General features: G+C 41.3%; 1 protein-coding gene across 1 annotated transcript; it reads left to right on the forward strand.

Moving 5' to 3' along the window:
* Positions 1–40,448: 40,448 nt before the first annotated feature.
* LOC138752968 (mucin-3B-like) lies at positions 40,449–104,578 on the forward strand. The gene is made up of 4 exons (XM_069915568.1): positions 40,449–40,518; positions 61,113–83,425; positions 83,726–103,955; positions 104,403–104,578. The coding sequence occupies exons 1-4, from the start codon at positions 40,449–40,451 to the stop codon at positions 104,576–104,578; spliced, it is 42,789 nt and encodes a 14,262-aa protein (XP_069771669.1).
* The last annotated feature ends 1,383 nt before the right edge of the window (positions 104,579–105,961 follow it).

Here is a 105,961-nt window from a genome sequence, read left to right on the forward strand (position 1 = left end):
TAAAATCAGTTTATTTGCAGATGTTGTTATAGTATTCTTAACAGAACCAGAATTATCAATAAAAGAATTACATAAGAAATTGAAGGAATATGGAGAAGTGTCGGGTTACAAGATTAACGCAAATAAAAGTGAAGCAATGGCAATAAATAATGTGGATTTCTCAAAATTTAAGAAGGAATCACCATTCAGATGGCAAATGCAAGCAATAAGATACCTAGGTGTACAAATAAATAAAAACCTCGGCCATCTATATAAACTCAATTATTATCCACTAATGAAAAAAATTACAGGACGATTTAGAGCACTGGAAAGATTTACCACTAAAACTAATAGGAAGGATAAACTGTATTAAAATGAACATTTTCCCAAGATACCTATTTCAGGCATTGCCAATACACTTGACAGAGAAATTCTTCAAGGAGTTAAAGAAAATAATAAGGAAATTTTTATGGAAAGGGGGGAAACCGAGGATAGCACTAGATAAATTAACAGAATGGTATAAACAAGGAGGCTTACAACTGCCAAACTTTAAAAATTATTATAGAGCCGCACAATTAAGATACCTATCAGATTTTTATCAAACAAGGGAAAAGCCAGATTGGACTAGATTAGAACTAGATAAAATAGGGGAGAAGATACCTGAACATATATTATATAAATGGGATGAAAAATTGGTACAACGTAGGAGTTCTCCAGTATTACATCATCTGCTCAATATTTGGAAGAAGATTCATGTAGAAAGGAATAAAACAAATTACCAATTACCAAAACTAATACTGATGCAAAATCAGTTAATCCCTTTTACAATAGATAACCTTTCCTTTACAGAATGGGAGAAAAAAGGGATCAAAAGAATAGAAAATTGTTTTTCAGGTAATAAATTACTATCCTTTGAACAAATGAAGGATATATATAATATAACTCAAGATACAGTGTTGGCATACTACCAACTGAGATCCTACTTGAAGGACAAATTGGGAAGCAGTCTGAGGTTACCAGAGGGAAGTAATTTTGAATATGTGATTACAGATACAATGATAATCAAAAAATTTATAACAAATATGTATATTAAACTGCAAGGAAAGGAGAATGAGGAAACAAATGGTAAAACTAAACAAAAATGGGAACAAGATTTAAACATAAAGATAAAGAAGGAAACATGGGAGAAATTATGCTCTGGAACTATGGGAAATACAATAAACACGAGGTTACGTATGATACAATATAACTGGATACACAGGCTATACATTACACCTCAAAAGTTAAATAAATGGGACCCAACAGTATCTGACAGATGTTTTCGTTGTAAAAAAGAAGTGGGAACAACAATTCATGCAATCTGGACATGTGAGAAAGTGGAAAAATTTTGGGAAGATCTAAACCAGATATTAAATAAAATTACAGAAAACAATATACCAAAAAACCCAGAGATCTTCCTCCTAAGTAACATAAAAAACAAAGAATTTGGACTTGATTTGGATGGTACACAAAAAAGATTTGTTATGATAGCTCTAGCCGTAGCAAAAAAATGTATTATGTCAACTTGGAAATTAGAAGATAACTTGAGAATACAACAATGGTATATAGAAATGAATAAATGTATTCCATTAGAAAAAATAACATATAATTTAAGAAATAATATTGAAATATTTGAACAAATATGGGAGCCATACATGAAACACAATAGAGAAAACCCACCGGGGACATCTACCACCTAAAATAACGAAAGGAGAAGGAAATGAAAAGAATTGACTCAGTGGAATTTCTTGTTTATTTTTATTGAATGACAACATTGTTTGACTGGTTTAATGTAGCTTAGATTCTGTACTTTAAATGAATGGGGGGGAGGTAGGGAGGGTGGGATGGGAGGAGGGAGGGGGGGGAGAAAATGACACTGTATATATTTAAAAAGGAAAATGTATGTATCTTGGTCAATGTGGTTTATGGTGTGAAAAATAAAAAATTTAAAAAAAAAGATAGATGAATACGAAGTCCAAGTCTCTGCCCACTGCCGCTGGAAGATTTGGGCTGCGTTCTTCAGGCCAAAAGGTATCCGAAGGAATTCGAAAAGGCCGACCGGGATGACAATGGCGGTCTTGCCAATGTCATCAGTGTGTACGGGGATCTGGTGGTAGCCCCTGAGTAAGTCGACATTGGAGAAATCCTTGGCGCCGTGCAAGTTGGCTGTGAAGTCCTGGATGTGGGGGTGGGGTATCGATCAGGCATAGTTGTGTCATTGAGCCAGCAGTAGTCCCCACATGGGCACCAACCCCCGGAGGCCTTGGGGACCACGTGCAGGGGAGATGCCCAGGGGCTGTCCGACCTGTGGACTATGCTGAGCTCCTGGAGGTGGGAGAACTCCTTTTTCGCTAACTGCGGCTTCTCCGACAGCAGTCATCTGGCCTTGGCATGGAGTGGAGGGCCCTGTGTGGCGATGTGGTGGCGGACACCGTGCTGAGGCATGGTGGCGGTGAACTGTGGCCATAAGATGGCGGGGAATTCGTCAAGGACGCGGGAGTATTTGTCCCTGAGCGTGCAGACTGTTGCTATCCCTGGCCTGTGTACGTTGGACAGCTCGAGATGGAGGGTCTGGAAAGTACAGGCATTCACAAGTCTCTTGCCCTTCAAGTCGACCAACAGGCTATGCGCATGAAGGAAGTCGGCTCCTAACAGAGCAGTTTGCACGTTGGCCAGTAGGAATTTCCAATAGTATTTATCCTGCCCGAGGTGTACCTGAACGTCTGTGTGCTGAAGGCCTTTATATTGGTGCCATTCGCTGCCCACAGGGTTGGTCTTCATGCTCTTGTGTGGGTCTCAAGGGTGGTCGGGGGCAGCACACTCAACTTTGCTCTGGTATCTACGCAGTCCATTGGTCTTGTCCACCATATGTAAGAGGCTGTTCATGTGGCCAGACGTCGCAGCTATCAGCAGCGGCTGGCCCAGTCGTTTCCCTGGTACAAGCAGGGTTGGCGGCATTTGTGGGCTTGTGCTCCCCAGCGATCGTGATAGAAGCACCAGGTCAACTAGTGGTCCTCCATCTCCTGTCTGGGGGAGGACTGTGATCGGCTGGGTGCAGGGCAGGCGACCTAGTTCATGGCTGCCTCATTCTCTCGCTTCGTCCGCCACAACATGTCAATGCGGGCTGTGACCTTCCTGGTGTCTGAGAAGTCCTCGTCTTCTGGTAGGAGCTGGATGCCTTCCGGCATTTGTTCGAGGAAGGCTTGCTCAAACATCAGGCAAGGTTTGCGACCTTCTCCCAGTGTGAGCATCTCATCCATAAAGGTGGATGGGTCTCTGTCCCCCAGGCCATCGAGGTGCATCAGCCTGGCCGCACGCTGCTGACAGGAGAGTCTGAAGGTTCTGAGGAGGAGGAGGATTTTGAGGGTAATGTTCTTGCCCTCCTCAGGAGGATCATGGATCAGATTGTCCACTCTGGCTATCGTTTCTTTGTCGAGGACCCTCACCACGTGCTAGAACATGGTGGAATTTGAGGTGATCTGCTGGAGTCGAAAGTTTGCCTCCGCCTGCCCGAACCAAAAGGGGAGCAGTTTCACAGAGACAGCGCTGATCGCCGAAGAATCCACGTTTTGAGACCAGGTATTGTCTGGGCTCTGCAGGGTCACCAAATGTAGCGGCTGCTACACACAGAAAACACCACTGGACTCAGTGGGGTTTCCAGTAAAACTGCTTATTTGAATTTCATGTGCGCCCCTTTAAGGACAACGGGAGTTCTGCCCCGCATAGCGGTGATGTCATCACGTGGCCCAGGACGCGTGCTGTGGCCTAATCCATGAGGCAATGAGCAAGCCCTGACAGCGCCATCTTCTGCAGCTGCCCCGCCAGCACGGTGGTACAAACGGGGCTAGTTCACTCACAGAGATGTGCGCCACCACACCAAGTTATTTTTTGGAACTCTAGGAAATGTCTATACCTTTTTTTCTGGATTTACCTCATTTTTAAGTACTAAAAGAGGAACAATGCAATCATATCAAATCTTTTGCACTGACTCTAAAGAAACTGTGATACTAGACGTGTGTCCAGAAAGTCAGCAGTAGAAGGCAGTCTTGCAGAATTTACCAGTCTTGCAAAAAATTCTGGATGGCAAGTTAAAAAAAAACTGCACTCCTAAACAGCTGGCTGAGGAAAAGGGTATACAGGAAACACTCAGTCCTTATGAATTCTTAGTTGTTCTGGTATTCTGGAGTAAAGTCTGAGAAAAGGCTTTTAATTTATCCATATATTTACAGAAAAGTCATCTAGATCTGGTAATAGCTACTCATTTGTTTCAGCTTTTTGAAAAAGATATGAAAAACATGCAAAATGAGTATGAATCTCAATTCAAACAGATTAACAATGAAGCAAATGAGTTGGCAAGAAAATGTGATATTAATCTGGAATACAAGCAGCACAGAGAACGGAAAAGAAAAAGATTCCATGAAGAAATTGCAGAGGATGAAGGAATATTTGATGCCTGAAAGAAATTTATAGTTGAATCCTACTTAAGTGTTCTTAGATTCTGTTATAAATAGCACAAGTAAAAGATTTGAGCATTTTAAAAATGTGGCTTCCAAATTTAGTGGTTTTGATCCAAAGCATTTGGACAATGCAGATAATATGAACAAATTAGAATTTTTAGCAGACACGTATTTCGACGTCATCAACAGTCAAACTGAAATCATACAGGTTTCTTTCATTCAAAAACATGCAGAGATAATGAGCACTAGCAGTAAGGCAAATTCATGTGTCGACCATCACAATGTACTAAAATTAATGATCGCCAATGACACATGTTCCATTTATCCTAACCTGTCCACGTTGCACCACATTTTTCTGACTTTACCAATAACTAGCACAGTTATAGAACAATCCTTTAGTCGAATCAAATACATAAAGTCCATCTTCGTTCTACATTAGGCGAGGATAGATTACCTGGGTTAGCTTTGGTCTCTATTGAAAGACGGTTGGCTACTGAGGCAGATTATAATAACTTTTCTAGAATGAGGTCGAGATGAAAGAGGTTGTTGTAGTTGCTTCATACTTTTTTCATATTGCTTCATTTTGTTTTGATTTTACTTTTAAAATTTAATATAATTAAATAGCACAAGTGATTTTATTATGTTTTGATTTTAAATACAAATAACAATTATGTTTTTCCTTTAAAACTATCTTCCTTAAGTTCCTTGTGTTTTCATGTTAAAGAGAAAATAAAAATGAATAATAAATTTAAAACTATTTGGCATACATCACGGATGTGGCACCACAGCCTTCCCCTTTTTCACCACCACCTGCCCTCCCACCCTTCTTTGACGCCACCGAAAAGTCAGTGCATCTCGCCATTCAACCACCGACTCACCATCTGGTTATTGTCACGGCAACGTTCCCTCTAAATTTTAGTAGTCAGAGTGCACAAAAATCTTATGGGGTGCAAGTTTATTTCCTGTGTACAAAAGTATGTGCACAGTGAATGCTTGTTAAAATGTCAACTTGAAACTGTTTCAAGATCATTTTGGCACAGCCTAACTCATGGCTAATCAAACTGTATTGGCATGTTTTAATATACAAGTATGATTGCATTCTATGAAGCAACGTCTTTAGTTAAGATTTTATTCTATATTTTGAACTACATTATTTTAGGTAACTAACCTTTCGTGCGCACATTAATTTTCTTTGTGGGCTGGTCGCAAAACCTGTGTGCGTCCACACACCTTTGAGGGAAGAGTGGTTGCGGCGTCTTTTTTATGTGCTCTCTCCTCCTAACATTAGAACCTGCCAGGATGCTCTCAATGGAGCTCTTGTAGAAGATTGATATAACGGTGTTCGATCGCGGTTGGGATGACACCAAGGTCCTCAAGACCAAGCACAGGGGAACACAGAAGTGCAGTTTTAGCAGCAAAAGGCACACGCCACTTTGTAAAAACCAACCTGCCAGTCCTGCTATACATCATCTACTCCCTCTCTAGAAGAGTCCCTGGTTTCCATGTTGGCCTCATCATTCACCTCACCACAGAATCATCCATGATCCCAAAGGGCTGAAGAAGAACTCGATTGGGGAGGAACAGAAACTGGACAAAATAATAACCTCTTCCTCTCAGGCTTCCACTCCTCACTGCACAAGGAACCCTGCTGGTATCTGCACCCCAAGCTGAAGTGAAAATAGAATTGAACAGCTCAATTAGTGTCCAAAGTAAGGCAAGTAGCCCATTCAGCTGCTTAAGCCAGTTCCATCATTCCAGAGATGGTGGCGGATCTGTTTCAAATCAGATTTCCAGTTCAATTCTTTGATTCCTTCAAAAATCTTAATAACAGATGTGGATATGGCTGGGTGTACTGCCAGCTCAGAATGGCCCTCAAGAATAGAAAATTCCCGATTCACAGCCCATTCATCTCAATCAGAACTAGCCAACCCCCTATTCTAATCCAGCAACTGCAGTGTTTGTTAACCCACTGACACAGTGCTGGAAGTGGAAGAAGATAAACATTAGAAATAATTTGCCAGTGGAAAACAATGGCTCACTGCTTCTACAATCTCGAATAAATGTCCAAATTTGTTTGAGTGCAGAAGCCGTAAGTTATTACCTATTGTATTGGTCACTGCATGAGAGAAGAATGGAAGAAAAATTGTTTGTAGAGTGCATTGTGCTGTGGAAACATTTAATCAGTATAGCTTTGAAATGAGAAATGAATCATTCAATTGATTAAAGGAAATCTGATCTTTAAAAAAATTGCTTTGGTGAATGTAACAATTTATGGGGCTGTCACTTCCAGCAAAGTCCAACCAGCCTGTAGAAAGAGCTTTGGCATAGACCTGGATCGAAGTGAACTGCGATATTCCTTTGTTTCACTTGAGCTAGAACTACTGAGACTAATGATTTGTGATTCAACTTAGCTCTTGGATTGGGCAGGTGCATGAGGCCAGCCTCGTCGACATTCCTGGTGTCAGTAGAACTGACAAGTTGATGAGGGAGTTGGCATTACTGAGGAAGTATGCAACACTTAATCTGTCAAGGAGCTAGGAGATGAACTGCAGTAAAAAGAGGACATGGAGGGTATGATTTTTGCTAGAGTCACCTTCCTAATCAACCCTTCCAAGCATTCACGTTAAAAAAAGGGAGCCGGAATAGCCAGAAAATGTTGGAGTTTGGAATCTTCTTTAATTGGCTCGCTTCCATGTGCAAGCCCAAAACCTCTCAGCAAAGGAAAGCAAAGCTGGAAAGGAATAGGTTTGGAAATATGATTAATTAAGAAATTAAAAAGGTAAAGGTTCCATTATTGTCACATTTGGAGTAATAATTATGATCCACTGCTTGGATTTGCAGACTCTTTGGAGGAGAAGGAGAAAGAGGAAGCTGAGTAAAATCTTGAAACAATAACCTTACCATTCATGCCCATGGGTTGTCTCAAACCCATAGATGTAATAATTATACTGATAGAGATGTTCTTGTGATGAAGAGGTACCAGTTTTTGGTGAAGAACGAAACCAAGAGTGAATAACCTTCACAACATAATGAGAAATTGAAGCGGGAACAGATCATTTGCCCCTTATGCCTGCTCTGCTGTTTATTGAGGTCAAGGCTGATCATTTAGCTTCAGTTTCTGAGTTTTAAAAGAATCAATGGATTTAGGATTAATACATGCTAATGGAAGATCCTAAATCCATGGATTCTTTTAATACTCAGAAATTTCTCAATCTTTGTTCTGAATGAGCACAATAGCATATTATGTACACCTCTCATCCTCTTGCATTCCAAGGAATAAAGCCCTAACCTGCTCAACCTCTCTATAGATCAGGCCCCCAGAGCTCTGGCAGCATCCTCAAAAATCATATCTGCACCCTCTCCAGCTTGACAACATCTTTTCTGCAGCATGGTGACCAAAATTGGCAGGATTTCTACTTAACAGATGTGCAAATTGTACTCAAGAAAAAGATACACAATATTTTTAAAAAAAGAAAAGAAATAAAATTACCAGCTTCATAGCAAAAAAAAGACACACACACACACACACACACACACACACACAAAAGAGAGAACTGTAAATAAAGAAAGAAATGTAAACAAAGTGACTATGCAAATACAGAAGAAATAATATCCAGTCATAAATAAAGCAGAAAGTAAGAGTCCTTAAGTGAATTTCTAATTGAGTGCTGTTTTGAAATCATATGGTGGAGGGGTAGCAGCTGTTCCTGAACCTGGTGGTATGAGTCTTGTGGCACCTATACCTCTTTCTTGATGGCAGCAGTGAGAACAGCATGTCCAAGGTAGTGTGGATACTTAACTGCTGCTGCTCTCCGTTGAAAATGTTCCATATAGATTTTCTCGATGGTTGGGAGAATTTTGCCTGTGATGTAGTGGGCTGTGTCCAGTACCTTTTGCCTGGCTTTCCACTGAGAGGTATTGGTACCCCATTTCAGGCCGTGATGCAGCCAGTCAGGACATTTTCCACTACACATTTCTAGAAGTTTGCTGATGCTTCCAATGTCATACCAAACCTCCACAAACTCCTGAAGAAGTAGAGGCACTAATATGCTTTCTTCATGATGAAATGAGTATGTTAGGTAGAAGGAAGGTCCTCTGAGATAGTGTCTACCAGGAACTACAATTTGCTCATCACTAGATTGTACACCTCTGGTTTTCCATTCCTAAAGTCTACAGGATACATTGCTTGACTCATTTTCCAAATGTGGATGTTACTGTCATCTTTCTTTCCTATTGCACTTGTGAGTGCAATTTGAAGGGCTTTCAAGAGTCAATTATGTAGATAAGTCTTATGTTGCATGAGGGCAGATCAAGTAAGATTTCTCTTCCTGAAAGATGTTATCACATAGTTAGGTTTTATAACAATCTCCTTGCTCTAAACCCCTGAATTACATATCCAGTATAGATGATCTTTGGGTTCGTCGCTGAATCAGTAGTCAAGGTCCCTGATACTAGTAACTAAGCATAATGCTGCTGATGCCCTTTAGAAAGAAAAGGGGATGTGAATTGAATTGCTACCTTCCTGTGTGTCAAACTCTGAATTAAATATCTTTGAAAAGCATTGCGTTAGAATAAGTTGTTCATGTAATCGAAAAGAAAGGCATTGCTGTAAGACAAAATATTTGGGAAATTAGTTCTATATCTTTGCTCTATTACAGTACTGTTATTTTTTTTGTGTTCTACTACCACTTCCATAATAATTTATTCTAGTATTTTCACTGCACTGATATTGGACTAATTGGTCCATAGTTTCTATTTTTCTCTCTCAGGGTTGCATTTGACACTGTCCATGATTACACAGGAAAAAAAAAATGTGAGCTATAGGTTACCATTCCTATACAATATGAAAAGGTGTTATCATATCCAAAATAGTATCAAAAAATCAAAGGTCTTTGAGGAGAAATATTAAATCGTATCTCTCTTCAAAGGAGCTCTGTCACCTGATGAATGTTACCGAAACATTTTTTTTAAAAGAAATGAGCAGTTGCATAATTAGGATGAAGTGATAAGGTGAGGAAATGTTTCTTGGCTGTCTCATTTGATGTTCGCTTTTGCTTTGTTGACAGTGTTGCAAGGAGTAAAATAATAGTTCCTTCAACAGCAATAGTTTCTTAACAAATCCAATGCTCATATTAGGTCATCAAAGGGTAATTGTCAGCATATTGCAACAAAAAGTTTAAGAATGAATTTAATTATGGAAATTCCATTTTACCTGTTAAGACAGTTCATGATATTTAAAAAAAATTAGACATGAAGCACAATAACAGGCCCTTCTGGCCCATGAGCCTGTGCCACCCAATTACACCCAATTGTCCGACAACACCCCCCCCCCCACCCAATACATTTTGAAGGGTGGGAGGAAACTGGAGGACATGGAGGAAACCCACATTTTGAACAGGGCTTTCAATAATTAACATTGATTGGTTATCACAAGATGACAAGACATAGGAGCAGTAGACCCATTGGTCCATTGAGTCTGCTCTGCCATTCTAATCTTGAGCAGATCCATCCACCCACTCAGCTGTACACCTCAGCTTTCTCCCCATAACCTTTGATGTCCTGACTAATCAAATATCTGTCAATCTCTGCCTTAAATCTCAGCCACCTGTGGCAACGTTCCATAGATTCACGATCTGTGACTAAAGAAATGTTTCCTCATCTCTGTTTTAAACTGATGCCCTTTTATCCTGAAGTTATGCCCACTTCTCCTAGAATCCATTGAGGCATTGTGGAACCATAGATACAACAACAGAATTGATGCAGTCACTTCACACAGCAAATTCCCACACACCATGTGATTATCTCCAAATACATTGTGTTAGCAATGGTGATTTAAGAATAAAAATTGAGTTGTACGGTGACATTTTCAGGGTTTCAAATAATCATTTGGGTTATAGAATCAGACTGATTTAATGTCCTCATGCAAATCACAATCCCATGGAAGTACATAGGAGCTAACCAATCGTAGGGAAAGCAAAATCAAAAATTTACTCACAGTGGAAGTGAGGTTCATTCAACAGGTAAAAGACAAGTGGTATAAATGAAAGACCTACACATTTCTTCACACAAGTGCAATTATTTGGATTGATATTGGGCAGATACATGAAACAAAATGATGGAATCATCTGGAATATTCATTTCAAAAAGCTGGTTACGATATCAGATCAACTTAGATTTATTAAACACGGCTTTTCTTGCAGAAATTCATTTGACTGCCCAATCCTATTACAGTACTGGTTTTTTTCTGTGTTCTACTACCACTTCCATAATAATTTATTCTAGTGTTTTCACTGCACTGATATTGGACTAATTGGTCCATAGTTTCTATTTTTCTCTCTCAGGGTTGGATTTGACACTGTCCAAACTGTAGAAATGACTACAACAAAGTAAATCTTGCTGGCAGCAGTTCTATTCAGTTGCATTAAACATGCTTCACCTCAGTGATAGTGATGGCCAATTACAAGAAAATGTAGGATTAAAGGGACAAAATGGGGAATGGCGCTCATGTTTTGGATGCATGCACATTCACTCCTGATCATGCAGGAAGCATGTACAGAAGTTAGTAAGTTCCTGTGTGTGTCCCTACCTCCTTCTGAATCTCCATCTCTCTCTCCTCACCATCCTTGGTAATCAATGGATGAACATTCTCCATGACCACTATTGTCAAAAGGAATGATTAATCTGACCAGACATTTATGTTCTAGTATAGAAAAATGAGAAATTATCTTGCTAAGACATACAAAATTCTAACTGGGCTTGTCACAGTATACATGCAGGGATGATGTCCTCAGGTGGAACATTCTCAACCTTTATTTAGCTATGGCCCCCTTAGTATTCTGCTCAAAGTTTATAGGCCTCATTCCTTGTGAAGCTGTCAGGTTTTGTTGGTTTCTTCCGTACTTCCACCAACTACATAAAAAACAGAAAAAATATTTTATGATTTCAGTCTGTGGACCTCTTTAAATATTTTGTGCCCCTATTGTGCATGGCTGCTCAAGTATAAGGGATCATAATCCTGAATCAAGGCCTGAGAGATGAGATGTTTTGCATATTAAGAGAAGCAAAGCATAAGGGTTAGTGCAAGAAAGTGATGCTGAGATACTGGTTCAGGCCTTAATGAATGGCCAAACAGGCACAAGAGGCTTCCATTCCTTAAGCATCCAGGAACACTGAGCTTTCAGAGCCTCTCCAACTGGAACACATGGTTCAGGGGTTCACTCAGCTGCCTACCAAACTCCCCTGCACCAAGAGTGTGGCAATCCATGGTTTCTGCTCAGGACTCATCAGTTACCTCACCAAGAGAAAGTCACTATTGCCCTTAAGTGCCCCCCCCCCCCACCCAAAACCCAAAGATAACCATGCTCACTGTTCCACTGAATACCAAATATTCTGCTAAAACATAAATGCTTTTTAATCAAGCAGCTGAGAAGCTGATCATTAATCTTGTTGCTGTGTGTGGACAGCATTTGGAACAAGATGAATCCTAAACATGCCCATATATCAGTTTTTTGTTTTGTAGACAGGTATCCAGAGAATTTGGAAACTTTACAGATGTGACCTATGAAAAGTAACATTTAACCTAACAAATATGACGTGGTTCCTGAGGAAACTAGTTTCTGACAATTACAGAAATCCTACAAAATATCAACGTTCACAAAAAAAGTGAAACTGTAAGAAATAAAACAAACTCAGCAATTGTATTCTCAGAGAAACAGTTGGTATGACAACTTTCACACTGCTTTATTTGCCCAATGGGGTGTTGACAGGTAAAATCTGTATTGTAAATTTGTCTTCTTAATGCTATTGATTATTTTCTCTGTTCTGATCATGGGTTTTCAACTTAAAATGTTGTTTCTCTTTCCACAGGTGCTGTCTGATGTCCCACATTTTTCCAGTATGTTCTCCTTGTACATAGATTCAATAGAAATAGGTGGCTCTCCTTTATCCTGTCTAAATATTTTGTAGAACCTATCCACATATTTCTCCTACCTTCTCCGCATATTTCCAGTCAATCCTTTCTAAATTTTATCTGGATTTCCTCTTCACTGACCTTCATCCATCAATTCTCTATTTCACATCTGCATACTCCCTATATCAGCCTAATCATACATCTAACAACACAGATCTAATTTGTATCTACTTTAATATATTACATGGCAGGTTGGTTTTGTGGGCAGTAATTCATTCACAGTCATTTATCATTTCAGAATGAAGGCCTGACAGTTTGTGATCCAAGCATCCAACAGAGTGAGGGTCAAATCTGAAAGCGTGAAGACTTGAAGCAGTTTGCTTTAATAATCTAACACTCCTTACAGGAAATGGCTGCTGCCAACAACATGCTGAGCCTGGATCAGAGTGAAAGAGCATGAAACAGATAATGATATAAGGGCTTTCAAATCCCAATGAAATTAATGCTTCAAACTGTGACAACAACTTTATTTTCTGGGCTTCTTGATTGCTGTCCTGTAGTGTTGATTCCCATGAACTCAAGAGTCAGGCATCTGCGCACCTCTTCATTTGTCAGAATCCACAACTTTTTGGAGGTTGCTTGATAGAATGAACATTGCATCTAAACCTGGTCCTCATCTTACTTAATTTTCCACATACATTCTTGCACCAGTCTATGGAAAGCATTGAGGAATATAAATGTCCTTTGTAATCTTAGCACACCAAAGTCAACATCTGTATTTATTCTTGAAATGTAGTCGTCACCGACAAAAAGAGCTTTGATTATTCATCTCCAAAAGGTGGTGTTGAGTATTCTAAAAGCAGTTCCAAAGCAATTGACCGCTTCAGGAGGCCACATACTCATGTGTAGAGTAATCTCTATACCTTGACTGGGTTCCAAGGCAGTTTTCTTTCACTGATGCCCAGTGAACTGGTTGAGGTTTTACAATAATCCAATAGGTCCACAATTACTTTTTTGATACCGTTCTTGCTATTGATTTCTAGATTCTCAAGCAGATGTAGTGAAAGTTAGATATCAGTATTATTTGACAAGGCCCATGGATTATTGATCTGTATCATAAGTAGCATTTCAAATGATAGAGCATCAGATATTATCTCATTGTTCACACAATGGACCAAAGGTAATGAGTCCAAATGTTAACCAACCAAACAGAAAGATTAAGAATAGAGCAGGGGTGGCCAACCTTTTAATTTTTAATTTAGACATACAGCACAATTACAGGCCACCCAATTATCCTACACCCCCAGTATGTACGAAATGGCCTGTTACCGTGCTGTATGTCTAAATTAAAAATTAAAAGGTTGGCCACCTCTGACTTAGAGTCACTAACTACTTCACTTGACTGTACTCACCCACTGTTCTTCTTGACTGAGATTTACAGTTCATGTGTAAAGTTCTCATGGAAATTGGCTAGTCAACACTAATTCACATTAACCATTGGCCCATCCTAGTTTGCATGTTTTTGTTTAACAAGTGATATAGTTGTTCAACAAACAACAGGTTCTTAATCAGATATTTGTATATATTGAGCAGATTAAGAGGTAAAAAGTTTTAATTCACCTAAAATATATGTACAGAAAATGGAAATCTGATTAGATACATTTCATTCTAATCAAAAAATGATTACTTAAAGTGGCATTTGATCTGATCAAAAGTTAAGACTCACAGTCTAGGGCATAAAGTTTGACCTTAAAGCTCTTAGCCAACATTAGTGTTCACTCTGCAGTGTTCCTTCCTGGTTGGCCTGATTGTGCTTCACAGATTATCAAGGCCCATTCTCTGATTCTAAGGCTCCGTGCCAAGTTTCAGAAGTAAAACAAACAGTGAAGAGGACCAGAGTTGATCTGGTCCATGATCCACTGCACATGTGTGTGCATGCAAACATAGCTTTCTGCAGGCTCCCTCAGTGGGGCCCTGCTGTTTCCTCCTTTCCCTGACCATGCCTGTCTCAGCACAAAATGTCACCTCCCATCATAGTATCCATTAAAAGCCTCAGTTTTCCCACTGTGCCCAGCAGCCACCAGAGCATTCAGGGACATTAGGGACCATATCGCTAAAGCTACCATGCAGTCCATAGATGAGTCGATTCCATTTCAAATAGAAACGGATGCATCCGATGTGGCTCTGGCAGCCACCCTAAACCAAGATGGATGACCGGTGGCCTTTTTCTCGCAAACCCTACAGGGATCAGAGGTAAAACACTCAGCAATAGAGAAGGAGACCCTAGCCATTGTGGAAGCAGTAAGGCACTGGCGACATTATCTGGCATGCAAACACTTCACCCTCGTCACGGACCAACGGTCTGTGGCTTTTATGTTCGATAACCAGAACAGGGGGAGAATTAAGAATGACAAAATCCTGCGCTGGTGGATAGAATTGTCTATATTTAACTACAACATTCTATACTGCCCCGGGAGACTCAACGAGCCCCCGGACACGCTGTCCAGAGGCACTTGTACCATCCTTAACCACATGTCCCAGTTTCAGAGCTTGCACATTGAGCTGGGCCATCCAGGGGTCACTAGACTGTTTCACTTCATAAAAACCCAAAACCTCCCATTTTCGGTAGAGGAAGTTAGGTCAGTGAACAAGAGCTGCCCCATCTGTGCAGAATGCAAACCACAATTTTACCAGCCAAAGCCACCCTGATAAAAGCTACCAAACCTTTTGAGCGCCTCAGCCTTGATTTTAAAGGCCCACTCCCATCCAATAATAGAAATGTCTACTTCCTAAACGTAATAGATGAATATTCCCATTTCTCCTTCGCAATCCCGTGTTCTGATGTATCAGCAGCCACTGTTATAAAATGCCTCCAACCATCTTCAGCATATTTGGGTACCCGAACTACATACATACAGACAGGGGAGCTGCATTCATAAGCGCAGAAGTACAGCAGTACCTGCACGAGAGAGGGATTGCTACCAGCCGCACTACAACTTACAATCCCAGGGGGAATGGACAAGTGGAAAGGGAAAATGCCACTATCTGGAAAATGGACCTCTTGATTTTAAAAGCAAAAGACCTGTCTGTAACTAGATGGCAAGGTGTTGCCAGAAGCCCTATACGCTATATGTTCTTTGTTGTGTACTGCCACTAACATGACCCCACATGACCGTATCTTTGTTTTCACAAGGAAAGTTATAATGGGCACAGTGGTGCCTAAATGGATGATGACACTGGGACCTGTTCTCCTCCGGAAGCACTTCAGAGCCCACAAAGCGGACCCGCTGGTGGATCAAGTGGAGTTGAGGCACGCGAACCCTCAATACGCTTTTGTCACATTCCCAGATGGAAGAGGAGACTCAAGCTGGCCGGATGTGTGAACAATGCAGAGGAAAGAGATGTCTACAGATCATCAAGGAGCACAGCAACAGTCACTAGAACAGTTGTCCATTGAATCACCCCAGAAATCCACCCACCCCGGAAATCAGGACCCTGGGTATGCCCACCCCACAAAATATCACCACCCTAGACTTGATGGCAGGACCTAATCCCATACAAGAGGATCCCCAGCCCACACGGCCACATGGCCATCTAGTACTTTCCACTCTTACACCTCCACCAAGAAAGGCCAAAAGGCAGACCGCACTCCCCACCCCTATACCACTACCGAGGGGGTCCAAAAGGCAATGGAAGCCACAAAAAAATTTTGGACTTATGAACACAAACAAGGGAAGGAGGGCGGGGGTGGGGGCGGGGCCAGGGGAATAACAATTTTTTAAAAGGGGGGTGAATGTGGTGGTATGTAATTACACCACTAGGTCACCAAGGTCATCACGGTGACCTTGTATATAAAGCAGTCCAGAGCTACAGCCTTCCAGGTTCATCTTGCAGAGAGACAAGACCTCTTAGTGTACATATTAGTTTTATTAAAGCTGTCTTATACTCGCACTGCTGGTATGGTTATTGTCAGTACAGACAGCACCTGGAACAAACATGCCCATATATCAGTTTTTGTTTTGTAGACAGGTATCCAGAGAGTTTGGAAACTTTACAGATGTGACCTATGAAAAGTAACATTTAATCTAACAAATATGACGTGGTTCCTGAGGAAACTAGTTTCTGACATTTACAGAAATCCTACAAAATATCTACGTTCACAAAAAAGTGAAGCTGTAAGAAATAAAACAAACTCAGCAATTGTATTCTCAGAGAAACAGTTGGTATGACAACTTTCACACTGCTTTATTTGCCCAATGGGGTGTTGACAGGTAAAATCTGTATTGTAAATTTGCCTTCTTAATATTATCAATATTCAATGAGCTATAATAATAGCACTGTTGTTTTAATTGGATGGTGTTACCTTTACAGAAAATAGGAGTATCAGTCATTGAACTTGGTTTGGGTTACCTGTGTAGATGTAATGCATTACATTTTCATAGAACTGAGCAAACATTTCAGCTCACCCATGACTAGGAGAGGAGATGGCAGTAGGGCAGGGGTGGACAATCTTTTTTTCTAAAACTCACATTCCCCCTTAAGTATTCCCTAATGCCATAAGTGCTCTGTGATTGGTAAGGGATTGCTTAAGATAATATGTGTGCAGAAAGAAGGTTTGAAAACCACTGTTTTAATCGAGCCCAATTGACTTGTTATGTGCACGGTTTCATAACGCCAAAGGAAATGGGCCAATAACAATTTTTCTCAAGCAAAATATTTCAGTAACAATTGGGTCTAGAGCAGTGATTCTCAACCTTCCCTTCCCACTCACATACCACCTTAAGCAATCCCTTACCAATCAGGGTGCTTACGGCATAGGGAATACTTAAGGTGGAATGTGAGTTTAAAAAAGATTGCCCACCCTTGGATTAGGGGATAGTCAAGTCAAGTAAAGTTTATTGTCATCTGGTTGTACAAGTACAACCCAACGAAAAGCATTCTCCAGTCCTCGGTTCAAAACACTCAGACACACAACCAAACATAACACACAATCAGATAAAAGATACACATGCAGAACAAGTATTCATATATACAAATGAATATGAGAATCTCATATGGTTAGAGTAAGCAGTTCCTTTGGTCGTTCAGCATTCTCACTATCCATAGGAAGAAGCTGTTCCTCAGCCTGGAGGTGCTGGCTTTGATACTTCTGTATCTTTTTCCCGATGGGAACAGCTGAAAGATGCTGTGTGCAGGGTGGAAGGGGTCCTCAATGACTTTGCGTGCCCTCTTCAGACAATGATCCCAGGAGATCACATCGATGGGGGGAGGGAGACTCCAGTGATCCTCTCTGCCAATCTGTAGATTGACCTCCGATTCATTTTTCTGCAGCAACTGTACCACACTGTGATGCAGCTGGTCAGGATGCTCCTATAGAAGGTTGGCATAATGAGGTTGGTAGCCTTGCCCGCTTCAGTCTTCTTGGGAAGTTCAGTCACTGTTGTGCCTTCCTGACAAGTGAGGAGATGTTGTTTGTCCACAATGGATCAAAAGTTAAATGAACTCCAAGGAACTTTGTGCTCTCCACTACAGAGTTGTGGATGTGAAGTGGAGGCTGGTCTGGGCAATGAATCTGGGGAAGGGTAGATATGCAGGAAGCAGTAAATGGGGTGAGAAGGAGGAAGAAAATATGAGACATGGGTGAAGTATAATTGTGAATAGGTTAACACAAGGAACACTTTCCTCAGGCTTAGTACAGGAGTTCTGTAATTTTGAAACAAACATAAATCAAGGTTGTCTTTAAGCTGAAAGGTCAGCTATTGTTCCTGAGGCTGAGTCATGTTGCTGTTGGGAGTACATGATCACAGGCAATCTGGTCCTGGCCATGTTGGTCACTTCAGAACCTGGACCATGTAAGTTACAGCCCATCTAAGGGGGGGGAGAGTGGAAGGGGATTGTGATCTGATGGCAGTTATCTAGTCATCAATACTCCTGCCAAAATAAGATCCAACATTCAATCCCTGGACCCCAGCTGACAGCAGATCCATCACTGAAAGATGAGGTCTAAAAATGGGTTCTTGTTCCACAAGCCTGGGATTTGTTCCCACAAATCTAGGATGATCCTCCTGTGCAGAAGGGTGGGCTGTATGGTTAAATGAGATGGTAAATCAATCAGGTGTACCACTAGCTTGGAGGGGAATTTCGGAGCCTATCTTCACCATGTTGTGAGGAAATTGGTTCCTCTAACAGTTGTATTCTAATGCAGACTTCAGTTCAAAAGCATTTAATTGCCTGTAAAGTGCCATGTGGGGAATATCCTTTAAGAATTGTGCAACACAAGTACAAGGCATTTTTATTTTAGATATGATTTCAATATTGCCCAAAAGCTTTTACTGAGCAATAGAATGAATTAAATGGACAAGAGGTCTTTGGAGTTCTCAGTTAATCTTAATTGGCAGCCAGTTTGTAGTGAGGGGTGAGAGGGACTTGAACCTATTCCAGAAACATAGCAGCAACTGGGCAGCAATGGATTGGAATCGTTAAAAGTTATTGACTGAGCTAAATGTCTCAAATTAAATTGATGAAACATTTTAATTCTACTCCTCTGCTTTCCACTGTGAAGTTCGTGTCTTCCATTTCAGACCTCCTGCTTCTGAGTAACATGTTTCCAAATTTTGTCTATCATCACCTACTATCGTAGAAATCAGAGGGAACATTCTTGGGCCAATGCCTACATTAGCTTTGGAAGGTACACAGGTGGAAGACGGCAAGTGTTGGAGACCATTGCTGGGTTTGGGAAAAAGAAATCAACCAGAGACCAGCACTTTTCTCAAATGAAAGCCAGGAAAGATTTTTGTGGTCTTGAGGCAAAGTAGTAAAGATGTAGATTGAAAAGTTAGTGGGGGTATTGAACAAACAAGAGTGAATGATCAAAAATATGTCATGTCTTTCAAACAATTAGAATTTCTTATAGCTTTTCACAATCCTTGAATTAGTTTTGTGTTGGTAAACACAGCACCTGAAAAACAACATACTAACAATACTTTTCTTCCTTAGAGTCAGCTATGACCTTCTGATTATAGGTTCAAATACTGAAATTTCCCTCTTGGGTGGAATAAATTATACAGGAAATTAAATGAGGTTCAAAGCAACTTCACTATAATTTTCAGTTACAATTTGTTGTATGTGAGGGTTTTACAAATGATTGATAAGAATGATCATGAGGGGAAGACCATGTTGTGGTGTGGCTGATCAAAGCATCCATTCTTGGTGTGACTGAGCCAAAGTGGGTGTCACTGTTGGAGATTGCGATTCATGGCCAAGTAAACTGTGTATCATGGACAGAAATGTGTCAAAATCTGCTGTCCTTTTCACAAGACATTCATCCCAAGGAGCTTTTGAACTAATCCAAAGCTAAACAAACCAGTCTTTGTTCAAAGGTCAAATTTCCTTGTGAAGATTACTCCAAGAAATTCTGCAATTCATAGAATTCAGTCAAACAGCTTAAAAGACGCCATCATTTATTGAATAACTCCAATTAACATACTACTGTGGCGGCGCACATTTCTGTGAGTGAACTGGCCCTGTTTGTACTGCCACACTGGCAGGGCAGCTGCAGAAGATGGCACCGTCAGGGTTTGCTCACTGCCTCGTGGCTTAGGCCACTGCTTGCACCCCGGGCCATGTGATGACATCACTGCTGCGCAGGGAAAAACTCCCGTTAGTCTTAAAGGGGCATGCGCAAAATTCAAATAAACAGTTCTACTGGAAACCCCACCGAGTCTAATGGTGTTTTCTGTGTGTAACAGCTGCTACACTAGCAAAATAGGTTCCACAGCAGATACCATTATATACTCAGACATCTGGATAAGCATACTTGCATCAGATAATGCTTTATTGACTGCAGCTCTACTTTCAACCTGTTAGTACTAAGAAAACTAATCCCAAAGCTATGAGACATTTGGCTCAACACCTCTCTGCAATTGGATCCATGACATTTTTATTCTGCAGGCTGCAATAAGAGGATTGGTGACAGCACCTCCCCAACCATCATCCTCAACACTAGGGTACCTTAACACTGTGTAGTCATTCCTCTTCTATACTGCAACTACATGCCCAAGCACAGCTCCATCAATAACTTTTCAGACAAGACTGCTATTTTAGGCAGGATTTTTAACAATGAAACGGAGTACAGAAAAGAGATAGAGGGACATACGACTTGGTGTCAGGGTCACAGCCTCTCCTCAATGTTAGCAAGAACAAGGACCTAGTTATAGACTTCTGGAGAAGGAGCAGAGCTCATTTCACATTCTGTATCAATAGTGCCAAGATGAAGATAACTTTAAGTTTCTACAGGAAAAAACATCTCCAGTGACTTGGCTTCAACCACCCATGTCAATGCAATGGTTAAGAAAGTGCACCAGTGCCTCTATTTCTTCATAAGCCTGAGTACATTTGGCATCTCACTAGCATCCTTTCACAGTGCCCCATCACATAGGACAGGAACTGCTTTGCCTAGGGACTTCAAGAAACTGCGGAGGGTTGTGAATATGGCTCAGATCATCATACACATCCCCCTCCCTTCCAGCGACTCCTCTCCCACTGCTTTGGAAAAGTTGATAATGCATTAAAGTCTCATCCCACACTCCACCCCACTTCCCACACAAAGAATATTCACCAGTGTGAGATCATGCACCACTGGGTTCAATGACAGTTTCTTTTCCACCATTATCAGACTCCTGAATGAACCCCAAAATAGTAAAATTATGCTTCCTTTATCCATACCAACTGATCTCTCTCTGTAACTTGACATTTTTGCATTGTGTCTTACTTCAAGATTCATGATCATGTTCACAAAATGCACATTTATTTCCCTTTGCCATGTAAAGGCACCTAACGAGACACCACTAGTCCCATGCCACTATCAAAGTGATAAGAGAAACAAAGGAGAGTTCCTTCAAAGATACTGAGTGTCCGTGGATCCTGCCACCTGCTCTGATGTCACCGCTTCCTGCACTCCTGTAACCTCCAGCAGAGAACCTGAGCTTGAAGTATCCATATCACCCTCTTTGGCAGTGGTTCCAAACTCCTGATGCAATTAGGAAGCTATCAGTGCCCAAGCCCTTTGGGAGCCTATCTCACCATCGGCACCCACCAGTCCTGATACCTTGTTCCCAGAAGCCTAGTGTGTGTGAGCCCCACGCTGGTCCACTGTTGTAATCTTCTATTTGTTGGGACTTCTTCCATGCTTCTTCTTGGCAGGAGGGGAGGGGTTATTGTCTCTCATTCTGCTGCCCTGCATCAGTCCACTGCTCCCCTAGAGTTCACAACCCTTGTGGTCTGAGCTTCTAAGCATGGATGCTGCCTTCTTGGGCACAGTTCTCTGTGGTCTTTGATGCCAAAAAAAAGGCCACTGGTCTCATTCTAAAGGCAGCTTAAACTTGGTCAGATCTGTTGAGCAGGACAACCTGGTAGTAAGACCCTGTGGAGGAGTGGTGGAAGATGCAGCTCTTCTCACTGTTCTTCCAAAGTCCGCACCAGAAGCAACATCACCAGTCCTTAACTATTCCTTACATGTTGTACTAAGCATAAGATGACTACTGGTCTCACAAAACAATGTCCATCACTGCATCTTGGTAAATGTGGCAATAGACTTAAACTTAAACAACTTGATCAAGACTCCCAACCCAAAATGTTAACTGACCATTTCTATCCATGGATGCTGCCTGACCCACTGAGTTTCTGCAGCTTCTCATTGCTCATTCAAAATTCGAACATCTGCACCTTTTTTGTTCCTCTAGTTTTACCCTCAGTTCTGCATTGGAATGTCCACCTGTAGAAGTTAAACCCTTAACCTTCTGATTTAGGCAAGGTGCAAACCCTCTGGGCCCGTGCAAAACTTCTGAAGGATCTTGGCTGTCCCAAAAGGAAAATATATAAAAGTCTGAGAGAACCTAGTGAGAGGAGTAAGGAGTAAATCACAAATATCTGAGGAAGGAGGTTAGTTTCCTGCATTCAACATTATAGAATTATATATATTTTAACATTACAAGTCATTATTGATCTTGTTCAACCTGTTAAAAACTATTTTGAAATCCATTTACTAGTTGTTTGCAGAAATTATTTAAATGGATGTCAGGAAATGATCAAAGCTTCTTTCAGCACATTGAAACATTTTCCAAACTTTGAAGAAAGCTGGGCAGTAAGTGATCATTTGTTATTTTGTGTGCACAAAACTGGTGAGAAGAGGTGAAGAAAGGAAAATCTGGCTAGAATTTCCAAAGAAGCCATTAATTATATTTGATCTATTCCTCAGAAGTAATTTTCTCTTTGTGTGCCCTGTCCTACATGCTTGAGCATGACTCACTACCACCAGCTTTGAGAAGGTGCCTGTGATTTCTCCATTTCCTTTTGACACAAGATGGCCATGAGACACCAGTGACCACATGGTCCTGGTCAGCCAAAATCTTCAACCAATGGCCAGGAAGTTGAAGGTCATTGGAGGGCAGGGTCTAATTCTCGTGGGTGCATGTATGAGCGCGTGCACACACACACACACACACACACACACACACACACACACACACACACACACACACACACACACACACACACACACACACACACAAATACACATACTCACACAAACACACATGTACACACATGCACACACAATCTCATACACATCCATCATTATCATCATGGCCCATCCCTACACAAGTGAAAATGAACATGGTGCCTTGTAGCTCTTCTGTCCTCACAGAACTTTTGTTCTGTTTCCATGAAGCTTTAGGCACCATGTGCCGAGCCAAGGACTTGGAGGTGAGTGCTTGCCCAGGACAAATGCCTCCCTCTGGGTCCCATGCCACTGGCAGAGTGCGAGGCACGACAGCCTGAGTGACACAGGATTGCCACACAGTGGCCTGTTCCAAGACCGTGCTCACTGGCTGTTGTCCTCATGGATCCTTCGCCCACTGAGTTTGCTGCTGCAGACCGCTAGGGAAACTGTTTCCCGTGCTCTGTCACAGCTGCCGGCCCCTGCTGCCAGACTGACATGCACTATTTGCCCATTCATTTGCACAAACAAACACACACCCGCACATACTTGCTAGGAAATATACACAAGCATGCACACAGACCAAAGTTAGCGTCAGAACAATCGGGGGGGGGGGGGGGGCCATGAGGGTAACCGTGGGGGGGGGGCAGGGGGCACAAACTCACATCAAGAAAGAATTACATAACATAAACACACATTTCACCCCCAGCATTTTATGATAGCGTTTCACAACAGGATTGCTGTTAAAATGTTTTCCTCTAATTCCAAAGTTATATTACCTTTAAACTCAAGAAACTAGATTATAACAGTTAGTACACCAATGCAGTAGCCCTTTTTCAAAAGTCACTTACAACACCTTTCTGGGAAGCTTTGCAACATCTAAACCATATGAAGGGGGCTTTTATATCAACTTTATAAAACCTCTCCTCCAGGATCATCATTCTCTTTAACAGTTCACCATTTATTGATCATTCAGAATGCAATGAAATTTCTCCTCACTGCACCCTACCTTCAAACCCTAGATCTCTTCTCATCTACTTCCTTTTTTTAAAATCTTATTTACTTTTCCATGACTCACAAAACTTCCAATATCAATCTTCTTCCCAGCTGTCAACCTTTGGCCACTTCTCCCTCTTTGTGCAGCTCTTTTCAAAAATGTGGCCATGGCCATCTCACTTTCTGCATCCAAACAAATTCTGAACCAATAATGTTGCTGAAACTGGTAGATCATATTCCTAATTTATTAATGGATCTTGCTGTAAAAACACAGGTTAGTTAATAAAGTGCCAATATTAATGTATAAATGCACAAGCAAAAGAAGAGGCAGGGCTTGGTTTCCAGTGCTTTGTTTCTTGATTCACCCAACTATGCTCTTTCCACATTGTATATCAGTTCCCATTATTCAAAAGAAATTGGATATTTTCACATGACTTTCCGACAATGTAATTTCAGAAAGTTATATCCAACAATTAAAAGTTTAATTACCTTTGACCACATAATAAAAATGATCCCTAATACCTGAAGAAGGGCTCAAGCCCAAAACATTAGTTTTGTATCAGATCTTTGCTACATAAAGTTCACTATTTGACCTGCCACATTTCTCCAGAATTGTGTTTTTACTTCAATCACGGTGTTTGCAAATTTTTGTGTTTTACTCCCCAAAATCTCTTTTGGCTGAATAGAGATCAATTTAAACTGGTTAATGTCAATTGTATAGCAGATAGTTGCAGATTCTAAGATGTCAGTTCTTTTGGATTTTTTCTTAATTTTCTTTTCTACATCTTTTGTTCTTTTAATCCAGTCACTCTTTCCCAAATAATTTCTTTTCTTAACTGTTTTAATTTTATTCACCAATTTGCTAGGCCACCTATTTGATTGACAGACTGCTATTCACCATGGCCACAGTTTACTGTATTGGAATCAAATTTAATGTTGCAAGAATCAGATCAGAAACATTTAGCAGTTTTGAACCAAGCCAGCAGTGCATTGTGGGGAGGGAAAACTAAAGCTGGACTAATACTGGGAATACATGAAACTTGCATTTTAACACAGGTGTTTCATTATCAGTGAAAAGGGCCATTCAAAGCAAAAATATTTTATATACATATTAATGAGAGTGAGATGTTTAATTAATATAGTAAGAATATGGTAAATGTAGAGAGGATACAGTAACTGTATAGAGTTGACAAAGCTATTGTTGAGACAGCACAAAGAGAATAAGGTTACTGCACAGAATGATAACTTAGGGTGGTGAAGAATGTACTTGACACATTTGCGGTCATCAATCAATTCACTGAGTAATGGAGCGGAAAGGTCATGTTACAACTGTACAGGATGTTGGTGAGACCACACTCGGAGAATCATTAAACTGCAAAAGATTCATAAAGATGTTACTGTGAATGTTGGGCTTGAACTTAAAGAGAGGTTGGATAGGCTGGGATTTTTCTCCTTTGAGTGTGGCAGCCCAAGGAGGGAACCTATAGAAGTCTATAAAATCACGAGAGGCATAGATGATGTAAATAGTAATAGACCTTTTCACAGGATAGAATTTAAAGCTAGAGGACATAGATTTAAGGAGAAAGGCAAGATTTCAAAAGGACTTGCAGATTGGTAGGCAAAATTGGGGAAAAGAGCCTGTTTCCATACTATCTGAATCTAAATTTCTACATATAGCCCCATATTTCCAGAATTATTCTTGTTTATTTATCATGTGTGCATCCTCTTTGAATTACATCTGGATGATCCTTGTGTACAACACATCTATACCTGGTATAGGCCGATTATAACTTTATTATGTTTAACCAACTTTAACCTCTTTACAGTTACCACATTAGTGTCGTGGACTATTAGAGTTTTATAACATAGATACAGATCCTTCAGCTGGCATGAGCTGCATGGGGCTGATGAAGACTGGGATCCAGGTATTGTTACTGGTATTTAAGAGGGAGCTGAGGGCAAGGAAGGGTTTCGGGTGCTGAAGACTTCCTGATCATATCGAAGGTTTGGATCTGGAGCTCAGGTTGCCGATGGATGAAAAAGGAGTCTGTGTGGCTACAGAGGCTACGGAAGCACTTGAGGTGAATCGATGGACTCTCGATGACTCTGAAGGGATTTACTTTTGCTTCATTTTCTCTCATATTGTAATGGACACTGGGCAACACTAACAGTGACTCTTTGTTTGCCTTAGAGTAGGCAGAAGGCAATTTCGTGAAATATTACGTTCTGTATTATTACATGACAATAAAGGAATCTTGATCTTGATGACTTGATTCATACTTGAAACTGTGCTATCTTTTGATAATGTGCCCTATTCTACTCATTAACAAAACCACCAAATGTGGACAGTATTTTTGTTGGGCTCTTCAAAAAAAAATGGTTCTATGCCACATTTATTTTTGAAATGTTCTTCATAGTGAATGGTTAGCAACCCAGTTACATGGTGACTTGAAAGTGTCACCATGTAAACAACCCCTCCCTGTGTGTGTGAACATGCTCTAATCATACACACATTGCAAATGCAGTAAACATAAAATTTAAAATTAAACACTTTAATAAATATCCAATGTTGACACTGAGTACTTTGGCATGATGTCATTTCAGAGATTTTATTTACTTACCAAAATCTTGCATTTTTTCTTGCACAAGTTGAAGGTGACAGCCCAGTCCACAGTTTAAGGGTCAGGAAGTATTAAGGGAATAGAAATTAACAACATTAGGAAGCACTGTTTTAATGGGTTTTGATAGGAAAGGATAGATGAGGGATGACATGAAGCAATTCTTTGATCAGCTGTGTGTGACCCAAGTGTCAGGGTAGCCTTAAGCCTCACCCATGTTTTCAAGGTCAACTGACTTTTGTCCATCCTCCAGGATTCTTCTGGAGGCTCCACTAATGGCAGATTAATCTGCTTGACACCATTTCAAGTGAAAATCAAGGTATAAAGAAAATAGGTTATTTGGTCATTTCTTCTTCCAATTTTACCTATGAGAGGATAAGGCTGTGTTACTTGGATGGTGAGGGGGCACATGAATACACCTCCAAGATTGAGAATCACCTCTATTATTGGTTCATCCCATGAGACATATCAATTTTGGACATGGTCCAGGTTAGGAACAGTTTGATCAACTTTAAGGTTCAGGGTGAAAGCAATGTGACCACGAGGTGCCATGTCATCAGAAGGTAAGCACAGAGCACAAGGATATGGGAAACAGAAGGAGAATTTGGCCATCTCATTCAAAAAGAATAAGATTCAACTTTTATCTCAGCAATGCTTCCCAATGTTAATACTCTATCCCTGAAGCACCTTAATATCCTAATATTTTCACGCCTCAGTTCTGAGTGCACTTAGCAACTGAATTTCAAAGGTTCACAAGTCTCAGAATAGATTTCTTCTCATGTTAAAACAAATAGCAAATGCCTTATATTAAGACAACATCATCTGTTTCTAGCCACATACACAGCAACTTTGCATATATCTTTACAAGCCCCTTAAGAAATAGATTTTAATAAGATTAAGTCATTCTTTCCACATCATGACATCCATGTCTGTAATATTTCTCCTCCTATGACAACAGAATCAAGCTGTTGAATTTTCCTAAATTCCTGCCTTTGTAAGTACATCCTTCCTTAACCAGGGATATCAGTCTGTACACAAAATTCCATGTAGTCAAAACTACAAAGAGCAAGGAATCTTCACTCTTTAACTTAATTCCTCTCCTAATGAAGGCAAACAACCTGTATGCATTTGTAGCGAGTTGTGCGTGAGGGCAGAAAAAAGAGTGAGACAACAGGCTGAGAGCTCGAGTAACACAACTGTTTTACTTTGAATTTTGCGCTGGAGCCCTGCATTCTGGAACTTGCGTCATGCTGACCTAAGTGTGCATGCGCCCTTCCGGTCTGGACGGCATCTTTGCCACGGCTGCCCCACTGACCGCAAGTGGCAAGCAGGACCGGTCCGCCACTACATCTACAAGCGTCACCACACGTTCCTATTTTTTATGAACATCTGAATGCCGAGTTAAGCTCTCACAACTCTGTTTTTTAATTCTTTTTATTATCTTCCATCTGCTTGTTTGCCATTTCACCTCGACCTTAAACATTCCCTGATGTCCTCTGCACCTATCTCATGCTTGCAAATTGTCACCCAAATGTGAATATTCCATCTGTTTCTTTAATTAGAGGCATTCTGATGGCAGAAGGACATTTAATGATTGTCAAGCCTCTATTTACATATTTGAGTGGCTTATCACCTGTGTTAAGGAACAGCTTGTACCTGTGGTGCTAAGAGCTGCCATTTCAGTAACATTAATAAATTACCAAGCTTTCCACCCATTCAATGTCCAAAAAATTGTCAAATGTAGCTGAATCTGTTACACAAAACTATTGGATTTCAATAATGATTGAGATAAAATGAGAAACTCAGGACTGTGCATTATGCAAGGTTGTTCAGAGGCATGCATACACTCAGCCCTTAGTTTTAAAGATTCAATTGTATTCTCCTCCAAGAGTCAGCACTTATAACTCTACACATACTCTGTTGATACTGGAAAAGAAAAACAGAGGACGTTCAGGAGAGCCCGATGCAATCACAAGACAAGAATGTTTGCTGAAAGTCATTCCCTATCTGGATGTATATTGAAAATGTTTTGGATAAGAACTGTTTACTTGAATGTCTTGCCATGGTTTCAGGGTGTTTTGGCTTTATCCTTTCGCAATGGCTCTTTAGAATTAAGTCCTACCCTCAAATATCTTTGAACACAATCACTAGATTGGGCACCTTGTTTTCATTTGTCTTTGCCCGGACTCACTATTGATTTTTGCCACACCTAAATTTAGATGATAATTTAGATTAGTTTCATCATGACCCAGAAATTGCATTGCAGAATGTCCCAGGCTAAATAAGGAGATGGTGTAGCCGGTGTTATTGCAACCATGTAAACAGGGCAGGTGCTCTCAGGTCAGCTCCTTCCCCTTTGCTACACTGCCAGTTTATGCTTAGGGCACAGACAAAACCAACAAATCAGCTTTCTATCCACTACATGATTACCACAGTCATAGTAATTAATCAATACCAAACTCTACCATGACTGACTTGACCATGGACTCCTGCTCTAGCCATTGAATCTTATATTTATTGAATGAGGCTGCTTTCTTGGGGAGAGAATTCTGTAGTTCCTTCTCATCTCTGCCTTAAATCTATTCCTCTAAATCTTTAGACTATGACCCCATTCTAGTCTCACTTACGTGGGAACAACTTTCCTCCCTCTATTCTATAGGTATATCTATTCCTTTCATAATTTTACTTGAGATCCCCTCTCATTCTTCTAAATTCTAGGTGATGATGTCACCTCACAGGTCCAATATATCTTTCTCAAGTAAGAGACCAGAACTGCACTCAATACTCCAGGTGTAGTCTCAACAGTACCCTGTAAGGTAACAGCAGTATCTTCTTGTTTTTACTTAAATCGCTCTGGCAATGAAGGTCAACATTCAATTTGTCTTCTTGAATACCTGTTGCACTTCCAAACCAACCTTTTGTGATTCATGCATAAGCACTGTCAAGTCTCTGCAAAATTGCATGATGCAATCTTTCACCATTTAAATAATATGATCAGTTATGTTTCTTCCAGGCAGATGACTTCATATTTACCAACATGGTGCTTCATCCGATAGACCCTTGCCCATTCACTTAACCTATCTATAGATATCTGCAGATCCTCCACATTATCTGCTTAATTTGTTTTTCCATTTAATTTATTGTCATCAGTTACCCTTGGTTCTCTCTTCAAGCGTTAATGTACACCGTGAGCTGTTGTGAACCCAACACCAACTCCTGCAGCATACCACTCACCAATGATCGCTAAACAGAAAAACACCCATTTATCCCAACGCTCTGCCTTCTTTCAGTTAACAGTCCTCTATTCATAATAATACATTACTCCCAACTCCATGCATTTATATACTCAAAAAACTCCAGTACTTGTCAGACATGATCTGCTTTTCCTGGGTACATACTGCATCCACTTGTTGGCAAAATTTCAAAGCAGATATATCACTGTTTCTTCCTTAATATAGCTACTGGCATTTTCCCATCTACAGCTGTTAAACAAACTGGTCTATAGTTTCCTGCCTTATCCCTCATCTTTTTTTAAAAATAGTGACATGACATTAACTATCTTCCAACCCAGAGAATTTGGTATAGTAGGCATCGACTATAACATCCACTATTTCTTTCAGTACCCTGGCATGTATTCTATCAGGATCAGGGGAATTACTTGTCCTTAGATTGACTAGTTGCTTAGCAGTACCTCTTTAGTGATAGTGATGGTACTGAGGCTCTCACCTCTTATTGATCCATAACATTTCTCTTTGGCATATTAGATATATCTTCCACTGTGAAGATATCAAGTTTACAGGTAACACGACAATCATTGGCCACAATAGTAACAACAATGAGTTGAACTACAGAGAAGAGGTGAAAAATCCCATGATGTGATGCAAGAATAATAACCAGAGTCTCAACATGGACAAGACAAAGGCGATGAGGACCAGGGACGACCACCTCCAATACACATTAATAGCTTGGTAGTGAAGAGACTAGAGTGCAACCAAGTTCCTCGGAGTCCAAATAATAAGTGACCTATCCTGGTCACACAACATTGCCTCACTTGTCAGTGCAAAAGTGACTGCACTTCCTGAAGACTAAGGTGGCCAAAGCTACCGGCCATCATCCTGTCAACTTTCTACAGGAACTCTCTTGAGTATCCTGGCCTGCTGCATCATAGTGTGGTATGGTTGTTGGAGAACAATTAATTGGTAGTCAATCCACAGGACCACAAGAGTGGCAGAAAGGATCACTGGAGTTTACCCCATCCCCCATCAACACGATCAACAGGCATGTTATTTGAAGAGGGCTCACAAAATTATTGAGGACCCTACCATCCTGCACACAGCATCTTTCAGCTACTCCCATTGGGAAAGAGATACATGAGCATCAGAGACAAAACCACTAGGCAGAGAAACGGCTTCGTCCCATGGGCAGAGAGACTACTGACTGACCGAAATGAACTGTCATACAAACGTTCCGAGACTACTATTTTTAAGCAATATTTCTTTTATTACACTTGTATTGCATATGTACTGTTTGTCTGCATGTGTGTTATGTCTGGATGTGTGTATGCATGCTTTCGCACCAAGACCGGAGAACGCTGTTTTGTCAAATTGTACTTGTAGAATTGAATGATAATAAACTTGAAGTTGAAAATAGTCATTCAAATTCTCATCCATTTAAGCATTACCCAATATTAATTCCCCCTTCTTAACTTCCAAAGAACCTATATTTAACTTAGCCACTTTTTTCTGCACTAGACATATATAAAAAGTTTTACAGTCTGTTTTTATATTTTGTGCTAGTTCACATCCATAATCTATCTTGCCATTCATTGCTTGCTTAGTGGTTCTTTGTTGCCTTTTAGTTTTCCCAGTCTTCCAGTTTGCCACTCTTCTTGGTGACTTTGTATACATGAGGTTTTCATTTGATGCCTTCCTTTGTTTCCTTTGTTGTTTAAGACTGGCTATTGCCATCCTTGCTGTCTTTGCTTTTAACTGGAATATACTTTTGGTGAGCACTGTGAAAAATCTCTCTGAATGTCTTCCACTCATTTAAGGACTCTTACTTTATACATTATTTATTACTGGAATTTTTTTTGTATTGCACAGTCAGTTTGTTCAAATTTCTTTCTTTCTTTACATTTCTTTCTTTTGTATTTGTATCTTTTTTTTCCCAAACCAAGGCTTTTATTAGCAAAAGACAGGAGCTCTTCACAGGTGGCCAACCAGTCCGGAATGATCCGACCTGGCTAGGGACACAACCCTTTAAGGCCCAGACAATAGGTGTAGCTTAGCTCTCAGCCAATCGCTATAAGCACAGTCTAGATACAGTAACTATATACACTATGTACATTGGTGATAGATCTGTACTATCACATTCACCCCTTCTTGGAGAACTGACCCTGGGAAAAAAAACCGATCTTTTTTCTTGAGAAAAGTTTACAGTTACTGATAAGTAGAAATTCTGCCTGGCCCACAGGAAGAAGAATCTCAGGATTGTATGTGATGCCATATATGTACTCAGATGATAAATTTGAACTTTGTTCCTCAACTGTCCCACCATATAGCCTGCAATCCCAGTCTATCTTAGCCAACTCCTCCTTCACCTCTTGTTTGAGCAAAATACACTTGTTTTAGATTGTTCTATTGCACTGTACATATTTATTGGAAATTCAATCATACTGTGATCACTCTTTCTACACAAAATCTTTCTAACAACAAGATCATTCATTTACCTGCACTGGACCAGATCTAAGATAGCATGTTCTCTCAAAGATTTATAACATTCTGTTCAAGAAAGTTATCATGGATGCATTCTGTGAACTCATTCTGAAGTCGACCTTGACTGTCTTGATTTGCTCAATCAAAGCAAGTTAAAGTCCCCTGTGTCATTCCATTCTTATATTCATCAGATTATTTGGTGGCCTACAGATAACCCCACCAATAATATTTTTTTTCCCCTTACTGATCTACCCGGATGAACTCAACTTTCTACTACCACTACAGGTAAGGTAAGGAAATTGTTCATGGTAGGATCTTTGGAAATCATTGGTGCAAATTCACCAGCTTTATCTTCCCATTATCACATCTTGTGTCTTAGATTACTCATCCACCAGATCCCAAGATGTTATTTTCTGAAAGAAAGCTATCTAACCTCTATTTGAATGAATCCATTCAAACTGCTTTCACCATCTCCCTTATCCTGTTATTGACCACTTACTCTTTCACTGAAATATTCCCATCACGAGTTAGCTTGAGGTCTTATCCAACATCTTGAAGGATTGGACAAGATCTTAGGTTCCACTGCTCTGGACAAGTTGAAAATGTTCATGTGTCCTTGGGTAAGTATGGGATAAATCAACCATGGCTCAACTCCCAATCACTCTCCAGTGACTGCAGATGGAAAGCAAATCTTTGGGAGTATTAGGCGAGAACAGGTTTAAAGTTAAGAGTGCAAACCCAGACATTAATAAACATCAATAAAAAATTGACAAAAATCTTTCATTCAGGTTTAAACTGAATGTGACCACGTCAATATCTCAGGCAAGTGAGTGTATCATATGCTCTGCCTAGAAGTTCATAAAAATTCATCAAAACCTCAATAAAAATAACACATCCAAACCATGGGCTATGAAACCAAGTGCAACATATGATTTGATGATTGTGGACATCTGAAAAACAAAATGGTCCTTACAGAGGGGATGAGGAATGCTGTGAGGTAATTCTGTGAGGTAATGTCTTGCTTGAGTTATATAAAATTCTTCTCTAATATTCAAAGTAAACATGCCAGGAGCTATTTAGAGCAATAAACAAATTATTTACTGTTTATCTATGATTGTTAATATGATTAGAAATCAAATCAACATCATCTTACAACTACCAAAGATAAACATACAATTCTAACATGAGATGACAGGCTAGAACATAAAATCAGATTTAATCACATTGATTTTGTCAAAAACAATAAATCACAATCCAGCATCTTCAAAGTTGATAGAATTAAAAGTGTCGCAGAGGATTTAAATCACTTTCTAATTGAAGGTGATTTACCTTTAGTGCCAAAAGAAATTATTAATTCTTGTGGAAAATAGCCATCATTGAAATGGTAATTGCAAAAATATATGCACCCTTTCCATCAAAACAGACCACTCTGAAGAGAAGTTTAACCTCTTCTTTTGTAGCAATTTTGGTGTTAACACCAAAATTTACACTGGGTATTAAAAATCAGTTCAGAACCAGTTTGGATATTTCATTTCTAAAACCAGGTTATTTGCAAATGGTTCATTCTTCAAGAACAGGGATGGCCATCTGATGGAGTTACACTTTTCATTTTGGGCCACACAGGGACAGTAGCCCAGAGAAATACTCCATCCATTCTATCCCAGCCTCAGGGTAGAACCATGTGTTGTTTTCCACATAGCCTTTTTCTCAAAATCACTCAGTGGGATCATTGATTAATTTTAATTTCTCAGTGTTTTGTCTAGAGCCTACAGGGAATAGGATTTAAAAAGCCATACACCTATTTAGCAACAGCAGAGAATTTGATTCCAGTTGGATGTTACACTTCTCTGGATTCAATTCCACTTGCCATTGTTGAACCCAGCTGAGTAAATCACCTTCACATTGTTAATTACATGACTAACTTTTCAGAAATCTGAAAACTTCTTTGTCATGTCCGACACTTGGTCATTGATACATTCTGCAAAAAGGAAGAGACTAGGCACGCAGACCGCAAACTTCTGGTCACAAAACCATTATACTTTGCCTGCTGCCAATGAGCCAGTTTTAGACCCTATATGACATTCTCCAAACGATGTCAAGCTTTATTATTTTTTTGACCAGCTTGCAATTTCGGGATTTGTCAAGAGATTTGTTAAAATCTGCGTGGACATGAATTTACTTCCCTGATGACACCCCTTATTTAAGAATTCAAACATCAACTTCCCTTAACAAACCCAAGTTGACTATTTCTTAACAATATTTAAATAAATTAAGGGTTTTACTGCCCCTGAGGATGGACCGCAATAATATGCCCATCATCAGACTTAAACTAACCCACCTGTAATTGCATGGTTTTCAATATTATCAGCCCTGCAGTCCTCTGGCAGCACTCCAGAATATATTAAAAAATCATAGATCTGCCAAACACTCCCAGGGCAGTAGTGATAGAACTTTATAATGCCTTTACACAAGTCCCTGAAACATATAATATAAATTAAAGCTGACTGTAATCCAATGGTTTCAAAATGGCCTTAGTACAAGAAAGGAAATGAGAGTTGAAGAGGAATTATAGATTTTATGTTAGAATTAAGAAATTGAAAGGGTTTTAAGATTATATTGAGAATTGTGTTTAGACTCTGGTAGTAGCCATGAAGTTGTATAAAGGCAAAAATCCATCAAGCACAGAGTAAAGGCAGGGTAATTTTAACTGTAACTCTCACCATTTTCCTGTCTGGAGCTGTTTTGCTACTTGATTGAGTCCAATGAAAGGATGAAGTGTCAAACAAGTCACTAGATCACATCAACATATTTGTCCCCAATAAAATGACAAGTCTGTTAATTTGTAAAATGACAGAAAATAATCAGGAGATGTTCAAATATGATTTTTTTTTTAAAGTGATTCAGGACCAATTTATGCCAATAAATCTCTTTGCCAAAAAAGAATCAGATAGCCACTGGTGACTAAACCGTAGGTAAAACTAAAATATATTACATATATCCTAGTAGTTGAGGAGCTATAAAGGACAGTGAATGTTGGCTAAGTATATGGTAAAGATGACAATAAAAAGTTTAAAAATTATTACAAGGAATATCAAAATAAAGATTGTATTTTTGTCTATCTTTACAAAACATTATTAGCAAAAACTGTGATCTGCGATCAGGTAAGTCTCTTGAAAAAGTGAAACAGAAAATGAAAACACTTACGAAAACTTTCAGCTGCAGCTCTTTGCCCCTGAATGTGGACACTTAACTGAGTCTATTGCAAATGTGCTGCAGTTAATAATCCTTTTAAATAGCACAGTTGCACAGGGCATAAATCTGCTGTTAATACCTGCTTTCTTTTGCATGGTCCACAGAGTATTAATTACATATTTGTAATCCACTTTCACAGGGAAGCGTTCAAAAAGAGTTGCATATGCATTGACATCACCCAATTGTGCTTTCTACAGAAGCATAGAAATGCCTGATTAAAGCATTCATCATGTGCAGGGGGACTTTTTAATTTGTCCATTGTGTTTCACAAACTATTTTAAGATGGAAATAAATCATGTGGCACTTAAAACACATGGTACAAGATTTAATTTCTTGACTGCCTCATCAACCTCATATTGACATTGTAAATTCACAAAACCTTCATCAGGTACACTTCTCCACACGCCATAAGAATATGAAAGTCCAAGAAAAGGAACAAAGTTTTTGGATGAATGATGTCAGAACCAAGAAGTTTTAAGTGTTGGGAAACTTTCTGCCACAGAAAATATATCCACTTGTTACTAGTGGGTTGGTGAAGTGACTGAAACCATAAAACATAAATGTAAGATGACATTACTGTTTGGATGTAGAATACACTGCCACAACTGTAAATGCTGCAACACAAATAGCTGTACTTACTCAAAATAAAACACTCGAGAAAATAAGTAAACAGAAGGTGAGTGCTCCAGTTGATCAATTTGTCCTTCAGCAAACCTTTCTTTGTCCTTCATTCTCGTATGAATGAATTGACATATAATTGAATGTCCATATGCATTGAAAGTTTTACTTGTTGCAGCTTCCCTGACTCTTCAAGAACAAACTAAATCAGGGACTCATTTTACTGATTACTTTTTCTTTCTGTATTGCAAAGTCAGTTTGTTTATTTGTTTACATGTATGTGCTGAGTATATTGTTTTTGCATGACCATTGTGATTCTTCCTCACCCGCAAGAAAAAATACTTTAGAGTTGTTTGTGATGTCATGTATGTTCTCTGATAATCAATCTGAAATCAGAAAACATAACAAAAATTAAGAAAAGAAAAAAAGGAAGAGGAAAATAAGAATAAATATTCATAGCTGTAAATAAATTGTGGTAGAGAAACATGAGCGAAGTCAGTTGTGCAGGCATATCTTTAGTGACCTTGAAGTAGTGTTAGGGCAAGGAGGTTCAAGAACCAGTTTGAAAAATCTGTTCTTGAACCCAGAGGAGCAAGACTTCTGCCTGAAGATAGCAGCAAGAAGAGGGTATGGACCATAATAGGGGTATTTCATAATATTGTTTAACTTCTTGACGCAGCAAACTCATGTAAGTCTTCAATGGTCAATGATCTTGGTGAACTTGACTAGGCCTGCCTCTTTCTGCAGCCATTTATATTCCTGGGCATTCATGTTTCCAAACCAGTACACCTGCAGAAGTCCAATAGACAACATGCTGAATCTCCTCAAACTCAGAAAGTAGAGGCACTGAAGAATCCGGGAGTTTAAGATGTGTCTCTCAGGCCCGATTGGGATTTGTTCCTACCCTTAGCTAAATCGCTTCTTCATTGTCTTTCTGTCTTGGTTCTTTGCATCTTTTCAAGTATCTTTGCTTATATTTATTTTGGCATTTTTTTCACATCTGTCCAGGATTCCTGCATCTTCCTCTTGCCTCATGAAAAATTGCTATAAATCTCGTCTGGTTTCACTGCTCAAAAATATGCCGTTTTGAGATTCTGCCCGTCCAGCCTCGAAGAGATGCAAAATTAATTTAACCTTCACGCTTGTATCTGCTCTTCCGCACCTGACCACGTTTCTATCTAACCTGCATTTACCAATAGAGTCACCGTCGTTTCTCAAGTCCAAAAAAAAATCATATGAACTGGGGGATGTCCAAAAATGTGTTAACTTGTCTGCGATGCCACGTGTCCTTCAGCGTGTTGGGTGCTTTTCCGAGGCTGCGGGAGTCCATGGAGGAGAGGAAAGTTTGGACATTCTAGATTTACTTCTCTGTGCAACGCATCGTGTAACGGCGTCATTTTGTGATAGGAAAGAAACACAGAGTTGGATTTGGGGGCCACCTTGGTAAAAATCGATGGAATGTGCAAAATATTGGGTTGATGTAAAGCATTCCCACCTCACTCCTCTTTCAGTCGATTTCAGGAATTGAATCATCCATGTGCATAACATAAAAAAAGCATTTGTTGGAAACTATTTTCGATGTAAACTAAATATTCACAACAAAGACTCCGAAACTGCATAAAACGCGGCGAACGGACATAGGTACCTTGAGAATAGCATCGGTCCCTTGGCCTCAAGCCAGTTTCCAAATGAAAGATTGTGTATTCTTCCGTTTGCGTTCACATAACTTCACCTTTTGACTCATTGTTACTGCGATAATAGAGGTGTTTATCCAGAGAATTGGAACGTTTCTTTATCCAGGGTGGGACTAATTAAAACTTTATCATTGAATCAGGTCCATGAACTGTGGCAACTGGTTGCCAGGTCCCAACGCCAGTCTCACGCCCAGACGGTCGAAGCAAGAGCGCAGAACACGCATTGCTCTCGAGAAAACTCGCAGCAATTTTCCGAGGGACTGAGCTCGGGGGCTCGGCTTTGGAAAAAGAGCTCGGAGAACTGAGGGACTGAAAACCTCTTCTCGGAGATCGACCTTCTGTCTTTGGAAGTGGCGGGTGCCCAGGGTCTGTTCAGTAGAAATCGTCACCATGAGGTACAAAATAGATCGAGATCTCCGGGCAGGGGCGGACAGAAGATTTAGAACTTTTATCCCCCTCCTCATGTTGATTGTGCAACCATATCGTTCAGCAGGTAAATCACTGGTCGGTGTTTTTGTTCATTTTTGTGCCTATTCTCGAGCATGTGAACATTCTCTGATTGAGGTGACACTGGACAGCGACTCGTTGGAGATCGCGGGATGTGTATTTATCATAATGTCATTTGATAATGTTACGACAGTGTATTTCTCCATGCGTGGAGAAGGATTTTTATATATTATGCGGTATGGGAAAAGACACAGCCAAGATTTGTAATTTAATCAATAGGGATACATGATCGAACTATTCATGTTCCATTGATGAATCAGAGTTTCTTTGATTATCTACTAAGTAGTTTCAGTTGGGATTTAGACGTTCGAATTGCTCGGCTTGATGCTAATAAACTCGTTGGGACTTGGGGCAGCGATGACCCTGAAGCAGCTACCTCAAGAACCATTGTGAACGCTCGCCAAAGGGGGAGGGGGGGGGGGGGGTGGGAAACTTCCCTCGTCTCCGTCCAATTGAACCCCTCACTCTGCACAATCTCTGTTCACTGGGCGCAATCCAATTCATACTCCTCCTGGTTACTTGGCAACTCAAACACGTGCTGGACTGGATGAGCAGCAGTTGGAGGAGGAGAATGGAGGTGATGAGTCCTTTTTGGCAGAGATGGTGGAGCTGACCTGTTTTGGGATGCCCATTACAAGGTTGGAACGGAGTAAGTCTTGCTATTTTCTAAGGGATGGCATGGGGGAGAAAGATACATTTGGGGTTGGGGATGTAATTGGAAAGAGGATCGGATTAAGAATGGGGATCGGAGTTGAAAATGAACACTGGGGATGAGATGAGCAATAGTGGAGATTGGAATGGGTATAGGTTTGAGTGGAGATAATGGATCGATGTGGATGCGCAGTGTTTGCAGAAACAATCTTGCTCAAAGGCATTGGATGCAGAGTCTCTGAATATTTTCAATAAAGGGGAAAAATATTATCATCACCTTGAGGACACGGTCATCTCAAACATATTATTAAAAGGAGGAACACGCTTGAGGTTTCCAGTGGTCTGCACTCATAGGTCATATGTTAGTGTATATACATGACTGGATATCCACTGTTACTAACTCATTTGGAACAGTTCACCTTCACCCCAAACGTCTGTTTCCTTCTTAAGAGGTGAAGGTTGTAAGGTTTAAATTCCATTCCTCCTATGGTGGGAGTTTAGATGAGGAAGATGATTATCATTCACAGGTAAAGCGTTTTAGTTCTCATTGTTATAAACAGATCCATTCAAAAATGACTAGCAACAATGCTCAAAAGTGCTGGAGGTCATAGCAGCATCCATGGAAAGTAAAGGGTAGTCAATGTTTCAAGCCTCATTGCTTCAAAACTCCTTAGACAAGTTTTTGTTTATAAAGTAGTTCCATCCATCAATATGAAATGCTAACATTCTGAGAAACAGGATCTACATGCATTTGGCAAGGCAAGGGCTGATTAGACTCAGTCAGCATGGTTTCAGGCATGGGAAATCATGAATCACAAATTTCCTTGAGTTTGTAGTGAATACCGAAGTATTAGAGCAAAAAAGGCCCATGCCTGAATCCAATCTGGTGAGTTAGTTGATCTTGGGAGAAATGGATATAAGGTGTCTGCTTAATGATCTGTGTGAGAGTTTGGAAAATTGTTCCTGATTTCCAACTAGCAATATATTACAAATCACGTGTATGGGCTTCAGGATTACTGGTGAAATAGTGGGGATGAAGTCATGTGGAGTTGCTAGTCTATACTTTAGCAACAGTTAAATGGAAGGGTTATACATTAGAAACCTTATGAAAACTTTTAGTGTTATATAGAGGGGAAGTGGTAAAATGGAGATTTTTTTTGTCTGATGACTGAATGTGCTTTTCAAATACTCCATGAAGTTATGGTAAAGGTTTCATTATTGTCACATACTACTACATTTAGAATGTAACATGGATGAAATTCTTTCACTTTCATCTACCATAAAGCAGACAGAAAGTTGCCACTTTGCCCAGCTCACAAAAACTTGCAGCACCTGGTGTTCCTAGGCAGTCTCCCCTCCAAGTACTGACCAGGTCTGAGCCTGCTTAGCTTCCAAGGTCAGACAATTGCAGATGTATTCAGACTATTAGGTTTTAAAGGAAGTATTAAGGGTTGAAGGGTGTGGTGAACACTTCCTTCCACCCAAGAGACTGCAGAGGTTAGAAGGCCTTGTGGGAACCATGGGCAAAACTATTCTGGAACTGGCCATTCTCCTGCTGACTCCAGGCTTGCTTTGTTCAGAGATGGAAGGTTTGAGCAGCAAACTGCAGTCTCTCTCAAATGTAACCCCTTCTCTCCACACCAGTGTACTGCAGCAAGGTGAATAGTCCAAGTAGTAAATAAGTAGCAGGCACCTACAAGCCTTAAAATAAAGTCAATTAAGTCAAGCACTTAAGGTTTTCCACAGCCACACTTTGCCTGTCTTTATTTGTATGAAGCAGAGGACCAGGTGCATAGTGCATCCTGAAATTTCCCTTGGAAATCAGTGCTCTATGGCAGGGCTCAGTATCAATCTCGTGCACTCCACCCGAATTCCAGTAGAAAAATGGAAGTGGGTTCACATCAAGAAGTGATTCAATATGAATCGGGGTGGGATGGGGGCAGAAAAATGAAAGTTGTAGGCTGCTCAGAAAACCTGAGTGTTTGCCAGCAATGAACCTAATGGAGACCGACAGAGTGTAACTCGTGAAGGTTATTATGTTGAAATGTGGTATACTTCAATCCTGGTATGAAATGTATGGTCTGTCAGGTATCTCTGGCTAATGAGATGGTTTGGAAACACGGATTTCCTTAATTAGGCACAAGGTACTGGTGAGGCACTCCACAAAATCCTTCACATGCATCACTGGTATAAATAAATCAGCATCAACATTCTCTTCCAAGCAAATATTTCTAGCACCATGACACTCAGAATTTCAAGGGAGGCCAAATCCAAAACTTTACTCCGAGTTCCATCATAGCAAGAGACAACTCCAAGGATAGAGAAACTGCTTCATGGCTGTTCTCAAAAGAATTAAAGCAGTTCCACTTCATCTCCCTCCCAATTACAGGACAATTCTTATCGACTTAGCTTCCAGTTTCCACTCTTGATTTGCTTTTAGCTGGTCCATCTCTGATCCTTGACTTCCATGCAATCAGTGGTGTATCCTTGCAGTGGAGAGGGAATTGCAGCGAAAATCAACTTCCATCCTCCACCTTCCTTTGCATTGTCCAGGTTCAAATATTCCTTTCAGGAGAAGCTGAGATTGACTTTTGATATTTCCAATTTAGTATATTGTATTTGTTTCTTGTCTTTCAATCTTAATCAAGATTGAATGAGAATTTTTAGTGCCCAGTCTGCCTTTTAAGCTCTGGCCATGTGTCACTTTATTTTTCTGGCCCACCTTTACTGCAGTTCTTATCTCCTGCATTGTTCCAATGAAGATCAAGATAATTGTTCAATTAGACCTTCAGGGTTGAAAATTGAGTTGAGGAATGATTGCCACTCACACCTCCTCCAGATCTGCTCTTTTCCCTTGTTATTGGCCCCATCACCATTCCTTTTGTCTTGTATTATCATCCCTGATGTAATTTATTGCCTTACCTTTCCGAGGCTTTTCATTCAATCCCCCTGAACATCTGAAGTGTTAATTCAGCTTTTCTCTGCACTGCTATTGTCCAACCTGCTGAGTATTTTTCAGAACTCCATGTATTTATATCGACAATAGCTATTGATTTTTGGCAGAGAGTGATTTCTGTTATCTAAAGAAGATTAAGTTTTGAATTTTTCTTTTTTTTGTAGGCTATGTTTGTTTGCAAGCTTCTGAATAATTACTAAATATCCTCAAAAAAGGTACCAAATTCGAACCTGCTGCCTCCTGAATGAATGTAATCTTTTGTTTTTTTTTAAATATTTCCTTTTTCTTTTCATGCAACGTTTTGAAATTTCTTTTTAATGCATTTTCAATACCCTCCTGTGCATTGTGGTGAACAATTTGTGTCTGAGAGTCAGGCAACTGGTTTGAGAGGTTGAATTTGGCATTCATTCAAGACTTTCCTCTAATACTACAACTTGCTGAGTTAATACTGCCTCTTAAACTACAAAGTTGTATCCCTGCTATTTCTTCACAGTACTGCCCTTCTATGAAGTAAAACATGAAAGTTTGCAGACACAGTGGTTGAAGTAAAAACACAATACTGGAGAAACTCAGCTAGTTAAACATTGTACTTTATATAGCAAGGTAAAGATACGTAACCAATGGTTCAGGCTTGAGCTGTACACTGACCAGTTCAATTTCTCCAACATTGTATTTTGCCTTCCTATGAAACTCTGCTCAGTTAGTGACCTGACAGAACTCTTTAAGGTTACAGGAAAGTTTTGTTGTCCATTTGTAGTCCTGTTTCCATTTATGAGGAGTGTCAGGTACATAGCCACTAACAAATCCCTTTGGAGGAGTTGATCCTCCATTTCCACCCAGAATGTGGCAGGAATACAGAACTCATTACAATCACAACCAATCAACAAGCTGCATCCAAAAACCATATTTTGAAAGTAATAAGACTTTAGTAATCTTAGCCTGTCACAGCAGTGTCATCAAATCAGATTTGAAACTGAGTCATATCAACAGAACACCTCACGAACTCTCCTCCTACCCTTCTGCCCCATCTGTGGGAGAGTCAGAGGGCCTCATCACTGCCATCAGAACCCACAAACTAGAAAAGAAGAAAATCATCCTTGATCTCGAGATTATGCCCACAAACGAGATCATCAGAAGATATTAGAGCACGCCTGGCCAGCTGTATCACAGGGTGGTATGGTTGCTGCATAGAAATGGATCGGAGGAGAGTGACAGGAAAGCTCTAAGGAAGTCGGATTCAGAACTTCAGAAAGCTACAAGTAGTTAAGACAGTGTTTATTAAAAATAAGTTGGATAAAATGAAAGTCATTTGATGCTGCTTGACCTACTGAGTTTTTTTTGCTCTGGATTCCATCATCTGCAGACTCGCGTCCTCATGACAGAATTAAGTAAGTGACTTGCTGGAAGTTCAGAGGTTTTAATGTTTTTTAAAATGTTGACTGATGGTATTAGTTTCAGACTTTGTTTGCAAAAAGAGTGGCAGAGAGGATCAATGGAGTCTCCCTTCGCCCCCTCCCCCATCGACGTGATCTACCGGAACCATTGCCTGAAGAGGGCGCACAAAATCAGTGAACCGATGTGGACTCGAAAGGCCAACATGGCCTGTTTCCGCTCCGAATATGGTTGTATGGTTATATGGAGAGTGTCAGTGTCTAGGTTATGTACTCTGATCTCTGGAGGATGGGTCTTAAACCAGTGATCCAGAGGGAATAATGTGGAGGCTAAATCATAGCTGTCACTTAAACACAGACACAAGAAAATAATTTAAACCAGTTGCCTTATTGATTAAATCATCTCCACTGTAAAAATAATAAATAGTGAAACAAAACTGGATGGAATAGTGGATTAGATATTGACTTTGCAGCAATGTTGGCCAGGGTTGGTCAGACAAAGATTGATGCGCTAAAAGCACTGCTGATTCATTCCTGCTTGTGAGATAAAAACTTGTTTCGGCTATCTTATTCCATTTCCTCATGGCTCAGAATCAAGAACACAAAATTAGCCTTGACTTCACTGTTTGGTGGGGCAGTGTGGGCATACTTTGTGTTAACCCATACTACACTGCCAGAAGAAAGATTTACTCCCATAACAAATGTGTGAATGTACTAACACTTCCAGAAAGTACAGTATCCCTTTCATACACATCCAATCATTTGTATTCCATCAATAACAAAACTTTTTGGTTCCATTTCCTGGTAACAATATCCTCCACAATTCTTCAATGAGTACAGAGTACTAAAGGAAAAGGGGTGAAAAATCCAAATGATTTAATATTACTTCTAATCAATGACAATAATGGTGTTGGTGTTAACAGGAATCAGTATGGGAATGTTTTGGAATGGGTAAGTGGGTAGAGGTCAGAAGGAGGGGTAAGGATGAGAGGGGAAATCAAAGTATAAGGGCATTGTGAAGAGGAATGTCATCAGGAGTAAATGGGGATCGAGGGATTCAGAAGGAAGAGATTAGATTGTTGGAGTGAAGATGGGAGGATCATCATAAAGGGAGATTGTGGGAGTAGTGAGGAGCAGGAAGGATGGGGCAGGATGCGAGTGCACAGGTGTTAGTGTGCATGAGTGTGTACAGTAGCCACTGAAGGTCAAGATCAGGGTGAGTTGTCAGAATCAGCAATGGCTCATTAAAAGGGTTAGTGAAAGCAAGGTCAAGGTGAGCGGTGGGGAGGGGGGTCAGTGTGAGCAGGGGTGGTGGGGGTGATGGTCAGTGTGAGCACGAGGGGGGGCGGGCAGCATGAACCGGGGAGGTGGGTCAGTGTGAGCAGGGCATGTCAGTGTGAGTGGGGGCAAAAAATCTGTGTGAATGCTGTTTGAATTCAGAAAATGCTACATCTGTGGAGAGGAAAAAGGTAGTTAATGTTTCAGATCATTGAGAGAGAAGGGAAGGGGGTCAAGAGTGAATGCCTGTGATAAGGAGGCTAAGAAATGCAGTAGTAATAATGCCAGATGAGAGGGGAGAGGCGGACTTGTTCATTTCAGTCAATAGTTCCAGTGGAGGTGTGAATAGAAAGGTGTCTTTGGGGGCAGAGGTCAGGGGGAAGATGGGCCAAGTGGAGGTTGGATCAATATGAACAGGGATAACAGAGAATTCAGGTCAACAGGACAAGTTAGAGAAGCAAGGATCAGTGAGAGCCAGTCAGTGGGAGAGGAGATGCTTGAGACAACTATTTCTTGTAAACTGTGATTGTAGAACAAATGTAAGTACTGTATGTGGTTAAAATAGAATGCTGGAGAAACTCTGCAGGTCACATATAGCAAAGATAAAGATAAATAACCAATGTTCCGTGTTTAAGCCCTTCATCAAGGTAAAAGGAAAATGCAGGCAGGTGCGTGAATAAAATGGTGGTGTGTGGGGGGAGAGGCAGAGGCCCACAAGCAATAGGGATAAAAGAGAGGGAGGGCACAAGAGAAAGCAGGGGTAGAGGGATAACTCTGTGAAGGGAGAGGGAAGGGGGTGGAGAGCTAGAGAAAAGAAGACAGAAGGACGGAATAGAGAGGAGAACCGGGAGTAGTCCTGCAGAAACCGGCGGCCTATGTTAATTCCATCCAGTTGGAGAGCGCCCTGGTGGAATATTAGGTGTTGCTCTTCCAATTTATGGGTTGCCCTGGTTTGACAGTGCACGAGGCCATGGACAGACTTGTTGAAATGGGAGTGGGATGCAGAATTGAAATGGTTGGTCATGGGAGACCTACCATTGGTGCTGACAGAGAGAAGGTGTTCAGTGAATTGATCTCCTATTGTGCGATCAGTCTCTCCAGAGTAGAGAAGGACACAACGGGACACCAGTGAAATGTTGCTTCACTTGGAAGGAGTGTGCATGCAAGTGTGCACTTTCTGCTGTCATAGGGAAAGGTGTCAAGAAAACATAAGGGCTAAGAGATGGGGAAAGATTTTTTTTCACGCACAAGGCAGTTGAAATCTGGAATACACTAACAAAGGGTGGTAGAGACAGGTGCTCTCTCAACATTTAAGAAGTGTTTAGTTGAGCACTTGAAACACCATGGCATGATATGGACAAGGAGCTGGGGAATGGGATTAGTATAGCTAGGTAGGCTTGACTGTCTGAAGGGCATGTTTCCATTCTGTATGTTTCTATTAATGTAAAGGACTTCTGAGGAAGGGGTAGCTTCCAACTGAATTTTTTTTATCAGCATAGAATATTAAAGTGGAACAGACTATCAGGAAAATCTGTAATCAGCAAAGGGATAAACTCCTTCAGGCAGGAGAAGCATGAAATTCTGTCAGTATTTGATGGTGATGTTAAGGGCAGATCATCCTCCACTCTCACCTTTTATATTGCACCTCGGGCATGGTCCCCCAATTTCAATTTTCCTCTGTTTTATAATTCCACTATTATTGTTATTTTTGTACTGAATCATTCTTTTGTTCCTCTTAATCTCCAAAGTTCACTGTAGAATTCACTCATTACTCTCCCTCCTTCTTGTTTTTAAAGTCCTCAGTCAACTCACCTCCTAAAATCTTCCATTCTTCAAGCAATTGGAACTAAAACCAGAAATGCCAATAAGTCAGACAAAATTCCTGGGGGGGGGGGTGAGGTGGCGGGGGGTGGGGGGGAAGAGGATCAGAATCAGATTTCATTTTCATGAACACATCACAAAATTTGTTTTGTGGCAGTATCATGATGCAAATATTTATATACACCACCTTTACAAAATAAATTTTTTAAAATAGTGTCAGAAAAAGTCAAAATAAGACAGTGTCTTTGGTTCATTCAGGAATCTGATGGCGGAGTGCTTGTCTTCAGGCTCCTGTACATTTTTTCCAAAGGTAGCAGAGTGAAGAGGGCAGGGTTTGGATGGTGGAGGTCCTTGAGGATAGAGACTGTTTTCTTAAGAGACTGCCTCTTGTAGATGTCCTTGATGGAGTGGTCTGATGTTGCAGGCTGAGTTAAGAACCTTTTGCAGTTTTTTTTCCTTGTCCTGAGCAATGGCACCTTCATACCAGTCAGTGATGCAACCAGCCAGAATGCTCTCCATGGTATACCTGCAGAAGTTTTCCAGAGTCTTCGGTGACATACTGAATCTCCTAAATTCCTTACAAAGTATAGCCACTGGCGAGCCTTCTTCATGATCGCATTAACATGGAGGCTCCAGGACAGATCCTTGGAGATGCTAACACCCAGGAATATGAAGTTCTTTACCCTCTCCACTACTGAGCCCTCAATAAAGAATGGTTTGTGTTCTCCTGACTTTCTCCTGAAGTTCACAATCATCTCCTTGGTTTTGCTAACATATAAGTAATTGAGATAAGATATTCCAGGGGCAGTGTATTTTAAGAAATCCAAGCTCAATACCACACATCAACCCATGTCCATTGACTTCATATATTTTAGAATATTGTATTCTGCATGGTATTTATGAGTACAGGTCACCTGTTCAATCACTTAATTATATCACAGCTTCAACGTCCTTTTGCCTGTCACTACACTACAATTCTGTCTCTTGTCTCAACCAAAATATTCTGAATTTAGTTTTAAAATCCCTTATTATGTTTTAACATCTTCAGCCTTTTATGGAACTGAGTTCAGAATTGTAATTACACCCTCCCTATGATTATAACCCTTGAATTTCTTGCCTCCTTTTTTGAAGATGATGGGTCATACTCTGGGGAAAATAATATTTCTTCAACTGCCCTTCTGAAACGCCATGATCGAATTACACCTTCATCTTCACAATTCAAAGAAACATCAACCAAGTGTGTGTCGCCGACTTTTATAAGTTTGTGTCTGGGCATACCCAACCCCATTAATTTATTTAATTAATATAGTCGCAAATGACAGTATTGCCCAAGTGAAATTCATAAAACTACAGTTATCAGAAATCTTACAAAGGATCTTCTACTCGAAATGGTATCTGTTTCTCTTTCCACTCATCTTGTCCAATTTGCTGAGTATTTTCTGTTTAGATTTCCCAAGTGGTAATGGTATGTACAGATAGGCTTGGCGTTTACTGGATGAAAACTAGCATTGAATGATCAGGACTTTTCCATTAACTCCCTCCGCTTGTCTTTTGCTTTCCTTCAACCCCTAATTCCCTTTCTCTTGCTCCCCAGTGCCTTCTCATATTTTTCTCAGCCCCCTTTCCCCATCTCCTCACTGCTCCTTTCTCTTCTGCCCCATTTCCACCTGTATCCACCTATCACCTGCCAGCCTATGCTCCTCCCCCTTCACTTTCTTATTTGGGCATCTTCCTGATGGTCAGCATACCTCAAGAAGGACTCAGATCTGAGCCATTGACTGCTTTTTTTCCTTCCTTTGGTTGCTAAGTGACCAGCTGAGTTTCTCCAGCAATTTTGTGTATTGCACGAGACCCTGGCATCTGCAGATTTTTTGTTTACCAGGATTGAATAATGTAGAGTGCAATAAGCGATTGAAACTCTATACATTTGAATTCAGTGTAATTGTATTTGTGGTCAGGGAAAAATATTTCAACTCGTGACTCTATGTGGTCACTCAGCTCTGGATGAGTAAATCCAAACCAATGTGAATTGTATAATAATAAGCTCCATGAAATGGGTGGACTCCATTCCATAGTCACTGAGTCACATTAGTAACATTTTCCTATCAGTATGGGCAGGTCCCTTTATCATGAAAATGTGAACAGATAAAATGAATCCCATTCTCTTATGACAACTTTAATTCTAAAGCAAATATTGTATCAGGTGTTGGACACCAGTACAGTACTGGATGTTCAGATGAATAGCAGGAGGACCAAAACCCATATTTTTCAAAAAATCTTTTCCACAAATTGAATGTCCCTCTCACCTTGGTCAGAAGGTTGACAACTTGTTTTGTGCTTCATGCTGTAGTAAGCTTACAGTTCCATATCATCTCTATACGGCTTCCACCTCAATAATATCACCCACTCACTACCTGTGCCTGAACCTTTGCCTCTTGACATGGCTTGATATGCTCGTCTGGATGACTCTCCATCTACCATAATCTTGAGCTCATCCAGACTTTGCGATCCAGGACTTAATTTGCACCAAGACCTGTAGCTTATTGAGCAACTTCGACTCTGTCTCATTATTAACTCTAATATATAAAAAGAGATCCTTGTTTTTTTTTAAGCTCTCCCCAGCCTTGCCCATCTCTTGCCTTTTTAACCTTTGGAGATCTCTTCATACAATTCTCTCCTCTTACATATCTGTTTTAATCACTCCCTCATAATTGTTTCAGGGGTGAGGTTATACAAATGAAAAGAAGAGAGTCCAGGACAGATAAAATCTGTTGTGAAACTTGCATTGATACAAGTGTAGGTGAAAGACAAAGAAAATACTCCAAAGCATGTACCCAGCACCTCCAGGTCAGTTCCTCACTGGCAGCAACAACAAACATTCTCAGCTGAGAACAGAAATTTGCACTGATGTGAGGCAGCACAGAAATGACATTTACATTTTGTAACATCTCAGCAATGTCATTATATTGCAAGCCAAGCAGCTTTGAAATTTTAGATTTTTAAATCATATTAAATAATAAAGCATGGATGGAATTTAATTGGTGAAAGCAGTTGGAGTTTAAGCTGCAGCAGTTTGGAAATATTCAATTAATTAATGTCCAGCCTGGAGCTCTCTACCTGGCACAGGGTGGCAGCCAGACTTCCATTTGTCGCACCTTTGTCTTTATGTCAGGAAGTACAGATTTAAATTCACAACCACAAAAACATAGCTTTTAATTTCAGCCCAGTGGTCAGAGAATGAGGGAGTTTTCCTGATGAGATGTTAAATCAAGAACCCACTGTTCTCTCTCAATGATGTTCAAGATCCCACAATATTATCGTAAGAAGTGCAAGGTAATTACTAGTACTGGGCAATACTCATCCTTAAACAACAACTTTAAAAACAAATAATCTGGTCATGATCAAGGTTGTGGGCCCTTGATCTGCACAAATTGCCTGGTCTGCTTTGTGCAGTGCAACATTTCCTTTCTTTTTCAATCTTTTTATTATTATTATAATTTATAAACACATACAGTTCAAAGAGATATAAAAAAAATACATAGTAAGTAATGAATTAATACAGAGATATTAAACAATAATATTACAGAATAAAAATATATCATAAAAAAAATTTTTTTTGATCAGTTTAGGGTGTGAACTATCTCTAAAAAAAGATATAATTAATAACAATATATGAAAAAAGAAAAAAAAAACCCCAAAAAAGAAGAAAAAACAAATCTGAATTAAAAAAAACTTTAAAAAAAACTTCAAAAAAAAACCTACAGATATAGCTAAACCACGCCGATCACTCCGATCTCATCTTACAGCCCAATTATCATACATAATCATAGAAAGAAAACAGAGCCAGATCAACTCACCACAAATGAAAATATTGAATAAATGGTCGCCAGGTTAACTCAAACTTAGAAGGGGATTCATAGACAGAGTTTCTAATTTTCTCTAAATTTAAACATAGTATAGTTTGGGTAAACCATTCGAAAACAGTGGGAGGATTAACCTCTTTCCAATTTAATAGTATAGATCTTCTAGCCATTAGTGTAAGAAAAGCAATCATACGATCCGCAGGAAGAGATAAATAAGTCAAATCTATCATAGGTAATCCAAAAATTGCAGTAATGGGATGTGGTTGTAAATCAATATTCAAAACAGTAGATATAATGGAAAAAATTTCCTTCCAATAATTCTGTAAAGAGGGACAGGACCAAAACATATGTGTAAGGGAAGCTATTTCCAATTGACATTTATCACATATAGGATCGATATGAGAATAAAAGCGATGGAGTTTATCTTTAGACATATGAGCTCTATGAACAACTTTAAACTGTATTAGTGAATGTTTTGCACATAGAGTAGAAGAGTTTACCAGTCGCAGAATTTTATTCCAATTTTCATTAGAAATATGAAGGTTGAGTTCTCTTTCCCAATCATTTTTAAACTTTTCAAAAGTCCCAGAATTTATTTTTGTAATTATATTATATAATTTAGATATCACACCTTTTGGAGGGAATTTTGAATATAGTATATCCTCTAAAACAGTCGTAGTCTCCCGATTGGGAAAAGAGGGTAAAGTCGAAACTAAGAAACTCCTAATCTGCAAATATCGAAAGAAATGAGATCGAGGTAAATCATATTTCATGGATAATTGTTCAAATGACATGAAAGAGTTATCCAAGAATAAATCCGAAAAGCATGTTATACCTTTAACTTTCCAGAGTAAATAAGCTTGATCAATTAGAGAGGGATGAAAAAGGAAATTTAGTACAATAGGAGTTTCCAAGATAAAATGACTTAGGCCAAAAAATCTCCGGAATTGAAACCATATACGTAGTGTATGTTTAGCCATTGGATTATCAATTTGTTTATATAATTTAGTAAGAGAGCAGCTCCCAAAATAGAGCTAATTGAACAATTTTGTATCGGTTTAATTTCTAAATTTACCCAATGGGGATTTAGAGATAATTCTGAATAATTCAACCAATACCTTAAGTAACTAATATTAATTGCCCAGTAATAAATTCTAAAGTTGGGTAATGCCAACCCTCCCTCTAGTTTAGATTTCTGTAAATATTTTTTCCCCAATCTAGGATTCTTGTTTTGCCAGATATACGAGGACAATTTAGAATCGACCTTATCAAAAAAAGATTTAGGAACAAAAATAGGTATAGCTTGGAATATATATAAAAATTTAGGTAAGATCATCATCTTAATAGCATTAATTCGGCCTATCATGGATAGGGATAATGGTGACCAATTGGTAAGTAAACTGCCGATCAGGTCCAATAGAGGGAAAAAATTAGTCCTAAACAAATCTTTATGTTTTTTAGTAATCTTAATCCCTAAATATATAAAATGGTCTCTAGCTATTTTAAAACTTTTCATGGTTTTTTTTTACATTCGCCATTTTCTCTTTGTCTTTCTTCATAAACTAATTTTAAAATGATTTAACTCTTTATGACTTTGTTTTATCAGTAGGTACTACACAATTACGATTTTTCTTTTATTTCTTTTTAAATATTTTTCTTTCAATATTTAGTACTTGATTTTAGCTTGAGTTATCCTTTTTATAAGTTTAGGTGGTGGATCTTATCTTAATATTAGGAGTTGCCGTCTGAAGACATGGGGGTAGGTTTAGTATTATCTCTTCTTTTTTCTCTGATCAGTCTCTGGTCAGATGGGGGGCTTTGTGGGTGGAGGGTGGGTTTTGTTTTTCCTTCAGGGGTTTTTATGTTTCATTTTCTTTTGTTTTTTCTTGATTTTTCTTTTAGAACTACAGATATGGCTGACACGTCGTCATTTCCGGTCCTTCCTTATATCTTAATTCTTCTTCCGGGCGCATGGGTCCCTGCTTTGGTTAACCCTTTATATACAGGAGGGTTGACCTAAGTAATGGATCAAAACATTAATTTTGTCTCTTGGAATGCTAATGGTCTAAACAACATGTTTAAAAGGAGGAAGGTCTTTAAAGTATTCCAGAGACTGAAAGCACAGATTATTTTTTTACAGGAGACTCATGTGAGGAAGGAGGATAATCTGCGTTTTTTTAAATCTTGGAAAGGCCCACAATTTCATGCCAACTCATGCTCTAAGACTCGAGGTGTATCTATTTTTATTGATCCCTCTATTACATTTGTTCAACATGACATCACTGTAGACCCTAACGGCAGATTTTTATTGGTTACTGGGTTATTATTCAATATTAAGGTTGTCATGGTTAATGTTTATGCCCCGAATGTAGATCACCCTGAGTTTTTTAGATCTTTGTTTACTATTTTACCCAATCTAAATGAATATCATTTAATAATGGGTGGGGATTCTAACTGTTGTCTGAATCCCCTGCTAGATAGGTCGAAACCTTCACAGCTCCTACCGAATAAATCGGCTACATATATTAACTCTTTCCTTACTAACTCTGGAGCTGTTGATATTTGGAGATTTCTTCACCCAACAGATAAAGAGTTTTCCTTTTTTTCTCATGTATACCATTCATACTCGAGAATTGATCATTTTTTTATTGATTCACGTTTTATTCCACTTGTAACTGCTTGTAAGTATGACATTATAGCCATTTCGGATCACTCTCCATTACAACTCTCTCTTAAATTCAAAGACTCTGTTTCTACTATTAAGCACTGGCGTTTTGATGTTACATTATTGCAAGATTTAGACTTTGTTAAATTTATGAAAGAACAAATTAACTTTTTCTTTTCAACAAATTACACTACGGAAATTTCTTATGGAATATTGTGGGATACATTCAAGGCTTATATTCGTGGTCAAATTATTTCTTACTCAGTAGCTTTGAAGAAATGCATCAAAAACAAGATTCATCTATTGGTTGAGAAGATTAAAGACATTGATAAGAAATATGTGACTGATCCTACTGAAGAACTTTACAAACAAAGAATTGAACTGCAGATGGAATATAATTTGTTACTTACATCTTCGATTGAAAACCAGCTAATTAGATCTAAATCTGATTTTTATGTGCATAGTGAGAAATCGGGTAAACTGTTGGCTAATCATCTGAAGAATATTTCAGCTAGACGCCAAATTGTGGAGATTCGCAAACAGAATGGAGAACTGACTGTTAACCAGGAAGAGATAAATCAATCTTTCAAAAATTTTTATACATCCTTATATAGTACAGAATCCCCTCAAGACCTTAGTAATATGTTTAATTTTTTAGAACATTTGAAATTCCCAAAAGTATTACCTCAAGATAACTTAGAATTAAGTAAATCCATTACAGATTCGGAGATCAATAATACTATTTTCTCACTGAACTCGGGGAAAGCACCAGGTCCCGATGGATATTCTGTGGAATTTTATAAAGCTTTTTCTTCTACTCTCTCTCCCTGGCTGATTAAGATGTTTGATAAATCTATCACTTTGGGTAAACTACCACAATCATTTTACAGAGCTACGATTTCTCTAATCTTGAAATAAAATAAAGACCCGACCGAATGTTCTTCTTATAGACCTATTTCTTTGTTGAATGTTGATTCTAAGATCTTCTCTAAAATTCTAGCGACAAGGCTAGAGAAGATATTACCATATATTATCTCTGAAGACCAGACTGGATTCATTAAAAATCGTTATTCCTCCTTTAATATTAGAAGATTGATGAATATTATTTACACTCCTTCACATAAGTCTTCAGAATGTGTTATTTCACTAGATGCTGAGAAGGCCTTCGATAGAGTAGAATGGCCTTATTTATTTACAGTTCTTGAAAAATTTAATTTTAGTCCGATATTTATATCTTGGATTAAACTTCTTTATAATTCCCCAGTTGCCTCGGTTTTTACTAATACCCAAAGATCGCCATATTTTCGATTATTTCGGGGCACCAGGCAAGGGTGCCCCTTAGCCCTTTATTATTTAACTTAGCTTTAGAACCTTTGGCAATTGCTATCAGAGAAGCACCCAATATTACTGGTATTATTCGTTGCAGGGATATTCATAAAGTATCACTATATGCAGATGATTTATTGTTATATATTTCCAATCCTGAAAATTCTATTCCTGCAGTTTTATCTTTATTAGCCCAATTTAGTAATTTTTCGGGATATAAACTGAATTTAAATAAAAGTGAATCGTTCCCTTTTAATGGATGGGTCCCTATTTATGATAGTGCAACATTTCCTGTAATTCAAGTGGTTGATTGACCATTTTAGGATGCTGTTGTGAAATATATGATAGAAATCCAAGTATTGAAGTTGTATAAATGGCCTTTACGTGCTATTCATTAGATTCTAAACTTTAACTTCACCAAAATAACCTATTATTCTAAATAGAAATTACCTGATCCTTACAAGAGGATTCCAACCTACCCCTCACTCCTTAGTATCCACTACTTCATAAATAAAAGTATTCAATTAGAGTCTAGTCCAGTGGTTCTCAACCTTTTTCTTTCCATTTACATACCACTTTTTAAAATTAAAATTTTTTTTCACACTATGAACCATATTGACCAAAATACACACAAACATTTCCCTCTTGAATATACACAGTATCATTTTCTCCCCTTTTTCCCCCCTCCCTCCTTCCCACCCTCTCCCTACCCACTAAATGTTCAACATATACAATACACTAAACCCATTAAACAATGTCATCACACAATGAAAATAAACAAGAAAATTGTGTCATCTACTTTTACACACTGGATCAGTTCATTTCATCTTCTTCTCATTCCGTCATTTTAGGGGGTGGAGGTCCACGGTAGGCCCTCTCTGTTGAGTTCCATGCACGGTTCCCAAATTTGTTTGAATACTGTGATATTATTTCTTAAATTATGTTTTTTCCAATGGAATACATTTATTCATTTCTATGTACCATTGCTGTATTCTCAGGTTATCTTCTGATTTCCAGGTTGACATTATACATTTTTTTGCTACAGCTAAGGCTATCATAATAAATCTTTTTTGTGCTCCATCCAAATCGAGTCCAAGTTCTTTACTTCTTATATTACTTAGAAGAAAGATCTCTGGATTTTTTGGTATTTTGCTTTTTGTGATTTTATTTAATACCTGATTTAGATCTTCCCAAAACTTTTCCACTTTCTCACATGCCCAAATTGCATGCACTGTTGTTCCTGTTTCCTTCTTACAGCGAAAACATCTATCTGATAATGTTGGATCCCATTCTTTTAACTTTTGGGGCATGGTATATAGCCTGTGTAACCAATTATATTGTATCATGCGTAACCTCGTGTTTATTGTATTTCTCATAGTTCTGGAGCATAGCTTTTCCCATTTTTCATTTTTTATCTTAATGTTTAGATCTTGTTCCCACTTTTGTTTGGGTTTACAGCTTATTTCATTGTTCTCTTCCTCTTGCAGCTTGATGTACATGTTTGTTATAAATCTTTTAATTATCATTGTGTCTGTAATCAAATACTCATAGCTGCTTCCTTCTGGGTACCTCAGCCTGCTTCCTAATTTGTCCTTCAAGTAGATTTTCAGTTGGTGGTATGCAAACATTGTACCATGAGTTATACCATATTTGTACTTCGTTTGTTCAAAAGATAATAAATTATTTCCCAAAAAACAATTTTCCATTCTTTTGATCCCTTTTCTCTCCCATTCTCTAAAGGAAAGGTTATCTATTGTGAAAGGCATTAGTTGATATTGCATCAGTAGTAATTTTGGTAGTTAGTAATTTGTTTTTTTCATTTCTACGTAAATCTTCTTCCAAATATTGAGCAGATGGTGTAGTACTGGTGAACTTCTATGTTGCACCAGCTTTTCATCCCACTTATAAAGTACATGTTCTGGTACCTTCTCCCCTATTTTATCAAGCTCTAACCTGGTCCAATCTGGTTTTTCCCTTGTTTGATAAAAATCTGATAGATATCTTAATTGTGCTGCTCTATAATAATTCTTAAAGTTTGGTAGCTGTCAGCCCCCTTGTTTGTACCATTCTGTTAATTTATCTAGCGCTATCCTCGGTTTCCCCCCTTTCCATAAGAATTTCCTTATTATTTTCTTTAGCTCATTGAAGAATTTCTCTGTTAAGGGAATTGGTAACGATTGAAATAGGTATTGTATCCTTGGGAAGATATTCATTTTAAACCAATTTACCCTTCCTATCAGTGTTAGTGGTAAATCTTTCCAATGTTCTAAGTCATCTTGTAATTTCTCTTTAATGGCTGATAATTTAATTTGTATAGATGCACTTACATACCACTTTAAGTAATCCCTATTCCATCAGTGGTCTATGATTAGTAAGAGATTGATTAAGGTGGAATATGAGTGGGAAGGAAAGGTTGAGAATCATTGCTCTCGGCCCAATTGTTACTGAAATATTTTGCTTGAGAAAAATTGTCATTGGCCCATTTCTTTTGGAGTTATGAAACCATGCACATAATGAGTAAATACCATCTTAAACAATCCCTTACCAATCACAGAGCACCTATGCTACAGGGAATACTTGAAGTGGTATGTGAGTGGAAAGAAAAAGGTTGAGAACCACTGGTCTAGTCTATAACTCAGTCCCAAAGTTCAAAATATGTTTAAGTTCAACTTTGAAGCCACACCTCTGAAAATAGTCTGCAAATACTCAGCAAGGACCAGATGGGCTGATGGATCTGTTTCTGGGCTGTAACATTCTATGATAATGAGTTTGTCATACAAATAAGGACCATGTTCCTACTCTATGACTCATTTATTGTTCTGGACAACGTGAAGTGTGTGCAGATAACTAAGAAGCTGACTTTTCTTGTAGGTCACTATTTCGTGAGGATCAGGCACATCCTTGTGGATGAGGAGGAATGAGGAGGGAAAAACAGCACAAGAGCATAAAAATGATTGGTTTTCAGTGAAGAAAGCTGGAGATCAGTGTCAAGGGCAGGACAGAGGAATTGGTGCCGTTGGTGCCACCCTCTGGTATTCCATAAAAAGTGCAGGATACCGTCTTTCAGCATAAGAAGAGGGAATGATTGGTAAAACAAGGAACATTCAGTGGGTCAAGACTGATGAAGTAACATGGTCAGAATAGGCTACTTCATTTATTATCATCTTGAACTTCCAATATAAATACAACCACCCCCCCACCCTTTCATCATCACCCAAGTGTTTAGATAAAAATATTGCTTCCATTTTCCACTGTGCAGAAGGATGTTGGTGTTCAACTCTTCCACCTGGGGCATCACGTAGGGGGTCAACAAGGGCATACCCACCCATCCCCTCTCGCAACAATATGAGGTTCTGGATGCATGTTGTATAACATTAAGAGCACATGCCTGGGCTTCTCCAACAAGTGGAAAATTTAAATTCATGTTTCTCATTAATTGGGAAAGTCCCTTGGCAATTAATCAATGATTTTCCTAATCTTTGAGTGGTCTCCTGAATTAGGACTACATGCTGATCAGATAAGGCACTATGTGTTCAAACAACTTAGGAAAAGAACTTGATGTAATTTAGACAGAGAGTGCGTTAACAGACCGTTTCAGCCCATGAGCCACTCAATTACACCAAATTGACCTACAATACCCAGTATGTTTTAAAGGGTGGGAGGAAACCAGACCCCCTGGAGAAAACCCATGGGGAGAACGTACAAAGTCATTGAAGACAGTGAAGGGATTTGAACCCCAGCACTGAATCACTAGCATTGTAACACCGTGGTGCTAACTGCTATGCTAACTGTGCTACTCAATTTAGTAAAAATATTAATTATTTGAACAGGTTGTTTACAGACAACACTGAATCAGCTCATGAGGTGGGTAGGGTTAAGTGTGATCAGGGATATGACTGCACAAACAAAAGTCAATTCTACAGTTTGGCAACCAGAACTGAACAACAATCAGGGTCAGTGAGTTAGAGGGAGGCATCAGTGTGCTTGGTGGGGCAGTGGGACACTCATAAACTTGCTCAGTGGGGGGGAGGGGGAAAGGGGGTACTAGCCAGGACCTAACTGTTAACACCATCCATCCCTCCAATGCAGGAGACAAGGGCATTGCTTCTATTGCATCAAGTGTCACTAGCTGGTACACTTGATGCACACTAGTGATGCAGCTGGGGCAGGTACAGAGAGTCAATAGCATGCGTCAAGCTAGTCGTTAGTGATGCGGGAGGGGGGTGGAGGCGGGTCTGACGGCGAGCGATGGCTGCGACCATATGGAATGGTTCAGCACCACCTGGGCGGGGGCAATCCCTTGGCCTGACAACAATATTCCAGGAGCACTTTCACCAGCATCTTGTATAGTTGTAACATGTACAAAATGTTGGTGATGAACCAACTCTTGTACTCACTGCCTTGTCTGATGAAGGAAAGTGTGCCATGCCTTGACTAGCTGTGTCACCACTTTTAGAGAACTATGTACCTGCACCCCAAAGCTCTCTGTTCTGTAGCACAACTTAGTGCTGCCCTGGTTTAACTTCCCAAAATGCATCACTTCACACATGTTTGAATTGTATTGCATCTGCCCCTCCTTTGCTACTTACCCAGTTGATTTAGTTGCTGTTGTAGCCTAAAACAACCTTCTTTTCTGTCCACCACACCACCAATTTTTGTGTCATCTGAAAATTAGTGAACCATGCTATCTTCGTTCATATCCAAATTGTTGATAGAGATGAAAAGAACAGGGACTCATCACCAATCCCTACAGCACACCATTAATTGTGTGCCTCTAATCTGAAACACAGCCCCCCACAACTACCTTCCAGCAAGCCAATTTCGTACCCAATTGTCTATTTCTCATGTGACTTCACTTTCCAAATCAGTCTACCATGCAGGACGTTTACAAAAGCCGAACTAAAATCTATATTGATAATATCTTTCACCATGATGTTGTCAATCCTCTTAATCACCTTTTTAAATAAACTCAAATTCATGTGACATGATTTCCTTGACAGAACACCATGATGATTATCCTTTATTAGTCCTTGCCTTTTGAGAAAAAGAGAGATCCTGTATCTCTGAATCCCCTCCAGTAATTTTCTCACACTGATGTCATCCTTTGTTTCCTGCCTTAATCTTGCTGCCCTTCTTAAATAAAGGCACAACACCAGTCACCCTCCAATTTTCTTGAATCTTACCCATGGTTAAGAAAGATACAAAATAAATCTCGGTGTGTGCTCTGGAAACATCTTCCCTTACTGTCCACAACATGCTGTTCAGCCCTGGAGTGTAATTCAACTTTATGCAGCTCAAGATGACCAACACATCTTCTTTTGTAACATCAATATGTTTCAGGTCATCACTGTTCTCTTCACTGAATGCCCAAGTAAACACAGTTAAGAAGTATTCATTTAAGACCATCCATCTTGTGTAGCTCCACATATAGATGACTATACTGAACCTTGAGGGGAACTATATTACCGTTTTTCTCCAAACAGAAATATTTTTTAAAAAATTCTCCTTTATCTGATCTGCCAAGAATATCTCATGTCTTCTATTTCCACTCCTTATTTCTGCTCTTCAATGTCCCTTGTGTTCTCTAATCAAGCCAGACTTGCCATTGACTCCAACAGGAAGCTGTTGGCCTTAAACCTCCCTCCATCTCTGATGCCCTCCTGGTCTCTTTCACTTTTAATGGCTCCCTCTTGGCACACATCCATTTACCAGCAAACTGCCACTCTCAATCATCTGTTGCAAATTCCTATCTAATACCAAATCTCCAATTTAGAGCTTCAAAGTATGGGCAGCTGCTATATTTTTTCAACAACATCTTGCCTTCAGTGATCCAGAAATCGAACACTTTCTCTCCAACAGCATCCATCATGTGACACATTCATGGAAGATCACAAATCACCTGAACTGAGTTGCAATAACATCCATGGAAAAAGACCCTCAAATGTTTTTCTGCCTCTACCAGATAAATACATGAGACAATAACACAAATATCAACATCAAGAGACAGCAGTTTAATTACTTGCCTCAGAGAATTGAAAGGAATTTGTATTTTCTACTTAATTTATCACATTGAAAATTCACAGATTAAAAATTGGTTTTCTTCCCAAATAACATAACAGACAATCTGCAACCTTTTTCTGAGAGTTGAATATGACTGGCCGTGGCCATTAGTTCTGTTGCGATCAGTGGGATTAAGCCACATGGAGGGAAGTAAATAGAGAACACAAGCTCATCTACAGCCCAGTCCTTAAAAAGTTGAATGGAATTAAAAGTGGAGCCATGATGTGCTACAATTTAAACATGAGCATTCAGAGGCTGCACTGTCAGATATTACAAAAGAATGGAGACTTATGATAAATATGAACATGAAATTTTTAGTACCTTATGTTAGGTCTGCTTTGTTCATGAATGAGTGAGACAAACACCAGACTGAGTCGAAATCAGGGTTCTTTGTTCTTTATTACCGGATTGTAACACTTGCGACTAAACATGTTAGTCGGAGAATGCATTCTGCCGTTATCAGCAAAATGGTGATTTTTTATACCCTTGGATATGTGCTTAGAACATCATCATATCATTACTTGTCCAATGACTAAAACTGTTGCTATCCTTTCCCTGATAGCTTCCTGCCTCTCAATCCATCAATGTCTCTCTTATCTTGTAAGTACAAGGATGCATTCACATCTTGTTACAGCCCTGTACATTCCCATCTCATGATGTTTTACCTAACAGGAGTACAAGGACACTTCCCCTTCTTGTTACTGCCCTGTACAGGGTAACTCCCTACACATTCCCATCTCATGATGTTTTACCTTACACTTATCAAAATTATCAAATTGTGTCAAAATAAAAAGAAATTTAACAACACTATTTTCATTGGTAGCTGAAGAGTTCAAAGAAACGTATTCTCCCTCAACACATACATCATCAACAACTGAACCATCTTCAGAATCCCATGAGACACTGAAAAATAGACAAGCATCAACAACAAACACATCAGGAGAAAAACGTACAACAACAGAGGAATCGACAAGAACCGAACATTCACCACAAACCTCTGCAGGCCTAACAGTGGATACCTCAGAAAGTGTGTCTCCTGCTCACTCCCACATAACCTCAAGACAATTATCATTCATGACACCGACTTCAACACAGTCACTTTCTTCAAAGGAGAAAGAATCTTCAACAGTTGAATACTCGTCCGAAACACGGCTGCCAACTGAAGCATTCACAATCGAAACGACCTCTCACGAAACAAGAGCCAAAACTTCAGAATCGTCACCCACAGTGTATTCAACTCAAATCTATCCAAAAACATCAGATGTTTCATCAGAATCTGTGTCGAGACCAGAAACAAACTTAACGGCAGCAGCCTCATCACTGATGAAAGAGTCCTCAAGAGAAACATTCTCCACGTCATCGGAACATTCATCGAAAATTCAATCTTCTTCAGAGAGCCCTATAAGAACTGAAGTGTCTTCGATAGCTGAGTCCACATCACAAAGACATCCAACAACAAGCGAGGAATCATTATTGCCCACGCTTTCGACAACAGCACGTGAACGGACAGCAAAGTTCACCACGGGTATTGTGACGGCATCTGAAACTCACTTCACCACATCAACATCATCTTCTTCACCTCAGTCCTCATCGGAGAGCCATCCAACCTCCACTCAAGTAGCATCCACCACCAAACCTTCCTCGGAAACCCATCTGACAACACTGGAACACTCAACACAGCTCCATGGAAGCTCAACACAATCTTCAACTCTAACTGTCTCTCCTTCTCAATCATTCCAAACATCTTCATCACGGACATTGCTCACTGAATCCACATCAGAAGACAAATCAGCAGCGACAGAAGATACAGTGGTAACAGAAACTTCATCAGAACCCCACGCAATAACAGAGGTATCTTCGATCACGACACTCTCTTCAGAAGAACATTCCACATCTCATGAATCAACAATAACAAAACACACAACAGAAACCCATCCAAGCACCACACAACTTCCATCAGAAACTGCATCGCCATCACAAACCCATTTTACAGCCAGAACTTTACCTTTGCAAACTGAGAGCTCAGCAGGTATCTATTCTGAATCAACACGCGTCACATCTATCGGTCGATCTTCATCAACATACCATCCAACTACAGAAGTAACATCCAGCAATGCCCCATCCAGTGAAAGACATCACACACTTTCGCAGGAACCCACTACATCTGCATATCCAAGCAAAGCACAGGCTTCAACAGGAACTCTACTCACTTCAGAAACAAAGATAACATCAGCAATCCCAGAGGTAACCGAGACCCCTTCAGCAAAACACCCAAGCACACCAGGGCCATCATCCACCACAGAATCTTCAGCACATACACTGAAAAATAGACAAGCATCATCAACTTTGATGTCATCAGCAGAAACACGTACAACAATAGAGGAATCCACAAGAAATGAACATTCACCACAAACCTCTGCAGTCCCAACACAGATTACCTCAGAAAGTGTTTCTCCTGCTCACTCCCACATAACCACAAGACAATTAACATTCACGACACCGACTTCAACACAGTCTCTTTCTTCAAAGGAGAAAGAATCTTCAACAGTTGAATCCTCTTCAGAAACACGGCTGCCAACTGAAGCATTCACAATCGAAACGACCTCTCAGGAAACAAGAGCCAAAATTTCAGAATCGTCACCCACAGTGTATTCAACACAAATCTATCCAAAAACATCACATGTTGCATCAGAATCTGTGTCGAGACCAGAAACACATTTAACGGCAGCAGCCTCATCACTGATGACAGAGTCCTCAAGAGAAACATTCTCCACGTCAACGGAACATTCATCAAAAATTCAATCTTCTTCAGAGAGCCCTATACGAACTGAAGTGTCTTCGATAGCTGAGTTCACATCACAAAGACATCCAACAACAAGCGAGGAATCATCATTGCCCGCGCTTTCGACAACAGCACGTGAACGGACAGCAAAGTTCACCACGGGTATTGTGACGGCATCTGGAACTCACTTCACCACATCAACATCATCTTCTTCACCTCAGTCCTCATCAGAGAGCCATCCAACCACCACTCAAGTAGCATCCACCACCAAACCTTCCTTGGAAACCCATCTGACAACACTGGAGCACTCAACACAGCTCCATGGAAGCTCAACACAATCTTCAACTCTAACTGTCTCTCCCTCTCAAACATTCCACACATCTTCATCACGGTCATTGCTCACTGAATCCACATCAGAAGACAAATCAGCAGCGACAGAAGATACAGTGGTAACAGAAACTTCATCAGAACCCCACTCAATAACAGAGGTATCTTCGATCACGACACTCTCTTCAGAAGAACATTCCACATCTCATGAATCAAAAATAACTAAACACACAACAGAAACACATCCAAGCACCACAAAACTTCCATCAGAAACTGTATCGCCATCACAAACCCATTTTACAGCCACAACTTTACCTTTGCCAACTGTGAGCTCAGCAGGTATCTATTCTGAATCAACACACGTCACATCTATCGGTCGATCTTCATCAACATACCATACAACTACAGAACTAACATCCAACAAGGCCCCATCCAGTGAAACACATCGCACACTTTCGAAGGAACCCACTTCATCTGCATATCCAAGCAAAGCACAGGCTTCAACAGGAACTCTACTCACTTCAGAAACAAAGGTAACATCAGCAATCCCAGAGGTAACCGAGACCCCTTCAGGAAAATACTCAAGCACACCAGGGCCATCATCCACCACAGAATCTTCAGCACATACACTGAAAAGTAGAGAAGCATCATCAACTTTGACGTCTTCAGGAGAAACACGTACAACAATAGATGAATCCACAAGAAATGAACATTCACCACAAACCTCTGCAGTCCCAACACAGGTTACCTCAGAAAATGTGTCTCCTCCTCACTCCCACATAACCTCAAGACAATTAACATTCACGACACCGACTTCAACACAGTCTCTTTCTTCAAAGGAGAAAGTATCTTCAACAGTTGAATCCTCTTCAGAAACACGGCTGCCAACTGAAGCATTCACAATCAAAACGACCTCTCGCGAATACAGAGCCAAAACTTCAGAATCGTCACCCACAGTGTATTCAACTCAAATCTATCCAAAAACATCACAGGTTTCATCAGCATCTGTGTCGAGACCAGAAACAAACTTAACGGCAGCAGCCTCATCACTGATGACAGAGTCCTCAAGAGAAACATTCTCCACGTCAACGGAACATTCATCGAAAATTCAATCTTCTTCAGAGAGCCCTATAAGAACCGAAGTGCCTTCGATAGCTGAGTCCACATCACAAAGACATCCAACAACAAGCGAGGAATCATCATTGCCTACGCTTTCGACAACAGCACGTGAACGGACAGCAAAGGTCACCACGGGTATTGTGACAGCATCTGAAACTCAATTTACCACATCAACATCATCATCCTCACCTCAGTCCTCAGTGGAGAGCCATCCAACCTCCACTCAAGTAGCATCCACCACCAAACCTTCCTCGGAAACCCATCTGACAACACTGGAACACTCAACACAGCTCCATGGAAGCTCAACACAATCTTCAACTCTAACTGTCTCTCCCTCTCAAACATTCCACACATCTTCATCACGGTCATTGCTCACTGAATCCACATCAGAAGACAAATCAGCAGCGACAGAAGATACAGTGGTAACAGAAACTTCATCAGAACCCCACTCAATAACAGAGGTATCTTCGATCACGACACTCTCTTCAGAAGAACATTCCACATCTCATGAATCAAAAATAACTAAACACACAATAGAAACCCATCCAAGCTCCACACAACTTCCATCAGAAACTGTATCGCCATCACAAACCCATTTTACAACCACAACTTTACCTTTGCAAACTGAGAGCTCAGCAGGTATCTCTATTGAATCAATACACGTCACATCTATCGGTCGATCTTCATCAACATACCATCCCACTACAGAACTAACATCCAGCAATGCCCCATCCAGTGAAACATATCACACACTTTCGCAGGAACCAACTACATCTGCATATCCAAGCAAAGCACAGGCTTCAACAGGAACTCCACTCACTTCAGAAACAAAGGTAACATCAGCAATCCCAGAGGTAACCGAGACCCCTTCAGCAAAATACCCAAGCACAGCCGGGCCATCATCCACCACAGAATCTTCAGCACATACACTGAAAAATAGACAAGCATCATCAACTTTGACGTCATCAGCAGAAACACGTGCAACAATAGAGGAATCGACAAGAACCGAACATTCACCACAAACCTCTGCAGTCCCAACAAAGGTTACCACAGGAAGTGTGTCTCCTGCTCACTCCCACATAACCACAAGACAATTAACATTCACGACACTGACTTCAACACAGTCACTTTCTTCAAAGGAGAAAGAATCTTCAACAGTTGAATCCTTGTCCGAAACATGGCTGCCAACTGAAGCATTCACAATCAAAACGACCTCTCGCGAATACAGAGCCAAAACTTCAGATTCGTCACCCACAGAGTATTCAACTCAAATCTATCCAAAAACATCACAGGTTTCATCAGAATCTGTGTCGAGACCAGAAACAAACTTAACGGCAGCAGCCTCATCACTGATGACAGAGTCCTCAAGAGAAACATTCTTCACGTCATCGGAACATTCATCGAAAATTCAATCTTCTTCAGAGAGTCCTATAAGAACCGAAGTGTCTTCGATAGCTGAGTCCACATCACAAAGACATCCAACAACAAGCGAGGAATCATCATTGCCCACGCTTTCGACAACAGCACGTGAACGGACAGCAAAGATCACCACGGGTATTGTGACGGCATCTGAAACTCAATTCACCACATCAACATCATCATCCTCACCTCAGTCCTCAGTGGAGAGCCATCCAACCTCCACTCAAGTAGCAACCACCACCAAACCTTCCTCGGAAACCCATCTGACAACACTGGAACACTCAACACAGCTCCATGGAAGCTCAACACAATCGTCAACTCTAAATGTCTCTCCTTCTCAAACATTCCACACATCTTCATCACGGTCATTGCTCACTGAATCCACATCAGAAAACAAATCAGCAGCGACAGAAGATACAGTGGTAACAGAAACTTCATCAGAACCCCACTCATTAACAGAGGTATCTTCGATCACGACACTCTCTTCAGAAGAACATTCCACATCTCATGAATCAAAAATAACTAAACACACAATAGAAACCCATCAAAGCACCACAAAACTTCCATCAGAAACTGCATCGCCATCACAAACCCATTTTACAGCCAGAACTTTACCTTTTCAAACTGGGAGCTCAGTAGGTATCTATTCTGAATCAACACACGTCACATCTATCGGTCGATCTTCATCAACATACCATCCAACTACAGAAGTAACATCCAGCACTGCCCCATCCAGTGAAACACATCGCACACTTTCGCAGGAACCCACTACATCTACATATCCAAGCAAAGCACAGGCTTCAACAGGAACTCTACTCACTTCAGAAACAAAGGTAACATCAGCAATCCCAGAGGTAACCGAGACCCCTTCAGCAAAAGACCCAAGCACACCAGGGCCATCATCCACCACAGAATCTTCAGCACATACACTGAAAAATAGACAAGCATCATCAACTTTGATGTCATCAGCAGAAACACGTACAACAATAGAGGAATCCACAAGAAATGAACATTCACCACAAACCTCTGCAGTCCCAACACAGATTACCTCAGAAAGTGTTTCTCCTGCTCACTCCCACATAACCACAAGACAATTAACATTCACGACACCGACTTCAACACAGTCTCTTTCTTCAAAGGAGAAAGAATCTTCAACAGTTGAATCCTCTTCAGAAACACGGCTGCCAACTGAAGCATTCACAATCGAAACGACCTCTCAGGAAATTAGAGCCAAAATTTCAGAATCGTCACCCACAGTGTATTCAACTCAAATCTATCCAAAAACATCACATGTTACATCAGAATCTGTGTCGAGACCAGAAACACATTTAACGGCAGCAGCCTCATCACTGATGACAGAGTCCTCAAGAGAAACATTCTCCACGTCATCGGAACATTCATCGAAAATTCAATCTTCTTCAGAGAGCCCTATACGAACCGAAGTGTCTTCGATAGCTCAGTTCACATCACAAAGACATCCAACAACAAGCGAGGAATCATCATTGTCCGCGCTTTCGACAACAGCACGTGAATGGACAGCAAAGTTCATCACGGGTATTGTGACGGCATCTGAAACTCACTTCACCACATCAACATCATCTTCTTCACCTCAGTCCTCATCAGAGAGCCATCCAACCACCAGTCAAGTAGCATCCACCACCAAACCTTCCTTTGAAACCCATCTGACAACACTGGAGCACTCAACACAGCTCCATGGAAGCTCAACACAATCTTCAACTCTAACTGTCTCTCCCTCTCAAACAATCCACACATCTTCATCACGGTCATTGCTCACTGAATCCACATCAGAAGACAAATCAGCAGCGACAGAAGATACAGTGGTAACAGAAACTTCATCAGAACCCCACTCAATAACAGAGGTATCTTCGATCACGACACTCTCTTCAGAAGAACATTCCACATCTCATGAATCAAAAATAACTAAACACACAATAGAAACCCATCCAAGCTCCACACAACTTCCATCAGAAACTGCATCGCCATCACAAACCCATTTTACAGCCAGAACTTTACCTTTGCAAACTGAGAGCTCAGCAGGTATCTATTCTGAATCAACAAACGTCACATCTATCGGTCGATCTTCATCAACATACCATCCAACTACAGAAGTAACATCCAGCACAGCCCCGTCCAGTGAAAGACATCACACACTTTCGCAGGAACCCACTACATCTGCATATCCAAGCAAAGCACAGGCTTCAACAGGAACTCTACTCACTTCAGAAACAAAGGTAACATCAGCAATCCCAGAGGTAACCGAGACCCCTTCAGCAAAATACCCAAGCACACCAGGGCCATCATCCACCACAGAATCTTCAGCACATACACTGAAAAGTAGACAAGCATCATCAACTTTGACATCATCAGCAGAAACACGTACAACAATAGAGGAATCCACAAGAAATGAACATTCACCACAAACCTCTGCAGTCCCAACACAGGTTACCTCAGAAAGTGTGTCTCCTGCTCACTCCCACATAACCTCAAGACAATTAACATTCACGACACCGACTTCAACACAGTCTCTTTATTCAAAGGAGAAAGAATCTTCAACAGTTGAATCATCTTCTGATACACGGCTGCCAACTGAAGCATTCACAATCAAAACGAGCTCTCACGAATACAGAGCCAAAACTTCAAATTCGTCACCCACAGAGTATTCAACTCAAATCTATCCAAAAACATCACAGGTTTCATCAGCATCTGTGTCGAGACCAGAAACAAACTTAACGGCAGCAGCCTCATCATTGATGACAGAGTCCTCAAGAGAAACATTCTCCACGTCATCGGAACATTCATCGAAAATTCAATCTTCTTCAGAGAGCCCTATAAGACCTGAAGTGTCTTCGATAGCTGAGTCCACATCACAAAGACATCCAACAACAAGTGAGGAATCATCATTGCCCACGCTTTCGACAACAGCACGTGAACGGACAGCAAAGTTCACCACGGGTAGTGTGACGGCATCTGAAACTCACTTCACCACATCAAGATCATCTTCTTCACCTCAGTCCTCAGAGGAGAGCCATCCAACCTCCACTCAAGTAGCATCCACCACCAAACCTTCCTCGGAAACCCATCTGACAACACTGGAACACTCAACACAGCTCCATGGAAGCTCAACACAATCTTCATCTCTAACTGTCCCTCCTTCTCAATCATTCCAAACATCTTCATCACGGTCATTGCTCACTGAATCCACATCAGAAGACAAATCAGCAGCGACAGAAGATACAGTGGTAACAGAAACTTCATCAGAACCCCACTCAATAACAGAGGTATCTTCGATCACGACACTCTCTTCAGAAGAACATTCCACATCTCATGAATCAAAAATAACTAAACTCACAATAGAAACCCATCCAAGCACCACACAACTTCCATCAGAAACTGCATCGCCATCACAAACCCATTTTACAGCCAGAACTTTACCTTTGCAAACTGAGAGCTCAGCAGGTATCTATTCTGAATCAACACACGTCACATCTATCGGTCAATCTTCATCAACATACCATCCAACTACAGAAGTAACATCCAGCAATGCCCCATCCAGTGAAACACATCGCACACTTTCGAAGGAACCCACTTCATTTGCATATCCAAGCAAAGCACAGGCTTCAACAGGAACTCTACTCACTTCAGAATCAAAGGTATCACCAGCGATCCCAGAGGTAACCGAGACCCCTTCAGCAAAATACCCAAGCACACCAGGGCCATCATCCACCACAGAATCTTCAGCACATACACTGAAAAATAGACAAGCATCATCAACTTTGACGTCATCAGCAGAAACACGTGCAACAATAGAGGAATCGACAAGAACCGAACTTTCACCACAAACCTCTGCAGTCCCAACACAGGTTACCACAGGAAGTGTGTCTCCTGCACACTCCCAAATAACCTCAAGACAATTAACATTCATGACACCGACTTCAACACAGTCAATTTCTTCAAAGGAGAAAGAAACTTCAACAGTTGAATCCTCGTCCGAAACGCGGCTCCCAACTGAAGCATTCACAATCAAAACGACCTCTCGCGAATACAGAGCCAAAACTTCAGAATCGTCACCCACAGTGTATTCAACACAAATCTATCCAAAAACATCACATGTTTCATCAGAATCTGTGTCGAGACCAGAAAGAAACTTAACGGCAGCAGCCTCATCACTGATGACAGAGTCCTCAAGAGAAACATTCTCCACGTCAACGGAACATTCATCGAAAATTCAATCTTCTTCAGAGAGCCCTATAAGAACCGAAGTATCTTCGATTGCTGAGTCCACATCACAAAGACATCCAACAACAAGCGAGGAATCCTCATTGCCCGCGCTTTCGACAACAGCACGTGAACAGACAGCAAAGCTCACCACGGGTATTGTGACGGCATCTGAAACTCACTTCACCACATCAACGTCATCTTCTTCACCTCAGTCCCCATCGGAGAGCCATCCAACCTCCACTCAAGTAGCATCCATGACCAAACCTTCCTCGGAAACCCATCTGACAACACTGGAGCACTCTACACAGCTCCATGGAAGCTCAACACAACCTTCATCCCTAATTGTCCCTCCCTCTCAATCATTCCACACATCTTCATCATGGTCATTGCCCACTGAATCCACATCAGGATACAAATCTGCAGCGACAGAAGATACAATAGTAACAGAAACTTCATCAGAACCCCACTCAATAACAGAAGTTTCTTCGATCACGACACTCTCTTCAGAAGAACATTCCAAATCTCATGAATCAACAATAACAAAACACACAACAGAAACCCATCCAAGCACCACACAACTTCCATCAGAAACTGTATCTCCATCACAAACCCATTTTACAGCCACAACTTTACCTTTGCAAAGTGAGAGCTCAGCAGGTATCTATTCTGAATCAACACACGTCACATCTATCGGTCGATCTTCATCAACATACCATCCCACTACAGAAGTAACATCCAGCAATGCCCCGTCCAGTGAAAGACAACACACACTTTCGCAGGAACCCACTACATCTGCATATCCAAGCAAAGCACAGGCTTCAACAGGAACTCTACTCACTTCAGAAACAAAGGTAACATCAGCAATCCCAGAGGTAACCGAGACCCCTTCAGCAAAATACCCAAGCACACCAGGGCCATCATCCACCACAGAATCTTCAGCACATACACTGAAAAACAGACAAGCATCATCAACTTTGACGTCTTCAGGAGAAACACATACAACAATAGATGAATCCAGAAGAACCGAACATTCACCACAAACCTCTGCAGGCTTAACAGAGGTTACCTCAGAAAGTGTGTCTCCTGCGCACTCCCACATAACCTCAAGACAATTAACATTCACAACACCGACTTCAACACAGTCTCTTTCTTCAAAGGAGATAGAATCTTCAACAGTTGAATTCTCTTCAGAAACACGGCTGCAAACTGAAGCATTCACAATCAAAACGACCTCTCGCGAAACCAGAGCCAAAACTTCAGAATCGTCACCCACAGAGTATTCAACTCAAATCTATCCAAAAACATCACATTTTTCATCAGAATCTGTGTCGAGACCAGAAGCACACTTAACGGCAGCAGCCTCATCACTGATGACAGAGTCCTCAAGAGAAACATTCTCCACGTCATCGGAACATTCATCGAAAATTCAATCTTCTTCAGAGAGCCCTATAAGAACCGAAGTATCTTCCATAGCTGAGTCCACATCACAAAGACATCCAACAACAAGCGAGGAATCATCATTGCCCGCGCTTTCGACAACAGCACGTGAACGGACAGCAAAGTTCACCACGGGTATTGTGACGGCAACTGAAACTCACTCCTTCACATCAACATCATCTTCTTCACCTCAGTCCTCATCGGAGAGCCATCCAACCTCCACTCAAGTAGCATCCACAACCAAACCTTCCTCGGAAACCCATCTGATAACACTGGAACACTCAACACACCTCCATGGAAGCTCAACACAATCTTCAACTCTAACTGTCTCTCCCTCTCAAACATTCCACACATCTTCATCACGGTCATTGCTCACTGAATCCACATCAGAAAACAAATCAGCAGCGACAGAAGATACAGTGGTAACAGAAACTTCATCAGAACCCCACTCATTAACAGAGGTATCTTCGATCACGACACTCCCTTCAGAAGAACATTCCACATCTCATGAATCAACAATAACAAAACACACAACAGAAACCCATCCAAGCACCACACAACTTCTATCAGAAACTGCATTGCCATCACAAACCCATTTAACAGCCACAACTTTATCTTTTAAAACTGGGAGCTCAGTAGGTATCTATTCTGAATCAACACACGTCACATCTATCGGTCGATCTTCATCAACATACCATCCAACTACAGAACTAACATCCAGCAATGCCCCATCCAGTGAAACACATCGCACACTTTCGAAGGAACCCACTTCATCTGCATATCCAAGCAAAGTACAGGCTTCAACAGGAACTCTACTCACTTCAGAAACAAAGGTAACATCAGCAATCCCAGAGGTAACCGAGACCCCTTTAGCAAAATACTCAAGCACACCAGGGACATCATCCACCACAGAATCTTCAGCACATACACTGAAAAGTAGAGAAGCATCATCAATTTTGACGTCATTAGCAGAAACACATACAACAATAGAGGAATCGACTAGAACCGAACATTCACCACAAACCTCTGCAGTCCCAACACAGGTTACCTCAGAAAGTGTGTCTCCTCCTCACTCCCACATAACCTCAAGACAATTAACATTCACGACACCGACTTCAACACAGTCTCTTTCTTCAAAGGAGAAAGAATCTTCAACAGTTGAATCCTCTTCAGAAACACGAATGCCAACTGAAGCATTCACAATCGAAACGACCTCTCAGGAAACAAGAGCCAAAATTTCAGAATCGTCACCCACAGAGTATTCAACTCAAATCTATCCAAAAACATCACAGGGTTCATCAGAATCTGTGTCGAGACCAGAAACAAACTTAACGGCAGCAGCCTCATCACTGATGACAGAGTCCTCAAGAGAAACATTCTCCACGTCATCGGAACATTCATCGAAAATTCAATCTTCTTCAGAGAGCCCTATAAGAACTGAAGTGTCTTCGATAGCTGAGTCCACATCACAAAGACATCCAACAACAAGCGAGGAATCATTATTGCCCATGCTTTCGACAACAGCACGTGAACGGACAGCAAAGTTCACCACGGGTATTGTGACGGCATCTGAAACTCACTTCACCACATCAACATCATCATCCTCACCTCAGTCCTCAGTGGAGAGCCATCCAACCTCCACTCAAGTAGCATCCACCACCAAACCTTCCTCGGAAACCCATCTGACAACACTGGAACACTCAACACAGCTCCATGGAAGCTCAACACAATCGTCAACTCTAAATGTCTCTCCTTCTCAAACATTCCACACATCTTCATCACGGTCATTGCTCACTGAATCCACATCAGAAAACAAATCAGCAGCGACAGAAGATACAGTGGTAACAGAAACTTCATCAGAACCCCACTCATTAACAGAGGTATCTTCGATCACGACACTCTCTTCAGAAGAACATTCCACATCTCATGAATCAAAAATAACTAAACATACAACAGAAACCCATCCAAGCACCACACAACTTCCATCAGAAACTGCATCGCCATCACAAACCCATTTTACAGCCAGAACTTTACCTTTGCAAACTGAGAGCTCAGCAGGTATCTATTCTGAATCAAAACACGTCACATCTATCGGTCGATCTTCATCAACATACCATCCAACTACAGAAGTAAAATCCAGGACTGCCCCGTCCAGTGAAAGACATCACACACTTTCACAGGAACCCACTACATCTGCATATCCAAGCAAAGCACAGGCTTCAACAGGAACTCTACTCACTTCAGAAACAAAGATAACATCAGCAATCCCAGAGGTAACCGAGACCCCTTCAGCAAAATACCCAAGCACACCAGGGCCATCATCCACCACAGAATCTTCAGCACATACACTGAAAAATAGACAATCATCATCAACTTTGACGTCATCAGCAGAAACACGTACAACAATAGAGGAATCCACAAGAAATGAACATTCACCACAAACCTCTGCAGTCCCAACACAGATTACCTCAGAAAGTGTTTCTCCTGCTCACTCCCACATAACCACAAGACAATTAATATTCACGACACCGACTTCAACACAGTCTCTTTCTTCAAAGGAGAAAGAATCTTCAACAGTTGAATCCTCTTCAGAAACACGGCTGCCAACTGAAGCATTCACAATCGAAACGACCTCTCAGGAAACAAGAGCCAAAATTTCAGAATCGTCACCCACAGTGTATTCAACACAAATCTATCCAAAAACAACACATGTTGCATCAGAATCTGTGTCGAGACCAGAAACACATTTAACGGCAGCAGCCTCATCACTGATGACAGAGTCCTCAAGAGAAACATTCTCCACGTCAACGGAACATTCATCGAAAATTCAATCTTCTTCAGAGAGCCCTATACGAACCGAAGTGTCTTCGATAGCTGAGTTCACATCACAAAGACATCCAACAACAAGCGAGGAATCATCATTGCCCGCGCTTTCGACAACAGCACGTGAACGGACAGCAAAGTTCACCACGGGTATTGTGACGGCATCTGAAACTCACTTCACCACATCAACATCATCTTCTTCACCTCAGTCCTCATCGGAGAGCCATCCAACCACCACTCAAGTAGCATCCACCACCAAACCTTCCTTGGAAACCCATCTGACAACACTGGAGCACTCAACACAGCTCCATGGAAGCTCAACACAATCTTCAACTCTAACTGTCCCTCCCTCTCAAACATTCCACACATCTTCATCACGGTCATTGCTCACTGAATCCACATCAGAAAACAAATCAGCAGCGACAGAAGATACAGTGGTAACAGAAACTTCATCAGAACCCCACTCAATAACAGAGGTATCTTCGATCACGACACTCTCTTCAGAAGAACATTCCACATCTCATGAATCAAAAATAACTAAACACACAATAGAAACCCATCCAAGCACCACAAAACTTCCATCAGAAACTGCATCGCCATCACAAACCCATTTGACAGCCACAACTTTACCTTTGCAAACTGAGAGCTCAGCAGGTATCTATTCTGAATCAACACACGTCACATCTATCGGTCGATCTTCATCAAAACACCATCCAACTACAGAACTAACATCCAGCAATACCCCATCCAGTGAAACATATCACACACTTTCGCAGGAACCAACTACATCTGCATATCCAAGCAAAGCACATGCTTCAACAGGAACTCTACTCACTTCAGAAACAAAGGTAACATCAGCAATCCCAGAGGTAACCGAGACCCCTTCAGCAAAATACCCAAGCACACCAGGGCCATCATCCACCACAGAATCTTCAGCACATACACTGAAAAGTAGAGAAGCATCATCAATTTTGACGTCATCAGCAGAAACACATACAACAATAGAGGAATCGACTAGAACCGAACATTCACCACAAACCTCTGCAGTCCCAACACAGGTTACCTCAGAAAGTGTGTCTCCTGCTCACTCCCACATAACCTCAAGACAATTAACATTCACGACACCGACTTCAACACAGTCTCTTTCTTCAAAGGAGAAAGAATCTTCAACAGTTGAATCCTCTTCAGAAACACGGTTGCCATCTGAAGCATTCACAATCAAAACGACCTCTCGCGAATACAGAGCCAAAACTTCAGAATCATCACCCACAGAGTATTCAACTCAAATCTATCCAAAAACATCACAGCTTTCATCAGCATCTGTGTCGAGACCAGAAACAAACTTAACGGCAGCAGCCTCATCACTGATGACAGAGTCCTCAAGAGAAACATTCTCCACGTCATCGGAACATTCATCGAAAATTCAATCTTCTTCAGAGAGCCCTATAAGAACCGAAGTGCCTTCGATAGCTGAGTCCACATCACAAAGACATCCAACAACAAGCGAGGAATCATCATTGCCCACGCTTTCGACAACAGCACGTGAACGGACAGCAAAGTTCACCACGGGTATTGTGACGGCATCTGAAACTCACTTCACCACATCAACATCATCTTCTTCACCTCAGTCCTCATCGGAGAGCCATCCAACCTCCACTCAAGTAGCATCCACCACCAAACGTTCCTCGGAAACCCATCTGACAACACTGGAACACTCAACACAGCTCCATGGAAGCTCAACACAACCTTCATCCCTAAATGTCCCTCCCTCTCAATCATTCCACACATCTTCATCATGGTCATTGCCCACTGAATCCACATCAGGATACAAATCTGCAGCGACAGAAGATACAATAGTAACAGAAACTTCATCAGAACCCCACTCAATAACAGAGGTATCTTCGATCACGACACTCTCTTCAGAAGAACATTCCAAATCTCATGAATCAACAATAACAAAACACACAACAGAAACCCATCCAAGCACCTCACAACTTCCATCAGAAACTGTATCTCCATCACAAACCCATTTTACAGCCACAACTTTACCTTTGCAAAGTGAGAGCTCAGCAGGTATCTATTCTGAATCAACACACGTCACATCTATCGGTCGATCTTCATCAAAACACCATCCCACTACAGAACTAACATCCAGCAATACCCCATCCAGTGAAACATATCACACACTTTCGCAGGAACCAACTACATCTGCATATCCAAGCAAAGCACAGGCTTCAACAGGAACTCTACTCACTTCAGAAACAAAGATAACATCAGCAATCCCAGAGGTAACCGAGACCCCTTTAGCAAAATACCCAAGCACACCAGGGCCATCATCCACCACAGAATCTTCAGCACATACACTGAAAAATAGACAAGCATCATCAACTTTGATGTCATCAGCAGAAACACGTACAACAATAGAGGAATCCACAAGAAATGAACATTCACCACAAACCTCTGCAGTCCCAACACAGATTACCTCAGAAAGTGTTTCTCCTGCTCACTCCCACATAACCACAAGACAATTAACATTCACGACACCGACTTCAACACAGTCTCTTTCTTCAAAGGAGAAAGAATCTTCAACAGTTGAATCCTCTTCAGAAACACGGCTGCCAACTGAAGCATTCACAATCGAAACAACCTCTCAGGAAACAAGAGCCAAAATTTCAGAATCGTCACCCACAGTGTATTCAACACAAATCTATTCAAAAACATCACATGTTGCATCAGAATCTGTGTCGAGACCAGAAACACATTTAACGGCAGCAGCCTCATCACTGATGACAGAGTCCTCAAGAGAAACATTCTCCACGTCAACGGAACATTCATCGAAAATTCAATCTTCTTCAGAGAGCCCTATAAGAACCGAAGTGTCTTCGATAGCTGAGTTCACATCACAAAGACATCCAACAACAAGCGAGGAATCATCATTGCCCGCGCTTTCGACAACAGCACGTGAATGGACAGCAAAGTTCACCACGGGTATTGTGACGGCATCTGAAACTCACTTCACCACATCAACATCATCTTCTTCACCTCAGTCCTCATCGGAGAGCCATCCAACCACCACTCAAGTAGCATCCACCACCAAACCTTCCCTGGAAACCCATCTGACAACACTGGAGCACTCAACACAGCTCCATGGAAGCTCAACACAATCTTCAACTCTAACTGTCTCTCCCTCTCAAACATTCCACACATCTTCATCACGGTCATTGCTCACTGAATCCACATCAGAAGACAAATCAGCAGCGACAGAAGATACAGTGGTAACAGAAACTTCATCAGAACCCCACTCAATAACAGAGGTATCTTCGATCACGACACTCTCTTCAGAAGAACATTCCACATCTCATGAATCAAAAATAACTAAACACACAATAGAAACCCATCCAAGCACCTCACAACTTCCATCAGAAACTGTATCTCCATCACAAACCCATTTTACAGCCACAACTTTACCTTTGCAAAGTGAGAGCTCAGCAGGTATCTATTCTGAATCAACACACGTCACATCTATCGGTCGATCTTCATCAAAACACCATCCCACTACAGAACTAACATCCAGCAATACCCCATCCAGTGAAACATATCACACACTTTCGCAGGAACCAACTACATCTGCATATCCAAGCAAAGCACAGGCTTCAACAGGAACTCTACTCACTTCAGAAACAAAGATAACATCAGCAATCCCAGAGGTAACCGAGACCCCTTTAGCAAAATACCCAAGCACACCAGGGCCATCATCCACCACAGAATCTTCAGCACATACACTGAAAAATAGACAAGCATCATCAACTTTGATGTCATCAGCAGAAACACGTACAACAATAGAGGAATCCACAAGAAATGAACATTCACCACAAACCTCTGCAGTCCCAACACAGATTACCTCAGAAAGTGTTTCTCCTGCTCACTCCCACATAACCACAAGACAATTAACATTCACGACACCGACTTCAACACAGTCTCTTTCTTCAAAGGAGAAAGAATCTTCAACAGTTGAATCCTCTTCAGAAACACGGCTGCCAACTGAAGCATTCACAATCGAAACAACCTCTCAGGAAACAAGAGCCAAAATTTCAGAATCGTCACCCACAGTGTATTCAACACAAATCTATTCAAAAACATCACATGTTGCATCAGAATCTGTGTCGAGACCAGAAACACATTTAACGGCAGCAGCCTCATCACTGATGACAGAGTCCTCAAGAGAAACATTCTCCACGTCAACGGAACATTCATCGAAAATTCAATCTTCTTCAGAGAGCCCTATAAGAACCGAAGTGTCTTCGATAGCTGAGTTCACATCACAAAGACATCCAACAACAAGCGAGGAATCATCATTGCCCGCGCTTTCGACAACAGCACGTGAATGGACAGCAAAGTTCACCACGGGTATTGTGACGGCATCTGAAACTCACTTCACCACATCAACATCATCTTCTTCACCTCAGTCCTCATCGGAGAGCCATCCAACCACCACTCAAGTAGCATCCACCACCAAACCTTCCCTGGAAACCCATCTGACAACACTGGAGCACTCAACACAGCTCCATGGAAGCTCAACACAATCTTCAACTCTAACTGTCTCTCCCTCTCAAACATTCCACACATCTTCATCACGGTCATTGCTCACTGAATCCACATCAGAAGACAAATCAGCAGCGACAGAAGATACAGTGGTAACAGAAACTTCATCAGAACCCCACTCAATAACAGAGGTATCTTCGATCACGACACTCTCTTCAGAAGAACATTCCACATCTCATGAATCAAAAATAACTAAACACACAATAGAAACCCATCCAAGCACCACAAAACTTCCATCAGAAACTGCATCGCCATCACAAACCCATTTGACAGCCACAACTTTACCTTTGCAAACTGAGAGCTCAGCAGGTATCTATTCTGAATCAACACACGTCACATCTATCGGTCGATCTTCATCAACATACCATCCAACTACAGAACTAACATCCAGCAATGCCCCATCTAGTGAAACACATCGCACACTTTCGAAGGAACCCACTTCATTTGCATATCCAAGCAAAGCACAGGCTTCAACAGGAACTCTACTCACTTCAGAAACAAAGGTAACATCAGCAATCCCAGAGGTAACCGAGACCCCTTCAGCAAAATACCCAAGCACACCAGGGCCATCATCCACCACAGAATCTTCAGCACATACACTGAAAAGTAGAGAAGCATCATCAATTTTGACGTCATCAGCAGAAACACACACAACAATAGAGGAATCGACTAGAACCGAACATTCACCACAAACCTCTGCAGTCCCAACACAGGTTACCTCAGAAAGTGTGTCTCCTGCTCACTCCCACATAACCACAAGACAATTAACATTCACGACACCGACTTCAACACAGTCACTTTCTTCAAAGGAGAAAGAATCTTCAACAGTTGAATCCTCTTCAGAAACACGGCTGCCAACTGAAGCATTCACAATCAAAACGACCTCTCAGGAAACAAGAGCCAAAATTTCAGAATCGTCACCCACAGTGTATTCAACTCAAATCTATCCAAAAACATCACAGGTTTCATCAGAATCTGTGTCGAGACCAGAAACAAACTTAACGGCAGCAGCCTCATCACTGATGACAGAGTCCTCAAGAGAAACAATCTCCACGTCATCGGAACATTCATCGAAAATTCAATCTTCTTCAGAGAGCCCTATAAGAACTGAAGTGTCTTCGATAGCTGAGTCCACATCACAAAGACATCCAACAACAAGCGAGGAATCATCATTGCCCACGCTTTCGACAACAGCACGTGAACGGACAGCAAAGATCACCACGGGTATTGTGACGGCATCTGAAACTCAATTCACCACATCAAAATCATCATCCTCACCTCAGTCCTCAGTGGAGAGCCATCCAACCTCCACTCAAGTAGCATCCACCACCAAACCTTCCTCGGAAACCCATCTGACAACACTGGAACACTCAACACATCTCCATGGAAGCTCAACACAATCGTCAACTCTAAATGTCTCTCCTTCTCAAACATTCCACACATCTTCATCACGGTCATTGCTCACTGAATCCACATCAGAAAACAAATCAGCAGCGACAGAAGATACAGTGGTAACAGAATCTTCATCAGAACCCCACTCAATAACAGAGGTATCTTCGATCACGACACTCTCTTCAGAAGAACATTCCACATCTCATGAATCAAAAATAACTAAACTCACAATAGAAACCCATCCAAGCACCACACAACTTCCATCAGAAACTGCATCGCCATCACAAACCCATTTTACAGCCAGAACTTTACCTTTGCCAACTGTGAGCTCAGCAGGTATCTATTCTGAATCAACACACGTCACATCTATCGGTCAATCTTCATCAACATACCATCCAACTACAGAAGTAACATCCAGGACTGCCCCGTCCAGTGAAAGACATCACACACTTTCACAGGAACCCACTACATCTGCATATCCAAGCAAAGCACAGGCTTCAACAGGAACTCTACTCACTTCAGAAACAAAGATAACATCAGCAATCCCAGAGGTAACCGAGACCCCTTTAGCAAAATACCCAAGCACACCAGGGCCATCATCCACCACAGAATCTTCAGCACATACACTGAAAAATAGACAAGCATCATCAACTTTGATGTCATCAGCAGAAACACGTACAACAATAGAGGAATCCACAAGAAATGAACATTCACCACAAACCTCTGCAGTCCCAACACAGATTACCTCAGAAAGTGTTTCTCCTGCTCACTCCCACATAACCACAAGACAATTAACATTCACGACACCGACTTCAACACAGTCTCTTTCTTCAAAGGAGAAAGAATCTTCAACAGTTGAATCCTCTTCAGAAACACGGCTGCCAACTGAAGCATTCACAATCGAAACGACCTCTCAGGAAGCAAGAGCCAAAATTTCAGAATCGTCACCCACAGTGTATTCAACACAAATCTATTCAAAAACATCACATGTTGCATCTGAATCTGTGTCGAGACCAGAAACACATTTAACGGCAGCAGCCTCATCACTGATGACAGAGTCCTCAAGAGAAACATTCTCCACGTCAACGGAACATTTATCGAAAATTCAATCTTCTTCAGAGAGCCCTATACGAACCGAAGTGTCTTCAATAGCTGAGTTCACATCACAAAGACATCCAACAACAAGCGAGGAATCATCATTGCCCGCGCTTTCGACAACAGCACGTGAATGGACAGCAAAGTTCACCACGGGTATTGTGACGGCATCTGAAACTCACTTCACCACATCAACATCATCTTCTTCACCTCAGTCCTCATCGGAGAGCCATCCAACCACCACTCAAGTAGCATCCACCACCAAACCTTCCTTGGAAACCCATCTGACAACACTGGAGCACTCAACACAGCTCCATGGAAGCTCAACACAATCTTCAACTCTAACTGTCTCTCCCTCTCAAACATTCCACACATCTTCATCACGGTCATTGCTCACTGAATCCACATCAGAAGACAAATCAGCAGCGACAGAAGATACAGTGGTAACAGAAACTTCATCAGAACCCCACTCAATAACAGAGGTATCTTCGATCACGACACTCTCTTCAGAAGAACATTCCACATCTCATGAATCAAAAATAACTAAACACACAATAGAAACCCATACAAGCACCACAAAACTTCCATCAGAAACTGCATCGCCATCACAAACCCATTTGACAGCCACAACTTTACCTTTGCAAACTGAGAGCTCAGCAGGTATCTATTCTGAATCAACACACGTCACATCTATCGGTCGATCTTCATCAACATACCATCCAACTACAGAACTAACATCCAGCAATGCCCCATCCAGTGAAACACATCGCACACTTTCGAAGGAACCCACTTCATTTGCATATCCAAGCAAAGCACAGGCTTCAACAGGAACTCTACTCACTTCAGAAACAAAGGTAACATCAGCAATCCCAGAGGTAACCGAGACCCCTTCAGCAAAATACCCAAGCACACCAGGGCCATCATCCACCACAGAATCTTCAGCACATACACTGAAAAGTAGAGAAGCATCATCAATTTTGACGTCATCAGCAGAAACACATACAACAATAGAGGAATCGACTAGAACCGAACATTCACCACAAACCTCTGCAGTCCCAACACAGGTTACCTCAGAAAGTGTGTCTCCTGCTCACTCCCACATAACCTCAAGACAATTAACATTCACGACACCGACTTCAACACAGTCACTTTCTTCAAAGGAGAAAGAATCTTCAACAGTTGAATCCTCTTCAGAAACACGGCTGCCAAGTGAAGCATTCACAATCAAAACGACCTCTCAGGAAACAAGAGCCAAAATTTCAGAATCGTCACCCACAGTGTATTCAACTCAAATCTATCCAAAAACATCACAGGTTTCATCAGAATCTGTGTCGAGACCAGAAACACATTTAACGGCAGCAGCCTCATCACTGATGACAGAGTCCTCAAGAGAAACATTCTCCACGTCATCGGAACATTCATCGAAAATTCAATCTTCTTCAGAGAGCCCTATAAGAACTGAAGTGTCTTCGATAGCTGAGTCCACATCACAAAGACATCCAACAACAAGCGAGGAATCATCATTGCCCACGCTTTCGACAACAGCACGTGAACGGACAGCAAAGTTCACCACGGGTATTGTGACGGCATCTGAAACTCACTTCACCACATCAACATCATCTTCTTCACCTCAGTCCTCATCGGAGAGCCATCCAACCTCCACTCAAGTAGCATCCACCACCAAACGTTCCTCGGAAACCCATCTGACAACACTGGAACACTCAACACAGCTCCATGGAAGCTCAACACAACCTTCATCCCTAAATGTCCCTCCCTCTCAATCATTCCACACATCTTCATCATGGTCATTGCCCACTGAATCCACATCAGGATACAAATCTGCAGCGACAGAAGATACAATAGTAACAGAAACTTCATCAGAACCCCACTCAATAACAGAGGTATCTTCGATCACGACACTCTCTTCAGAAGAACATTCCAAATCTCATGAATCAACAATAACAAAACACACAACAGAAACCCATCCAAGCACCTCACAACTTCCATCAGAAACTGTATCTCCATCACAAACCCATTTTACAGCCACAACTTTACCTTTGCAAAGTGAGAGCTCAGCAGGTATCTATTCTGAATCAACACACGTCACATCTATCGGTCGATCTTCATCAAAACACCATCCCACTACAGAACTAACATCCAGCAATACCCCATCCAGTGAAACATATCACACACTTTCGCAGGAACCAACTACATCTGCATATCCAAGCAAAGCACAGGCTTCAACAGGAACTCTACTCACTTCAGAAACAAAGATAACATCAGCAATCCCAGAGGTAACCGAGACCCCTTTAGCAAAATACCCAAGCACACCAGGGCCATCATCCACCACAGAATCTTCAGCACATACACTGAAAAATAGACAAGCATCATCAACTTTGATGTCATCAGCAGAAACACGTACAACAATAGAGGAATCCACAAGAAATGAACATTCACCACAAACCTCTGCAGTCCCAACACAGATTACCTCAGAAAGTGTTTCTCCTGCTCACTCCCACATAACCACAAGACAATTAACATTCACGACACCGACTTCAACACAGTCTCTTTCTTCAAAGGAGAAAGAATCTTCAACAGTTGAATCCTCTTCAGAAACACGGCTGCCAACTGAAGCATTCACAATCGAAACGACCTCTCAGGAAACAAGAGCCAAAATTTCAGAATCGTCACCCACAGTGTATTCAACAGAAATCTATCCAAAAACATCACATGTTGCATCAGAATCTGTGTCGAGACCAGAAACAAACTTAACGGCAGCAGCCTCATCACTGATGACAGAGTCCTCAAGAGAAACATTCTCCACGTCATCGGAACATTCATCGAAAATTCAATCTTCTTCAGAGAGCCCTATAAGAACTGAAGTGTCTTCGATAGCTGAGTCCACTTCACAAAGACATCCAACAACAAGCGAGGAATCATCATTGCCCACGCTTTCGACAACAGCACGTGAACGGACAGCAAAGTTCACCACGGGTATTGTGACGGCATCTGAAACTCACTTCACCACATCAACATCATCTTCTTCACCTCAGTCCTCATCGGAGAGCAATCCAACCTCCACTGAAGTAGCATCCACCAACAAACCTTCCTTGGAAACCCATCTGGCAACACTGGAACACTCAACACAGCTCCATGGAAGCTCAACACAATCTTCATCTCTAACTGTCCCTCCTTCTCAATCATTCCAAACATCTTCATCACGGACATTGCTCACTGAATCCACATCAGAAGACAAATCAGCAGCGACAGAAGATACAGTGGTAACAGAAACTTCATCAGAACCCCACGCAATAACAGAGGTATCTTCGATCACGACACTCTCTTCAGAAGAACATTCCACATCTCATGAATCAACAATAACAAAACACACAACAGAAACCCATCCAAGCACCACACAACTTCCATCAGAAACTGCATCGCCATCACAAACCCATTTTACAGCCAGAACTTTACCTTTGCAAACTGAGAGCTCAGCAGGTATCTATTCTGAATCAAAACACGTCACATCTATCGGTCGATCTTCATCAACATACCATCCAACTACAGAAGTCACATCCAGGACTGCCGCGTCCAGTGAAAGACATCACACACTTTCACAGGAACCCACTACATCTGCATATCCAAGCAAAGCACAGGCTTCAACAGGAACTCTACTCACTTCAGAAACAAAGATAACATCAGCAATCCCAGAGGTAACCGAGACCCCTTTAGCAAAATACCCAAGCACACCAGGGCCATCATCCACCACAGAATCTTCAGCACATACACTGAAAAATAGACAAGCATCATCAACTTTGATGTCATCAGCAGAAACACGTACAACAATAGAGGAATCCACAAGAAATGAACATTCACCACAAACCTCTGCAGTCCCAACACAGATTACCTCAGAAAGTGTTTCTCCTGCTCACTCCCACATAACCACAAGACAATTAACATTCACGACACCGACTTCAACACAGTCTCTTTCTTCAAAGGAGAAAGAATCTTCAACAGTTGAATCCTCTTCAGAAACACGGCTGCCAACTGAAGCATTCACAATCGAAACGACCTCTCAGGAAGCAAGAGCCAAAATTTCAGAATCGTCACCCACAGTGTATTCAACACAAATCTATTCAAAAACATCACATGTTGCATCTGAATCTGTGTCGAGACCAGAAACACATTTAACGGCAGCAGCCTCATCACTGATGACAGAGTCCTCAAGAGAAACATTCTCCACGTCAACGGAACATTTATCGAAAATTCAATCTTCTTCAGAGAGCCCTATACGAACCGAAGTGTCTTCAATAGCTGAGTTCACATCACAAAGACATCCAACAACAAGCGAGGAATCATCATTGCCCGCGCTTTCGACAACAGCACGTGAATGGACAGCAAAGTTCACCACGGGTATTGTGACGGCATCTGAAACTCACTTCACCACATCAACATCATCTTCTTCACCTCAGTCCTCATCGGAGAGCCATCCAACCACCACTCAAGTAGCATCCACCACCAAACCTTCCTTGGAAACCCATCTGACAACACTGGAGCACTCAACACAGCTCCATGGAAGCTCAACACAATCTTCAACTCTAACTGTCTCTCCCTCTCAAACATTCCACACATCTTCATCACGGTCATTGCTCACTGAATCCACATCAGAAGACAAATCAGCAGCGACAGAAGATACAGTGGTAACAGAAACTTCATCAGAACCCCACTCAATAACAGAGGTATCTTCGATCACGACACTCTCTTCAGAAGAACATTCCACATCTCATGAATCAAAAATAACTAAACACACAATAGAAACCCATACAAGCACCACAAAACTTCCATCAGAAACTGCATCGCCATCACAAACCCATTTGACAGCCACAACTTTACCTTTGCAAACTGAGAGCTCAGCAGGTATCTATTCTGAATCAACACACGTCACATCTATCGGTCGATCTTCATCAACATACCATCCAACTACAGAACTAACATCCAGCAATGCCCCATCCAGTGAAACACATCGCACACTTTCGAAGGAACCCACTTCATTTGCATATCCAAGCAAAGCACAGGCTTCAACAGGAACTCTACTCACTTCAGAAACAAAGGTAACATCAGCAATCCCAGAGGTAACCGAGACCCCTTCAGCAAAATACCCAAGCACACCAGGGCCATCATCCACCACAGAATCTTCAGCACATACACTGAAAAGTAGAGAAGCATCATCAATTTTGACGTCATCAGCAGAAACACACACAACAATAGAGGAATCGACTAGAACCGAACATTCACCACAAACCTCTGCAGTCCCAACACAGGTTACCTCAGAAAGTGTGTCTCCTGCTCACTCCCACATAACCTCAAGACAATTAACATTCACGACACCGACTTCAACACAGTCACTTTCTTCAAAGGAGAAAGAATCTTCAACAGTTGAATCCTCTTCAGAAACACGGCTGCCAAGTGAAGCATTCACAATCAAAACGACCTCTCAGGAAACAAGAGCCAAAATTTCAGAATCGTCACCCACAGTGTATTCAACTCAAATCTATCCAAAAACATCACAGGTTTCATCAGAATCTGTGTCGAGACCAGAAACACATTTAACGGCAGCAGCCTCATCACTGATGACAGAGTCCTCAAGAGAAACATTCTCCACGTCATCGGAACATTCATCGAAAATTCAATCTTCTTCAGAGAGCCCTATAAGAACTGAAGTGTCTTCGATAGCTGAGTCCACATCACAAAGACATCCAACAACAAGCGAGGAATCATCATTGCCCACGCTTTCGACAACAGCACGTGAACGGACAGCAAAGTTCACCACGGGTATTGTGACGGCATCTGAAACTCACTTCACCACATCAACATCATCTTCTTCACCTCAGTCCTCATCGGAGAGCCATCCAACCTCCACTCAAGTAGCATCCACCACCAAACGTTCCTCGGAAACCCATCTGACAACACTGGAACACTCAACACAGCTCCATGGAAGCTCAACACAACCTTCATCCCTAAATGTCCCTCCCTCTCAATCATTCCACACATCTTCATCATGGTCATTGCCCACTGAATCCACATCAGGATACAAATCTGCAGCGACAGAAGATACAATAGTAACAGAAACTTCATCAGAACCCCACTCAATAACAGAGGTATCTTCGATCACGACACTCTCTTCAGAAGAACATTCCAAATCTCATGAATCAACAATAACAAAACACACAACAGAAACCCATCCAAGCACCTCACAACTTCCATCAGAAACTGTATCTCCATCACAAACCCATTTTACAGCCACAACTTTACCTTTGCAAAGTGAGAGCTCAGCAGGTATCTATTCTGAATCAACACACGTCACATCTATCGGTCGATCTTCATCAAAACACCATCCCACTACAGAACTAACATCCAGCAATACCCCATCCAGTGAAACATATCACACACTTTCGCAGGAACCAACTACATCTGCATATCCAAGCAAAGCACAGGCTTCAACAGGAACTCTACTCACTTCAGAAACAAAGATAACATCAGCAATCCCAGAGGTAACCGAGACCCCTTTAGCAAAATACCCAAGCACACCAGGGCCATCATCCACCACAGAATCTTCAGCACATACACTGAAAAATAGACAAGCATCATCAACTTTGATGTCATCAGCAGAAACACGTACAACAATAGAGGAATCCACAAGAAATGAACATTCACCACAAACCTCTGCAGTCCCAACACAGATTACCTCAGAAAGTGTTTCTCCTGCTCACTCCCACATAACCACAAGACAATTAACATTCACGACACCGACTTCAACACAGTCTCTTTCTTCAAAGGAGAAAGAATCTTCAACAGTTGAATCCTCTTCAGAAACACGGCTGCCAACTGAAGCATTCACAATCGAAACGACCTCTCAGGAAACAAGAGCCAAAATTTCAGAATCGTCACCCACAGTGTATTCAACAGAAATCTATCCAAAAACATCACATGTTGCATCAGAATCTGTGTCGAGACCAGAAACAAACTTAACGGCAGCAGCCTCATCACTGATGACAGAGTCCTCAAGAGAAACATTCTCCACGTCATCGGAACATTCATCGAAAATTCAATCTTCTTCAGAGAGCCCTATAAGAACTGAAGTGTCTTCGATAGCTGAGTCCACTTCACAAAGACATCCAACAACAAGCGAGGAATCATCATTGCCCACGCTTTCGACAACAGCACGTGAACGGACAGCAAAGTTCACCACGGGTATTGTGACGGCATCTGAAACTCACTTCACCACATCAACATCATCTTCTTCACCTCAGTCCTCATCGGAGAGCAATCCAACCTCCACTGAAGTAGCATCCACCAACAAACCTTCCTTGGAAACCCATCTGGCAACACTGGAACACTCAACACAGCTCCATGGAAGCTCAACACAATCTTCATCTCTAACTGTCCCTCCTTCTCAATCATTCCAAACATCTTCATCACGGACATTGCTCACTGAATCCACATCAGAAGACAAATCAGCAGCGACAGAAGATACAGTGGTAACAGAAACTTCATCAGAACCCCACGCAATAACAGAGGTATCTTCGATCACGACACTCTCTTCAGAAGAACATTCCACATCTCATGAATCAACAATAACAAAACACACAACAGAAACCCATCCAAGCACCACACAACTTCCATCAGAAACTGCATCGCCATCACAAACCCATTTGACAGCCACAACTTTACCTTTGCAAACTGAGAGCTCAGCAGGTATCTATTCTGAATCAACACACGTCACATCTATCGGTCGATCTTCATCAACATACCATCCAACTACAGAACTAACATCCAGCAATGCCCCATCTAGTGAAACACATCGCACACTTTCGAAGGAACCCACTTCATTTGCATATCCAAGCAAAGCACAGGCTTCAACAGGAACTCTACTCACTTCAGAAACAAAGGTAACATCAGCAATCCCAGAGGTAACCGAGACCCCTTCAGCAAAATACCCAAGCACACCAGGGCCATCATCCACCACAGAATCTTTAGCACATACACTGAAAAGTAGAGAAGCATCATCAATTTTGACGTCATCAGCAGAAACACACACAACAATAGAGGAATCGACTAGAACCGAACATTCACCACAAACCTCTGCAGTCCCAACACAGGTTACCTCAGAAAGTGTGTCTCCTGCTCACTCCCACATAACCACAAGACAATTAACATTCACGACACCGACTTCAACACAGTCACTTTCTTCAAAGGAGAAAGAATCTTCAACAGTTGAATCCTCTTCAGAAACACGGCTGCCAACTGAAGCATTCACAATCAAAACGACCTCTCAGGAAACAAGAGCCAAAATTTCAGAATCGTCACCCACAGTGTATTCAACTCAAATCTATCCAAAAACATCACAGGTTTCATCAGAATCTGTGTCGAGACCAGAAACACATTTAACGGCAGCAGCCTCATCACTGATGACAGAGTCCTCAAGAGAAACATTCTCCACGTCATCGGAACATTCATCGAAAATTCAATCTTCTTCAGAGAGCCCTATAAGAACTGAAGTGTCTTCGATAGCTGAGTCCACATCACAAAGACATCCAACAACAAGCGAGGAATCATCATTGCCCACGCTTTCGACAACAGCACGTGAATGGACAGCAAAGTTCACCACGGGTATTGTGACGGCATCTGAAACTCACTTCACCACATCAACATCATCTTCTTCACCTCAGTCCTCATCGGAGAGCCATCCAACCACCACTCAAGTAGCATCCACCACCAAACCTTCCCTGGAAACCCATCTGACAACACTGGAGCACTCAACACAGCTCCATGGAAGCTCAACACAATCTTCAACTCTAACTGTCTCTCCCTCTCAAACATTCCACACATCTTCATCACGGTCATTGCTCACTGAATCCACATCAGAAGACAAATCAGCAGCGACAGAAGATACAGTGGTAACAGAATCTTCATCAGAACCCCACTCAATAACAGAGGTATCTTCGATCACGACACTCTCTTCAGAAGAACATTCCACATCTCATGAATCAAAAATAACTAAACTCACAATAGAAACCCATCCAAGCACCACACAACTTCCATCAGAAACTGCATCGCCATCACAAACCCATTTTACAGCCAGAACTTTACCTTTGCCAACTGTGAGCTCAGCAGGTATCTATTCTGAATCAACACACGTCACATCTATCGGTCGATCTTCATCAACATACCATCCAACTACAGAAGTAACATCCAGGACTGCCCCGTCCAGTGAAAGACATCACACACTTTCACAGGAACCCACTACATCTGCATATCCAAGCAAAGCACAGGCTTCAACAGGAACTCTACTCACTTCAGAAACAAAGATAACATCAGCAATCCCAGAGGTAACCGAGACCCCTTTAGCAAAATACCCAAGCACACCAGGGCCATCATCCACCACAGAATCTTCAGCACATACACTGAAAAATAGACAAGCATCATCAACTTTGATGTCATCAGCAGAAACACGTACAACAATAGAGGAATCCACAAGAAATGAACATTCACCACAAACCTCTGCAGTCCCAACACAGATTACCTCAGAAAGTGTGTCTCCTGCTCACTCCCACATAACCACAAGACAATTAACATTCACGACACCGACTTCAACACAGTCTCTTTCTTCAAAGGAGAAAGAATCTTCAACAGTTGAATCCTCTTCAGAAACACGGCTGCCAACTGAAGCATTCACAATCGAAACGACCTCTCAGGAAGCAAGAGCCAAAATTTCAGAATCGTCACCCACAGTGTATTCAACACAAATCTATTCAAAAACATCACATGTTGCATCTGAATCTGTGTCGAGACCAGAAACACATTTAACGGCAGCAGCCTCATCACTGATGACAGAGTCCTCAAGAGAAACATTCTCCACGTCAACGGAACATTCATCGAAAATTCAATCTTCTTCAGAGAGCCCTATACGAACCGAAGTGTCTTCGATAGCTGAGTTCACATCACAAAGACATCCAACAACAAGCGAGGAATCATCATTGCCCGCGCTTTCGACAACAGCACGTGAATGGACAGCAAAGTTAACCACGGGTATTGTGACGGCATCTGAAACTCACTTCACCACATCAACATCATCTTCTTCACCTCAGTCCTCATCGGAGAGCCATCCAACCACCACTCAAGTAGCATCCACCACCAAACCTTCCTTGGAAACCCATCTGACAACACTGGAGCACTCAACACAGCTCCATGGAAGCTCAACACAATCTTCAACTCTAACTGTCTCTCCCTCTCAAACATTCCACACATCTTCATCACGGTCATTGCTCACTGAATCCACATCAGAAGACAAATCAGCAGCGACAGAAGATACAGTGGTAACAGAAACTTCATCAGAACCCCACTCAATAACAGAGGTATCTTCGATCACGACACTCTCTTCAGAAGAACATTCCACATCTCATGAATCAAAAATAACTAAACACACAATAGAAACCCATACAAGCACCACAAAACTTCCATCAGAAACTGCATCGCCATCACAAACCCATTTGACAGCCACAACTTTACCTTTGCAAACTGAGAGCTCAGCAGGTATCTATTCTGAATCAACACACGTCACATCTATCGGTCGATCTTCATCAACATACCATCCAACTACAGAACTAACATCCAGCAATGCCCCATCCAGTGAAACACATCGCACACTTTCGAAGGAACCCACTTCATTTGCATATCCAAGCAAAGCACAGGCTTCAACAGGAACTCTACTCACTTCAGAAACAAAGGTAACATCAGCAATCCCAGAGGTAACCGAGACCCCTTCAGCAAAATACCCAAGCACACCAGGGCCATCATCCACCACAGAATCTTCAGCACATACACTGAAAAGTAGAGAAGCATCATCAATTTTGACGTCATCAGCAGAAACACACACAACAATAGAGGAATCGACTAGAACCGAACATTCACCACAAACCTCTGCAGTCCCAACACAGGTTACCTCAGAAAGTGTGTCTCCTGCTCACTCCCACATAACCTCAAGACAATTAACATTCACGACACCGACTTCAACACAGTCACTTTCTTCAAAGGAGAAAGAATCTTCAACAGTAGAATCCTCTTCAGAAACACGGCTGCCAAGTGAAGCATTCACAATCAAAACGACCTCTCAGGAAACAAGAGCCAAAATTTCAGAATCGTCACCCACAGTGTATTCAACTCAAATCTATCCAAAAACATCACAGGTTTCATCAGAATCTGTGTCGAGACCAGAAACACATTTAACGGCAGCAGCCTCATCACTGATGACAGAGTCCTCAAGAGAAACATTCTCCACGTCATCGGAACATTCATCGAAAATTCAATCTTCTTCAGAGAGCCCTATAAGAACTGAAGTGTCTTCGATAGCTGAGTCCACATCACAAAGACATCCAACAACAAGCGAGGAATCATCATTGCCCACGCTTTCGACAACAGCACGTGAATGGACAGCAAAGTTCACCACGGGTATTGTGACGGCATCTGAAACTCACTTCACCACATCAACATCATCTTCTTCACCTCAGTCCTCATCGGAGAGCCATCCAACCACCACTCAAGTAGCATCCACCACCAAACCTTCCCTGGAAACCCATCTGACAACACTGGAGCACTCAACACAGCTCCATGGAAGCTCAACACAATCTTCAACTCTAACTGTCTCTCCCTCTCAAACATTCCACACATCTTCATCACGGTCATTGCTCACTGAATCCACATCAGAAGACAAATCAGCAGCGACAGAAGATACAGTGGTAACAGAAACTTCATCAGAACCCCACTCAATAACAGAGGTATCTTCGATCACGACACTCTCTTCAGAAGAACATTCCACATCTCATGAATCAAAAATAACTAAACACACAATAGAAACCCATCCAAGCACCACAAAACTTCCATCAGAAACTGCATCGCCATCACAAACCCATTTGACAGCCACAACTTTACCTTTGCAAACTGAGAGCTCAGCAGGTATCTATTCTGAATCAACACACGTCACATCTATCGGTCGATCTTCATCAACATACCATCCAACTACAGAACTAACATCCAGCAATGCCCCATCTAGTGAAACACATCGCACACTTTCGAAGGAACCCACTTCATTTGCATATCCAAGCAAAGCACAGGCTTCAACAGGAACTCTACTCACTTCAGAAACAAAGGTAACATCAGCAATCCCAGAGGTAACCGAGACCCCTTCAGCAAAATACCCAAGCAAACCAGGGCCATCATCCACCACAGAATCTTCAGCACATACACTGAAAAGTAGAGAAGCATCATCAATTTTGACGTCATCAGCAGAAACACACACAACAATAGAGGAATCGACTAGAACCGAACATTCACCACAAACCTCTGCAGTCCCAACACAGGTTACCTCAGAAAGTGTGTCTCCTGCTCACTCCCACATAACCTCAAGACAATTAACATTCACGACACCGACTTCAACACAGTCACTTTCTTCAAAGGAGAAAGAATCTTCAACAGTTGAATCCTCTTCAGAAACACGGCTGCCAACTGAAGCATTCACAATCAAAACGACCTCTCAGGAAACAAGAGCCAAAATTTCAGAATCGTCACCCACAGTGTATTCAACTCAAATCTATCCAAAAACATCACAGGTTTCATCAGAATCTGTGTCGAGACCAGAAACAAACTTAACGGCAGCAGCCTCATCACTGATGACAGAGTCCTCAAGAGAAACAATCTCCACGTCATCGGAACATTCATCGAAAATTCAATCTTCTTCAGAGAGCCCTATAAGAACTGAAGTGTCTTCGATAGCTGAGTCCACATCACAAAGACATCCAACAACAAGCGAGGAATCATCATTGCCCACGCTTTCGACAACAGCACGTGAACGGACAGCAAAGATCACCACGGGTATTGTGACGGCATCTGAAACTCAATTCACCACATCAACATCATCATCCTCACCTCAGTCCTCAGTGGAGAGCCATCCAACCTCCACTCAAGTAGCATCCACCACCAAACCTTCCTCGGAAACCCATCTGACAACACTGGAACACTCAACACATCTCCATGGAAGCTCAACACAATCGTCAACTCTAAATGTCTCTCCTTCTCAAACATTCCACACATCTTCATCACGGTCATTGCTCACTGAATCCACATCAGAAGACAAATCAGCAGCGACAGAAGATACAGTGGTAACAGAATCTTCATCAGAACCCCACTCAATAACAGAGGTATCTTCGATCACGACACTCTCTTCAGAAGAACATTCCACATCTCATGAATCAAAAATAACTAAACTCACAATAGAAACCCATCCAAGCACCACACAACTTCCATCAGAAACTGTATCGCCATCACAAACCCATTTTACAGCCAGAACTTTTCCTTTGCAAACTGATAGCTCAGCAGGTATCTATTCTGAATCAACACACGTCACATCTATCGGTCGATCTTCATCAACATACCATCCAACTACAGAAGTAACATCCAGGACTGCCCCGTCCAGTGAAAGACATCACACACTTTCACAGGAACCCACTACATCTGCATATCCAAGCAAAGCACAGGCTTCAACAGGAACTCTACTCACTTCAGAAACAAAGATAACATCAGCAATCCCAGAGGTAACCGAGACCCCTTTAGCAAAATACCCAAGCACACCAGGGCCATCATCCACCACAGAATCTTCAGCACATACACTGAAAAATAGACAAGCATCATCAACTTTGATGTCATCAGCAGAAACACGTACAAAAATAGAGGAATCCACAAGAAATGAACATTCACCACAAACCTCTGCAGTCCCAACACAGATTACCTCAGAAAGTGTGTCTCCTGCTCACTCCCACATAACCACAAGACTATTAACATTCACGACACCGACTTCAACACAGTCTCTTTCTTCAAAGGAGAAAGAATCTTCAACAGTTGAATCCTCTTCGGAAACACGGCTGCCAACTGAAGCATTCACAATCAAAACGACCTCTCGCGAATACAGAGCCAAAACTTCAGAATCATCACCCACAGAGTATTCAACTCAAATCTATCCAAAAACATCACAGGTTTCATCAGAATCTGTGTCGAGACCAGAAACAAACTTAACGGCAGCAGCCTCATCACTGATGACAGAGTCCTCAAGAGAAACATTCTTCACGTCATCGGAACATTCATCGAAAATTCAATCTTCTTCAGAGAGCCCTATAAGAACCGAAGTGTCTTCGATAGCTGAGTCCACATCACAAAGACATCCAACAACAAGCGAGGAATCATCATTGCCCACGCTTTCGACAACAGCACGTGAACGGACAGCAAGGTTCACCACGGGTATTGTGACGGCATCTGAAACTCACTTCACCACATCAACATCATCTTCTTCACCTCAGTCCTCAGTGGAGAGCCATCCAACCTCCACGCAAGTAGCATCCACCACCAAACCTTCCTCGGAAACCCATCTGACAACACTGGAACACTCAACACAGCTCCATGGAAGCTCAACACAATCTTCAACTCTAACTGTCTCTCCTTCTCAATCATTCCAAACATCTTCATCACGGACATTGCTCACTGAATCCACATCAGAAGACAAATCAGCAGCGACAGAAGATACAGTGGTAACAGAAACTTCATCAGAACCCCACTCAATAACAGAGGTATCTTCGATCACGACACTCTCTTCAGAAGAACATTCCACATCTCATGAATCAAAAATAACTAAACACACAACAGAAACCCATCCAAGCACCACAAAACTTCCATCAGAAACTGCATCGCCATCACAAACCCATTTTACAGCCAGAACTTTACCTTTGCAAACTGAGAGCTCAGCAGGTATCTATTCTGAATCAACACACGTCACATCTATCGGTCGATCTTCATCAACATACCATCCAACTACAGAAGTAACATCCAGCACAGCCCCGTCCAGTGAAAGACATCACACACTTTCGCAGGAACCCACTACATCTGCATATCCAAGCAAAGCACAGGCTTCAACAGGAACTCTACTCACTTCAGAAACAAAGGTAACATCAGCAATCCCAGAGGTAACCGAGACCCCTTCAGCAAAATACCCAAGCACACCAGGGCCATCATCCACCACAGAATCTTCAGCACATACACTGAAAAGTAGAGAAGCATCACCAACTTTGACGTCTTCAGGAGAAACACGTACAACAATAGATGAATCCACAAGAACCGAACATTCACCACAAACCTCTGCAGTCCCAACACAGGTTACCTCAGAAAGTGTGTCTCCTCCTCACTCCCACATAACCTCAAGACAATTAACATTCACGACACCGACTTCAACACAGTCTCTTTCTTCAAAGGAGAAAGAATCTTCAACAGTTGAATCCTCTTCAGAAACACGGCTGCCAACTGAAGCATTCACAATCAAAACGACCTCTCGCGAATACAGAGCCAAAACTTCAGAATCATCACCCACAGAGTATTCAACTCAAATCTATCCAAAAACATCACAGGTTTCATCAGCATCTGTGTCGAGACCAGAAACAAACTTAACGGCAGCAGCCTCATCACTGATGACAGAGTCCTCAAGAGAAACATTCTCCACGTCAACGGAACATTCATCGAAAATTCAATCTTCTTCAGAGAGCCCTATAAGAACCGAAGTGCCTTCGATAGCTGAGTCCACATCACAAAGACATCCAACAACAAGCGAGGAATCATCATTGCTCACGCTTTCGACAACAGCACGTGAACGGACAGCAAAGATCACCACGGGTATTGCGACAGCATCTGAAACTCAATTCACCACATCAACATCATCATCCTCACCTCAGTCCTCAGTGGAGAGCCATCCAACCTCCACTCAAGTAGCATCCACCACCAAACCTTCCTCGGAAACCCATCTGACAACACTGGAACACTCAACACAGCTCCATGGAAGCTCAACACAATCTTCAACTCTAACTGTCTCTCCCTCTCAAACATTCCACACATCTTCATCACGGTCATTGCTCACTGAATCCACATCAGAAAACAAATCAGCAGCGACAGAAAATACAGTGGTAACAGAAACTTCATCAGAACCCCACGCAATAACAGAGGTATCTTCGATCACGACACTCTCTTCAGAAGAACATTCCACATCTCATAAATCAAAAATAACTAAACACACAATAGAAACCCATCCAAGCACCACACAACTTCCATCAGAATCTGTATCGCCATCACAAACCCATTTGACAGCCACAACATTACCTTTGCAAACTGATAGCTCAGCAGGTATCTATTCTGAATCAACACACGTCACATCTATCGGTCGATCTTCATCAACATACCATCCAACTACAGAAGTAACATCCAGGACTGCCCCGTCCAGTGAAAGACATCACACACTTTCACAGGAACCCACTACATCTGCATATCCAAGCAAAGCACAGGCTTCAACAGGAACTCTACTCACTTCAGAAACAAAGATAACATCAGCAATCCCAGAGGTAACCGAGACCCCTTTAGCAAAATACCCAAGCACACCAGGGCCATCATCCACCACAGAATCTTCAGCACATACACTGAAAAATAGACAAGCATCATCAACTTTGATGTCATCAGCAGAAACACGTACAACAATAGATGAATCCACAAGAACCGAACATTCACCACAAACCTCTGCAGTCCCAACACAGGTTACCTCAGAAAGTGTGTCTCCTCCTCACTCCCACATAACCTCAAGACAATTAACATTCACGACACCGACTTCAACACAGTCTCTTTCTTCAAAGGAGAAAGAATCTTCAACAGTTGAATCCTCTTCGGAAACACGGCTGCCAACTGAAGCATTCACAATCAAAACGACCTCTCGCGAATACAGAGCCAAAACTTCAGAATCGTCACCCACAGTGTATTCAACTCAAATCTATCCAAAAACATCACAGGTTTCATCAGAATCTGTGTCGAGACCAGAAACAAACTTAACGGCAGCAGCCTCATCACTGATGACAGAGTCCTCAAGAGAAACATTCTTCACGTCATCGGAACATTCATCGAAAATTCAATCTTCTTCAGAGAGCCCTATAAGAACCGAAGTGTCTTCGATAGCTGAGTCCACATCACAAAGACATCCAACAACAAGCGAGGAATCATCATTGCCCACGCTTTCGACAACAGCACGTGAACGGACAGCAAGGTTCACCACGGGTATTGTGACGGCATCTGAAACTCACTTCACCACATCAACATCATCTTCTTCACCTCAGTCCTCAGTGGAGAGCCATCCAACCTCCACGCAAGTAGCATCCACCACCAAACCTTCCTCGGAAACCCATCTGACAACACTGGAACACTCAACACAGCTCCATGGAAGCTCAACACAATCTTCAACTCTAACTGTCTCTCCTTCTCAATCATTCCAAACATCTTCATCACGGACATTGCTCACTGAATCCACATCAGAAGACAAATCAGCAGCGACAGAAGATACAGTGGTAACAGAAACTTCATCAGAACCCCACTCAATAACAGAGGTATCTTCGATCACGACACTCTCTTCAGAAGAACATTCCACATCTCATGAATCAAAAATAACTAAACACACAACAGAAACCCATCCAAGCACCACAAAACTTCCATCAGAAACTGCATCGCCATCACAAACCCATTTTACAGCCAGAACTTTACCTTTGCAAACTGAGAGCTCAGCAGGTATCTATTCTGAATCAACACACGTCACATCTATCGGTCGATCTTCATCAACATACCATCCAACTACAGAAGTAACATCCAGCACAGCCCCGTCCAGTGAAAGACATCACACACTTTCGCAGGAACCCACTACATCTGCATATCCAAGCAAAGCACAGGCTTCAACAGGAACTCTACTCACTTCAGAAACAAAGGTAACATCAGCAATCCCAGAGGTAACCGAGACCCCTTCAGCAAAATACCCAAGCACACCAGGGCCATCATCCACCACAGAATCTTCAGCACATACACTGAAAAGTAGAGAAGCATCACCAACTTTGACGTCTTCAGGAGAAACACGTACAACAATAGATGAATCCACAAGAACCGAACATTCACCACAAACCTCTGCAGTCCCAACACAGGTTACCTCAGAAAGTGTGTCTCCTCCTCACTCCCACATAACCTCAAGACAATTAACATTCACGACACCGACTTCAACACAGTCTCTTTCTTCAAAGGAGAAAGAATCTTCAACAGTTGAATCCTCTTCAGAAACACGGCTGCCAACTGAAGCATTCACAATCAAAACGACCTCTCGCGAATACAGAGCCAAAACTTCAGAATCATCACCCACAGAGTATTCAACTCAAATCTATCCAAAAACATCACAGGTTTCATCAGCATCTGTGTCGAGACCAGAAACAAACTTAACGGCAGCAGCCTCATCACTGATGACAGAGTCCTCAAGAGAAACATTCTCCACGTCAACGGAACATTCATCGAAAATTCAATCTTCTTCAGAGAGCCCTATAAGAACCGAAGTGCCTTCGATAGCTGAGTCCACATCACAAAGACATCCAACAACAAGCGAGGAATCATCATTGCTCACGCTTTCGACAACAGCACGTGAACGGACAGCAAAGATCACCACGGGTATTGCGACAGCATCTGAAACTCAATTCACCACATCAACATCATCATCCTCACCTCAGTCCTCAGTGGAGAGCCATCCAACCTCCACTCAAGTAGCATCCACCACCAAACCTTCCTCGGAAACCCATCTGACAACACTGGAACACTCAACACAGCTCCATGGAAGCTCAACACAATCTTCAACTCTAACTGTCTCTCCCTCTCAAACATTCCACACATCTTCATCACGGTCATTGCTCACTGAATCCACATCAGAAAACAAATCAGCAGCGACAGAAAATACAGTGGTAACAGAAACTTCATCAGAACCCCACGCAATAACAGAGGTATCTTCGATCACGACACTCTCTTCAGAAGAACATTCCACATCTCATAAATCAAAAATAACTAAACACACAATAGAAACCCATCCAAGCACCACACAACTTCCATCAGAATCTGTATCGCCATCACAAACCCATTTGACAGCCACAACATTACCTTTGCCAACTGTAAGCTCAGCAGGTATCTATTCTGAATCAACACACGTCACATCTATCGGTCGATCTTCATCAACATACCATCCAACTACAGAAGTAACATCCAGCACTGCCCCATCCAGTGAAACACATCGCACACTTTCGCAGGAACCCACTACATCTGCATATCCAAGCAAAGCACAGGCTTCAACAGGAACTCTACTCACTTCAGAAACAAAGGTAACATCAGCAATCCCAGAGGTAACCGAGACCCCTTCAGCAAAATACCCAAGCACACCAGGGCCATCATCCACCACAGAATCTTCAGCACATACACTGAAAAATAGACAAGCATCATCAACTTTGATGTCATCAGCAGAAACACGTACAACAATAGAGGAATCCACAAGAAATGAACATTCACCACAAACCTCTGCAGTCCCAACACAGATTACCTCAGAAAGTGTTTCTCCTGCTCACTCCCACATAACCACAAGACAATTAACATTCACGACACCGACTTCAACACAGTCTCTTTCTTCAAAGGAGAAAGAATCTTCAACAGTTGAATCCTCTTCAGAAACACGGCTGCCAACTGAAGCATTCACAATCGAAACGACCTCTCAGGAAACAAGAGCCAAAATTTCAGAATCGTCACCCACAGTGTATTCAACACAAATCTATCCAAAAACATCACATGTTGCATCAGAATCTGTGTCGAGACCAGAAACACATTTAACGGCAGCAGCCTCATCACTGATGACAGAGTCCTCAAGAGAAACATTCTCCACGTCAACGGAACATTCATCGAAAATTCAATCTTCTTCAGAGAGCCCTATACGAACCGAAGTGTCTTCGATAGCTGAGTTCACATCACAAAGACATCCAACAACAAGCGAGGAATCATCATTGCCCGCGCTTTCGACAACAGCACGTGAATGGACAGCAAAGTTCACCACGGGTATTGTGACGGCATCTGAAACTCACTTCACCACATCAACATCATCTTCTTCACCTCAGTCCTCATCGGAGAGCCATCCAACCTCCACGCAAGTAGCATCCACCACCAAACCTTACTCGGAAACCCATCTGACAACACTGGAACACTCAACACAGATCCATGGAAGCTCAACACAATCTTCAACTCTAACTGTCTCTCCCTCTCAAACATTCCACACATCTTCATCACGGTCATTGCTCACTGAATCCACATCAGAAAACAAATCAGCAGCGACAGAAGATACAGTGGTAACAGAAACTTCATCAGAACCCCACTCAATAACAGAGGTATCTTCGATCACGACACTCTCTTCAGAAGAACATTCCAAATCTCATGAATCAACAATAACAAAACACACAACAGAAACCCATCCAAGCACCTCACAACTTCCATCAGAAACTGTATCTCCATCACAAACCCATTTTACAGCCACAACTTTACCTTTGCAAAGTGAGAGCTCAGCAGGTATCTATTCTGAATCAACACACGTCACATCTATCGGTCGATCTTCATCAACATACCATCCCACTACAGAAGTAACATCCAGCAATGCCCCGTCCAGTGAAAGACAACACACACTTTCGCAGGAACCCACTACATCTGCATATCCAAGCAAAGCACAGGCTTCAACAGGAACTCTACTCACTTCAGAAACAAAGGTAACATCAGCAATCCCAGAGGTAACCGAGACCCCTTCAGCAAAATACCCAAGCACACCAGGGCCATCATCCACCACAGAATCTTCAGCACATACACTGAAAAACAGACAAGCATCATCAACTTTGACGTCTTCAGGAGAAACACATACAACAATAGATGAATCCACAAGAACCGAACATTCACCACAAACCTCTGCAGGCTTAACAGAGGTTACCTCAGAAAGTGTGTCTCCTGCTCACTCCCACATAACCTCAAGACAATTAACATTCACAACACCGACTTCAACACAGTCTCTTTCTTCAAAGGAGATAGAATCTTCAACAGTTGAATTCTCTTCAGAAACGCGGCTGCCAACTGAAGCATTCACAATCAAAACGACCTCTCGCGAAACCAGAGCCAAAACTTCAGAATCGTCACCCACAGAGTATTCAACTCAAATCTATCCAAAAACATTACATTTTTCATCAGAATCTGTGTCGAGACCAGAAACACACTTAACGGCAGCAGCCTCATCACTGATGACAGAGTCCTCAAGAGAAACATTCTCCACGTCATCGGAACATTCATCGAAAATTCAATCTTCTTCAGAGAGCCCTATAAGAACCGAAGTATCTTCCATAGCTGAGTCCACATCACAAAGACATCCAACAACAAGCGAGGAATCATCATTGCCCACGCTTTCGACAACAGCACGTGAACGGACAGCAAAGTTCACCACGGGTATTGTGACGGCAACTGAAACTCACTCCTTCACATCAACATCATCTTCTTCACCTCAGTCCTCATCGGAGAGCCATCCAACCTCCACTCAAGTAGCATCCACAACCAAACCTTCCTCGGAAACCCATCTGATAACACTGGAACACTCAACACACCTCCATGGAAGCTCAACACAATCTTCAACTCTAACTGTCTCTCCCTCTCAAACATTCCACACATCTTCATCACGGTCATTGCTCACTGAATCCACATCAGAAAACAAATCAGCAGCGACAGAAGATACAGTGGTAACAGAAACTTCATCAGAACCCCACGCAATAACAGAGGTATCTTCGATCACATCATCTTCTTCAGAAGAACATCCCACATCTCATGAATCAACAATAACAAAACACATGACAGAAACCCATCCAAGCCCCACACAACTTCCATCAGAAACTGCATCGCCATCACAAACCCATTTTACAGCCAGAACTTTACCTTTGCAAACTGAGAGCTCAGCAGGTATCTATTCTGAATCAACGCACGTCACATCTATCGGTCGATCTTCATCAACATACCATCCAACTACAGAACTAACATCCAACAATGCCCCATCCAGTGAAACACATCACGCACTTTCGCAGGAACCCACTCCATCTGCACATCCAAGCAAAACACAGGTTTCAAGAGGAACTCTATTCACTTCAGAAACAAAGGTAACAGGTGAAGCATTTGAGACTTCAACTGAAATACCATTCATTCCTGAATCTTCTACAACTGAAAGTCTTCCCTTCAGTTCTCCTTATTCCAGTTTTCCAGTGTCTTCATATTCAAAACTCATATCTACCTTCACTCCAGCAATAGACTATTGCAGCAAATGCCAGTGCCTTAATGGAGGAATTTGTAATTCAAGTGCTACAACTGACGACCACTGTGTCTGCCATTGTCCAACCTTTTCATTTGGATCTCTCTGTCAAAGAGGAGATAATCATATCAAAGCTCTACCAAGTAAGTGAACTCCATTGATGTGAAATCTGAATTTTTTTCGATGTTTCTATTTATATACTGATAAAATTCCTAAAGATTAGGTTGTAACCTGTGAAGTGTAGTTAATCCAATAACTGCCTTGTTTATTATTATCTCAAATCTCAAGCAGCAGGGTGTTGGAAAATTACAACTTTCTCCAAACTCCTGCTGAAGTTTGGAGAAATGAGCTAATGCTGTTGTTCCTGATCGTTGTTTGTTATTGGACATCTGGACTGGAAAGATCAGGTTTCTGATTCTTCCTTTGGTGATCACTCTCGATTAAGCAGTGGTTGGGGGGGTGGGGCATAAATGATCACATGACCACAAATGTGACTAGGGAGAAAATTAAGAAAGAGCACTGAAGTTGCATGAATTGTTTTTTAATTAATGTTCTAATTTCTATTTTGATTTGGTCCTCTCCTGCTACAGGTCCAAACATGCCAAAGAGAGAAATTTCTCTCACTCTCTGGATAAACAGTACCTGGGATGATGCCTTGGAAAACACTTCAAGCATGAAATATCGCACTTTAACTAAGAAATTGATTGAAGTGGTTGGTGTCTTTACAGATTATGAATTTAGATTCATCAATATTTCAAATACATAAGCGATCAAGTGATCTATTTCAAATCATGTAACATTAATGTGTTGCATTGTTTAGAAATAAACCTCGCAGATCTTCAACAAAACATTAACATGACTGAATGACAATAAATAACTGAAATAATTATCATGATCACAAAGTTTTTTATCATATTGTAAAATGGTTAAAGTCAAGGTCCCCATGGCTTTATTATTTATTTTAACCAATCATTAAACTGTCACGTCTGTTTATAGAAAGTCGTCTGTTATCCTGGGAAGACTAAAAGAAAATGCTGTAGATGCTGAAAAACTGAAGTGAAATTGAAAATGTTAGGAATGCTCAACAGGTCTGTCCGCATTTGGAAAACAGACCAATCTTTCATGTCAATGATTTTACATCAGAACTGAGAGAAATTAAAATGAAATGAGTTTAAAGTTGCAGTGTGGAAAAAAGGAAAGGAAAATCTGTCATCGAGTAGAGAGGTTGATCTATATTATGTTGTGTTGCTGGTTGAAAGAGCCTGGTAAAAGTGTATGAAGCTCAGGGAAATAAGAGATAAATGAAATCTAAAATTTCATATGAAGATTAAAGAAAACTTATGGACTTAGGCCATTTTTAACCTTTTATAATATTTACTCCAGACTATCTCCATGGGCAACCTACAGTACGAACACCAGAACCAACCAGCTTATGGTAGGGTATAAAAACGGTCCTGGAAAATGGAAACTCAGAGTATATGCACTTATTAGTAGTCCCCGAAAACAGTGACTCAGAGTCCAAAGGGTTATATCTCCCAAATTCTTCAATTGGTGAGCTCTAAACATCTTTCTGATGTACACATTCCATTAATATTTGTTTTAGAAATACAATCATATCATTCTCTTCATTGTATCGGTAATTTTATGCACCAGTTATAGCTTGATTTGAATTAATTTATTTCTTGGTTTCTTCCAGCTGACCCCCATGTACAAAATGGCCTCACCAAAGCACTTTTACAAAGTGACAATCACTGAACTCTGGTATGTTTTAATAAAACAGAAATTCTCTTTATCCTTTCAGTCAATGGGTTCTTAAATTCAGGAGTTTGCAAGGTTTACAAATCATGACTACTTGTACATTTAACATAGTCAAAGACCTGTCGTGACAAAGATCAGTCCTGATCTGGTGGGCCATTGAAAGCAATGATCTCTCCCCACAGAATTCAAGAGCTTCTGGATTTAATAGGATATTGTTGTTTTCTGTGGCAGTTTGCCTGTGTGTTGAATATATCGTGAATGCATGGAGATCACTAACATTATCTTTGAATTACCTTTCTCTGCAGGAGAGGAAGCATTATGGCAAAGAGCAATGGACTCTATAACTATACCAACAATCAGATAGAAATCAATTATTTAAACAAACATCTGA

Source organism: Narcine bancroftii, chromosome 2 (genome assembly GCF_036971445.1).
Source record: "Narcine bancroftii isolate sNarBan1 chromosome 2, sNarBan1.hap1, whole genome shotgun sequence".
Classification (NCBI taxonomy): Eukaryota; Metazoa; Chordata; class Chondrichthyes; order Torpediniformes; family Narcinidae; genus Narcine; species Narcine bancroftii.

What these genes read in the sequence shown, in the direction of transcription:
- LOC138752968 (XM_069915568.1), top strand. Translation starts at nt 40,449, where the DNA reads ATGGGCAAAACTATTCTGGAACTGGCCATTCTCCTGCTGACTCCAGGC. An exon ending in AACCCCACTCAATAACAGAG is followed by an intron (nt 83,426 to 83,725) that starts GTATCTTCGATC and finishes ACACTTTCGCAG; the next exon opens with GAACCAACTACATCTGCATA. An exon ending in TCATATCAAAGCTCTACCAA is followed by an intron (nt 103,956 to 104,402) that starts GTAAGTGAACTC and finishes CTCCTGCTACAG; the next exon opens with GTCCAAACATGCCAAAGAGA.